Raw genomic sequence first — 117,564 nt, forward strand, 5'->3', positions numbered from 1 at the left:
GTGCTAATTGAAAGATGCCTCCCCAGCGCCCTCTCCTGGCCCCCTTATGTCAAGGGGCTGTGATGACACTGGGAGGCAGTGTCAGCATTCTGCTTACCCCAGACCATTTCTAGAACATGCCTTTTCCGCCTTCCTCCGCATAATACCAAACCTCAGTGCTTCCAGAGTAAGTCTTAAAGTCCCTTTTAAGTAGCCTTCAGGTGCTGATAGCTTCTTCAGGTACTGTCAGGATGCTGGAGTGGTTCTCACAGGTTCTGGGGATGAGTAAGTATGGCTGCAAGAGCTGTGAATTTAGCTTAATTGGGTGGAAATTTGGGGTAATTGTTTTTTCAGAACAATTGTTTTCTGATGGAGATTTTTTTTTTGAATTTTATTTTATTTTTTATACAGCAGGTTCTTATTAGTTATCCATTTTATACATATTAGTGTATATATGTCCAACACAATCTCCCAATTCATCCCACACACACCCCCCCCACCACCCCCCACGCCCCCACCACTTTCCCCCCTTGGTGTCCATATGTTTATTCTCTCCATCTGTGTCTCTATTTCTGCCCTGAAAACCGGTTCACCTGTACCATTTTCTTAGGTTCCACATATATGCGTTAATATATGATATTTGTTTTTCTCTTTCTGGCTTATTTCACTCTGTATGACAGTCTCTAGGTCAATCTACGTCTCTACAAGTGACCCAATTTCATTCCTTTTTATGGCTGAGTAATATTCCATTGTGTATGTGTGCCACATCTTCTTTATGGGGATGTTTTTATATAGTAGCTGTATAATGGTGAGTGAAGGGCCTCAGTCAAAGGACCAGGGATGGAGATAAGCCTGCACCCCCTCCAACCTGATTGACCCAATGCCACCTTCCTTTCTCTACATATTTACGCTTTTCTGGGTGGTTTCTGACCTGGTTTGGACCTGTGGTATCACCACAGTTCTTTTCTGTCATTGTTCCCAATGAACTTTGTTTCTCATCCCTACCACTATGGTTATTTTATACTTTCTCTCTTATCAAGCTCCTTACCCTTCCCCTACTTCCTTTGCTTTCAGCAGTTGACATTGCTTCCAAATTAAAAGGGAAAATGCAATTTATTAAGAGGGGACTCCCTTCATTTTCCACCTTCTACCCACAAAGATTTTTGTTTTTTGTTTTTTGTTTTATATCTCTCCATCTTTTCCTTCTTCTCTCTTACCTGAAGAAGGTACTGACCCTCTTTCCCAAGAATTCACTCACTAGATTCTGTCCCCTCTTTTCTTTAAGAACCTTGCTCTATAATGATGACATTTCCTGTATATTTAATTTTTTCTTCTGCTGACTCTTTCCTCCTAGCATATGATCATGCTCAAATCTATTTCATCTTAAAGCAAACAATTAAAAATAAACCCTCTTTGGCCCTTGATGACTCTCTGTCAATTGCCCTAGTTTCATTTTCCTTTTATAGCTAAGCTTAAATCTATACTGTTTTAATTTCCATTCACCTGACAACCCTCTAAAGTTGGGCTTCCACACTCAACTCTCCACTAAAAATGCCTTTGCTGAGACTGTGGGTGACTCAATTTCCAAATCCAGTGGAGGTGTTTTTGTCATTGTCATATTTGATGCATCTGGGGTATTTGATACTGTTGACCATGTCTCCTTCTAGAAGCTCTTTTTTCTTTTAGCTTTCACAATCTCTCTCTCCCTTTCAGCCTCTCTCTCTCTGTTTCTCTACTGTGTTTCAGAGAAATCCTCTCATATATTCATTAAGCAAATATTTGTTGAGTGCTTACTATGTGCTAAGAATTCTTCTACAAGATAGGCAAAGTCCTTGCTTTCACAGAGTTTATACTTTCGTTGAGGGAAGAAGAAAATAAATAAAATAAGCAAACAAATAAACAAGAAAATGTTAGATAGCATTGAGGACTATGCAGAGAATTAAAGTGTGATACTATTAAAGAAAAGATTGAGCGTCATCTTTAGACTGAGCATTCAGCAAAGCCCTCTCTGAAGATGTGAAATTTTATCCAAGACTTTAAGGCTGAGAAGGAACCAGCTATGTAAAAATGAGGGGAAGAGAATTCTAGCAGAAGAAACAGCCAAGGCAGAATCCCAGAGTTGGGACAACATTGATTTGTTTAAAGGATTTCCTCTTTGAACATGTAGATATATCTGAGCAAGGTAGTGCCCTGGGGCCCAAGAGAATGAACTGGCAAAGGCAAGTGAGAAGGAGCAGACAGAACCCAGAAGACCAGAAATGAAAGTGTTTCAAAAAGAAGGAAGTTGTCAACTATTGCCAAGAGATAAAATAAAATGAGAGTAAAGAGGACCATTGGATTTGCCAAATGGGTATAATGGTGATCTTGACAAGTGCAGTCTCAGGGACATGGAGGAGACAGATGTTTGTTTTCAGGCGGTGGAGGAGTGGATGTGAGGTGAGAAAGGAGGGACTGTGACTGTTTCAAGGAGCATTTCCAGAAGAAGAACAGAGAGATGGTCAGAGTTCTAGAAATGCGCTGTACTATATGGTAGCCACTACTCACATGTGGCTATTTAAGCATTTTCATTAAAATGAGATAAAAGATTCAGTTCCTCAGTCACACGAACCACATTTGAAGTGCTTGATAGCTTGATGCAGCTAGTGGTTACTCTATTGACCAGAGCAGATATGTTTTTATCATTGCAGGAAGTTCTATTGGACAAGCTTGCAGTAGAGGATGTGGGATTAAGGAAGGTTTTTTAATTTTGTTGTTGTTATTCGTTGGTTGGGTTGTAGTTAATTTTTTAAAAAATATTAATTTAATTTATTTATTTGGTTGTGCCCGGTCTTAGTTGTGGCATGCGGACTCTTAGTTGCAGCCTGCTTGTGGGATCTAGTTCCCTGACCAGGGATCAAACCCTGGTCCCCTGCATTGGGAGCACAGAGTCTTAACCACTGTGCCACCAGGGAAGTCCCTGTAGTTAATTTTTTAATGTGGTGGATACTAGACACAGCAGTGATCACATAGAGATTGGAGGTACATCTTTCTTCCTGAACTTCTCTTTATCTCCCTTCAGCTGTTTGTGCCCTAGAGATCCATCCATGACCCCTGCTCTTCCTGTTCTACCCATTCTCCCTTGACAACCTCATCCATGCTCATGATCACCCATCAATTGGCCCCATTATTTTGTCTCCTTCCTGGGCAGCAGATCCACAGTCCACCTACCTAGAGATCATGTCAACTTAGAATTCCCACAGCAATTTCAAACTCAGTATGTCCAAAACTGAACCTCCAGTTCCTCCTGGTTCTATTCCTATAGCAACTCCTTGAAACCCACCCACTTACCCAGGCCAGCAATGTGGGAGTCATTATGAATCCTTCTTTCTTATTCTTTATATCTGGTCAGTCACTAAACGGCTAGTTAGATTTGGGAACATACGTGGAATTGATTCTCTCCTCTCCATTTTCACTGACTTATTTAAACTCTCACTTGAACTGTTGGGGACATTGTGGATTGGCCAACAGAATACTCATACCCACCTGCTTCTCCCACGCTAACCTCTAACAGAGAGGTTGAGGGAAGGGACACATTCATCTAGGGAAGGCTTGTCTCATGGACCTAAAATGAAGCCTGTTGAAGAGTTTCTGGGAAAGATTTTGCTTTCCTGATTAAAAGGGACAGGTACAGCTGCTGCCACTCTTTCTTTCCCTTCTTCCTCCTTTAACTGCTGACATCATGACTGCCACCACCTTGCAATCACTGAGGGAAAGGCAAAGAGAATCTTAGAGGCTTCAGCCCTGACAAGTGCCAACAGCCACCTACCCCCAGATTTCTCAGTGTGGAAAAAAAATAAACCTTTATTTAAGCCAGAGGGGATTCTGTTACTTGCAGACAAAAGCATCCTTGACTGATAGTCTCCTACCTGGTTTCCTTGTTTGAATCTCACTGCAGTTTTCCATTCTTCACAACCTTGGCCAGAGTCACCTTTATAAAATGCAAATTTGATCACACTACTTCCCTAATTAAATCCTCCACTGGCTCTCCACTAAACAGGATACAGTTCAGACTCCTTTGCATGGCACGCAGACCCTCCACAATCTCCCGCAGTCTGTCTTTCCAGCCTCATCCCTTGGCACTGTCCATCACAGACAGTTCTCCAAGTAAACCATGTTCTTTCATGTTTTCTGGGCACATGCTGTTTCTTCTGCCTGAAAGACCTTCTTTTCTTCAAGCTTTTCACCTCCCTCTCTTAGAGCTCTATCTTCTATGGTTCCATATCCTTACTATCTTTATCACGATCACATTTTATTGTCTTTTCTTCTCACTGGACCATGAGTACCTCTATGAATTTGTCTTATTCATCTTTGTCTTCCCAATATTGGGTAGGGGACTGGGACTTAGGCAATTGTTCGTAAAATGAATAAATGAGTGCCCTGAACCAGGGGTCTTGATTCCCTCCTTAGTTCTATTTCTCATAACCCCTTGAGTTCTCTGAAAATCATTTTCCTCATATGTAAAACAAGGGTATTAATTTTACCTTTGTCTATGTCTATTTGGAGTTCAAATGAAATTATGTTTGTGGCAGCTTTGTAATGTCAGAAACAGCACTGGCCTTGGTGACAAGCAGACACAAGTTAAAAACCACCTTTCTACTAATCACTAATTTACGAACTTGAGCAAGCTAGGCAAACTCTCTGAGCCTCAGTTTCTTAATTGTTAGGAGGTTGTGTATAAACCTGTGTGGTTGTTATGAGGATTAAATGAGATACAGGATGTGAGAATTTCTGGCTCATAACAGGGGCTCAGTAAATATTAGTTGAAGTGGAGGTGAGGAGAAGAGGTCTTCAACCTCAGTGGGATTCTGCCTGGGATGCCCATTTCCTGAAACCCAGCAGGACCCTGTGGGGCTCCTGGGCCAAACAGCCTTTCTGTGTCCTGAGTTCCAAAGAACAGTTTAAACATTTGCTAATCAGAGAAGGGAAGGGATGCAGAGACAAGGGAGGAGCAGTCAAGAAACAATACTGCAGCCTTGGGGCAGGATCCTGGTTCCACCTCCAGCGATATACATAATGTCTTTGAGCTCTTCTGCAGAAGTAACACCCCCCCACCCCCCACCATCCCTCCCCCACCCCCCCCACCCCCCCACCCCCACCACAAATAGAAGATGTTAACTACTTGAGGAAGCACTCTTCATTCCAGAGATGGTCACAGTTCGCCCATCACCACCTGAGCCAGATGATCTCTGGATTGAAGGAATGCAGGCCCTGCACACACCCTGATCCTTATCAGCAACCCCGCCCCCCTGGACTATAAGACTCCTTACAACACCGCCCCCAGGTGGGGACACACAATTTTGAGGGCTAATGCCTGTCGTGGCCCCCTTTGCCTGGCAAAGCAATAAAGCTATTCCTTTCTACTTCACCCAAAACTCTGTCTCCGAGATTTAACTCAGTGTCAGGGTACAGAGGCTGGATTCAGCTTTATTCCTAGAAGAGAGGTGTGGTCCACGTGCTGCTGGGCAGCCAAAGCCACAGAACGCTGTCTGCCTCCTTTAACTGTGCAAACCGCAGCTGCCGGGCCAGCTACTCCATGCAGAGCTGCTCTGGGTCTCTGCCCCCAGGCTGGAGGAGTAAGAAGAGCTATTAACATCCTCACAGCACTGAAGAGGTCTCCTGGTGCTTTCATAAATATGTATCTCATGTGAGTTTCAAAACAACTCTGTGAATCACCTCTTCAAGGGTGCGCAGCAGGTGACTTGGGGCAAATCTTTTACCCTTTTAATGCCTCAGTTTCCTCTTCTACAAAATGGCAATAATACTAGGATTGTTGGGAGGATTAAAAAGAATAATGTGGGTAAAATGCCTACCTCTGTGTCTCCTATCTTGTACAGATTAACTGCAGCAAATATTACCTATCATTACAATTCTCAAGACGAGCCCCAGGATCCGATTTCCTGAGTTTTCCCTCTTAACTTGTTCTCCGCTACCTCTCAAGGCACATGAGCATGGTCCTGGGGAGTTGGGATGAGGTTCCCCTTCTCTGTTTAGAAAGTTCCACAGTACAATCCAGGCCCCGGGTAGAGACAACGTCCACACATTGGCTTATGAAGCCTGACTATCAAGAGGACCACTAGGCCCACCAGGTTATCTAATACCTGGAGGTCTCAATATGAATGCGGCATATTTGGAAAAATTAAAAAAGTGTACCTGAGACTTGGTTAATCAAAACTGACTCACTTTTTGTATGAACTATAGAAATGATGGGCCTTTGTGGCACCCTGCACCCTATTCCATCATTCATTCCTTCCTTCCTTCAACAAATACTCATTGCGTGTTTACTGCATGCTGGGAATTATGCAATGGCGGTGCATACAATGATGAGCAAAAAGAGACATGGTCTTTGATTTTGTGGGCCTTAGGCTGATAGAGGAGCAGACATTAATTAAATAGCTATAAGCAAATGCCCTTTGGAGAAGAGAGTGACTAATTCCATGAACTGGAGGAGTGACTTGCAGCTCAGAGAGAGTACAGTGGAGGCTGGAGGGATGGACTGGGGCTGCCTATGATGGAACTTGGGGATCTTACAGTCCATGTTTAAGATTTTGATCTACATCCTAAGAGCAGTGGGGAAGCCAGGTCATGTATGCTTCAGTGTTCTATTTTGAAAAAAAAAATTCTTTCTTGAAACTTTTTGTTTTAAAAGAATTTTGGATTTTAAAAAATTTGCCCTAAGAGTTCCCACATATTATTCCCCCATCTTCCCCAGATGTTACCATCTTACATAGTACTTATTAAAACCAAATTGAGATGTTTTGCAAGATCCAAGCTAGGCTCCCACATTGCTTCTATTTGCCATATCTCTCTTATCTCCTCCAATGTGTGACAGTTCTTCGGTCTTTATCACTCAAGACCACCATGCTTTTGAAGAGTACTGGCCAATTATTTTGTAAAATGTCTCTCAATTTGTGTTTGTCTGATGTTTCTTCATTTAAGTTCAGGTTGTGCTTTTCTGGGAAGAACACCACAGCTGTGGTATTGTGTCTTTCTCCATACAGTGTAATAGGAGGTACCTTATGTCAATATGTCATAATTGGCGACGTTAACTTTGATCACTCAGTTACTTTTTTTCCCTTTTCAGTGAATAAGTATTTTGCAGGAGGATACTTTGAGACTATGCAAATATCCTATTTCTCTTCATACTTTCTTCCACTAATTTTAGCATCCATTAATGATTCTTGCCTGCAGTAATTATTACTGTGGTGTTTGCCAAATTGTCATTTTTTTATTTCCATCATTCTTTCTACATTTTTTGTTGGAATTCCACTGTAAAAAAGAACTTTTTTTAAAACTCCACTTAATTATTTATTCAATTATTTATTTATATCAGTATGGAATCATGTATACTTATTTTACTCTCTGGATTATAGTCCATGGCTATCATTTATTTTGTTGCTCAACTTACTCCATACTTGGCTATTGAGAGACTATTTACATTGGTTCTTTTGTCCTTTTGACATTTATTAAAAATAAGTAAGAAAGTGAGGAAGCCTAGAACAAACCTTGTGATTTTGGATTGGAATTGGAGGTACTGATCTCAGGTAGCCTTGGCCTGCAGCGGCTTGAAGCAGGATTTTGGTTCCATGGCCAGAGATTGAAGTCAGGTTGCAGCAGTGAGAGTGCTGAATCCTAGCCACTAGACCACCAGGGACCAGCGGCCAGTGACAAGGCCGTGGCCCATCAGCTTTGTAGAAATAAATTTCCACAAAGAGATATAAAGTAGTGAAAAAAATAAAGTGTTTATTAGGAGGAAAAAGAGTACATGTGGATAGACACACAGGCAGACTCAGAGAAAGAGTCACACCCTCGTGGTAGTTTGAATCACTTATATGGGGCATTTCTTGTGGGTTTCCTTTGGCCAATCATCTTGCTCTGCCTGGTTCTGAGTTCGTATTTGGTTTATCTCAGGGTCCTCCCATGTATGCACGTGCATCTCTTAGCCAAGATGGATTCTAGCAAAGAGGTCTATGGGTAGGTTGACATCACCTACTATGGGGTGGCATCCCCTACATTTTTAACCTCCAATAAGCCTTTCTGTGCATGTGTAGTCAGGAAGGTCTCCTTGACCTTGAGAATGAGAAATATGTGGTCTTTTATCTCTTATCTGGGCAGGGGCTCAGCTTCTCCTCCCCTTGCTATTATCTTTATCTTGGAGTATCTGTCCACAAGGGACAAAGTCCAGCTGCTCAGCCTGGGGTCCATCTATCTCCTGCCCCAGTATCAGCATGAACTCATGATTTTTAACATATTACAGATAGATAAATGTAGACAAGATATAGATATGTGTATATATTCATACATATATTTTCTAGCTCTTTCTGCTGAGAGGGCCTAGAAGCAATGGGCACGTCTAGCACCCAGATCTTAGTTTCCAAATATCATTTCCCAAGAAGAGGCTCCATCAATCCTTGGCGAGGAATTCCTGGGTAAAGACAGGGAAAGAACAGATGGGCCTAAAACATTTTGTGGTGGCAAAAAGTAAGGAAGTACTCAAAAAAGTATAGGGGCATGTCAAAAGGACAAGAGTCAAAGTAGGGCTTCCCTGGTGGCGCAGTGGTTGAGGGTCCGCCTGCCGATGCAGGGGATGCAGGTTCGTGCCCCGGTCCGGGAGGGTCCCGCGTGCCGCGGAGCGGCTGGGCCCGTGAGCCATGGCTGCTGAGCCTGCGCGTCCGGAGCCTGTGCTCCACAACGGGAGAGGCCACAGCAGTGAGAGGCCTGCGTATCGCAAAAAAAAAAAAAAAGAGTCAAAGTAAAGGATAAAATTCCAAACAGTAAATGTAGAAGGAATGGTAGAAATAGACAAATGACAATTTGCAAACAGCACAGTAGTAATTGTAATAATTGTTGCAGGCAAGTATCATTAATGGATGCTAAAATTAGTGGAAGAAAGTATGATGAGAAGATACTTGCATAGTCTCAGAGTATTTTGTTTCCCTTCTTATTTCCCTTTTCAGACAATGAGAAATCTGGTTCTTTTATATATAATATAGGTACTTATTGTTCAATCCAGTAATACACATAAATTCAGAATGCTAACCCTTAAACATGAAAAATACATTCATCAAATAGAATCTGTCGTTAGCCTTTGACAGTGTATGGTAAAAATACATTTTTTCAACCTTAAATTAGTTCTTCCCTTCCCCACTCCCCTCAGTGTGGTTATGTTACTCATTTTTAATACAATTAGGTTTACTTTTTACTGTTTGCATTCCATTTTGGATCCTTCCACCCTCCTCCTTCAAACACACAAACATTCTGGTTGTTATTTATTTATTTATATAGTCATTATCTGGTTATGTGACACATTACCATGGTTTGAAAATCTGAGCTATACAGAAAGGCATACCCAGCCAAGTTCTCTCCACCACCCCCTGTTCCTGACCGTGTTCCCATTCCTCTGTTCTTTCCACAGCTTTCCCACCCACCTTCTGTCGGTATCAATCGCACTAGTTTTTGGTTTACCCTTCCTGTATTTCTTTTTGCACAAATGTGCAGATACATGTGCATTTTCTTAGGGTTTCTTTTCTCTTCCATGAAAGAAAATGTAATATAGATGGAAAGACCATTCTGGTTGCTGGGTGGGACTGGAGGGAGGCTTGAGCGGATGTGAAGAGAACACTTGGGAAGCTGCTGCTGTGGACCAGGAGAGAGATGGGGGAACTGGTGCAGCTCCAGTGGCAGCAGAAAAGAGGACAGGTTTGAATGATGTTTGGAGTGATATTGTCATAATTTGGTATCTGATTTCCGAGGGTGACGTCATGGATGATGCTTTGGTTTCTGGCTTGACTGACTGGAAGGATGCTAGGGTTGCTCCCTGAGATAGAGAACACTGTAAAAGAGTCAGATTTGGTGAGGGGTCCCTCACATGGGTCTGTGTTTGGACATGTCGACTTTGAAGTGGCAATGGAGTGGGCACCTGAGGCATAAAGCACAGATTGGAGGGCTAAAGAGTTATTCCTCAAGCTGTGAATTCTGCCCTGATCTTCTGGTCAAGAAGTGAGTGCAACAGCATGGGGAAGAGGATCTGGTACCCAATTCCAGTGTGACACCAGCAGGGTGTCTTACAGTTCAACCCAATCCTGACACTATCCACCCTGAGACAGCATCAGATTCCACAGGTTGAGGGCTCAGTCCCACAAGATTCCTCTTTACTTCTGATGCCAATTGCAAGCTCAGGTTGTCACCTGTGCTTCTGACTGCCTGGTTATAAATCGGAGGTTCCCATGACCTCTTCCTTAGGTTCAATTCATTTGCTAGAGTGGCTCACTGAACTCAGGAAACCGGTTTACTCACTAGAGTACAGGTTTATTACAAAGGATATTAAGGGATATGAATCAACAGCCAGATGAAGAGATGTATAGGGCAAGGTTCTGAACAAAGGAGCTTCTGTCCTTGTGGAGTTTGCAGCCTGGCACAGTGGCACATGGAAGCATTCTGGTTCACCAACCCAGAAGTTCTCTGAGCCCCATCCTTTTGAGTTTCTATGAAGGCTTCATTGTATAGGCACGATTGATTAAATCATTGGCCATTGGCAATTTAACTCAGTCTCCCGCCCCTCTCCCCTCCCTAGAGGTATGGGTATAGGGTGGAGGGGGAGGGAAGTGGGTGGGACTGAACTCTCTAATCACCCGGTTGGTTACCCTGGTGATCAAGTCCCCATTCATAGGTTCTGTAGGGCCTTTCCCAAAGTCACCTCATTAACACAAGGAAAGATACCTTTATTGCTTTCATCACAGGCTATTTCAAAGGTTTTAGGAGCTCTGTGCCAGAAATGGGGATTAAGACCAAATATACATTTTCAATTATAAATCACAGGGAGATATTCCAGTCCAATGCAGAAGAACAAAAACATAAACAAAACCTTGGTAGTCACTCCATCTTCTTGCAGAAGGCTGGCTGCTCAGGGCATGGTGTCCACCAGAGGATGTGCCTTACCAGTGGGTGATGTCAGAGGCACAGGGCAATCCCTGCCTCTCAAGGTGGAGGTGGGATGGCAGAAGATTGGGTCTACAATTGTGCCTGATTTCAAGTCTCAGTGAAAAATTTGCCTGCCATATCAGTAAACAAAAGATGCTGTAGCCATCAAGCCATCACATTACAGCCATCCCTGAAGGTGGGTCCTGAGGAGACTCAAGATGGAAAGAGGATGCCCACCACCAAGCAGTCATCACTGCAACCACCCCCCAGTGATGCATCCTGAGGAGACTCAGGTTGAGAAAACACAGGATACTGGCCCCAGATAGCTGAGGTGCATATCAAAGGAATGATATCAGTGAGTCCAGACTCTTACATCTTCCCATACATAGAAAAGTGCTAAATTCCTTAACTTGAGATGTCTGGTTTTCTTTAATTAACAGTAATCTTTTGGTGTTCCAACTACCTGGTCTTTGTTGCAAAAACTCCTGTATATCCTGGTTCCTCCCTTACCTCTTCAGAGCAATCTCTCAGAGCTATCTGAGAGGTTACATCCTGGGCTTAAGTCCTCAGTTTTGTCCACCAAATAAAACATAATTCTCAATTTTTTTAAGTCAACAAAATCACCCTAAAATGCTAATGATACCATATTTGAACTAACCAGCTAAATGACATTCCCATAGCCCACAACACTTACCTGGGGCCTTGGCTAACACAGAAGAGCCCCTGCCTGAAAAAGTAGGGTGGGGTGTCACTGGAAGAGAGGGCCAAACTTCTTTGCTTATCCACAGAGCAGGGAGCTATCCAAAGGAGGCCCTGCTGAAGCCCTTGGGAAGAATGTAGAGGGGTCGGTGTGAGTTGGAAGCGTAGATGTCACAAGCCGTCTTGTGTTGTAGACTCTCTGTGCCCCAGCCCACCCCCCAGCTTTCAAGGGTGGAGGTAAGGAGGTAGAGAACACTGCAGTCTCCAGAGCTCATTTCAACGAGACACCCCTATTCATGGATAAGAAATGTTTTGAAAAGTCTCTTGTGGCAAATGCTCAGAGCATGAGGGGCCCTGAGTGTGGATGGAGGTGAGAGTTTCCTGGGAGCGCTGTAACACACCAGAAGGGACAGAGAGGGAAAAAAGGGTGACACAGAGGTGGTGGTAGGCTCTGTGCCTCATGTTCGGTCCCTTGGCATCTCAATTCAATCTTCAGTTAGGAACTCAGAAAACAACAAAATGCTTAAACTTGATTTCCCTTGGGAATCAGTTAAAGGCCTGGGCTCTAGGGACAGTGAAGATGCTGTGGGGTGGGCAGTGTGTGGGGTGGAAGGGTGGGCAGGTCGGGGGAGGCCCAGAAGCAGCACCACAGATGTAGAGGGAACACAGGAGGATTGATGGTGAGGGCTTTTGACTGTTTCAGGTTGAGGAATTTAGGTGCAGGCTAGGATTAATACAGTCCTCAAGGGGGACCCATTTGGTATCTGAATTAAATATGTATATGATGATAACATTAATAGAGTCCATTTATTGAGCAATGTGCTAAGTGCTTTTTATATGTATTATCTCATTTGATTCTATGCTCATAACTGTAACAGGTAAGTATTGCTATTGCTTCCATGGGGTTCATTCCTGTTATAAGTTCTTTTCTTTTTAACTCTATTTTTAAACTAAGTGACTGTAGGACAGCAGACTGTTCCCTTACAAAGGAAGTTAAAGGAATCAAAAAGAAATAAACTGAAAAGGAAGCTGAGGTGCAGAGAGCCTGACTCCTAAGCCTGTGCTCTTGGCCACTATATGTTCTCAATCCTCTCTTCCCTCTCCTCTCTTCCATCCACCCATCCATCCATCCATCCACCCATCTACCTTTCTGACTATTTATATCCACTTATAGACATAATTCCTCTTTAGCTGGGAGTTTGGATTAGATAGCCTAAAGGTTTCCTTCCAGCTCTTAGGTTCTATGAGGTGTATTTTAGCTTAGACTACCTTGTGATTATTTTTGGCAGGGTGTTGGTCTTCCTAATTAAGTTGCTTGGATGTGTTGACACATACACTTCAAGGCTGGCATGAATCAGTCCAGTCCAACCCCCCATTTTATGAATGAGATGAAGTGACTTACTAAAGCTCACCTGGTCCAGAGCTTTTTAAAAAGAATCCGTTTCAGATTATTTTGAACTCTGGATACATGGCAAGTGGTGAATAAAGACAGTGCTCCAGATAGGCAATGAGCAAGAGGGAATGATGGGTGGGATTTAGAACATCATCTGTTTTTACCTCACTGGTATGCTAAGTCAGTGATGGTGATGATGGTGGTGGGAGGGATGGTGATGTGGGTGATGACTCCTCCAGTTCATAGGGCCCTCATATCAGAAGGATTTGGAGAGTTTGCCCAATATACCTTCTTTCCTCCTGCTAACGAATGCCTGATTCATTCCTGAAAGACGCCTACCTTATTTTAGAAAATGCCCCAGGAATCTTGAAACCTCTGTCTCTTCCTGATTTTTAGCCAGAGTTCCCTCCTGTTATGTTTATTCTTTCCCTTCATTTGAAAAATAAATAACTATAGAGCAGCATATAGTTCCCTGAACCACAGTAAAAATAAGTTAAAGGAAGCAAACAGAAGTAAACTCTATGGTCATGGACAACAAGAGATTGATGATAAATGGCAATCTGGGTTTGGGGATAGAGAAGCTGGAAATAGCTGGTTCAGCCTTCACGGAGACAGAAACACCATATTCACTCTGATCCCTTTGTTTTCAAGTTCCGGGACTCACGGCTTGGGTGAAGTTGAGTCACTTGGAGAGCATGCCAAAGCCTACCTGTTAATTTGGACTTTTATCTGCAGCAAGCTCTCTCCGATTTCTTCAGAGCTGAACTGGGTGAGCTCTTGGCTGCCAAGCCTGTCTACATTTGCTCCCTTTGAGAAGGAAGGAATAAGACCCAGAAGGAATAATTCTGTCATTTATCGACTATCTATGCTATGTCAAGCACTAAGCTTTAGATTTTTTTATATCACTTGTTCATCTTAATAATCTTGAAAGCCTGGTATTATTATACCCATTTTACACATGAGAACTCTGAGGTTCAAAAATTAAAGTGTCATCCCCACGGTTCCCTCATTGGTAAGTGATGGAGGTAACCTGAGCCCAGATCTATAGGCTCCATAGTCACTCACGTGAAGAAAAGAGCATGGGAGCACTGTATCTGCCTTCCTTCTTAGACTCTGATTGCGGTAGACGTGCTTTCTCCTGCCCATGCCCCTGGTTCTCCCCCTCCTCTAGTTTATGAACCTACAGCTTCATATTCTGACAGTATGATCCTTTTCTTCCTACAAAATGATCATGGATCGAGGATGAACTGGTTCATCTCACATATTTACACATATTCAAATTCTTCACCTCCGGCTCTAACTCATAACATCAAGTAGGGCCTGCTCTCCAGTCTTTCACTTGCTCTTCTTGCATGCAATAAACACCAACTTTTGCACACCTACGTACCCCCAGGGTGGCATCTGTCATACCACACTTCCCACTATGGAGGGGGCCACCTAAGAGGTGACTGGGTCCATCCCTTGACCTCTGTGTAGGATAGTGCGTGGGCCTGGAGAACTCTCAGGATGGCATATGAGTGGTGATTCAGTGGTGAGTGGCTGCCAACGCATCTGAGGGCACAGACCCCACCGGGCTAGGCTGAGGAGGGGCCAGCTCCTGTATTTGGCAGATGGTTTGTTTCCGGCAGCAGCAAGACTACAGCAGGCAGGGGATAGTGGAGAAATAAGGCCATGTGAAAGTAGAGTTGTCACTGTGGTTTTTAAACTCATATTTCTGCCTAAAATCCTTCAAAGGGGATAAGAACAACCCTGACCCCACTCTCACCTCTCCCCCAATCAGTTCTAGCTGAATGAAGAGCAGTCCTACCTGGGACAGGAAGATGGATACAACTCAGGACAGTGGATGTCCTCACTACCTCCCCTTGATGCTCTTCAAAATGAGGACAACCAGGTTTGGATTTATTATCCTATTCTTGAATCCCAAAGACCATCCTTAGAGCAAAACATGCTCTTTGAAGGCCAAGGACATGGGGAAGCATGGTATCTTTAAATAACAAGGGGACGGAGTATCTCAAATTGGGTGACTTGGGGAACCGGGCAGGATGAAAATACAGAGCAGGAGGGCAGGCTGTGTGTAACTCTGCTTTGTCTGGGAGAGAAATTGCCTTCACCAGGGAGTGGGATTTAACAGGATGTGGCCCTGACCAACATGTTAGTGAGGCTTGTGTTAATGCCAAGGCCCCAGATTCCTACCAAGTCTTACTTTATAGCTGGCCCCAAGTTTCCCTATTTATCAGGGAAATTAATAAATAATAAAGTGAGCATTCTTTAGGTTGTGTCTTGGGAAGCAGTTCAACCAAATACAGCATGTCTGACCAGTATTGCGGGAGGGGGTCTTCTCTCTCTGGGGGGTGTCTGTGGTAAGATGTGGCTCAGACAGTCATGGGTGACCCTATTGGCTGTGACAGGCCAGGTCCTCACCCAGGGCCAGGAGTAAGGCATCAGCTTTTGGGTGTGTGTGTGAGAGTGTACACAGAAACTGTCACAACCACATCCCACATGCCATAGCAGGGCGCAGCCATTTGTTGTCCTTACCTTAACCTCCTCACCACTTGCAGAGATACAGAGCCTTGATGTGCTGGGTCCTTAAGGACACAGCCCAGAAACGCTCAGCAGACCTAAAGGGCACTTTTTCAACCCGGTTCCCTTTATCTGCCCCTCACATCTGGGGACCTTGGACTCCAACCAGGTCACGTCTCTGAATAACATTAATTTCTTAAGGGGAAGCAGGGGTCACGCCCAGCCATGTCTGATCTCCAAGCTTGTATTCACAAGCCCACACCACCTACCCACAGTACGCCCTTCCAGCCTGTGCTCAAGGTGCATAACTTGGTCAGGGAACTTGGGATTAAAAACGAGTTATTATATTGCTACTTTCCCAAACTAAGTAAAAACCCACAACACTAAATACTATCCTGAACAACGTTTAATCTCTGATGTTTCGGAAGACACTTTAGATCTTGAAGAGCTTTAGGGCTGGGCCTTTGCTGGTGACTCCTTAGGATACTGAGTGGAGGGACAAAGGGACCGCTGGAGGGGAGGGTCACGCGGCATGGGAGCGGCATCAGGCGCTCCAGCTCTGATCTCAGTTCTGTTACTAAACAGCAGAGTGACCGCGATGAGTCACTTCCCTTCCCCATCAGGGTGGGACTAGAGTGTCTCTAAGGCCCCTCCCAGCTCTGATATTCTATGAATAATTAGCAGAGCATGCACTGTGCTGATTTCCCATAGGAATTGAGGAAATCAAAAAACAACTTGTAATCGTGTAGACAAAGGGCTTGTAAGAGTCCCTCGGTATTTACAAAGCCTCTGGGCTTGGGCTCCCATCTCACTGTTGGCCCAGCCCTGGGGTCACTGTGCAGACTGAGATCCGGAGCAGGAAGGATAGGCACATCAGAGTCAGGGACCACCGTAGTTTATTACTGAATTTAACAAGCCCACAGACAAGGCCCTCTCCAGTGGAGGTGTGCAGTGTGGGCACTCATCCTGACTTCTCAGGCCAGCAAGAGCTCTCCTGGTATCAGTCAACCAAGAGTTTTTAGTGACAGGGATGTGTCTGGTCCTTGGGACTAGGGACAGAGAGAAGGCAGCAGACGATGAGATAACAAACCAACTCCTCTTGGCTGCAGGCCCCTATCCGGGAGGCCAGAAGCGAGAGGGGAATCCAGCAAGGTCTGTGCCAGTCTCCACCCACTGCAGGGGTTCTGGGAGACCCACATTTCATGTGATCCTGCATTTGCCTAGTGTCACGGGTACATCCATTGTCCCATTTGACTTTTTTTTCTCAGGCTTAGCCACCCCTCTGCACTCAGTTCTGGCTTGCCTGAGCTCTACCCGATGTAAGAAAGTTTCCAACAAGTGAGGAATTCTGAGCAATGACTCTGTCATATAAATAGCTTCGGTGATAGACACAGCCTATACCACACACACACACCCTCCTGTGGAAATCATCTTCAGGGTGGTTCACGCAGGCGCTCATTGGTACAGCCACTCTGAATAGAAATGTGTGCTCCAATCTCTCCCTCGGAGAGAAGAGGACCTGCAGAGAAGCCGACCCCTGCCCAGCCCCTGACTTGTGAGGTGGGGTAGACTAAGTGGAGCCCTGGGTCTCTTCTCGAATAACGGGGTGTGGGAGGGGTTGTGTGGGGGTGCTGGTGGCCAGTGCCTACTTCTTCAACAGGCCCAGCTTCTTGAGAGCTTCCCTTCTTTTTTCATCAGACACGCCTTTTGGGGAGATCTTGACACTGACACAGTGGGATCGAGGCAGCATGTCACGGCTTTGTCCTTGGTAAGACAGGCGCTTGGAACCCAGCTCATGCTCCGGGTCGGCCAACTTGCCCACCTGGATACCCTCGAAGTCCTTCCTGGTGCCCAAGGAGGCCGGGCGCGGCCGGGAGTTACGCAAGACGTTGGGTGAGATCTTGTCCAAGAAGGCTTTTCCCAGAGAGGTGCTGGTTTTGGGGCTGCAATCTTTCTCTGCTGAGAGGTAGCTGCTCAGCCCCATGCCTGAACGCTCCAGCGTGTTGGACTTGAAGTTCATCTGTCTCAGGCCAGGGACGCTGCTCTCCTGGAGATTCAGCCCAGAGTCTGGCTTCGGCTGAGTGAGGGGACTATTTGCCCGTGGGGCCCTAGGGATAGGAATTGGCATGGATTTGTCAGCTGGAACTTTCCCTGGAGTGGGTTCCTGGGCAGGAACCAAAACATTGCCTGGAGAAGATGGCTGAGCTGGAGCCGGACCCGGAGCTTTCACTGGAGAAGGTCCCCGCATTGGTGCAGGTGCTGGAGCCTTTCCTGTCGCTGCTGAGACCTGAGCTGGAACCACAGGCGGAGCCGGGGAGGGGGCCTGAGTGCGCGTCTCCCTGAGCCTGGTGGAGGGCCTACTTAAGTGGGTGCTGGCCTCATCTTGGTCCTGGGGCAGCCCCAGCTTCTCCAGCGCTTCCCTGCGTGCTCTCCTCTGCTCCTGCAGTGATGACGAGGTGGGGCCCGAGTCTCCAGGGCCGGCCTCCGAGTGGCAAGACAGCCGGTTCTGGGGATCACTGTGGAAACCACCCCGGCTACTCTTCAGCACAATATTTGGTGGCAGCTTCCGTGGCTTAGGGGCTGTGAGGGGAGCCAGCCGGGCATGTGGAGCCCCCTCTGATGGGACAGGAACATCTTCAGCTTTTGCATTCTGAGAGGACACAGCTGGAGGAGGCCGAGGCTGTCCAGGTTCCCCGGTTGAGCCTTCCTCATTGGCTTTCTGGGACATGGCCTCTGAAGTGGTCTCCCTTTTCTGCTGGAGGCTGAGTGATGTGTGGACCTGGGGCCTGGGACTCAGCTCCCCTGGCTGTCTGGGCAGGCCGCGTTGCCCACGCTGCTCTGGCTGGGTGTCCCGGAAGGCCTCTGGTGGGGGGATGAAAGCCCTGTCCAGATCAAGGGCAGCGTCCCGGGGGCCCGTCGGTGCCTGGGGGAGCTCACTGCTCTGGCCCACCTGCTCTTTCTCAGGCCCTGGGACAAGCCCGTCAGATACCGCTGGGGTGTGGCTGTTAGTCTGTGTGGTGCTTTTTCTGAGGATCTGGTCTCTGCCGATGTGGATATTTCTGGGGAGGCTGCAGGAGCCAGACCTGAGGCCCAGGCTTTGAGGCTCGGGCAGATGAGACAAGCTGAATGGAGTCACTCTTTTCGGCTCTGTTCCTTGCTGAACGGTCTCTTTCGGATGTCCTGTGAGGGTCGGGAAAACAGGCAAAGAAGAGTGCGTGGTGAGAACCCTGCTGCCAGGGGGAAAGAAAACACCTCCCAGACTCTGATCTCTAATTAGCAGTGGATGGGTTTTGTTTTTTGCGGTTCCTTTGCTCTTAAAGGGTAGAACTCTTGTTTGGATGTCATTTAGACTAACAGATCAGTCCTAGCAGTTTCCCTTCAACCAAGGATTAATGTTTCCTGATGGCTGGGGAAAGGGCAGCCCCAGACAGCTCCATGTTCCTGACTCAGGCTCTTTCTAACCCTCTACAGAGGCAGGGTTGGTTGGGGTTCAGGACAGTCCCTCTAGCTATCCTGGGGCCCTCAGGTAACTGAGCCCAGTGGGAGCATTCAGCATTGAACATGGTCAACAGGTGATTTGCTCTTGCCGGACCAGGCTTCTGCCTTCTTCTGCCTTCACTTTCTATAGGCACCTGGATGATTCTGTAATGGCCACAGCTGTCCCCACACCACAGAGTGACAGGGGCTCTTTTCTTCCAGCGAGTAAGCACGCGTATCAGGCCCACTGGACCAGGAAATCAGCACCAGGCAGCAGAGGAAGCCCCACCTCCCCACTTCCTCCTCTATCTCAGGGAGGGTCTAACACATTGTCAATAAATATTTGCTAAATGAATGAATAAGTGATCACAGTCCGGATACCAATGGGTCTGTCTTCAGGAGTAAAATGCCCCCCTCGCCCTGGGGCATATGGCCCTGCACTCATGGCCACACTTAAATGTCATCTTGTTTCCCATCTACTGAGCCTCAACGCCACTCCATACTCTCTCACAAGGCCCTTGAGACGTCACCCACTGAAGTTAAGGGAGCCCTTCCCTCTTCTTATCTCCTGCAGCCTCATCCTCTGGGTCACCCAGATTAGCTCCACAGACTAACTTAGTTTTTCCAGAGCCAACCACCCACCCCTCCCTGAATCTCTCCCTCACCTCTGTGGTCATATTGCTTTAGAATTTCTCCATAAGAGGATGGGTGCTGGTCAAACCCCTTTCCCTCCCAGGCCTCTGATACTTCATAGAAAGACATAGAAGGCTGACTTGTCGGCAATCCCTCCTTCCCTGCAGGGACAACAAGGCTTTATTCCAGCCATGAGAATGCAGAGGAGAGCATTTGTTCCTTCTTCTGCCTGTGACCCTTAGAGCAGAGGGCAGACAAGATGGAGAGTGGTCAGAGGATGTACTGCTTTTTTGGGGGGTTTTATTTTTTGTTTTTTTTTTTGGCCTCACAGCATGTGGGCGGGATCTTAGTTCCCCGACCTGGGATCGAACCCGTGCCCTCTGCAGTGGAAGCACCGAGTCCTAACCGCTGGACCTCCAAGGAAGTCCCCTTTTTTGATTTTTTTAGACACTCTCTCTTACCCTGGGCGGCAGGCTGGGTCGTGGGCAGTGTTCGGGGACCTCGGGGAGTTGTGGCTTGACCAGACTTGTCAGTGGACAGTGCACTGTCAGCCTCGGTGTCCAATGAGCCAATGGTTTTCTCTAAGAAGAGCAGACACTCCTTCTCTTCAGCGGACAGGAAGTCGTAGCTGCTGTCACTCTAGAGCGAGGAGAGGGCTCTGTGAGAGGTAGCTCCCCAGAAACTGGCGGGGCCCGAGAACCACCCTGCGCTGGTAAGGATTGCTGAAGAGCTGGAAACCCCTCCATCATGCCACTCTGCAGACCTGCTGGAGCTGCTTCCTGAAACTGCAGGCACCAAGGAGGGCAGAGACTGTCGGGCTGCTGTGCCAGTAACACCCAGCCGGGCAGGCAGATGGCAAATGACCTTTCTTTTGTTCACTCCTGGGTGGAATGCTTAGGGGCAAAGATCAGAAGCAGTCCCAGGTTCTAATTCCACTTCTTCTGTGTAACCTATGTCAAGTATCTCATTTCGCGTGTCTCCAGTGTTGTTCTAAACTATATGGGCAGCATGATGATTTGACCTTAAACTTGAATGGTATTGCTTTTAACTTTTCAAAGTACTTCTGCATTCTTGATCTGGCATGTCAAGGACAGTATGAGGACAAACAGGAAAGACAGCCGATTTATCATGACTAGTCACAGATCAATTTACTAAGTAATTTACACTTGACTTTGAAATGCATTCCATACAGGATTTTTTTTTCCCTTTTGTGTATTTACTTTCTTGATAGCATTTGGCTCTGGCTAACATTAAAAAACGTGTGCATTTATTTCTTAAGCAAATATTAATTTAAGGGAGGAAGGTGGAGAAACTGGTATGGGGTGAGGGGAAAGCAACTTAGTATTAAATATTAAGTAGAAATTAAAATAAATAATTTTCATTATGAGAAAGCACATAGGAGTGTTTGGGAGAACGGGTGAGGCCCTTTCAGATGGTTACTGCCTATGTTCTACAAGGCTAGGAAGATCCATGGGATAATCGCTCTCCAAAGTTGAAGGTTGAAGGGAGGACCAAAAGGGCAGATGGGAATATAGGAAATTTGGCCTGAGTCCCTTCCTGCCGTCTCTACATCTCTTCCTAATATTGGAGATAATTCAGAGTTATATATTTTCCAGACCCACTCAGATGTCCAGGAAAGATTTTGAGAAAGCCCTAAAAATATCTTAGGGGGAGGGGAGATGGTTGTTGGAATAACTTCTCCAGTTCCCCAGGCTCCTTAAAGAATCATATGTCAGTTGATTGAGGGAGGCTTACATGGTCAAGGGAAGTCCCGAATACAGCCCTTGGAAGCCTTGATGCAGACCCCAGAGGTTCCCTAAACAAAATCTTCTCTACTGCCCTCTTCCTACTAAAATAGTCTTCCAAAACTCCAATTCTGAATTTCTCCTTTACGGATGATTCACTTTGAAAACCTTTAATCCCTGTCACATTCTGTGTCCAGTGGTATATAACTACTCATGTTGGCCTCTGCTTAACAGAAACTGAACGTGGTCTGTGAGGTCCCATCATCTAGGGTTAAAAAGAAATTATCTACAGATTGTCTGCACTTTAGGTTTTTTGTGTGTTGTGTGCTGCTTTTTCTACTTCATTTTTACATATCAAAACTCACCGACTATATCAAACATCTTTGACATTCAGTAGAGATCATTACGATCCTTAAATTATCAAATACCTCTACGTATAGGATATAGAACAATAAAGTATAAATTCTCAAAGGGTTATTATGTATGTGATGAGTACCCATAACAAAGGAATGCTTACATTTGGACATAGGACGGATTTACTCTGTCACACCAACCTTATAAGAATTGAGATTTAAATTCATGCCCAGAAAAATTACAATTTATTACATGTCACTCACAAATAGTTAAACACAGGGACTTTGGAAAATTCTCAGTCTCTGCTTACAGATAGGCTATTTCTTTTCTACATAGAAGCACGTGCTAAGTGCTTTACATGCATTTCATTCACTCACCTCAAGAACCCTATGAATTTGGTATTAATATTATGCCCATCTTAAAACTGAAACTGAAGCTTAGAGAAATTAAGTAATTTGTCCAAGGTCGTAGAGCTTATAAGTAGAGAACCCAGATCTGTTTGGCTCCAGAACCCAGGCTCTTAACTGCTCCGTGCTCTTTGATCTTTGTAAAAGATGGAAGTAACACTGTTCTTTGCAGAGGACTTCAGGAATCCACATGCTACAAGGATCTACGTTCTAGTTTCCACCGTGACCTCAGATCACTGACCCACTCTCTCATCTCAGTTAAACCACCCAACCTAATGAAAACTGGGAAAAACTCTCATTTGTCCTATTACTCTCTGGGGTTGTCCCACTCTATTCTCTGTAGAACCAGGGGTGACTCAGAGGCAGAATACCAACTGGTGTGATTCACTCCCTGACAAGGAAGATGAAAGACAAGGAGCAGTGAGCAAGGATGGTGGTGGGTAGGGCAGGGCAGGGCAGGGGTGCGGAGAGCGGGCCAGGCTGCAGACAGAGAGTACGTACAGATCCAGAGAGGGTGGAGGTGGTGCTCATCATGCTATCGCAGCTGCCAATGTGGGTCACGGGTTCCAAGCCAGGCCCTGCTGGCCACAGCTCTCTCTCGGGCATCGCCTGAAGCAAGGTGCAGGGGTGGTGAAAGGGGCTCTCAGAGGGGAAGCGAAGGGAAGCGAAGAATGTCCCAGGCCGGGCCTGAAAAGAGAAGAATCAAAGCCACGTGTGAGCTGAGCCAGGCTCCAGCGAGGCTCTGCTCAGGCCCTGGAGCAGCATGGCAGCAGGGACACCAAGCAAACAGAGAGCTGGAAGGGGCCATGCTCAGCCATGACCCAAACCCAAACCCCCAGCCTGCAGGGGGACACATAAGCTGGACATGTAAGGACGCATAAGCTGGCTTACATACATGCAGAAGGTCAGACTTAGGTGGTGGAGAAGCAGTCTAGTCAGAAAAGAGATTCCATCATTTCTCTTGGTCACGTTTTTTCTCTGAACCAGGGAGCTTAACCTACATTTTCATTACTATAAACACTACATATTACAGGAGATAAAGCTTGGGTTCTGGAGGTAGCTGGATCTGGGTTCAAATTCCAGTTCCACCATTTAAAGTGTTGTGATGAGGCAAATTACTCTTTGAATCTGTTTTTCTTCATTAAATAGGGTTAATAGTAAGACTAAATGAGAACCGATAGCACAGTTTAGTTTGTAGTAAGTAAGCAAACACTTAAGGAATAAATGAGTAACTACTACTGTTTTTGTAATAAGAAAAAGACAAGATCCATCTCGGATCAAAGTAGACTGAAGCAAGGGAAATAAAAGCTTTCTTTAAAAAAAAGGAACAGGGCCCGTAATAGTACCTACCTTAAAGGGTTTTCGTGACTATAGAATGAAATACTCCATGGAAAACACTTTGTACAGTGCACGGCCCTGTAACAGTCAGCTGCTACCGTAGCCACATCATCAGCACCATCACAACGACCCCCACCTCAGCCACTGTCATCCCCTAGTCTGGGAGGGATGTGCATGGCACCCCAGTGGTGGACGGAAACCCAGTTTCCCTCTTGTGTATCACCCTCCTGATGTTGCATTTATTCCCAATGAGATTCCCTAATCTGTGTCAAATGGACAAGAGCAATGTTCTAGGTAGCTTTCTCCCAACTCCAACTCATAGGGAAAGAACAGTTTCAAGTTCATCGTGCCAACAGAAATAGCAAAGGAAGGTAGTGTCATCTTCCTTCAGGGAATCCCAGGGATTTTCATATTCTTGTTTGTGGGAAAAAGTCCACCAGAGCTGGAAAGGCCAAAGGTGACTCTCCTATGCTCAAATGAAATTCTAGAAGAATTAAGATTAAAAGACAGTTCTAAGATCAAGTAGGGACCTGGGGGAAGAGCTAGAATTAGAGTATACTTTGTCTGCTTCTGAATCCATATTTTCCCCACAATGCCATGCTTTATTTTCTACCATCTTTCCCACCTTCTGAATGCTAGGTAAAATGTCCTGGAAGATTGGGTTTTATTTGAGATCTTGAGACTTGGGCTTTAGATTCCAAGGCGGGTTGTCTTTTTTGCCTCTGCCAATAATTGCTTCCAGTGCCAAAGTCAGGTTTGGGCTGTGCTGGGTGAGTCAGTCTGCCAACCACCTAGAGCTGACAGACACAAGGCCTCACAGAGCTCCCTTCCTGCTTGGGAGGAGACCTTCAACTGGGGCAGGTAGGGAGGGGGCAGGACAATGGGGAAGGAAGAGGTAAGATCTGTTATGGGCAAGACACATGTAGTTCACGCGGGTCCAAAGACTCTCAGGAGAGAGAGGGAGAACCAGAGGGGACAGAGATACCAAAGAAACCCAGTGATAAATCAACATGGGGTAAGATAACTCCTGGGATTCCTTCATGAGGTTAGTTCCCCATTATCCAGAATCCCAAAGAAACAGAAATGTGAGAAGTCATGTGGATGAAGTTCAGTCACCTCAGCTAGCCTCTCCGTTAATGACTGTCTAGGTTCCAAAAGTACTGACTCATTCCTAACATTCTGAAGGGTTGAGACCACTACGACAAAGAGGATCCATTTCTCGTTAGCCTAGGCACACAGAAGGCACTCAAAAAATGCTGATGAATAAACGTCATTTGTTCTAGCGTCTACTGAGTTGACACTAGAACTCAGTTGACATTAGAACTAGTTGAACTGTTGGAAGGTCTCTTTTTTGGCTTCTACCCTATTACTGTAAGCTCTTTTAAAAAATTTTTAAAAAATACATTTACTTATTTATTTATTTTTTGGTGCATTGGGTCTTTGTTGCTACACGTGGGCTTTCTCTAGTTGTGGTGAGCGGGGGCTACTCTTGTTGCGGTGCGCGGGCTTCTCGTTGCAGTGGCTTCCCTTGTTGTGGAGCATGGGCTCTAGGCATGTGGGCTTCACTAGCTGCAGCACACGGGCTTAGCTGCTCTGCGGCATGTGGGATCTTCCTGGACCAGGGCTCGAACCCATGTCCGGCAGGCAGATTCTTAACCACTGTGCCACCAGGGAAGCCCCATGTAAGCTCTTTTTTAATATTTTGTTTCCCAGAAAATATATGGCTTAATGGAATTTGGGCAATGCTTTCAGTTACACTAACATTTATGAGTACCTAATAGGCATGGGGCAAGCAAAACTTTGTTAAGACAAAGGTATTGTTTCCAAGAAGTCAGTGTAGATCCCAGGGTCTGTTTTTTTGGCTCTAGTTTTCCTATCTGTTACACTGGGGCAGTAACTATTAAAAGCGACGCACTGTAGAATGTTCTCTGTGAATGGATGAGCAGATGCTGCCTTTCCCTTTCAGAGAAAAATGACTACCCTTGTTCCTCCAAGCACAGTTCGGACTTTACAGTGGTGTGCTAGCCTCTCCTCCCTCCCAGGGCAGCCTAACACATTCTCACTTTGGAACAAAGGATGGCCTGAAGCAGCTGGAAGAGATAGAAACAATATGCTTTAAAAAACACACCAGGGTATAGCTTACAAAGTGCTTTCAGATAACCTGATACCTTAGGCAGGATGTGGCATTTTCTCCATTTGACAGATGCAAAAGCTGGGGCTCTTTCTACCTCCCCTTCCTATGGGAAGTAGGAAATGATTTATAACTGCATCTATTGGGCAGCCTGTGGCTCCCAGCCCTTCTAGAGGGCATTACAGCAGCTGTCCAGAGGCAAGAGGGCCGGGTACCTAAAGAAGGGCCACTGGCCACGTCTGACTAAACACTGAAAGCCCTAAGACCACTCTTCTCTGATTCAGATTTATGCATCCAGGCCAGCTTTTTGTCCCCACAATAGCTATTTCCAGAATAAGGGAAAGACACCAAATGCCACTGAAGCTCAAGTCATAGGCACAACAAAATCACTGCAGAGATTAACCTGAACCTGAAACCGAAGCTGAATGAGCTCTAAGGTGCTCACACCTCATCTCCACACCTAGTGTCCTGACCCGAAAAGTCTGAACCATAAAGACGTCTTCTCTTCTTCTCACCACCCTCTCCTTCCCTCACCAGTCTGACCTGACCTGGAGGCTGCATTTCCTTCCACCAACTTTACAACCTTGAAACTTGGGGGCTATTTCAGGGCAGCCATTGAAACCTGAGGTATTTCTACTTGATAAGAAGCCTGAACAGCATGCAAAACACTCAAGGTGAGAGTTCTGTATTTTTTAACCCTTGACCTCTTTGGGCAGCTTGAGGGGAGGAGGGAACAGGTTAAGAAATGTGCACAGCCTATATCGGGGCCACCCATGCAAAGGTACATTAAATATTAACTACTCCCTGAAACCAGTCAAGCCTTGGAGGAGAGTAAATAAATGGCGTGTGGAACTCTGGTATCTGGAGGGGGTGGGGTGGGAAGAGGCCTCCAGCTCCACTCCTGTTTGGCTTCTCTGTACCATCTGAACAGACCCAAGGCCCCCTTATCACCCTCTTCCTGTGACCCCATTCCTATATCCTCCAAGAGCTGAGCTCTCTCCCCAGTGGTCAAAGAGGTTTCCTGTTTCTCTTAGACCGGGTGCCTCTGCTTTTTGCTGACCACCCAAAATGTGCCTTGGGCTGGAGAACATCCTAAGGAAAAGGCCAAGAAGACTAAAAGTTGCACTGTGTGTGTATCCCTCTCCACAAGCACATGGGCAATTTTCTGTTTGTGTTTAAGCAATGATATAATCGCCTCTTTCACCAGTGGGTTTGAGGGAGAGGGTGGGTGGAAATATCACCTGCACAGAAGAACTTTGCTTGACACTGCAGCTTACCTTTATTGCTGACGAGGTCGCCATGTATGGCAGCCCTCAGTCAGTGAGCTTGGCGGGCTGGTTCTGTGGTGTGGGCTGAGCTAAATAAAGCCTAAAGCTTCAGTTGCTAGGACGAAACCCAATATATTCACTCAGGGCTTGTGTGCCAGGCCCTGGGATCCTGGCACTGGGTCTTCCCACTTCCCTCTTTCTGGAAGCAGGAGGAAAAGGGGAGAAGTTAGGGACCAGAGTGTTAATTCCCACAAGCTGGATGGCGGAGAGCTGACTTGCTACTCTGACTTGACTTCTACACCCAGCGTCCTTGTGCAGGGAATCTGGGCACACAGACTGCCACCTGGGACACCCGAAGGAAGTCAAAGCAAAACCACAACACTGGTCTGGTTCTCCTCTCTGGACTCTGCCACACTGCTTTGGCCTGAGCCCCACTCGGAATTCCTACTAGACTCAACATGTTACCGTGAAATATTAATGTAGGTGAGGCCCCGGCACAGTTGAGTAGCTTCCTGTTTGCCAATCCCTGTGTCTATTCACAGGCAAAGTCAGAAATTTAATGAAGCTGAACTCAAATAGGCTTGACTTTGCAACTAGACTATCCGTGGGTTTTCCGAAGATGAGCTGGTAGCCTGAGCTGGCATTTTCCCAATGTAACCAAATCTCACACACCCTTACAAAAACATAGCACAGCTCACACCTTACACACCCATCCACAAAGAGCTCCATTATCACACTACCATTACTGAACACACACGCACGCACGCACACACACACACACACACACACACACACACACACACACTGCACCCTTCATTTAAATAACAATAGACATTGAGTTCATAAAGCCATGAGAAATTTGCCTGTTAGAATGGAAAACCAAAGCACTTTTCTTCCCCAGGCGATTTTCCATTTTGACCTCCTCTAACAATTCTCTTCCAAAATCACAGTGCAACTTCAATGATTCAGAGATGGAAATTTCTAAAACAAATCTGTTTTCTTGTTGCCAGCACAATATGCTCATCCAACCTAAACAGGTGGATGGAAAAAAAAAAATGTGTCTCAGCCTGGGTCTCCACTAAAACACTCCAATCTCAAGAAGCTACCAACTCACTCTGATCCCGTACTGGACACAGGGAGTTGAGGAACAGAGAGGAAAGACCCCCACCTGGTGTATAAAGGGCTCCCCCCTTGCTGCAGAATAAGCAATAGTTAGTTGGTTAGGAATTAACTCACCTTCACTGGGCGGGGGGCTGAAGAGAGGAAAGGAATACCCTTATATTTCAAAGGGCAGAGACGGAGACAGAGACTGCTTCCCCTGCTTCCCACTGTTTTCTTCTTTTGACCTCTCCCTGACTTACCTAGACAGGTAAAATCTTCATCCGCGCTGCCTCACCCCACCCTGGCAACTGACACTCAGCCAATCCCAGCCCTCCCTCCCTACTTCTCATTCCAGCTGTTTATCCAGGGAGGGCTTGGGAGGGGATGGCGCAGGGCGGTGCTGCTCTCACTTAGCCAATCGTCTCTTGCCCTCCCTTCCTCGTTGAGAGCCAATAAAGAGCCTTTAATAATAGAGGAGGGCTGGAAGGAGGGGGACCGGTTTGGGCTGAGACTGGACGGAAGGAGAGTCGGCATGTTATTTAAAAAAATATATTGTTATAAAGAAACACAGTCCACTAGGCAGTATGCTTTTCCGTGTGTCTGTTTGAAACTTGATTTTCTATCTATAACTGCCTTCTTCCTCTCGAAGTATTCCCCTGAGTTCTGCAAGTTAAAATCCTTTGTGGCCAGTTTTGCTACTCGCTTTTTTAGCTTTTCAGAGTCACTGTCATCCTCAAGCTTTTTCCTAGCGGCTCATAATCCTAGCAACTCCACTCAGGACCACAGAAAAAAGGCGTCTAAGGCAAGAGATGCTGGCACTGAGACAACCATTGCCCTATAGTTTGCCAACGACCTTCTTGGCCTCATTTACTTCTGGGGGAAATAAAACCATTTTCTCCCCCAAGAGGTCCCTGTTCTGATGAAAAAGCGACTGGACAGCCTTGAGGGAGGGAACATGCGTGCTGTCATTTGGGTCTCTGGTCCCTTTTAGCTGTGCATGGAAGGTAGCAATGAATATTAAGAAATAAAAACAAAAGAAGCTACCAACCAGTTTAGCAACTCCTATCTCCTTCCAGTAGCCGATTTCTGGCACCTGTAGTTAAAACAACCAGAAGAGAGTAAGGAGAAGAGAGTAGTTGGAAGAACCCAAGGCTTTCAGGAAGGAATCTTCCTCCAGGAATGGAAGCCACTTTTACCAGATGTGCCTTTTGCTTGGAAGCTGGTTTTTCCTGGATATATGTTATCCTCAATACCAGAGGGCAGAGAGAAAAATTAAAATCAAGGCACATAGTAATTGCCAACATTTATTAAGCTCTTGCTATGCACTGGGAATTGTGCTGTGCTAAGCATTTTCATGCATCATTTCATTTACTCTTTATCTGAACTTCAGGATGTAGGTACTATTAATATACAAATTTTACAAAGAGGTTAAATAACTTGCTCAAGGTCATGCAGCTATGATGTGGCAGAGCAGGGATTTCAACTCAGGCAGTTTGACATCAAGCTTGCCATCTATCAGTATGATGCCAATCAGCCTCTATTTTGGAGAAAAATCCCAAGTAGGAAACATGAAATACACAGATAATGTGCAGGTCTAATTCTAATAACTAGATTTATCCTGTCTTGTCTCATTTCTGTCTTGTAGATATTCATGTCTTTTTTTTTTTTTTTTTTTTTTTTTTTTTGCGGTACGCGGGCCTCTCACTGTTGTGGCCTCTCCCGTTGCGGAGCGCAGGCTCAGCGGCCATGGCTCACGGGCCCAGCTGCTCCGCGGCATGTGGGATCTTCCCGGACCGGGGCACGAACCCATGTCCCCTGCATCGGCAGGCGGACTCTTAACCACTGCGCCACCAGGGAAGCCCTATTCATGTCTTTTATAACAAGATGACACATGGCTTTCATCTTTTCTCTGTGTGGTCTCTGCAATGTGATCATTGCAGAAGTGCAGTGACTCTGGGGCTTAGGTACGGAAGAGGTAGGGCAGGACTAGTGAGGAGAAAGGAGGTTTGAGGAAGCCTGGAATAATTCAGCACCCTATCAGCGGCATGTGGATAACAGAACTGATTGAACATTTAAGGAGGATGACCTCTCTTCCTGATGTGTCATTCAAACATGTATGATGTCATAATACTAACAAAACAGGAAGCTACGAATCAGAAGTTCAATGCAACTAGTGTTACACCCATGGATGGAGTCACTGAAGTTGATCAAGCTTCATAGGTGTGTGATTTGAACATTTGCTAAAAAAAATGAATTGACTTGTGAGCATTAACCTCAGAGATGAGAGGAGGCACAGTCTTGTTTGTGAACAGTTTTTCAGTTTATAATAAAAGTAGAATAATTAGGAAAGGCCCCTATCTTTTCCCAGGTAGTAGTAGGGACATAGACAAAATGATCTTTCTGTTACTCTTCCCTTTTTTTTTTTTTGTGGTACGCGGGCCTCTCACTGTTGTGGCCTCTCCCGTTGCGGAGCACAGGCTCCGGACGCGCAGGCTCAGCAGCCATGGCTCACGCGCCCAGCCGCTCCGCGGCATGTGGGATCTTCCCAGACCGGGGCACGAACCCGCGTCCCCTGCATCGGCAGGCGGACTCTCAACCACTGCACCACCAGGGAAGCTCCTCTTTCCTTTTCTTAACATCTCTTTTTGAAAATTATGAACTATTTCAGATATTCTGGCATAAAACACCACTGTACCTAATACCCAGTTCAAGAAATAGAACATTAACATTACAGTTCAAGCTGCTAACAAACTTTGCCCCCCACTCCTTCCTGCCTCCTCAAAACAGACATACACCCCCAGCTGAAATAAATCACTATTCTGAATTTGGTGTTTTTCATCCTCCATATCTTTAAATGGTTTGCTTGGAATCTTTCTTCGTTTTGATTTGCTTTCTTTATTTTTGGCTTGGAGAAATACCAAGTCTCGGGACTTCCCTGGTGGCGCAGTGGTTAAGAATCCGCCTGCCAATGCAGGGGACACGGATTCGAGCCCTGGCCGGGAAGATCCCACATGCCCGGGAGCATCTAAGCCTGCACGCCACAACTGCTGAGCCTGCGCTCTAGAGCCCGCGAGCCACAACTACTGAAGCCCGTGTGCCTAGAGCCCGTGATCTGCTTCAAGAGAAGCCACCGCAATGAGAAGCTGCGCACCACAGCAAAGAGTAGCCCCCGCTCGCTGCAACTAGAGAAAGCCCGCATACAGCAGTGAAGACCCAACGCAGCCAAAAATAAATAAATAAATTTACTAAAAAAAAAAAAGAAAGAAAGAAATACCAAGTCTCTAAGGTCCCAAGAGAATTGAGAAGGAGGTCTGGACCAGGGGAAAGAGAGGATTTCCCAAGTCAGAAACCTGAGAGACTAAGGCTCCCTGGTTGATGTAGATCATCATTTGAGGAGCAGTGTGTGTTGTTGCTCTTTGTATATGAATTCCTATTTGATGACCTGACCGTGGAATCTAATTACAGTCCAGCCCACCTGACTCATCTGTGTCCTCATTCCTTCTCCATCCTTGCATGCTGTTGTGGTGCAGTCATCTTCTCGACTGTCTGAAACTAGTTTATTTCCTTTCTCAGTACCACCTCCCCATTGAGGCAACTCCCTTCCCCTACACACAAACACACACACACCACCTTAAAACCAAAATATACCACAAACAGTCATTGGTCAATCTTTCCTCTTTGGGCCCCTTATAAAGTTGGACTCTCTGCAAAATACAGTGGACCTCCACTCTAACCATTCATGATACTTATTCATTCATATTACAGTCACATCCTAGCCGTGCTTTTCTTCTCCTTTTCCTCTCCAAAGGAAAAATGAAGTTACTTTGAACATGTATTATCACCAGCCCTAGGAAATGCTGGGTACCCACTATGTTCATGGTGTAGGGCATGGTACTCCGTGCTGGGTCTCTGAATGTACTTCTGTTGGGGAGAGGGAAGGTTTTATTCTTCAAGTAGTAGCGAAAACTTGCTTTAAAGAGAGAACAGTTGGGAAAGGATTCAGACGAGGATGGTTATAACTTGGCTATAAACTGTGGAATTGATAGGCCAGATTAAGAGATCAAATAGATCAGCAAGTTCTCACCAAACTAATATTAGTGTTAAGCCTAAACTAATTAGATGGGAACTAAAGGGTGTAATTAAGTGGATTTGGATGAAGTTCTGAAATGACTTAATCATTAAGTAGTTGCTGGGAGTAGCTTTTTTTCTCCCTTTTTTTCTTTTTTGAGAGCAGTGTTGGCCCACCTACCATAAAAATTTAGAGGATTCAGTAGTCCTTTTCTTCCCAGTGTTAATGAAAGTCTGAGGGGAGGGCTGAGATCATCTAGTAGCATCAGTGGGTTTTGTAAGGAATGCCAAATCTTAACATGTTCAAAATGGAACCCGTCTTACCTCTGGCCTCTCTCCTCTATCCTCATGCCACCTAACTGCAGCACCCAGACTCAATACTTCACAGCAATCCTCCCATAGCTCCTGTGAGATCACTCTCATAACTGTCTCCGGCTCTTCATCCTCTCTACTCTGATCAGGACTTCACTATTTGTAGGATCACAGACCACTGAGGATGGAAGAAACTACAGAAGTTCCTTGTTTCACATCTTTCATTTTATAGAGACACATCTGAATTGTCATTCCTCTCCTTAAAATACTTTGAGGTATTTTCATAGCATTCAGGATGAAATTCAAAGTCCCTATAAGACATTAAAAAACCTTCATAAACTGGGCCTACGTGCATTTCCCCACCACGTATTCATCCATACTCTTTACTACAGTCACATCTAATTTTTCTGAAACTGTCATGCTTTCATGCTACTGGGCTGCACCCTTTGCTTGGACCCATTCCCACCCTGTTCTCCTGGCTTAGTCTTAGCCTTCCTTCAAGGTTCAGCCCAAGCACCACCTTTTGGAATAGGATGTTAGGTGCTGCTTCACTGTAATCTCTTAACACAATGAACATATCTCTAGATTTAACCCACTAGGATGTAATCGTCCTCTTTCTCTCCCTGAAAAATTTGAATTCATGAAGGGCACCAAATTTTTCTATGTATAATTCTTCTATTATATTATAGTAGTTATATATTAATGTCAAAACTGATGATAAACTTTTGGGAAACTGAAGTCCTTTATTTAACAAACTTGTCCTAAAAAATTCATTTTTTGGAGATAGCGTCGGTAGATAACCCATCTACTGCTACAGTTTTGCTTATTGTTTGTTCCCCAAATCTTGTCCCTTGACATACTATTAAACTGTGAGTAACTCTTAAAAGTAGCAGGCATTGGCTCATCAGGACTGTTTCAGGAGTTTTTGACTTTTTGATGTTATGAATATACCTATGAGTCTGAGATATTATGAAAGCCCCCAATTGACGATAATTTACATTGCAGTAACTTAAAACGCATCTGGCAATGGGCTGACTGATTTCAATTATCTTTCTTAACATGCTTCTAACATTCTTTATGTTCTTTATTTATTATTATCGATGTCTGTATTGAAACATTGTTTAATAAATGAGAAATATCAAGTTTAATAGTATTTACAAAGAACTGTAGCTTATAGCAAATATTCAATACTGGAAAATATTAGGGAACATAAATGGACAATATTTGGATCTCCCAGCAAGCTCCTCATAGCTCTACACAAAGTCATTTGTTGAAATTGCCAATTCAAGAATATATTTTGCTTCTCAAACTTGTTATTTCTTGGAACACTTGTCATAGAATTTGCATAAAGTATACTATGAGTATAATATATTAATATTTATTTTATTCATTGTTAGCAGTATACAGGACCATGGAATACATACTTATATTATAGTAACAGTTATAAGCCAGACAGATGGATTAGACTGTAACCATTTCCCTCCTATCTGCTAGTGTCTAGGTACCCAGAAATGTAAAATTTTTTTTTTTAACATCTTTATTGGGGTACAATTGCTTTACAATGGTGTGTTAGTTTCTGCTTTATAACAAAGTGAATCAGTTATACATATACATATGTTCCCATATCTCTTCCCTCTTGCGTCTCCCTCCCTCCCACCCTCCCTATCCCACCCCTCCAGGCGGTCACAAAGCACCGAGCCAATATCCCTGTGCCATGCGGCTGCTTCCCACTAGCTATCTACCTTACTACGTTTGTTAGTGTGTATATGTCCATGACTCTCTCTCGCCCTGTCACAGCTCACCCTTCCCCCTCCCCATAACCTCAAGTCCGTTCTCTAGGAGGTCTGCATCTTTATTCCTGCCTTACCCCTAGGTTCTTCATGACATTTTTTTTTTCTTAAATTCCATATATATGTGTTAGCATACGGTATTTGTCTTTTTCTTTCTGACTTACTTCACTCTGTATGACAGACTCTAGGTCTACCCATCTCATTACAAATAGCTCAATTTCGTTTCTTTTTATGGCTGAGTAATATTCCATTGTATATATGTGCCACATCTTCTTTATCCATTCATCCGATGATGGGCACTTAGGTTGTTTCCATCTCCGGGCTATTGTAAATAGAGCTGCAATGAACATTTTGGTACATGACTCTTTTTGAATTTCGGTTTTCTCAGGGTATATGCCCAGTAGTGGGATTGCTGGGTCATATGGTAGTTCTATTTGTAGTTTTTTAAGGAACCTCCATACTGTTCTCCATAGTGGCTGAACCAATTCACATTCCCACCAGCAGTGCAAGAGTGTTCCCTTTTCTCCACACCCTCTCCAGCATTTATTGTTTCTAGATTTTTTGATGATGGCCATTCTGACTGGTGTGAGATGATACCTCATTGTAGTTTTGATTTGCATTTCTCTAATGATTAATGATGTTGAGCATTCTTTCATGTGTTTGTTCGTAGTCTGTATATCTTCTTTGGAGAAATGTCTATTTAGGTCTTCTGCCCATTTTTGGATTGGGTTGTTTGTTTTCTTGTTATTGAACTGCATGAGCTGCTTGTAAATTTTGGAGATTAATCCTTTGTCGGTTGCTTCATTTGCAAATATTTTCTCCCATTCTGAGTGTTGTCTTTTGGTCTTGTTTATGGTTTCCTTTGCTGTGCAAAAGCTTTGAAGTTTCATTAGGTCCCATTTGTTTATTTTTGTTTTTATTTCCATTACTCTAGGAGGTGGGTCAGAAAGGATCTTGCTGTGATTTATGTCATAGAGTGTTCTGCCTATGTTTTCCTCTAAGAGTTTGATAGTTTCTGGCCTTACATTTAGGTCTTTAATCCATTTTGAGCTTATTTTTGTGTATGGTGTTAGGGAGTGATCTAATCTCATACTTTTACATGTACCTGTCCAGTTTTCCCAGAACCACTTATTGAAGAGGCTGTCCTTTCTCCACTGTACATTACTGCCACCTTTATCAAAGATAAGGTGTCCATATGTGCATGGGTTTATCTCTGGGCTTTCTATCCTGTTCCATTGATCTATCTTTCTGTTTTTGTGCCAGTACCATACTGTCTTGATAAGTGTAGCTTTGTAGTATAGTCTGAAGTCAGGGAGCCTGATTCCTCCAGTTCCTTCTTTTGTTCTCAAGATTGCTTTGGCTATTCGGGGTCTTTTGTGTTTCCATACAAATTGCAAAATTTTTTGTTCTAGTTCTGTAAAAAATGCCAGTGGTAGTTTGATAGGGATTGCATTGAATCTATAGATTACTTTGGGTAGTAGGGTCATTTTCACAATGTTAATTCTTCCAATCCAAGAACATGGTATATCTCTCCATCTATTTGTATCATCTTTAATTTCTTTCATCAGTGTCTTATAATTTTCTGCATACAGGTCTTTTGTCTCCTTAGGTAGGTTTATTCCTAGATATTTTATTCTTTTTGTTGCAATGGTAAATGGGAGTGTTTTCTTGATTTCACTTTCAGATTTTTCATCATTACTATATAGGAATGCCAGAGATTTCTGTGCATTAATTTTGTATCCTGCCAATTTACCAAATTCATTGATTAGCTCTAGTAGTTTTCTGGTAGCATCTTTAGGGCTCTCTATGTATAGGATCATGTCATCTGCAAACAGTGACAGCTTTACTTCTTCTTTTCTGATTTGGATTCCTTTTATTTCCTTTTCTTCTCTGATTGCTGTGGCTAAAACTTCCAAAACTATGTTGAATAAGAGTGGTGAGAGTGGGCAACCTTGTCTTGTTCCTGATCTTAGTGGAAATGCTTTCAGTTTTTCACCATTGAGGATGATGTTTGCTGTGGGCTTGTCATATATGGCCTTTATTATGTTGAGGAAAGTTCCCTCTATGCCTACTTTCTGCAGGGTTTTTATCATAAATGGGTGTTGAATTTTGTCAAAAGCTTTCTCTGCATCTATTGAGATGATCATATGGTTTTTCTCCTTCAGTTTGTTAATATGGTTTATCACATTGATAGATTTGCATATATTGAAGAATCCTTGCATTCCTGGAATAAACCCCACTTGATCATGGTGTATGATCCTTTTAATGTGCTGTTGGATTCTGTTTGCTAGTATTTTGTCGAGGATTTTTGCATCTATGTTCATCAGTGATATTGGCCTGTAGTTTTCTTTCTTTGTGACATCCTTGTCTGGTTTTGGTATCAAGGTGATGGTGGCCTCGTAGAAGGAGTTTGGGAGTGTTCCTTCCTCTGCTATATTTTGAAAGAGTTTGAGAAGGATAGGTGTTAGCTCTTCTCTAAATGTTTGATAGAATTCGCCTGTGAAGCCATCTGGTCCTGGGCTTTTCTTTGTTGGAAGATTTTTAATCACAGTTTCAATTTCAGTGCTTGTGATTGGTCTGTTCATATTTTCTATTTCTTCCTGATTCAGTCTTGGCAGGTTGTGCATTTCTAAGAATTTGTCCATTTCTTCCAGATTGTCCATTTTATTGGCATAGAGTTGCTTGTAGTAATCTCTCATGATCTCTTTTATTTCGGCAGTGTCAGTTGTTACCTCTCCTTTTTCATTTCTAATTCTATTGATTTGAGTCTTCTCCCTTTTTTTCTTGATGAGTCTGGCTAGTGGTTTATCTATTTTGTTTATCTTCTCAAAGAACCAGCTTTTAGTTTTATTGATCTTTGCTATTGTTTCCTTCATTCCTTTTCATTTATTTCTGATCTGATTTTTATGATTTCTTTCCTTCTGCTAGCTTTGGGGTTTTTTTGTTCTTCTTTCTCTAATTGTTTGAGGTGCAAGGTTAGGTTGTTTATTCGAGATGTTTCCTGCTTCTTAAGGTGGGCTTGTATTGCTATAAACTTCCCCCTTAGAACTGCTTTTGCTGCATCCCACAGGTTTCGGGTCGTTGTGTCTCCATTGTCATTTGTTTCTAGGTATTTTTTGATTTCCTCTTTGATTTCTTCAGTGATCACTTCATTATTAAGTAGTGTATTGTTTAGCCTCCATGTGTTTGTATTTTTTACAGATCTTTTCCTGTAATTGATATCTAGTCTCATGGCGTTGTGGTCAGAAAAGATACTTGATACAATTTCAATTTTCTTAAATTTACCTAGGCTTGATTTGTGACCTAAGATTATGATCTATCCTGGAGAATGTTCCATGAGCACTTGAGAAAAATGTGTATTCTGTTGTTTTTGGATGGAGTGTCCTATAAATATCAATTAAGTCCATCTTGTTTAATGTATCATTTAAAGCTTGTGTTTCCTTATTTATTTTCATTTTGGATGATCTGTCCATGGGTGAAAGTGGGGTGTTTAAGTCCCCTACTATGAATGTGTTACTGTCGATTTCCCCTTTTATGGCTGTTAGTATTTGCCTTATGTATTGAGGTGCTCCTATGTTGGGTGCATAAATATTTACAATTGTTATATCTTCTTCTTGGATCGATCCCTTGATCATTATGTAGTGTCCTTCTTTGTCTCTTTTAATAGTCCTTATTTTAAAGTCTATTTTGTCTGATATGAGAATTGCTACTCCAGCTTTCTTTTGGTTTCCATTTGCATGGAATATCTTTTTCCATCCCCTTACTTTCAGTCTGTATGTGTCTCTAGGTCTGAAGTGGGTCTCTTGTAGACAGCATATATAAGGGTCTTGTTTTTGTATCCATTCAGCTAATCTGTGTCTTTTGGTGGGAGCATTTAGTCCATTTACATTTAAGGTAATTATCGATATGTATGTTCCTATTCCCATTTTCTAAATTGTTTTGGGTTCGTTATTATAGGTCTTTTCCTTCTCTTGTGTTTCTTGCCTAGAGAAGATCCTTTAGCATTTGTTGTAAAGCTGGTTTGGTGGTGCTGAACTCTCTCAGCTTTTGCTTGTCTGTAAAGGTTTTAATTTCTCCACCAAATCTGAATGAGATCCTTGCTGGGTAGAGTAGTCTTGGCTGCAGGTTTTTCTCCTTCATCACTTTCAGTATGTCCTGCCACTCCCTTCTGGCTTGTAGGGTTTCTGCTGAGAGATCAGCTGTTAACCTTATGGGGATTCCCTTATGTGTTATTTGTTGTTTTTCCCTTGCTGCTTTTAATATGCTTTCTTTGTATTTAATTTTTGACAGTTTGATTAATATGTGTCTTGGCGTATTTCTCCTTGTATTTATCCTGTATGGGACTCTCTGTGCTTCCTGGACTTGATTAACTATTTCCTTTCCCATATTACGGAAGTTTTCAACTATAATCTCTTCAAATATTTTCTCAGTCCCTTTCTTTTTCTCTTCTTCTTCTGGAACCCTTATAATTCGAATGTTGGTGCGTTTAATGTTGTCCCAGAGGTCTCTGAGACTGTCCTCAGTTCTTTTCATTCTTTTTTCTTTATTCTGCTCTGCAGTAGTTATTTCCACTATTTTATCTTCCAGGTCACTTATCCGTTCTTCTGCCTCAGTTATTCTGCTATTGATCCCATCTAGAGTACTCTTAATTTCATTTATTGTGTTGTTCATCGTTGCTTGTTTCATCTTTAGTTCTTCTAGGTCCTTGTTAACTGATTCTTGCATTTTGTCCATTCTATTGTCCATTCTATCTCCAAGATTTCGGATCAACCTTACTATCATTATTCTGAATTCTTTTTCAGGTAGACTGCCTATTTCCTCTTCATTTGTTAGGTCTGGTGCATTTTTATCTTGCTCCTTTATCTGCTGTGTGTTTTTCTGTCTTCTCATTTTGCTTATCTTACTGTGTTTGGGGTCTCCTTTTTGCAGGCTGCAGGTTCATAGTTCCTCCTGTTTTTGATGTCTGTCTCCAGTGGCTAAGGTTGGTTCAGTGGGTTGTGTAGGCTTCCTGGTGGAGGGGACTAGTGCCTGTGTTGTGGTGGATGAGGCTGGATCTTGTCTCTCTAGTGGGCAGGTTCACGTCTGGTGGTGTGTTTTGGGGTGTCTGTGGCCTTATTATGATTTTAGGCAGCCTCTCTGCTAATGGGTGGGGTTGTGTTCCTGTTTTGCTAGTTGTTTGGCATAGGTTTTCCAGCACTGTGGCTTGCTGGTCGTTGAGTGAAGCTGGGTGCTGGTGTTAAGATGGAGGTCTCTGGGAGATTTTCGCCGTTTGATATTATGTGGAGCTGGGAGGTCTCTTGTGGACCAGTGTCCTGAAGTTGGCTCTCCTACCTCAGAGGCAGAGCCCTGCCTCCTGGCTGGAGCACCAAGAGCTTTTCATCCACACGGCTCAGGATAAAAGGGAGAAAAAGTAGAGGGAATTAGTAAAAGTATGAGGAAAGAAAGAAGGAAAGGAGGGTAGGAAGGAAGGAAGAAAGAAAGAAAGAAGCAAAGAAGGAAAGAAGGCAAGAAGGAAAGAAAGGAGGGAGGGAGGGAGGGAGGAAGGAAGGAAGGAGGGAAAGAAGGAAAAAAGACAGAAAGAAAGAAGATACAGTAAAAATAAAATAAAGTATAATAAAGTTATTGAATTAAAAAATTCTTATTTGAAAAAAAAAGGGACGGATAGAACCTTAGGACAAATGTTGGAAGCAAAGCTATACAGACAAAATCTTACACAGAAGCATACACATACACCCTCACTAAAAGAGGTAAAGGGGGAAAAATCATAAATCTTGCTGTCAGAGACCACCTCCTCAATTTGGGATGATTCGTTGTCTAAAGGAGGGAAGGAAGGAAGGAAAGAAAGAAAGAAAGAAAGAACGAAGGTAAAGTATAATAACGTTATTAAAATTAATTATTAAGAAAAAAAATTAAAAAAAAAAATGGACGGATAGAACCCTAGGACAAATGGTGGAAGCAAGACTATACAGACAAGATCTCACACAGAAGCATACACATACACATTCACAAAAAGAAGAAAAGGGAAAAAATCATAGATCTTGCTCCTAAAGTCCACTTCCTTAATTTGGGATGATTGGTTGTCTATTCAGATATTCCACAGATGCAGGGTATATCAAGTTGATTGTGGAGCTTTAATCCGCTGCTTCTGAGGCTGCTGGGAGAGATTTCCCTTTCTCTTCTTTGTTCTCACAGCTCCCAGGGCTCAGCTTTGGATTTGGCCCTGCCACTGCGTGTAGGTCGCTGGAGGGCGTCTGTTTTTTGCTCAGACAGGATGGGGTTAAAAGAGCCGCTGATTCGGGGGCTCTGGCGCACTCAGGCCGGCGGGGAGGGAGGGGCACGGAGTGCGGGGCGGGCCTGCGGTGGCAAAGGCCGGTGTGACTTTGCACCAGCCTGAGGCGCGCTGTGCGTTCTCCCGGGGAAGTTGTCCCTGGATCCCGGGAACCTGGCAGTGGCGGGCTGCACAGGCTCCGCGGAAGAGGGGTGTGGAGAGTGACCTGTGCTTGCACACAGGCCCCTTGGTGGCGGCAGCAGCAGCCTTAACGTCTCCCGCCCGCCTCTGGGGTCCGCGCTTTTAGCCGCGGTTTGCGCCCGTCTCTGGATTCCGCGCTTTCAGCCGCGGCTCGCGCCCGTCTCTGGATCAGAAATGTAAAATTTAACCTTCTACTCCACATGTCAGAATTTCCTGCTCTTGCTTTTTTTTTTTTTATCATTGGATTCCTTCAAATCACTAACATCTCTTGTTGATCACACAACAAGAAGACTGACACCACGAATCAATCAAGATGGCAGAGTATGAGGATGTGGGACTCACCTCCCCTCATGAACACATCAAAAATACATGTACACGTGGAGCAATTCTCTCTGAAAACTAACTGGAAACTGGCAGAAAGACTTCTGTACAAACAAGGCTGTAAGAAAGATCCACACAAAATCAGATAGGAAGGAAAGAAAAGTGATCAGGTTGGAACCTTTGCCCCTGGAAGGGGACTCAGAGGAAAAGGGAGATTACACGGGCAGAGACCCACACTGGGGAGTAAGTGGTTTGAGCCACAGATTGGGCACCCCACTCCTGGGGTCCTACACAAGGGAGATGAGCCCCTTGGTTGGTCAGAGGACCACTGGGACTAACAGGAGGGCTGAGGGAAGCCTGAACTTTGCCCTTGAGGAGTGCATGCATGCTGGCTTGTCCCCAAGGCAGAGTAGAGAGGTTGGATTGAAGACTCTTCTAGTGGCTGCTGGGTTTCCCCTGACCACCTCTGCGTGTGCCCCAGTCTGATCCAAGTAAATGGTCCAGTCTCACTTACTCCATGTTGTAGCTCGGCACTGGATCTAGGGCTGCCGTGACCAGAGAAGAATCTCGGCCGTGGGACACAGAGGCAACGGGGTCCCAGAGTGTCATCTGGGTGGGGTGGTGGTGGCCATTGTTGGTGTGTGCTCAAGCAGCGCCTCAGAAGAGACCCAGAACTCTGATGGTGGCCAGTCCACAACAGCTTACACCCTGATACACACAAAGAATCCATGTGGGTCCCACCTGCCCTGCAGTGTGGCTCCATAACAGGGTGGGGGCAGTGATCAGCTGTGGGGAAAAAGTGTACTTCACAGTAATACAGTAATAGTAGGGGACTTTAACACTCCACTTAAGTCAATGGACAGATCATCCAGACAGAAAATCAATAAGGCAACAGTGGTCTTAAATGACACAGTAGACAGCTGGTCTTAGTAGATATCTACAGGACATTCCATCCACAAACAGCAGAATACACATTCTTTCCAAGTGCACATGGAAAGTTCTCCTGGATGCATCACATTCTAGGCTACAAAAGAAGTCTCAATAAATTTAAGAGAATAGAAATTATATCAAGCATTTTTTTTCTGATCACAATATATAAAACTAGAAATCAATTACAGAAAGAAAAATAGGAAAAGCACAAACACGTGGAGACTAAATAACATGCTACTTAAAAAACCAGTGGGTCAATGAATATATCAAAGAGGAATCAGAACATCCTTCAAGACAAATGAAAATGGAAACACAACTTTCCAAAATCTATGGGATGCAGCAAAATCAGTTCTAAAAGGGAGGTTTAGAGTGATACAAGCCTTCCTCAAGAAACAAGAAAAATCTCAAATAAACAAATAACCTACCATCTAAAGGAATTAGAAAAAGAAGAAAAAATAAAGCCCAAAGTAAACATAAGGAAGGAAATCATAAAGACCAGAGAAGAAATAACTAAAATAGAGACCCCCCAAAACAATAGAAAAAATCAGTGAAACTAAGACCTGTTTTTTTTGAAAAGATAAAATTGATAAACCTCTAGCCAGGCTCACCAAGAAGAAAAGAGAGAAGACCCAAATAAAATAAGAAGTGAAAGAGGAGAAATAACTGATACCACAGAGATACAAAAAATTCATAAGAGAATACTATGAATTGTTATATACCAACAAATTGAACAACCTAAAAGAAATGGACAAATTTCTAGAAACATATAACCTGACAAGACTGAATCAAGAAGAAACAGACAATTTGAACAGAATGACTACTAGTAGTAAAATTGAATTTATAACCAATAAAACTCCCAGCAAACAAAAGTCCAGGACTGGATGACTTCAGAGGGGGGATTCTACCAAACATATAAAGAAGAGCTCATACCTATCCTTCTCAAACTGTTCCAAAAAATTGAAGACAATGGAACACTCCCAAATTCATTCTACGAGGCCACCATTACCCTGATACCAAAACCAGGCAAAGACACTACAAAAAAGAAAGTTACAGGCCAATATCTCTGATGAATATAGATATTGAAATCCTCAACAAAATATTTGCAAACCAAATCCAACAATATATAAGAGGATCATACACTACGATCAAGTGGGATTTATTCCAGGGTCACAAGGATGGACAAAATTCACAAATCAATCAATGTGATTCACCATATTAACAAAAGAATGAAAGTCACATGATCATCTCAATAGATGCAGAAAAAGCATTTGACAAAATTCAACATCCATTAATGATAAAAACTCTCATCAATGTTGGTATAGAGGGAACATATCTCAAGGCCATTTATGACAAACCCACAGCTAACATCATACTCCACAGTGAAAAGCTGACAGCTTTTCTTCTAAATTCAGGAACAAGACAAAGATGCCCACTCTCACCAATTTTATTGCAAGTCCTAGCCACAGCAATCAGACAAGAAAAAGAAATAAAAGGAATCCAAATTGGAAGGGAAGAAGTAAAACTGTCACCATTTGCCAGTGGCATGACACTATACATAGAAAACCTTAAAGACTCCATAAAAAAACTGTTAGAATTAACAAAGGAATTCAGTAAAATCGTAGGATACAAAATTATTATACAGAAATCTGTTGCATTTTTATACTCTAATAGCAGACTCTCAGAAAGAGAAATTAAGAAAACAGTCTTATTTACAACTGCATCAAAAAGAATAAAATACCTAGGAATAAATTTAACCAAGGAGGTGAAAGATCTATACTCTGAAAAGTACAAGACATTGATGAAAGAAGTTGAAGATGAAAGAAATTGAAGATGCCACAAAGAAATGGAAACATATAATATGCTCATGGATTGGAAGAATTAATATTGTTAAAATGTCCATACTATGAAAAGTAATCTACAGATTCAAGGCAACCCCTATCAAAATACCCATAGCATTTATCACAGAACTAGAACAAATAATCCTAAAATTGTGTGGAACCAAAAAGACCTCAAATAGCCAAAGCAATCTTGAGAAAAAACAAAGCAAGAGTTATCACACTCCTGGATTTCAAACTATAATACAAAGCTATAGTAATCAAAACAGTACAGCACTGGCACAAAAATAGACACATAGATCAATGGAATGGAATAGAGAGCCCAAAACCAAACCCTTATATGCTCAATGATTCTAGAATAAAGGAGGCAAGAGTATACAATGGGGAAAAGAGAAACTCTGCAATAAATGGTGCTGAGAAAACTGGACAGCTACATGTAAAAGAATGAGATTAGAACACTTCATTATACTATAAACAAAAATAAAATAAAAATGGATTAAAGACCTAAATGTAAGACCTGAAATCATAGGATTCCTAGAAGAGAAAATAGAAAGAACACTCTTTGGCGTAAATCTCAGTAATTAAAAAAAAATTTGTCTCCTAAGGCAAAAGAAATAAAAGCAAAAATAAACGGGACCTAATTAAACTTAAAAGCTTTTTAAAAAATTGAAGTATAGTGATGTACAGTATTATATGTTACAGGTTGCAACATATGATTCACAATTTTTAAAGGGTATACTTCACTTATAGTTATTATAAAATATTGACTATATTCCCTGTATAATATATCCTTGTAGCTTATTTATTTTATACATAAAAGTTTGTACCTCTTAATCTCCTCCCCCTCTTGCCCCTCCCCACTTCTCTCTCCCTGCTGGTAACCACTAGTTTATTTTCCGTATCTGTGAATCTTTCTTTTAAACGTAAAAGCTTTTGCACAGCAAAGAAAACCATCACCAAAATGAAAAGATAACCTATGAAATGAGAGAAAGCATTTGCAAATGATATGAGTGACAAGGAGTTAATAACCAAAATATATAAATAGCTCATACAACTCAATATCAAAAATAAAAACAACTCAATCAAAAAATATGCAGAAGACCTGAATAGACATTTTTCCAAGGAAGACACAGTGACTAGTGGGCACATGAAAAGATGCTCAACTTCACAATTTATTAGAGGAATGCAAATCAAAACAACAATGAGATACCACCTCACATCTGTCAGAATGGCTATCATCGAAATGACCACAAATAACAAATGTTGGCAAGGATGTGGAGAAAAGGGAAACCTTGTACATTGTTGGTGGGAATGTAAATTGGTGTAGCCACTATGGGAAACAGTATAGAGGTTCCTCAAAAAACTAAAAATAGCACTCCTATATGATCCAGCAATTCCTTTCCTGGGTATATATCTGGAAAAAATAAAAACACTAATTTGAAAAGATACATGTACCCCAATGTTCATGTATTCATAGTCATTTACAATAGCCAAGATATGGAAGCAACCCTAGTGTCCATCAACAGACAGATGGATAAAGAAAAAGTGGTATGTGTGTGTGTATATATATATATATATATATAGGGAAAGGGGAGGGGAGGGGCAAGACAGAGGTATGGGATTAAGAGATACAAACTACTATGTATAAAACATATAAGGAACAAGGATATATTGTACAACACAGGGAATTATAGCCATTATTTTATAATAACTTTTAATGGAGTATAATCTATAAATATACTGAATTCTATGCTGTACACCTGAAACTAATATAATATTGTAAATTACACTTCAGTAAAAAAAAATTCAAAGTAAAGAAGATTGGCACTATTATAAACTCAAGAACAACAACCTCAAATGGGTACTGTATACTCCCAGGCAATTACCACATTTCTCTAGGAAGCTGGATTTCCCATTTTCCAAGACCTCTCTTTCCTCAAATTTTCCACTCCTCTTTTGCTTCCTTTATTTTCAGAAAATGAGTTTGCCACAAAATTAGAAAAAATTGGTAAGAAAACAGCAGCCAATAGGCAGGAACTCCATATTTCCATCACCAAATTTACAAACCTACCTTCCTTTGCACCCATGCTATTCTTCTTTTGGTACAACAAAGGAAATATTCTTCCTATAAAAGCAGATGATGTACATGTACTCTGGATCTCATCTTATGAACTCCATCCCTGTGATCTTCTCTTATACATCATCATTTCGACCTTTCTTCTATAATAATTCCTGTCAGCACTCAAATGTACAATACTATAGTATAGTATATCTGGAGCCAAACTGCCTGATTTGCTTCCCTGCTTTTGCATTAAATAAATGCTATTGAGAGTTAATGCTTTGAGATATACTATGTTTGCTCTTCCTTTTCTATATATCTTTTTTGTCTGTCCACCCCCACCCATTATGTAAATCTTCTCTCAATACATTCAGATTTAATAGTATTCTATTAATTTCATCCTGAAGAAATATTTTCCAGGGCATTCTGATCCACTTCCATTTGGATAGGTTTTTCTCCAGCCTGTTGCATGTCTGTCATTTTGATATCTGCCTTTATCATCCTACTGGGAAAAATCTTTTCACCTCTTTCTTTTGTTGTATTACCTAGATCTCATATCTTCTTCCTCTTTCTTGAGTTAGCTCTTATTTTAGCAAAACACATTCTCCAGTAGCTTCCTGAGAAAGAGCACATAGGATCTTATATATCTGAAAATATCTTTTATTTCATCCACATGTTTGATTGCTAATTTGGCTGGGTATAGAATTTTAGGTTAATGTCTGCTAGGTTTCAGTGTTGCTGTTGAAAAGCCAAAAGGATTTATGATTCTAAATTTAGGGCTTTCTCTTTGTTTCTAGTATTCTCAAATTTTCATGACGCTGTGTTTTGGAGTGGATCTATGTACTATGTTGGGTACTTGGTAAATCCTTTCAATCTAGAATCTCATGACCTGCAGTTCTGGGACATTTTCTTGAACTATTAGTTGTTGGATTCCTTCCCTCCATTTTCTCTGTTCTTTCTTTTTGGAACTTCCACTATTTGGATGTTGGACCTCCTGGACTGGACCTCTATCTCTCTGTTACTGGGAGCTTTCTTAAAATTTACCTACAGCTTTCTGTTGCACTTTCTTTCTGCTATTGTATTTTTAATTTCAAAGAATTACTGTTTGTTTTTGAATTTTTATCATATTTTTCTGTAGTTTCATTGATGCAAAATCTTCTCTTACTACTTTAAGAATATATGTGTAAATACAATGTTAGTATTTTTCTGTCACCATAGTCTCTGTTTATTCCATGTTATTTTTTTTCCTAAGTTTGTTTTCACTTTTGTGTTTCTTATTAAAGAGTATCTTCAGATGTCTGATGATTCTTGACTATCCACTCAAATTTAAGAATTTGGCAAAAATTAAGTTCTGTGGTGTGGATGGGGCTGGTTTACTGTGGAATTTACTGTAGAGTGATCATGTAGGGTCAGCTGGTTGGAAAATATTTCATGTCAATATCATTAGTTTTTTTTGTTGGTGTTGTTCCTCAGAGAAGAGTTTTCCAAAATCCTGCCTGAAGGGCATAATTCTGGCAGCTAGCATTCTTGGAGCCTAGTGGCAGAAGGTTTTTTGTCTCAACATTCAGCATATAAAAACACCGCGTCATCCTCTTTATTTTAGTACAGAGACCCTCTGTTTTGCCCTCAACTAGAGGCAATGCAGCAAGCACTTAGTTGCTCGGAGTGAGAGAGGAGATCTGAAAGGTATATTTCTTAACCAGATTCTCCATTTTCATGATTTTTTTCCACCCCTGTTTCCAGAGGTATTAACACCACCAATTCCTGAATTTGAGGGGAGCTCCATGGAAAAATAGGGTTGCTGCTTTAGGATTCAGCTTTTTCAAATCTGCTAGGTCAGTTATCACTCATCCAACTCCTGGCTATCTTCCAAAATTTTGTTGGTATTATTTATCATCTCTTTGTCCTTGAGAGTTTCTGCCTTTTAAAATCCCATAATTATTATTTAATGCAGTTTGGGGAGAGTAGACGACCAATGAATATGTTCAACCTGCTATCTTTAACCAGACATCCTATTTACTCCAACCCACATCCATCTAGCTTCTTTCTCTACTATTTCCCTGAAATAGCTCTTGGTAAGTTCATCAGTGAGCTCTAGGTTGCCTAATTCTACAGACTCCTCTAAGCTTCCTCTAATTTGACCTTTGTATAACATCCAACAAACAGTTCTGTTTCTTAAATAACCATATTCTCTTGGATATCATGACAAGAAATTCTTACACACCTCTGATCTCTTCTGAACTCTCAGTTATCCTTGGTGGCTCTCCTTCTTTAACAGACTTCTAAATGTTGGCAGTTTCTCTGTGGTTTGGTGATGAGCCTTCCTCTCTTTACACACTCTCTCTAGTTGATCTCTTCCATTCTTATATCTTGTAACTATTTATAGGTCAAGAAATTGAAAATTTAGATCTTAATCTTTGGACATATTTTTTTAACTTCAGGCCTGTAGTTGCCTTTATGACATCTCCTTTCAGATGACTCACAAACATCGTAAACCTAACATGTCCAAAGTCTTATTTTCTCTCTTCCCTCCAAATATTCCTCCCCTCTATCTTCCATGGGTCAATAAATGTCACTTTCATCCACCAGATGCTTGAGTAAAAATCCTGAGAGACATTCTAGATGCATCCCTATTACTCCTCATGTCACCAAGTCCTGGAGATCCTATTTCCAAAATAAATCTTAAAATGATCCTCTTCTATTGACATTACCTAGTCCAAGCTATTATCCATTTATTGGCTTTTGATCCTTGAAGAAGTTATCAAACTTCTCTAATCCTCAGTAACCATACCTACAAAATACAGAATAATAATACCTATCTCATAGAGTTATTGTGAAGATTACATGAGATAATACATGACAATGCTCTGTACATTGTAAGCACTCAACAAATGCTATTATAATTATTATCACCATCATCATCACATACACGTATTACTGCAGTAGCTTCCTCCTAACTGGTCCTCCACTTCCACTCTTGCCCCCTTAATCCATTCCCTACAGAGCAGCTAAAATAACTTGGAGAAACATAAATTTGATGCCTTCTTTAAAGTGCTTTGTCCTCCCAGTGCTCTTAGGATATTCCTAAATTACACGTTAACATCATTTGTTTATATTTTCATTTATTTAAATAAATACTGAATGTCTATTATATATCTAGTACCTTATTAGGTGTTCAGAATAGAATGGTAATAAGAAATAACTGGTCCCTGCCCTCATGGACAAACTATTTGGGGACACACATAACATAAGCAAATAACATGTGGTAAATATGAATAAGGATAAGTGCTTAATATAGCTTATAGATGCTGCGAATCTGAATACTTGCTTCTAAAACTTCATCTCATGTTCCTCTTTCCCTGCTTACCACCCTATGGCCAGACTGGCCTGGAAAATATTTCATTTCCTCCTGCAACATAGTGTTTGCAAGTGTTATAGCCCTACTTAGAATGCTCTTCTTACTCATCAGCTAACTCCTATTCATGCTTCAGGTTTTAGCTCAAATGTCACTTTCTCAAAAAGGCTTTCCCAGATTAATCACTTTAGGTTCTCCCACCCCATTATTCTCGTCATAGCACCTGTATTTCTATTTCTTTATAGCATTGTGTTTCCCCTCCCCTACCCTATGTATACCCAGCACCTAGCGCAGTTCCTAGAACAACATGAACATTCAAAAATGCTTATTGAGTGAATGACTATCCCTGTAATCCTGAGGTAGTTGATACCATATGGTCCAAGAAGTAAAATTAAAGAAAACTGCTTAACAATTTATCTGAGATATATTGACTTTAGCTGTTTCTAGCCAAATTCAAGATCATTTTCTCAGTCTTCACTGTTATAGAGTAAGAGTAAAAACAATACGGCTGGATGTTAAAGGAAGGGTCTAATGGGAAGAGTCACTTTGGCAGAAGGTGAACATAATTCAAAGTCTGTTCCTTAGTTTTGTAGGTTTAAAAAACTTGATTTGATTAGTTTATTCCATAATATTCAAGCTCTGGGAGAAGTAATTCAGTCTAATAAAATTCATAAGAGAAAGATTTATCAATCCTAATACAAAGTATTTAAGTCATAGTAGAAGGAAGTTTGGAATTCTATAGTTGTAAAGTTATGTCCACAATAGGATGGATAATTTTGTGAAATATCCCATGTAATAAACTCTAAAAAGGATTCTTACTCTATGATAAAGGACACATTTTCTTTTTCTATTTAATTCAACATAAATATCCAACAGGATTGAAGTGAACTGTGTTAGACATATTCATTGTTACTTGATAAAGTACTTCTTCCTTTAAAATAAATACTGACAAATTCTCACTATCCCCCCCTCCATTGTTGATGGTAAAATTATTGAAAATAAATTTATTTTATTTTTATTTATTTTTGGTTGCGTTAGGTCTTTGTTGCTGCATGCGGGCTTTCTCTAGTTGCGGCGAGTGGGGGGCACTCCTCGTTGTAGTGTGCGGGCTTCTCTTATTGCAGAACACGGGCTCTAGGCATGTGGGCTTCAGTAGCTGTGGTGCGCAGGCTCAGTAATTGTGGCTCGCGGGATCTAGAGCGCAGGCTCAGTAGCTGTGGTGCATGGGCTCAGCTGCTCTGCGGCATGTGGGATCTTCCCAGACCAGGACTTGAACCCGTGTCCCCTGCATTGGCAGGCGGATTCCTAACCACTGCACCACCGGGGAAGCCCTAAAATTATTAAATCATTTGCTTCATACGTGATATTTCCATTTCCAACATTATATCTTTTTTTAAAACACATTTTATGGCAGTTTTTTTTGAATATCATAAAAAAGGTGTTGCTGTGGATCTCCATTTCCAGTAATGTTGGGCTAGGCATTCAGACAAACCCTTCTTGCTGAAGCAGTGGAAAGCCAAAAATACAGTGAAGAATTTGAAGGATTGCCAAGGCCTGTATCAGGATGAGGATAGAAGTCAGGTGTGATGCAACCAACATTTGGGACCACTTTTATTCTGGAGACATTCCTCTATTCCAGAATGGGTGGCTGAGATGCTGAGGGATGCTTCTGATAGCTCCACAGAAGCAAGGGATCCGAGATTGGAGTCCAGATCCACTAATGGTTGGGACCTAGTGAACCACACTCACTGCAGGTTGGGACCTCAAAGAGCTGTACCCGAGAGTGAGCATAAACTCTCCCAGCACTGGGATGGGGACTAGCTCTGTTGGACTTACTAAGTTACGGTTATGTCTATATACTCTACTTTGTGAGCCAGTTAAGAGGCTATCAGGAATAATTTTGTCTATATTTTGTATTTAACCTCAGCATTGATTTTGAACTTGACTCCTGAGTAAGCTTCAATTCCAAATTAACAGCTTTCAGCCTACTGCAATTATTCAAGAGGGCCATCATTAGGGTTTTAGACCTGGTCAAGTCACTGTGACACCTACTCTAATTATTAACAAGATTAATTAATGAAGCCCTTCAATTGAATACAGAGAAACGCCATCATAGTAAGATCAGAAAACACTTCTTGTTATACAGAAGGAATTTTAGAAAGATAGAATGGCAGAGGAGCAGTTATGAGGAAGGCAGTTACCAAAGTAAAGACAAAAGACTATTCTCGAAGCTGGTTTCTCATGAATTCTTGATTTTTTACTAAACTCACACATATGGAAGTCATAAAAGTTTTAGTGAGTGTAGGAAAATATGTTCATGATACCCTGGCACTTGATGTCATCTGATAAATACCCTCAAAATCTATAAACACAATAGAGATAAAGACAATCCAAGTCAGAACAAAAATTTAAAACATAAATGTATTTGAGATGCTTTTCTATTCTTAAACCTCTCATTTTAGATTTAGAGATATAATAAACATAGTATATACTACTCCCAATTATTGAAGCCCTACCTTGTAGACTCCACCTTATTACTAAATAAGAGTGTAAGCCATTCCTTTCCAAACACTAACTGGATGGTAAGAGCAGAAAAAGAGAGAAAAAAAAAAAAAAGAAAGAAAACCACATGCTTTTTTTTTTTCCTAGCGAAGAAGTTCTTTTTCAAATTATTCATTTCATAACTAGCATTTGAAACAAAATTTTCAAGATGTCAGGGGCCTAATGACTTGTAGCTCTATTTTTCACTATGCAGGAGGTTACATCACAATATTTGACCTTAATATCAAAGCATCCCTTTCTATTTGTGTTAGGTTTTTGAGGTAAATTTTACTTTGTAATATTCACCCCTTACTGGTCTGAGTTCTTTCCTTCAGAGCCTCGGAGAATAAATGTACTTCATCGTTCACACAACACTTTCCCAGATTTGAAGTTAGCTGTCACATCAATCTGAGACCCCTTTTCTCTTTTACAGGTAATTGTCTACAGTTCCTTCAGACATCCGATTACAGCTGTCAAACCTTAGATTTTCATCATGTTTTACAAGTAAAACCCTCATCCAAACCAATGCAATGTGATTAAAGTAGGATACATTAATACTATTGCTTCCTTTTTTCTAGATCTTTTAACTATTAAAATGCAACTATTTTTGCAACCAAAGTCATATCACCCTGTTGGGATCAGAATAGTTAAGTTCTATTGCTATTTCTTCCTCAATTCAACTATAAAGCCAGGTTTTACTCATCCTGGACTCACATAATGTGTTGTGTTAGCACTTAAGGGCAGGACTTCACATTTATGAGTATTCAATCTTAGGATTTTTCAGCCTGTTGAGATTTTTGAATTGTCATCTATTGTTATCTATAACTTTAATAACTGTCTTTAAATAGTGGATGAAGACGGATTGCATGAGGCCAAGTATATAGGACTGACATAAGCCATCAGAGGTTTCTGGAAGTTGACACTGATTCGTTTATATAACCGTAGTCATAGTTGTGGTTCTCAAATTTTTATTATCATCAAAATTATCTGGAGGGCTTGATAAACAGATTGTTGGTCTCATTTATTTCTGACTTCTGAGAATTTACATTTCTAAAAAGTTCCCAGGCAATGTGATGCACACATTTTGAGAAGCATTGCCTTATGGGTAGTTAATTGTTCAACAAACTACCACCACATATCCCAGGAGACTCCTTACAAACCTTTTAATATGATGTTTGGCTTGACTTATTCTAAGGTTGGATTTATGTTGACCCCCAAAGATACATTTTGTCCTGATGCACAAACTGATCAGATTGCATTATGGTTCCACTCCCATAATTTTTATGCTTTCATTGAGAAGGAAAGGGTAAGTAGTTCAGTTTAGTTAGAGAGCCGAAACTCTGGGCAATTCTAACTCCAGTGCTGTTTCAAATAAATGTTTAAATGTTGATATTATCAAAGATGAAATAAATTCTCCCAGAGAGATGTTGCAGTTTCCAAACAGATAGATCTAAGTTCACACAGACCTCAGTCTATTATAAATGAAAGGGAACATTCAGCCTTTCCACTTTGACACTTTGTCAGCAACAGACATTGAATTACAACTTTCAGGAGCTGATTGCATACCAGAAAGTTTGGAGTCAAAGACGGGAAATTTCAAATGCCCTCTGGTGTTAAAAAGAAAAAACATTTTACTTTCTCTTATCCAAGTGGTTAAGACTCCACCTATAGAGTGAGATTTGGCAGAGATTCGTACATAAGTCAAAGCAGTGATGATAAATATGTAACTTGACTGTAGCAGTTGTTCACTGGCCCTCTGCCCTCCCCAAAATATGCTCAGACAACAATATTTTCACTTCATTTATTCCTTCAAAACAAGTCAATTCATACAATATTTATGTATTTAAAATTATACACCTCATAAAATCAATGCATCTTAATGACAATGGCAAAATCACATAAGAGTTGTACAAAATGAAAGTAGACATCTCCCAAGTAGCAGCAGTGCGTTAACTTTGAAAAGATGCTGGCAAATAGACAAAATATTTTTAAAACAAGAAAGCACTGTCCATCTTCATTAAGAAAAAATATTTTCTTATGCCAAGTGAAACAGAACTTTGTTGTTTGTCCTTCCCTATACTTTTCAAGTCATATTTTAAAGCTCTAAATTTGACAGTTTTATGGGTTTCTTCTTGCTTCAGGAATTTCAACCTCTACTGCATTAATACAGGAAATACAGGACTATTGTCATTCTCTATTCCTTTTGACAGACTATATGTACTTATTCTGTATTTTAAACTTAATACTTTTTTAAAGGAAAAAAAGTTACTCTTTGCTAAGGAAATTATATTTCCTGTAAACAGCTTATGTGATGAATGGCACCAAGGTGAACTGGAAAACTGACAAGAATTAGGTGCCCTGGTCCTTTTAAGTAACTTACAGGCTACAACTAACTACATATCCTATACCAGTATAGAGTCACGCTCATGTAATCTTAGTAGGAATTGTAAACCTTTCTTAGGTTAACCTGTTTGCCTACAACATAACTAAATCATATCTTCACTATCCCTAAACTCTTAGACATAGATTTGTATTTTTAAAAGCAAGTATAAAAAAGCATTATAGGGCTTCCCTGCTGACGCAGTGGATGAGAGTCCGCCTGCTGATGCAGGGGACACGGGTTCGTGCCCCGGTCTGGGAAGATCCCACATGCCATGGAGCAGCTGGGCCCGTGAGCCATGGCCGCTGAGCCTGCACGTCTGGAGCCTGTGCTCCGCAATGGGAGAGGCCACAACAGTGAGAGGCCTGCGTACCGCAAAGAAAAAAAAAAAAAAAGCATTATAGCAAAATCCTTGTAGTCATGGTTTTATACTGTACTGACAAGCCTTTCCATTACGGCCTTGCTACATTCTATGCCAAGAAATGGGGGAGGAGGGTTAAGGTGATGCAAAGGCATTGCTTGAAACATTTTCTGAAAAGCATAATTCAAGACTAGGAATGCATTCATTTGAGGATCTCTTCTGTTTATGTGGCACTTTATCTTCTTGCCCCTTTCTCCCTTTACTCTGAAACAGCACGGCAGGGTTACCAATCTCCTCTAAATTCTATCAACCAAGACCTAAAGCAATAATAATAATTTCTTCTAAGTCAAATACTCAAAGCACTGTAAACAAAATGCCAACTAATTTCTGGAGAAGGAAAAAAAAACAAACAAACCCTTTCCCACAATTAGGGAAGTTTTATAATCTTTTAAGTTGGATGAAATGTGCTGAAATACCATAACTCTTAGTAAGAAAACATCTTTAGTTAATAAACTAGCTTATTCAAATCAAGTGTTTCACTTTAGACTTAATGATGTTGCTTACACATGATGCTTTTAAGGCCTTTGACTCAAAAATCAGCTCAAAATCGTTTTGCTTAGAAACAAATGAAGGGTTTTAAGAATCTAATCTTTTCAAAGTTGTAGTAGTCATCTTTGTGCTACAAGGACAGATATGAATACTGCATTGTACAATGAATAAAGAACAATCACATTATAGAAAAAAGTAACACTTTGAATGCTAGGGCACAGAGCATGCTGCTAATAGTTACTGAAATGGAGTTCTGCTGTTACCAAAACACCAGAATGTTGTACCATTGGATACACTATTCACTGATGGTAACTGCTGATTAAGAAGAACTGATAGTTGGCAGTTCCAGAATTATATTTTAATGTCTTTGACAAGGTCCCCGGAGAGGGCTAACATGTAAACTTTTATTTCATATTTTTAAAGTGCTGCAAATAATAACAAATGTGTGTTCTCAATACATGAAAGAACATAAAAATCTTAATATATGGAAGTTTAGGAAGGCCACCTGACACATAAAGAAAAAAAAATCCCTCTGCTGCTAATCTTCTAAACTCCCTATTCAATTTTTTCAAAAAAGACATAGAAAACTATGTTCAGTTAGGGCAACTTGCAACATTCATGTTTTAATGCCTACACAAGATAGAAAGAATAAGCTAGACAAGCAAGTTAGGCGCATTTATGGGCATGTACAGCTAAATAATATGTTAATTCATTCCTGATTATGATTTTGCTGGGACTTGAACTTCATGGAATAATCAAGTGGTATGACTATATTAGTTTTTGCCAACAGCCTCAAGCTGACCAGCCCCCAAACCTTTCAAGGGTATCACTTGACTGTGCCCATTATCCATTCATGGGAAACAATTAAGAAATCAACCATGAACCACTAACAGAAGATGTACCATACTGATGTCTTCACATGGCTATCACATCACAAAATTCCCAGAGATATTAACTTCTGAAATCACTCTCTCTATCTAGAAGTACATTCATTGCCCTACATCTAATCTTTAAATCCAAAGAAGAGTAAGAAAAAGAAGAATAAGGGAAAGGAGGAGTGGGGGATGGGAAAGCACAATCTTCATTCATTCTGCTACCAATGTAAACTATCCTCGTTATAATTAAAAAAAAAAAAATCTTGTATGGCAGTCAAAAACTGAATGAATGGGAAGAGGGGTTTCACTCTACTCAACAGCAAATTTAAGAAAAAGTTTCTTTTAATCCTGTTGCAAGATTTCAAAATTCTCAAGATTAGAATTTACAGACATTAATAAACTAATTTCAAGAGTATAAGAAGTACAATTAAAAACATCTAAGTTCTGTGAGGCTTACAAGCTTGAGTTCAGAATTAGCACAAGTTTAGGTTTTTAAATCCTCAATAATTAAATGATCTGCAAATAGTGCTTCATCTTGAATTCCCCATGATCAGAACATTACTTAAAAGTCCTAGTGCTGAATTTCAGCAGCTGATTAATTTAAAAAGTCATTATTGAGAGCAATCTATCAGTGTCCAACTGAAGAATGCACAACCTAATTAACAGGTAAAACAGAATAAACTAAGAGCCCCTGAATAAATATTTGACTTGTTATAAAAGCATAAGCTTAAATATGCAAACAAAGCCACTTAAAATAACAGGTTTAATTTTATAAAATATCAGGTTCTATTTCTTTCCATTTGTTAAATTGGAAATTTGTTAAATTAAAATCAAATGTATTGACTGAAAAATTATATATATATATATATATATATATATCTATCTCACTTTGCTGTACCCCTGAAACTAACACAACATTGTAAATTAACTATACTTCAATACAAAATTAAAAAAAAATCAAATGTATTGATAGATAAAGGATACTCAATTTTAAAGCAACAGAAATTTATGCTGGGAAGCATCAATATATACCTGACATTATAAATTACTCAATAAATATCTGTTGCATGAATAGATTTCTCTAAAATTCCAGTAAGCAAGTATCAAGTTTGGCCCCTGAAACACTTAAGAAAGGAAGGCAAGGTTTATGAATAATGATGCATAAAGCTCAATTTGATGGGTGCTACCCAGTGGTATACTCTTAACCTACAGCTTTAAATTTAATATTTTCTGGGGGAAATAAGATACAAAATCCTTTTAGACCTGATGACAGGTACAAAGAGATATTCAATCATATTCACTTGTACACATTATGATCGCCAAACATTAAGTTTCACAAACTCACAAGTGCTATTTTTAAGGCTTAGTTAAATAGAAAATTAAACACTTTTGAGCTATAGTGACCACAATAACTTATAATGCCTAAAAGACCTATTCACACAAAAGGTACTCAAGAAATGTCATCTAATGATTTCAAGCATATTTTGTGAATTGTTCCTTAAAGGTACATTTCTCCTAAATTGTTTACATATTCCTTAATTTTATATGGCTATCTCTACCAAGTGAAAGTGCTAAAAGTAAATCTCAATTTTGAAACATTTGCCAAGAAGATATGCTAAAATATACATGTGCTTTAAAGTATACCATTGGGTTTTTTTTTTTGGCCACACCACGCGGCTTGTGGGACCTTAGTTCCCCAACCAAGGATTGAACTCGCGCCCTTGGCAATGAAAGCACGGAGTCCTAACCACTGGACCGCCAGGGAATTCCCATACCATTGGTTTTCTAAGTGAGATACTTAATCAAAAATGAGACCAAGATAATAAAACTTTACAACATCAGGCCTCTTCACATTATGTAAGATAATGCATAACAAATTATAATTTAGCATCCCTGATCGTCAGAAGAATTAAGAAAAGAGGTAGAAAACTTTTATCTGGAAGATCTCATAGTGAAGCTAAGTTTTAGAGGGTGTGCCTTGTGGATTAGCCCACCAAGCAAATGGCTACACATCTAATATCAGTAAGAAGCAGAATTCTGAGAAGGCTGAATAAGGCAAAGATTTAAAAACTGTCATATTTTGTAAGTGAAACAAATTCATTCAATATTATTATCCCGATTACTTTAAAACTATGCAAAAGTCAAGGTAAAAGATGGTGGATAAAAGTGCTAATTTTCAGACACATGAAATCATTTAAAAGAGCATTAGTGGTGGGATAAGGCTAGCATGAAAACAAATTCTGTTTAGGTAGCCAAAGATCTCACAAAAACCAAACCAAAGCACGTTATAATTTTAGATGAAAAGTTTTTTTAGGAGTTGGAGGAAGTGCTCTTAACCAAAGGCTGAGGAAATCAAATCCCTCCAGGCAAATCTTAGGTAGAAAGGCAAAAATAGAGCATTCAAATTTCAAGGAACTACAATTAAAAAAAATATCCTGCTTAATTTTAAAGTTTTATCCAATGCGACAAAGATGAATAAATGAGTTGCATTAAAACACGAGGCCGGGCTTCCCTGGTGGCGCAGTGGTTGAGAGTCCGCCTGCCGATGCAAGGGACACGGGTTCGTGCCCCGGTCCGGGAAGATCCCACATGCCGCAGAGCGGCTGGGCCCGTGAGCCATGGCTGCTGAGCCTGCGCGTCCGGAGCCTGTGCTCCGCAACGGGAGAAGCCACAGCAGTGAGAGGCCCTCGTATCACAAAAAAAACCCACAAAACAAAACATGAGGCCAACGGTCTTTTAAAGCTTCAGTAATCTGCTCAGGCACCTCCTCTCTAATACATTCTACTTTTATAACACTAGAAATCCTTAACTGGGCACTATCAGTTCTCGTTGTTAGGTAACATTCTCAAGGAGTAGACTCAACCCTGTAAAAATTGCTTCTTATGTACTTTTAACTGGTGAAGTACACATTTATAAAGTCTACCAAGTTGCAATATAAATCAGTTTTGACAATTCTGAGTATCTTCACTTGAGGAATCAATTCATAATTTAGAAACTATTAACTCAGTTCTTAAAAGGACTCAATTACCGGAGACATTGTGGTTTATGTCCGGTGGCCTCACCTGAGGCCTTTCGCATTACCCAAAATATGAAGTTGTTTTCTTCTACAAGTTAATGCTGCTGGGTGCTAGTTTATAATACTAAAAGTCAATCTTCAGGTTAGTGTCAGTAGGTAGCAAGGACCACCTATATTCTGTCACCCCAGCAGAGAGAGGGCATGTATCACCACTGTAGACACACATCTGTAAACTTGCACACTAATATTAATCTTAACAAGGAATTCAGTGTCTTAGTGGCTTTAGGTTAAAAGGATGGTTCAAGCATTGTGTCCTTTTGTTCTTTAGGGTTACGAATAGTTTATTGGAAAACCCAGAACCTTCTGGATCTGTGAGGTAGTAGGCGTCAATCCTCATTATGCATGGCTCACACTTCTCCGAAGTTGGTATGGCCTGTCTCCTTGGCATGGTCCCTTGCTTCTGCGTGTCCAGTTAATCCCTTCTGACATACCATGCATCTCAGGGTGAAGCGGTTTACATCAGTAAATTGTCTCTTGCTTCTAGCTTCATCTGCTAATTCCAGTGCTTGCACAAGAACAATATCATCATTAGAGGAGAAAATGGTCAGAGGAGGGGTGTCTGGGTTGGGGAAGACACGCTGAAGCGGATCATAGTGGATGCCATCATAAATAAGCAGGACCCTTTTGGTATATCCTGCATCTTCCCCAAAACGATCAATTCGTACTGTCTGTGTATCCACCACACATATTTCGCATTGATAAAACTTAGACAAAACGGATATCTCAATAGCTCCACCCCAAGTATCCTCCCTTTTGATCCAGTCACAGTACTCTTGATTTGTTTTTCCCAGTATTGCCTTGCTATAGAAGTCTGGATTGCTTGCTACAATTTGTGCTATGAGATGTCTCATCTCAGGGGCACAAGCTGGATTCAAGACTCCTCCTTCAACAACATAGTACACACTGGTAAAGAGGCAAGAGTTGTCTGCTGGGACCACCGCTCTGGTAAGCACAGGCAAAGTTTCCCTGATGTAACTAGGAGCACCATGTTTTGTAAATGCAGGTGACATTTTGGGCCTGGTTTGGTCTTCTTCAACAATCAGCATGTCGCCTGTCAAAAATAAAACAAATCCAGAACTGAAGAGAAAGTATAGATGAAATTGGGTGTTTACTAACCAAGTCTGTAAATTACAAACAGAAGGAGTTAAAGTATAAGCTGGGGTTACTAGGGAGAATACAGCTTTGCAGACATGTGACCAGTAACACTTTCTGTTCACTGTATCTTCATAAAGACGCAAATGGAACAAAGAGCAAAACATTTTAGGCTGCACCTCATTTAGTAAAGGGGCCTGAATTATACATCTTCATACTTGCTTAAAAAGATACATTTCAAGAACAAAATTTTCTTAAGCTTGCTCTCTGCAGTTTAAAAACACTTCCAAAAGGTGTTTGTCACAGACTCGGCCACTAGGGGGTCCTCTCCTTACGAACCTTGCATACCTACCCTGTTCAGTGTTTACAGGATCCTTGATACAACAACGGAAAGCTTTTAATTACCATTATTGCCGTTCAAGTTTTAATACTGCACAGAAATAACTGCTGTTGTCTAGAACTTGAAAGGGCCTTTACTGGGTGTGTCAGAGCAAACTCTAAAATGAATACAACTGTCAAAGTAAGTATGTATGAAGGGGATTGCAAAAATGAACCAGGAAAGCAAAAAAGTATCCTACATCCTTCAGACCGGCTGTCTTATTTCAGTGATATAGGGGAAAAGAGCCATCAGGACAGAGAAAATAGGTCCCATTTTTAAAATACTGTTGCGGACGCAGAGGGAAACAAAATGAATGAGACGTTTTCAAGAGAGACCAGAAAGCAGATTGAGGAAAGGTTAGTCCAAGGCTTTGGGCTTCTCACAGAGGCTGGGCCCTCCCTGCTAGACACTTGCCCTGGCCTCCGTCAGAGTTCTCTGTTCTTTTATCTTTCCTATCCTGTTCCTCCAAGCCCCCAGCTGACCCACACCACCTCGCCCTGTTTGTTCTCCCTTATGCCTCTCTCCGACCTCTCAGGACTAGCCTTGGCCTAGCCTCGATTCCCTTACCTGACTGAATGGGCAAATCCTCCAGAATGGTATCCCCGTTGCTGAGGTCCAGGCACTCGGGCGGGTATCCTACGAGGATTCGCTGACAGCCGGGGGCGATCCCGGTGATGGCGGCAATTTGGCCCTGGAGTTCCCGCATCCGGGTCCGGCTGGACAACCCCTGCAAAACATGGGTGCCATCCTTGGCCTTGCAGCGGAGCCGCCACATCGTGTCGGTCCGGCCGCCCACAGACCAGACACCCGTGGGGCCAGCTTTGGTCCCGGCAGCAGGTTGGCAGACGCCGCCGGGGTAAGAAGCCGGCGGGTGGACTCCAAAATAGCCACCCTTTGCCGGTCCAAACATCGCGAGATGTCGCTGGTTGTTACAGTTCTCGCGATACTCTGCGGCTTCTGTTTTAGCACACTCTTAAAGTGATAACTGACTCTCACCATCACCCCCTTCAGGAGGCAAAGGATGAAAATTTACCCGTATTCCTAACGTACGACTGGTCTTGCTACCTGTAGAGCGAGTGAGGTACCCTCCGCGTCGGAAGCATATAAGCTTAAGGGAAGAGAGCGGCGGAAGGAGTTCCTGAATCGAATACAGTGGAATGTATCCTTGCAATTAGGTCGGAAATGATTAAATTGGGGCTTCCAAACTACACCGGGAGAAACAGAATCATAGTTCGGAATGCAAACGAATGCCAAGAATGGTCTGTGACTCAAATGACCAGTCAAAGACAAACAAATACTCGTGGCTAGACTCATGGCTGCAGCAAACATTGACTCATTGAGGTTAAGGGGGCCGGAAGACTGGCCTTTCCACCTCCATAAGACTGTAACTTGAAAACGTCCATTTGCCACATCAGAAAGCGCAATGTGAGGTCAGCATCTGGGCTGAGGGCAATTGCTACATTCAGGAGGTGGTGGCAGTATAAGGAGGAGGAATGAAGAAGACCAACATGTGTCATCCAGATTCCAGTTCAGGACCTAGGTATACAAATACCAAGGCGACTCCATTCCTGCCTTCAAAATGGCAAATTACTCACGTAATCGAGAGAGAGGGTGGTGTGTAAAGGACACATAACTACTGACTTTCATAGCAACGTGATAATGCTAGATTATGTGACCCTTTTCAACCCTGTATCCCTAGAACAAAGGACTGTGCCTCGCAAATATGTGCTCAGTAAATACTTGCTGAATGGATAAAACGGAGTTGTATAGGCACAGAGAGGGCAACTGTGACGTAATGGAGTTGTAAAAAGCGTCAAAGAGGAGGTACTATTTGAGCTGTTTTGAAGGATGAATTTAATCCCCAGGTGAAAGAGGAATAAAAACATCTCTGAATTTACCTCTCTTCCGAGAAATATGTACTCGTTCTTTTTTTATCCTGGATCCAGAGGGGCAAAGCCTACCCTGCTTAGAGGGGGTTTATCACCACAATCAAGCATCAAATGGGCCTGGGGGCAACTGTGAAAAGTTCACTTGAAATGTGCAAACTCACCTCCACTGTAAAAATCTGCCTCTGAATAAGTTATATGGAAACTATGCATCTTTTCAAAACTTTCATGAGCCAGTTTTCTCCTGGAGCAATTTTCCTCTTTTGTTCTTCAAGATGGCCATAACAGACGTTACAGCGTGGGCTGTAAGCGGGAGAATAAATAAGGTGGTAAGTCCACTGGAGTATGTGCATGGGTCCAGGGAAGCCCCTGGTTCAGCGATGAGAGTAGTTGATTTTCTTAGTTTACAGTGTCTGACCTAAGGGAATATGCAAACACCCTAAGATGTAATCAGCTTAAGTACTTTGGTAGTTTACTCTAGCAAAGCCTCTTCTATAGCTTACTTTTCAATTCATGGCTCTAACGAGGTCCCGCTGGGATTCAGGGAGGAGAGCGTTAATCTCCGCAAAAATTTTTCCCGTCACCATAAAGTCACACCCTTCCAAGACGTCTACTAGTTCACTCTCGCGAGAGTATGAAAAACGTCGTGCTTTTAATTAACCCCGCCCCCATCCCTATTAGTTGCCGGGCAACGATGTAACTAACCTCCACAGTGCTGGTAAACTTGCGAGCTTGTGATCTTTCTCCTTCACAGTTCCAACCTTCTTCCGGAGCTAGCGACAGCGATTCCGATTTGAGCCCCGCCCCCTGGAGCCTGCGGGCGCTCGATTGGTGGACGATTCTCTCCAGGTGAGGGCCAACGCGAGAGTGGGCGGAGCCAGGCAAGGCACGTGATTCTCCGGAGACTGGTGTGCCGGACCCCGGCCACCGTGTCGGCTCCTGGCTGTCGCGTTACCGGGTAGGTGCTGGGGCCACAGCCCGGAGGGATCTTAGGAGGGGTCCTAGGGTGAGCGACGGCTGTACAGCACCTTGAAGGGGTTAGGCGGGCGAGAGAAGGGGGGCTGCGTGCACCCTGATGAGGAGCGGGAAGATGAAGCCTAGCTGTTTCGGGGAAGTGCGGGCCCCCAGGCATTGCCGGAGTGCGGACGTTTAGGGACCCAGAGCCGCAGCTGACGTGTGAGTTAGAGGATTTGTGTGGTCAGTGGAATAACAGTGCAAGATCCTTGAAGCAGTAGGACTTTCCTTCCTCACGAGTCCCTTGTCTGGGTTTGCGCAGTGAACTCGGGGCTCTCCCACCCCCGTTCGAGTCAGGACTTATCCCTTATTCTGAAAGTGATCTTTCAGAATAAGAGAAGTTATTTGCCACCTCTTTGCTCCCCAGTGTTTCTTCCATAGACTGCTTCCTAGGAGATAGATGGGGAGAGGGTGCGGTCAAGGGCTTGAGAGGAGAAATAGTGACGTGCTAGGGCTGTCCCCGGGTCTAGCTACAGTTTTTCCTTAAGGGAACATGTTTGAGATTTCCCCACTTATTTTTTTTTCAGAACTGAATTCTACCATTGGACTGCAATTACTTTATGATAATGAACTTGATCTATTTGCAACCCATCCCACCCCCAGCTGCTGCCACTACTCTCCCCAGATTCTTAAATTGGAATCTGAGGTCAGGAAGGAACTTGGATAAGCCACTTAGTTTGATAAACGTCAGTTTTTCAATCTGTAAAATGGGGAGAAGTAATAATGGTAGCAAAATCTGTTTTATTATGGGATTATTGGAAGGATTGAAGGAGATAATTCATGTGAATGTACACTCCTAAGTCAGCATTATAGATCGGGGTTCTGGTGCAACTCTTCACAGATAAGGAAACAGAGGGCTAGGGACATTCATGACTTAATCCTAGGGCATGTAGCTATTAAGTGGGAGAATGAGGGCTGGACTTGACCCTTGGCCCAGGGTTCTTTCACTTATACCGCACTGATCCTCTTTTGAGTATTTTGAGGGATATTTCCTTCCTTCCCTTCCTTACATCCCCTTTGTCCCTTCCAGACATCCCCTGAAGAGCTGCCATGTCTGGGAATTCTGCCCCTTCCTCAGAACAGAACAACAACAACTATGAAACCAAAACAAATCTACGAATGTCAGAGAAGAAATGTTGTGAGTGTTGGTAAAGAGGAGGGGCTGCTGTCTCCCAGGATTTTACCTTGAGAATATTGCTGTAATTCTAGACTTTGCTGCTTGGTGGGAGTGAGAAATAGTTCTTCGACATGGTAATTTAAAACAAAGTCTACCAGGGGAATTTCCTTTCTGAAACAAGTAGACTCAGTGAATTGTCTGTCCTTGGGGCTAGACTGCTGGTGTAGCCCATCATTTTCTTTTCTTTTTTTTTTTTTTTTTTGCGGTATGCGGGCCTCTCACTGTTGTGGCCTCTCCCGTTGCGGAGCACAGGCTCCGGACACGCAGGCTCAGCGGCCATGGCTCACGGGCCCAGCCGCTCCGCGGCATGTGGGATCTTCCCGGACTGGGGCACGAACCCGTGTCCCCTGCATCGGCAGGCAGACTCTCAACCACTGCGCCACCAGGGAAGCCCTAGCCCAGCATATTCTTCCTGCTTTCTTTAACTGAATCTCTATCTCCCCCACCCTGGGGGTATCTGCACAGTTGATTGATGCTGCAAGTTAGAGCCAGTGTTATTGTACACGCAGTGAGTAAGGCTGAGTAGCAGGGTGCAGGAATTCCTTGGGGTTGATACTGTTAACAGTTTCCCTTTATCTCTTGGGCTAAGTTTTGTGAGGGTGCTGCTCACAGCAGAAATTGCAGGTAAGAACCATTAGCTTATTTCTACAGGCCTAAGGGGAATCGGCCCTGATATTTCACTTCTCGCCATGTCTTGGGCACCTTACTTTCTCACAGGTTTAGTCTTTACACTCTGCAGACTATTTTCCCTGCAGGTTCATTGCTCTGGGGATGGGTTTCACAGGAGCATTTCCATGCCCATCTTTTAGACAGAGACAGCAGGTGGGTTTGCAGAGAGATGAAGTGTTGTTTCCTGTCCCCATGCATCTGCATGCCTAAGCATCCTTATAGACTGCAAGACTGCAGAGCCTAGGCCAAAAGGTCCTGAGCAGTTTGTCCCCAGATATTTTGGGGAACCTCTAGGAAAGCTAACTCTTGTCCCTGCTACCAGGTTCCTCTGGAACGCTATCAGTCAGTTCTTCTCACTTCAGTGGTTATATATATCAGCAGGTGGAAACAGCCAACTAGCATGAGACCTGGAATCATCTCATGTTGCAAGCTTTCCCCAGAGTCTCAACCTTGATGTCATGACCTTGTCAGTCTCGTGATTCATGATGGTCATCTCTTTTCACGTAGCACTGATGAGGCTTTTGGGGGTTTGGGCTGCAGCAGAGGCAGGTTGTTTGGGTGTGATACTGGGGTTGGTGCACCTCTATGATTAGGGTCTTCTTTCTCCGCCAGGGCAGGAAGCCAGGTACTGAGGGCAAACACCCTGTGGAAGATAACTAGTATAGCATGACGTTTGAGTGCAGCCTCTGGAGTCAGACTGCCTGGGTTCAAATTTTGGTTTTACTACTGCCTAACTGTGGGCTTTTAACCAACTTGCTTTTCTGCCCCATGCCCCAGTTTACTTTTTGATAAAATGGGGATACTAATAGTATCTCTCCCCAGAGTGATGTGAGAATTGCATGAGTAAATACAGGACAGCTTCTAGAAGAGTACTGGGCATGTGGCTAAACTGTGTTATTTTTCACCGGTGACTCTATTTGCATGTTGTGTTTGTTCCTGAAACATTATATATAGATTGAATTATAGTCTAAATGCTGTGCTGGGAGCTCACTTTTTAAAAGAGCTCTGTGAAGAATTATATTTTCAGTAAAAAATGTTTTCTCCTCTTGTTTGACAGTATGGTAACCCAGATTTGGGGAGATGGAATGCACACTTTAAATAGAGGTGCCCTCGTGCTACTAGGACACTTGAGCCCAACAAGAGCAGAGAACAGGTGGTGGTGTTTGGGGGTCAGGGGGAGTTGATAACTGTGGGAGTCTCTGACCCTGTGCAATGCTCAGTGTCAGTCCTTCTAGTTCTGCTTTTTCTCCATGGGACTCTCCTACCTGCCTTCCTAACTTTTTTTGCACTTTTTTTTTTTTGCCTTGAGGGCTTTTGATTAGTCAAAGAAGCAGTAATCCCAGGTCTCTTTCCTTCCTCTAGACTCTAATTCCTGATCTCTCCTTTCCAAGTTCTACCCTCTTCTCCCCCACTGGAGGTATCTGGGTTATCCTGAAGCCACTGTCATTCATTTACCCCCCCCCCCCCCCCGCTTCTCCTTTCGTGGTTGGACTGTGGGACTGTGACAGTCTATGAGAGTATGTGTTAGTTTATTTCCCTTCTCTCTGTTATTTTCCTGTATCTTGGAACAGGCTTCTTGGGCTGCTTAGTGTTCACACCCAGCAGTTGCTTTATTAATAGCTTTCCCGTTATCCCCTTGCTGTTAATTATACCTGTTGTTGGCCGACTTTGACTTGGGAAGTGCCTGAACTAGAGAGCTGAAGAATGTCTTTAGGGAGCCAGAACCTCCAAAGGAGCAGTACTGGAATTTCAGCTGCTCCAGGGATGGGGGAGAAGGGGGGTTGGTGCTGGCTGAGGTGCCCTTAAGGTGCTCAGATAACTGGTTTCAGGGCTCCGTGAAAGCAGGAATTAGGGGTAGCAGGGAAGGTCTACATGCTTTTCCTTCTTTGTTTCTTTTATTCTTTGATATTTTGAATAGGTCTGGAACAGACAAGTCCCTGTATGAACCTTCTCCTAATTATAAAAGCAATACATGTTCATGAAAAATTCACACAATACAGAAAGAAAGTAAAAAGCAAGAAAATCTCACCATTTCTGCTGTCCCTGTTATGTTTGATTCTTTCCAAAATCTTATTCTGGTGTATCCTATTAATGGAAATAGGTCCACACTGTACATATTTTGTTCTACTATCCCCCCCCCCCCCACACACACTTTTTTAAAACTATATTCTGGACATTTTTTTCATGTCGATAAGTTCACATTTACTTCATCCTGCATGGTATTGCCTTGTGTGGATATGCCAGCCTCTCCCTGATGGACATTTACATTGTTTCTAATTTCCCACCGTCACAAACAATGCTGTAGTGAGCATGCTTGCATATACACCTGTTTGTGCTAGCAGCTTTCCCTACAGAAATAACAGGAGGAAAGGCAGACACCTTTGAAACATTGATCAGCATCCCTCAAAAGTTCTACATTGTTAGCTGTTTTTAATATTTCAAAGCGCGTGATAGAAATTGGGCATTAAACTATAGCTTCGATGGTTAACTAAAACATAAACTTTCTTAGCGTTTGGCTGCAGAACTTCGATATGTTATGCTTATCAGTCAAACGGCAGGACATAATTGGCAGTTCTATGACTTCTGATGAATAAAAAGAAGATATTACTAATGAAGCACACTTTAAAGGGCAGCATATTTCAAAATATTGGGGATGTTTAGAGCAAAAAGTGGAAGATGGCTTGGTCATGAGAAAGCCGGGAACCATTGGCCTTCTAGACCACCCTTCAGGTTTAGATTAGAGAGCAGAGTTATGCTGGCCACGTGGCTCCCTTTGTCAGGTGCTGACAAGAGCTGGTACTAGGACTGATTGGGCAGTCATGAAACCAGGAGTCTGGCCAGAGCCCTGACCTTGACTTTCTATTGAGGGACTGTGGGCCAAGCTCTTCCCTTTTCTGGGCTTGAGGTTTTTTGTCCGTAGGAGGAAAGTTCTCACACCTTCATTCCCTCGAAGTGTGTTCATGAAGGGAAAATAAGTTTAAGATTGAGAAAGTGAGTTCAACCTTGTGTAAAGAAGGTAGAAGAGAATTTCAGGATTGAAACCGCTTTCCGTTCTTTGTCAAGGGGTAAGTTACATTGTCTCCAAAATTAATCAGCATACAGTGTCTACTGTTCAAATTAAGGTGGTGATGGCTTTGTTTTTTAACAGGCAGGACAGAATGTACCTAGTTTTGCCCATGTGGCAATTCGAGATAGGAAGTGTGGTTTAGTTTTGTCCTCCGGAAATTGAGCAGCTCTGGTTGCAGCAGATGTACGTGGGTGTGTTATGGGCAGAGGTGGGAGGTGTGGTGCTGGGGGCCACCGTGGGGAGTCCTTGGTGGCCCGTGTTTTCTTTTGTTCTTAGAACTCTCTGTCCAGTTTGGTAAACATGGAGCAGCTGGTTCCCTGGTCGGCCTCAGAGTGTCTCCCAAGTATCAGTTCATTTTCAGCTTCAGGGAGGATAACAGGACCTTTGGGAGAAGTGCCTAATGGGCTGGAAGGTGTGGACCAAGCAGTACTAGAAGTGCAGGTAATGAGCCAAGCCATGGTGATTGAGAAGAGTGCAGTGCAGGGCTGGAGAAAGTGAAGACTCAGGAGAATTTCACTCCTGAAACCTGAGGCAGTCTGTTAGGGGTCAGAGATCAGGCATGAACATCAGCGGAGGCTGCAGCATGGCGTTTGCTTGTCTTTGTGCTCCCTGTTTGGACAGAGATGAAAATCACTTCTGTTGCTCGTTGCCTACCTTGGAGGGGCTCCTGCTCAGGCCCGGGAATTTTCCGTGTGCGTAGTAGGTAAAGGACTAAAAGCCAACCCCTCTGACCCCAAGTCTGGGCATCCACCCCTCCCTCACCGCCAGGGCCCTGTCTGGCTTCTGGGTACTTCTTGCCAAACACCCCTAGGAAACTCTCTTCCTTCCGAGCTCTGTTCTCTACCCACACCTTTCTGCCCACTTCTCCACTGAGATCTTTTTACATTCCCCTCTCAAAAAAAGAAAGGATGACGTTCCCATCCAAGTACCCCAGTTTTGCTGAATTGTTTCTTAGCCTGACAGGGTCACCTTGTCCCAGGGAAGAAGAGTGGCAACTACTGTGGGGCACCTTCTGAAAAGCAGTGCTGGGAAGACGAAGACAAAAGTGGTTCTTCCCCATCTGCACACAGGGCCTCCCTCCTTTCCCATCTGAGCCCTCCCAGATGACCTCAGTTTGGGTCTTGGCCCCAGGAACATGGCTGGCAGCTTGCAGGGCACTCTGCCACCACTCCTCTGTGGCAGGATGGACAGGAAGGAGCCAGCGCCTGTGAGCAAGCTGATGGCAGAATCAGAGGCTCTTTTTATGGAGAAAAGCTGCCCAGGAAGCACAAGATCAGGATTCTAGGGCCAGCCCTTCCCATGACTCATTGCGTGTCCTTAGGCAAGTCACCTGGCCTCTGGGCATCTACTTTGCCCCCAGCTGCCCAGTAAGACCTGTCTCTGTAAATGAGCATTCCTGAAACCAATTGTATTCTGAAGAAGGGCGGACCAATGGCTATTCCTGCTTTTAAACTGTCTTGCTTTCACTTGGGCCTTTGAGTCAGGCTGGCTGTGATGCCCTTGTGGGCCAGCTTTACCACGAAGCTTCCTGAGGTCTAGTCAGAACCTATGTCAGGTAGGCGTTGACACAGTCTAAATGGTTTAGAAGTTCTGGCTTAAACTCGTGGCCTGAGCACAAAGGCCAAAACGGGTTAAGGCCAGGCTCTTTTTTCGTGGGCAAACTCTTGCCTGTGGTTCTGAAGGGATAGATGGGATCCTCAGGATAGAAACTCTGTTGGATCTGTTATAGGAGCTGGCTCAGTGCTGCACTGGTAGAATCTCCAGGCCCAAGACTTTCCTTCATGGCTTTATTATTGCCGTGTTACTAGATATTCTCATGCTAAGGAAGATGCTATGGTTACTGTCTTTCTAATCCTGGCCGCTTTTTTTTCTCTTTCCATCTTGTGCACCTCTGTGAAGACCTTGGCCAAGTGGGAAAGACGTGTCTTAGTTTAGGTACTTTCTGGAAGTCTACGTGACCCTTTGTCTTTTAGGAGGGTTTCCCCGATATCTGCTCGGTTTGCCTTTCCAGTCCTCCTGGACACTGGCCTCTTTGAGGTGTATGAGGATCAAACCTGACCATGAAGTCCCAGCCCCATGCACAAACCTTACTTGACCCCTCTTTATTTAGTTTTGTTCTGTTCCATTTCCCTCTAGCGTGGGCATCCTACATGACCAACTCCCCGACCCTCATTGTTATGATTGGCTTACCAGCCCGGGGCAAAACCTACGTGTCCAAGAAACTCACACGCTACCTCAACTGGATTGGGGTGCCCACCAAAGGTAGGTGCAACCATGCATTCCTTGGGAAAGGAAGTGATCAGTTCCTGGGCCTCATAGGCCTCTGGGAGACTTATTCTCCCTGGCATCAAGGATACAGGGTTCTCTTGGCAGCAGTAGTGGTTGCTTCCTGGTTTACTGGATTTATTCCCTGTCCATATACTTGTTCCTCCTGGCCTGGCTGAATTGGCCTAGTTTGGGGGCAATGCCTTTGATAGGAGTATTAAGAATTAAATGAGTATAGAGCTTTACATTTCCAAATCCCTTACATCTACGTTATCTAGCAGTATCCATGTGGAATAGCCAAAATGGCTGAGGAAATTGAAAGTCAGACAATTTAAGACTTGTCCAAATTCTAGTAAGTCAGAACTTGAACTTAACCTGATTCTTAATCTGGTGTTGTTTCCAACATACCATGGTGCTTTTTTCATCCCCTTGGCCACTCTGACATTAGACCAAGAAGTCCCCTTTGGGACATCGTATTGTTTCACTGCTGGAGGGTATGGGTGTCTTCTGCAGTGTTTAATCTTGGGGTGTATCGGCGTCAAGCGGTCAAGTCCTATAAATCCTATGACTTCTTCCGGCATGACAACGAGGAGGCCATGAAGATACGCAAGTGAGTCTTCTAGGCCTGACTGCCAGGCCAGCTCTTTCTTGGCCGTCATGAGATTGGATGTGATGGGGCTTGGTTTCCCTTTCAGTAAATATCTTGTGGGGATTTTAAGTGGAAGTTATCTGCTGGGCAGCTCGCCATGGGCTTGGGTGGGTAGAACAGGGCTCAGAAAGTTGCGTGTGTGCTTGTAGGCTAAGCCTCCAGAGGGGTAAGACACGTGCATGGGACAGGGGAAGAGGAAAGACATAGGATGGTAGAAAAATCTCAACGGGCAAGCTGAAAGGTCTAATTAGGGAAAATTTTTGATCAGTGGGGAAACTGAACAGGAAGGGGTGTGATCCCTGTGGCACCCCGGCTGTTCATGTCTCTGGCTGTGCCTAAGCTTGGCCCCGGCCCAGTCCTCTGGCTGATTCCTCTGCTCTCTCGGCAGACAGTGTGCTCTGGTGGCACTGGAGGATGTGAAGGCGTATCTCACGGAGGACAGTGGGCAGATTGCGGTAAGCCTCACCTGCCTCCTCCCCGTCTCCCCCCTTTCAGCAGCCTGGCTGCACCGCCCCACCTTGGGTCCGCCTTGGTGGGATTTCATTTCTCGGTCCCCGTTCATCTGTCTTGTGGGCTCTCTTCCCAGGTGTTTGATGCTACCAATACCACTCGAGAGAGGAGGGCCTTGATTCTGAACTTTGCCGAGGAGAATTCCTTCAAGGTAGAATCTGCCTCCAAGCTGGAGGAGGAGGGGTGAGTGGAGGTGGGGAGTTGGGGGGACACGCAGATCTGTTTGATTCTGGTGGGTGAGGACAGGATTGGACATCTGATTCTCTCATCTTGGTGAGTCACCGCCAGTCCTTGAGTGTTTTCTTTCAGGTCCTTTCTCAGCTCCTTAGCCTGTATGTATGAGGCCCTGGGGACGTGGTAAGAGCTATTTTTAAATGAAGAGGCCTTGAAGGCCACTTTCATGAAAGAAAATCCCAGGGGATGTGTTGGCTGCGGTGGAGCAGATATGAGCGTGTGCTCTTAATTAACAGCCTGGCCATTACTGACTCATTGATCACTGCCTTCTCTCCCTGGCCAGGTGTTCTTTGTGGAATCTGTCTGCGATGATCCCGATGTCATTGCTGCCAACATCCTGGTAGGTGACATCTCCTCACACCACCACCTCTTTATGCCTTGTGTGTGTGTGTTGGTGGGGGTGGTGTGGGGAGTCAACCCGGTAATGAAAGAGAGAAATAGACATGTTTAACAACACAGGGTGATCTCTTTGATCTGCCAGAACACCGTTTTGTACGTCCACACTCTTCCCTTGGGAAAAGAAAGAGGCTTTGAGGAAGAAAGTAAGAATTAGCTGTTGAACAGAGGCCAAACTTAAACTGTAGTAGCCCTGGCCCTGTGTTCTGGGTATTAGCTAGACGTTGAGACCCAGGTATGTTCTTAGAATAGATCAGACTCTTTATTATCTGTCAGGGCCACCTTACAGGAAGGTCATCTGCCCACCGATTGTCTAATATTGAGGTCAGCATTCTATGCACTGGGCACCTCGTGCTGTGTGTGGTCACAGCTTATGCCAGTGCCCATTTGATGGTTGTGCTGTGCTGTGCTGAGTGGATATCCATGCACTGTGTCATGGTGGTGCTCTCCCAGCAGTGTGGGAACTTGCTGAAGAGGTGTCTGGTCTGAGTCAGCAGTGTATCAGATCAAGCACCCTATTCTAATCGCCCTTGGGGAGAAATTGGATCCCATTCTGTTTTCCCAGGAAGGTACATAAAAGGATTGGGGCCCAAGAACTGCTTCAGCTGCGTGACTGCCTCTGTCCTTCAGCCAAGGGCAGGCACATGACTCCCCAGTTGTCTTTCCCTTCTTGGTTGCCAGGGTCACAGGACGGGGAGGGGGTGCTCAGTGAATGGGGATTGCCAGTGCTCCAGTGAAAGGCCACTTCTATGGCCTTCCTTTTCTTTATTTAGCAGTGGCTGTTGGCAGGAGGGCTGTTAAGGGCAGACCTCTGACTAGGCCCTGCTCTCCCTGTGATTCCAGGAGGTAAAGGTGTCGAGCCCTGACTACCCTGAAAGGAACAGGGAGAATGTGATGGAGGACTTCCTAAAGAGAATTGAGTGCTACAAAGTCACCTATCAACCCCTTGACCCAGACAACTATGACAAGTAAGGTTTAAGGCCAAGGTTTGAAGGGCCTGAGGCAGGGGTCTCATTTGAGAAAAGAGCCTTTCTCCCCTTGTCCCTAGACTTCCCTCTGACCATCCAGACCTCTGTTTACATCATTCCAGGGAAACAAGGTATGGATTTGTGGCCTCTAGGCAGATTGAATCTTATACCTGAACACTGGAGTGTTTTTTATCCTGAGTTCTTCTGGTCTGTCCTCTAGGGCGTGATTTCTCAACCTTAGCATGATTGACATTTTGAACTGGATAATTCTGTGCTGTGGGGCTGTCTTGTGCTGTAGCTGTCTTTAGCAGGATCCCTGACCTGTGCCCACTAGATACCAGTAGCACTCCCAAGCTGTGACAACCAAAAAGGTTTCCAGACTTTGCCAAATGTCCCCTGGGAAGCAAAATCACCCCCTGTTGAGAACCACTGCTCTAGATCAGTAGTTTTGAATTAGGGTATTGTAGGACACCTCTTAGAGGTGTGTCATCAGTTTTTGATCAATTTTTAAAGTTTATTGTGTGTGTATAGGTGTATATATATATATATATATATATATATGTATAAAAATATATAGTAATACATATGAATATATGTGCATATATTCCATATGTAAAATAACATAATATGTAAATTTATTTTGCATAAAACAATATATTGTACTTGTGTATGCATATATAAATATATATATTCAAGTGGTTTTTATATATTACTTACTATGGCAGTGCCTATCAGCAGTGTGGCATAGAACACAGGTTAACTTGACGTGTGTGGGCGAAAAGAGCTGTAGCAAGATGCCAAGTCCATGTTGAAGAATGACATGTGCACAGGGAGACCCGTGAGAAGGTGGCCTTTGAAAAAGCATGCAGTCAGTACAGCTCTAGTCAGATAAGAATACAGCCCTGAAGCCAAGCAGATGGCAAGCCAGTGTGCATAGCCACTGTTAAATTGCTTCAGTGGTCTGCTTCATCTTTCGAGTCTTTCAGTTCCTTCGAGTATGTTGCCCACAATGTTAGTGTTTGCAGGTGTTTCTCAATACAGAAGTTGAAAACCACTGCCCTAGATACGGCATAATAGTATATTCCTCAGTTAGCCCAAAGTCCTACATAGAAAAATATTCTAGAAGAATATGTGTGTGTGTGTGTGTGTGTGTGTGTGTGTGTGTGTGTGTAGATGTTACCTCTGGTGGTAGGCTATGGGTAATTTTTATTTGCATCATTCTTTCTTAAAAAAATTTTTTTTGGAATAAACACTTATTATTTTTATAGTGAGAATAATTCCATGATGGCCACAAAGCAAACAGTCTATGTGAGTGCCTTTGAGAGAAACTTGATTTATGTAGATGGGGGGGAACGCACAGAGATCTCTGTCTATGGTTCTGCACCCCCCTCCTCGCCCCTCCCCGCTGGTAGATGCCACACTCTGACTCCGTCTTGACCGCCTCAGGTGGGCGCTGTGCTTCTCAACAAACTTCAGGGTTAGCAAAATCTTCAGGTCATCCATCTAGTCTAGCCCCTGAGGGGAAGCCTGAATTCTGTTTATCTAACTTAGCTACAGTGCCTGGCACAGTGTAGGCACTGAGGAAATGGTACTGCCTGATGAGAAGTTCAGGAAAGTTTACTGCATCTTTGTTCTGCGGAGCCATCCATCTCTTTCCATTTGATTCCTTACATTTGGGTCGGGGTGTGGCAGGAGAGGCAGAAGAGCTGCTGGGAGCCTGCAAGTAACTATACAGATCCTTTCCCCTCCTCCTGTTATCCTCAGATTTTCATACCCAGGGGACTTTTTTTTTTTTTTTCCCTGCTCTGTCCCAGGGATCTTTCTTTCATCAAGGTGATAAACGTGGGCCAGCGATTTCTAGTGAACAAAGTCCAGGACTACATCCAGAGCAAGATCGTCTACTACCTCATGAATATCCATGTCCATCCTCGCACCATTTACCTTTGCCGGCACGGAGAGAGCGAGTTCAATCTCTTGGGAAAGATTGGGGGTGACTCAGGCCTCTCCGTGCGGGGAAAACAGGTGAGTAGTTAGCCAGCAGGCTGGATTTCCCAGGCTTAGAGTTAGAAGGGCATGGTGGATGTCATCTCTTTGATCCCCTTACTTCTTACTGAATCCTATTGGAGTTTAGGCTGTGGTTTCAGATAGTCAAGCAAGTAAAGAGACGTTTTCTTATTCACTGGTTCTAGCTGTGTATTGAAGGGTGCGTAACTCGGAACCATTTCTGCTGTGATCATTCAGCTGTCCCATATTTATTGAGCTCAACTTGTATGCTCAGCACAGTACAGGATGCTCTGGTTAAAGTTCATTTCCTCTTGGGTTTATTATAACTATGTAGCACCTTTCAGAGTTTGACTGGGGTCATACACATTGTCCTTTTCAGGCTGAGTTAACAGTCCTCTGTGTGTGTGTGTGTGTGTGTGTGTGTGTGTGTGTGTGTGTGTGTGTGTGTGTGTCTGTGTCTGTATTTCCTTCCTTCCTTTCTTTTTTTTTGGCCGTGCCATGCGCGGCTTGCAGGATCTTAGTTCCCCTGACCAGGGATGGAACCCGCGTCCTCTGCAGTGGAGGCGTGGAGGCCTAACCACTGACCGCCAGGGAATTCCCTGTGTGTGTGTGTTCTTTTAAAATTTTTATTTCACACCCCAGTTTGCCCAGGCTCTAAGGAAGTTTCTGGAGGAACAGGAGATAGCAGACCTCAAAGTGTGGACAAGTCAGTTGAAGAGGACTATCCAGACCGCTGAATCTCTGGGGGTGACCTATGAGCAGTGGAAGATTCTGAATGAGATTGATGCTGTGAGTAGGAAGGTCTGATGGCTAAAAAGCCTGTAAGGGTCTCCTATTCAGGCAGGAGCTCTCAGAAGTCACCATGTGGGCCGTTCATCTAGAAAACTAGAAACACCAAGTAGAGACTTTGAGGAAGCTGAATCTATGGCCAGTTTAGGGAATAAGTGGGAACAATGCACCCCCAATCAGGGCTTCCTGCCTGCTTGACACACCTGTGCCAGTGATGGGACCTGAACCAAATTTTGACCTAGCCCCTGGCACCTGGAGAGGGTGAAGCTCCATTTGGACCCTTCATATATTTTCCTCCTAGGAAAAAGAAGTAGCTGACAACTCACTTCTTTAATTTCTCCTTAGGCCACCTGGTCAGCTGTTCTGGAAAAGTCCTTTCCAATTTGTTCTTGGCTTTCTGTGTCCTTGAGTGCAAAAGTAGGCACTTTTTCTTTCCTTCCTCTGTACCCTTTTATGTCTTCTACAAGAATTCTTTAGTGCCTTCAGTTTCCCCTCCTTCCCTGCTTCCTGTTCCTTTTATCCTGCTGACTTTTCTTGACCTCTAAGTTCCCCACAGCAGTAGGAGAAAGCGGCAGCTTAAGCTAGAGAGGCGGCCTCCTCTCCCAGTGGCCCCTCACCCTGCTAGTCGGTCAGTTGCAGTGCGTGAAGGGAGCCAGCCCAGTGCCTGGCACGAATGCCTAATATTCTTCACGGGCGCCTTTTCATTTGGGGGGCTGTGTGGGTCCAGTTCGCCTCTTCCAGCCGTGTGGCTCCTGCAGGGTGTGTGCGAGGAGATGACTTATGCGGAGATTAAGGAGCGGTACCCAGACGAGTTTGCGCTTCGAGATGAAGAGAAATACCTGTATCGATATCCTGGAGGGGAGGTGAGATTTCCCTCATGAGGGGTGACTGCCCCACCTTTTGCTAGGGGCTTAGCTTGAATTTTGGGGAAGGATTGAATGTGAGTTTGGGGACCGAGAAAGAGTACTTAAGGCATCATTTAGTTTCTCTTCCTACCTTTGGGGCCTGCTGTGTTTAATTCAGCTCTGGCAGTCGGCAGTCCAATGCCTCATTTATTTGTTAAGATCTCCAGAGAAAGGGTAACAAGATAGCCTCTGTTGCTGAGTATATGTTAGAATCCACGTGGTCTTTTGTAACTTCTTTTCGTTTCATTCCAGCCCCACCCAAGCAGGTATAGGCCCCAAGTAAATGTATGGGATATGAATGATTTTCCTCTCATCTGTGGTGTTTAAGGCTGCTTGCTGGCCCAAGTGGCTTCGTAGTCTGGGGGGTGAGGCAAAGGTAAATAAAACAACAGGGCTCTAGGAAATCCCTAGGAGCCTTTGTTGCCTTGCACTCTTGCCTATTCTGTCGAGAGAAAAAGAACCCCACAGGCTGCGTTCAGATTTTCTCTTCTTGACCTGCAATTTTCTCGGTCTGAACATTGCTCTTGAAAAGTCTGGATATTCTCAAGAGGTACCAGGGCTGGGGGTGGTTAGCAGGCGACACGAAGGCGCCAAACCTCCAGGAGGAAAGCCAGCTGGGGAGAAAGGAGAAGCGGCCTCTTAACTCTGGACACAGCCACCGACTTGGCTGCCAGCTTGCGCCTCCTCCCAGCCCACCCCACTTCCCCCACAGTCGTACCAGGACCTGGTGCAGCGGCTGGAGCCTGTCATCATGGAGCTGGAGCGTCAGGGCAACGTCCTCGTCATCTCCCACCAGGCTGTCATGCGCTGCCTCCTGGCCTACTTCTTGGACAAGGGTGCAGGTGCCATTGGAGGGAAGGGCCGGGCACACATCCACAGGGAGGGGGCTGGACTTGGGGTGGCACCAGGATCCCTGGCAACGAGACCTCCCACTCTTCCACTCAAATCAGAGTACATTCTTCAGGCAGCAGTGTGGGGCTCCCAGCAGCCACTGGGCCAACTACTTGCTGAATTTACTCTGCTGATACAAAAACCCCCAGTGGAGAGCAACTGCTGCTTTAGCTCTTGGTCCTGCCTGGCTAAAGGGGCAGCACTGCGCTAACACTCCTGGCAGCATTAGAAAAGTGGTTGAACATTCCCGGCTTGTTACTTGGGCTACTAGGAGGGTGTTATCTTAGAAGCATCTTCATCCTTTGGATTCAGGGTAGACGGTTTCTGGGGAGAGCAATAAGGAAGTGCTGCTGTCTTCTCTGATACTCCCCTCCCTTCCCTTCCTGATCTACCTGAGCTGCTGGGAAGCCTGCAGGTTGACCTTTGGGGTACCCACGGTGCCCCAGTCTTCCCTTGTGTGGGGCCCTGGCTGCAGCACTTCCTCTTGCTTTGCCTACAGGGAAAGATCTAAAGTGGGCTTTTTTCCTTTCTTAGCCACTCAGTAGCTGGGGTGGCTTCCTTGGAGGCTGTGTTGATAATTGTCTGGGGGTTTAGAGGAGGAGATGTCTAACTCCAGGTCAGGGTAAAGAAAACTCAGGAGCGCCTCAGATGCTCTCTTCCACTAACTTGACCTTGCTTCATAATACTGAGACTTCCTCCACCTGGTCTTTCTGCTTTCAGATGAGCTGCCGTACCTGAGGTGCCCTCTGCATACCATCTTCAAACTTACTCCCGTAGCCTACGGTAACTATGAGCCTAGGAGCTGGGCAGGAGGTGGGGATAGAGGAAGGTCAGGAGTTTTGAATTTTCTCTGAAGTTTGCCTAGAAGTTCAACTTCCTCACCTGTATCTAGCAGGGAAGTTCCATCAGTGCCTTCCATTTTTAAAGGGATGTATGTATGTATTGGGGAAAATATATGTTCTTTTATTACCATACTGAAACTAAGGAATTTTTCTTTGAGCTTTTTTCCTGAAGCCCTCTCCACTTTCCTCTGTTTTCTCAGGCTGCAAAGTGGAAACAATTAAACTTAACGTGGAGGCTGTGAACACTCACCGTGACAAGCCAACTGTAAGTATTTCCCCACGGATGACATGCTGGTTCCCCACCGCTTCGAGTCTTTGAACCTTTGACATCGAGAGACTGGGTTTCTTTTACGTACAAAAGGAAAACCGATCCAGAACTCATGTCCCATGTAGTCTGCTCACTTCCAAAAAGAAGAGATGTTGGAATTACTATTTTTTAAAATCAGTATCTCTTTCCTGAGTCTTAACCTTGCGGATTGGCTCTTGGAAATCCAATGAACTATGGAAAGTGTTTGGCAGAAGTGAAATGCAGATTTTCCCCCCAGAAAGCACTCCCTTTAGAAAGCAGGATCCAGAGGTGCCTGTAAGGCGGGGTCAGGAGGTATAGGTCTGTTCCTAGGTCTGTTCTGGTAATCTGTGTGTGATCTTAAATAACCCCCTTCCTTTCTTTGAGCCTCTTTCCTGCTTTGAAGTATGGTGCTCAAGGAGCTTCTACCCCCACAACCCTTAGTCTCCCGGGGCTGGGGGACCAGGCCGCGGCCCATGTCTTAGGAGAGACCCCGTCCGCAGGAGGCTGCTGTGGTTTAAGAGTGAGCTTTTGGCTTGGCTTTCATTTGTGTGGTGTCCCTCGTTTCCAATCAGAACAACTTCCCCAAGAACCAAACCCCTGTAAGGATGAGAAGGAACAGCTTTACGCCTCTGTCCAGTTCGAATACAGTAAGGCGTCCAAGAAATTACAGTGTTGGGAGCCGGCCCCTCGAGCCCCTCAGCCCTCTCCGTGCCCTGGACATGCAAGAAGGGGCCGACCAGCCGAAGACCCAAGTCAGCATTCCGGTGGTGTAACCGTGTGTCTCCCTCCCATCCTGGCCTCCTGCCCTTGTCACTAATCACCAAGGAGTCATTTAACTTCCAGCTCCCACCCCCCCACCCCCACCCCCACCAGCCCCACACTGTGGATCTTAGCAGAGAATGTGAGGTCCCGTGTTTCCAGACCAACCCTAGCTAGTGTACGGTGTGAGACATCTCCCCGCCCAGGGGCAAGCTGGCGAGTTGGGTGTTTTAGGACAGGTCCTCGGTTGGGGGGGGTCTGGAGGAGGAGAAAAAGGGATCCAGTCTCCTGGGGTGATTGGCAGAGCTGGGGCTGAGCCTGAGCACGCCGTGGTTCTTGTCCATCCACAGTTGTCTAAACTCACTAATGTCCTTGTGTTGGTAAAGTGGGGGCAGGGTGGAGGGGGACACAGAAGCCCATTTGCCCTCCACCTTTGTCTCTTCCAGGTGTGCTTTACTCACAGTCCTGACCTGCCTGCTTTCTTCCCCCCTCTCGTGTCCCCTTTGGATTGCCCAGTGTGATGCATGGCATTGTTGTGTGTCTGTCTAGGAGGGAAGGGGCAGTGGGTGGGAGAGAAGTCTGCCCTCCATTGACGTTCTCTGCAGTGGGCCTAGATGGATCTGGACTGGGGGAGCCTTTCTTTTCCCTTCTCCCTTCCTCTCAAGCCAGGTCCTACAAGGGTCAGCCCAGGCTACAGAACATCCACAGATGTTCTAGAGACTGCAGGTAGACATAGGATGAGAGTTCTTGCCTCCTTTCCTGAGAAACAATCCTCAAGTCTTCAGTACCCTGGGGGAAGCTGGCTTTCAGCCTGTGTGAAATACCTTGGTTTGTATTTTTCAGACATAGGTCTCTGGGCTGCAGAGGTGTGAGGTCTCTGGGCTGCAGAGGGGTAGGGTTTAGGAGAGTAGGCTGGCCTCTAGCTCTTACAGGGCTCTTGGAGGAGTGTCATACATTTTCTCCATTGGTTCCTGGCTTCTTTGCCAACTACAGGAACTTTCCTGCCAAAGCCGGTGACCTCCAGGACTGTTGAGAAGGACAGAGTGAGATTTAGGAGTCACCACTGAGGTTTGAATTGCTCAAGGGAAAGGCAGAGAAGAGTTCACTAGAGCTGCTAGTGAACTAGTAATTTTCAACACATTCTAGTAATTCTCAACACATTCTCCTTTTTAAGTCAAAACATGTTCTGCGTGAGCAGTTTTTTCCCCCAGATATTGGGAAAGCCTGGTGATAAATTAAATCTCCCTCACTAGGGTATTAATTTATATCATCTTGGTGTCTAGAGTAGTCTTAGAATCCTGTGGGGTCTAGCTGTTGACTGTTTACACATTTACTTGTGTCATTTTATTTTTTTCTGCAAGGTTATGTTTAGAGTAGGGATTCTTAGCCCCTTGGTGGCCCACGATGTTATACCTCCGCCAATTTTGTATACAAAATACATGAATATACGTATGTGCATTTTTCTGAGAGGCAAGTCTAGAGTTCTCATGAGATTTTTAAAAGAGAGAGAGGACTCCGTACCTTAAAGTTATCAATCTGTCTCTTAGAGGTGACCAGTGAGAGCAAGTTAGCTATTTACAGGGATGTTTCTGTTTGGTAATAGGAGGCCTTTTGTTGTGCTTCTCATCTAAGAATCTTCATTAGAATCCCCTATAGAACTTTTGAAACATGCACATGCCTGTGTCCACTCTAGGCTTAATTCTGACTCAGTCTCTGGGATTAGGGTCTGGGCATGCATGTGTTTAAATAGCTTCTCTGATGATTCTGAATCATACTCCAGGTTAGAACTCTATTTTGTGTTGTTGGGTGGAGAAACAGTAGTTCCCTGGACTAAGCGTCAACCTGGGAATTCTGAATTCCTCATGGTTTTGAAAGGACAGTTTCCTGGAGTTAGATGTGTGAGCAGATCACAGTATTGAATGAAGTTACCCCCTCATTGTTACTTCAGGCAGCACCCTGTTCCGGCTTTAACACTTTACATTGCAGGGTGATGTGGAACAAATCACTATGTCGTATAAATGTCCTATGATAATAGCTGAGAATTTTAAGCACCCTGGAGAGAGGTACTGAGATAAAACTTGTGGGATGATAAAGGTTATCATCACAGGCAGCTGGCTTGTGACCTTGAGTCCTTTATTCCTACATCCTGAGTAGGACATCACAGCCAATCTCAAAGGCCATTTGCCTAGATGCTGCTCTAAATTGCCTTCCAGACATAAGGTAACTTCCTATTCCTGTTTAGCCATTATATAATGTGTACCTAGTGTCCATGTTTGTGGGGCTTTGGGCTGGGTGGAGTGGTGGTGGGAGAAGGAGACACCAAAGCAGCAGAAAAGGTCCTTGCCCTGAAAAAGTTATTTTAGAGAAAGAGCATATAATTTATAATAAATGAACATTTGTGAAAGAGCAACACGTTGAGTCTGTAAATGTGGACGTCGAAGTGGAGTAGAGATTCCTTCTGACTTCTTTCTTGTCCTACATGTATGAGACTAAAAGGGTTGGGAGGTGGGAATGTCCCCCAGAATGACGTGGTCTAGGAGGTGTGTGTGTGGCACTTTTACAAGGTTGTCTTGTCTAGCTTTGCTTGGCTGGTGGCATCTTTAGCCCAAATGGGCATTCAGTCTTTTCTCTTGCTGTGAGGTGAGAGTGACTCAGAACTAATGCATGAGAAGGAGCATTTTGATCCAAGATTTGGCTTTGGGCTGTGCGTACTCCTAGCGAGAAGAGAATTCTCTAGCAAACTAGCATTGTTTTACCTTGTTATAAACCCCTGCATTAGACACAGGGCACTGGGATGTTCATTTGGGTTCTCAGCCTGCCGATATTTTGCCATTCTCCCCATGTGTTAGTTTGCTTCCCCAAGAAGAGGAGTGAGGTGGTCTTATAATTCTCAGATTGGACATGAGAAATTAGAACTTGACAACAGCAAGGATTTCAGCGTTGTTTGGTTTTTAGAGCAAGGTCCCTCCAGAGAAGTTTCAGCAGAAAGGAGCCAGGAGAGCATAGAATAGAAGAGAGCTCTTAATCTACCTTTTAGAGAATTCCTGTTCCCTATCTTTTCTTTCCTGTCCTCCTCTCCCCTTCTTATTTGAGTGTGTGTCGGTAGTATATACACGTTACTCTGATTATGTGTTTATCACGAATGCTAGTAAGGAAGGATGAACTCCCAAGTACCTTTTGCTGAGGCTTTCAGCTGTGTTATGGGAGAAATAGGTGAAGGCTTTAGCATTTAATCTACTGGTAGAAAATTAGGAAAGGAAAACAATCACTGTATTATCTTTGATAATCACTGATTATCTTTTCCCTGCTTTAAAACTAAATGAGGAATTGCGTGACAGATGTGAAGAGGAATCTAAAGCAGATTTAGACAACTAGCTTCTCTTCCTATATCTTAATCCTTAAATTGGAATTTAGCTCTTATTTATTATCTGTATTGTTTTTGCTTTTGTTTTGGTAAGGAGATTGTTTTGCATTCAGTTGGAAAGTAGAATAAGAAAATCTATTAAAAACACGCATTGTGCCAGGGGTCTGCCCCATATCCTTATCTCTGGTTTTTGTTTTTTTGTCCATCCCCCACCCACCCACTACCTCCCAAGAAGTTAGGTTTAGGAGTGCAAGATATTTGTATCCTAGACTGAACGGTTGAGTGTTTCCTGTGAGGATCTGGGTGTTCCTCTTTGCAACCCACATTTGATCTTCAGAGACACTGGCATTTTGAAGAAACATGATACGGCTGTTTGGAAATAAATCCATCTTATGGTGTATCTGTGAGTAGAAGGTCTGAGTACCAGAGAAACTCACTGATGCTTGGGGTAGCCAAAGGACAAGGGGAATAAGTGCCTAATAATTGAGGGAACTCTATCTGGGTTGTTTAGTCTTATGCACATTCCATTGTCTTTGTTAAGCCCAGAGGCCATGTTGTGTTTGTTTTCCAGAAATTTGATAACTTTACATAGGTTTTCCGGTATACATTTTGACTTGTGTTTTAAAATATTTTACTTTGAATTAAATAATTTTATTGGAATTAAATATTTTAATTTGAATCAGGTTGCAACATTGGCAGGATTGATCTCTGACTTCCGATCGAGGTGACACAGACATCAGAAGTATGTCCAGGAATTTAATTTAGACTCATCATGTCCAGAACACTGTATCTAGAATTATCTATGTGCTGACTGCCTGACAGAGTGTGGTAGGGTCCGCATGCTGCCTGACAGATTCTGGTAGGGTCCCTATGCTGACTAACCAACAGGCTCTACTAAGATCTGTAAGCTGACAAGTCTGACTGTTTTCTAATTGTACCAGTTGACACTGTATGCATGTTACGACAATTCTCTGTCTATTGTACATGTCCTACAAAGAAAGGAAGTAACCACTCCACATGTTTTCTTTAGGGGGAAGTTCTATACGCTATGATTTTTAACAGATATTTCTTTTAGAGTAGCAGCCACATTCTAATCATTTTGTAGAAAATGAAGGTTGAACATCACTTGTAAGTTATTTTGTAAACTCAGCTAAGGAAATGCCTGCTCAGAGCCTGACACTGTTACCTTTACTTGAAGTCATCCTATCCATTCCCCCATTTCTGGGCAGGACTTCACTTTCTGAACTTTCTGTGTCCTCAGCTTCCCTGCTATGGGCTGTAGCATTCCATTGGATAATGCTGCTGTTTTTAGTCCGCTACCCATTTGCCTCTTAATTATAATATAATCAATAAAAATGCAAAGGAAATTTTGGCAAAAGTATTCTTTTCAGTAAGGCTTTCACTGGGGATCCATGACCAATTTTTAGCTACTCAGTGTTTTTTGTATCTGAATTGCTTGTGTCCATTTTTTTTTTTCTTGTGTTGAAGTAACAAAATGAATTCATTCTGATAATGGTGATAGTTTCGCTGTGGCAAAAGCAAAGGACTTGTTGCCAGCTGTGCCCTTTGGAGGGATTGGGAGTGGGCTGAGCACCACTGGGTTAAATGGAATGGACTGAGTTGGGAACCGAAGCAATAGCGCTATCCTGCATGTTTCCTAGGCAAAGCTGTGTTGAAAGAAGGAATGTTAATCCTTAGCAGCATTCTAATTTAATCTGGTGACATTGATGTCAAAATATGGCACTCAGATCCACATAAGGTGTATAACTGTATTTGAAATGTGTTTTTGTGTGTGTGTGTGTAGAATGGGTAAATAAAATTGTTGAGTAACTTGAATCTATCAGAAGGCTTCTGGGTTTTTTGTTTTGTATTTTGGGTTGTGTTCTCCACCACTTCCCCACCCCCAAAACTTTGCCTCAGGCTGCTTGGCACTTGAGCGTCAGACCAGCAAAAGCCAGTCCACAGAGTGACTGGAGTCCTTGGTGGAGGCGTGGCTCTCTTGCACCACCTTCTGGGGAAGGTGGGAAGGACATTATAGAAGGCACCTGAACTTAGTCGTGTGTACTTTTTGGCGCCTCTACAAGAATTAAGAAAAAATTACCTTTGACCACACTGTGCTCTGACTCGCACTAGCAACATGGAACTCATTATTTATTGTGGGAAAAAAAAAAAAACCTTTGGCGATCTCTTAGAATTTAGTGGACTCTTCCTTCTAAAATATTACCTTCCTGTTTCTGAAGAGATGACAGCTGGTGGGGTAGAATGGCATTTAACTTCTTCGGGGATAGGAAAAAAGGGTGGGATTGTGTCACTATTCTCATGCCTTATTTATTCCTTGTTACCTTAACAAGGACCAGGAGCTCATTAGACATGCAGGCTCTTGGGCCCCATCCCAGGCCTGCTGAATCAGAATATTCATTTTAACTGGATGACGACACACATTTAACATTTGAGAAACACTGTTCTCGGGGGAAGAATTTCTCACAAGTTCAAACGTTGGATCCCAGTTTATGGGAGGAAGTTGACTTCTGCTCTGATGACTGATTTCAGGATGGACCGGGATAACTACAGCGGTAGGGACCCTCCTCAGAAGCCAAGTAGCCCCTGCCCGCAGTATCATTTTTTTGGCCTGGTCTTTTGGCTGATGTAGCCTAAATACTCTCCTTTTACCACGGGGCTGCCTACTGCTTCCGCCTCCTATCTTGGATATGTGGCTTAGCTCCAGGTCTGAAAGGAGTGCTTGGTCCAACATGGTCACAAGGTCGGTTCCTCAGGGAAGGAAGCTCAGGACTAAGCCATTAGAGTTTGTCTGACTCCCGAGGGTAGAGGGGCGTGTGCTAGCCCACCAACGTGTTCACGCACGTGTGCGGATGTGGGGATGTGAGCCGCGGGGAGCGCCGGAAGGGTGGGTGAGGGTTCTGCTCAACTTCCTCCGTTAGTCATTTGGCGGCGGTGTAATGGCTTTATTTCTCTTCCTCTCTGGCTCCTAGGCGGAGACCTCGCTGGCTGTGCATAGGCTCTCCTCTCCGGCCGCCCCCCCATTGCTCTCCTGATGATGTGAAGGCTGAGGCCAGACCTCTGCGGGAGACTGGCCTACTGAAAAACTTGGCATGTCAGCTCCAAAGGGGCTTGAACAGGAAGTTCAGTGGGGATTGGACATTCGGGGCCACCCAAATGAGCCCTGAAAAAGCAGCACCACATTTCTTCCCCTCATGCCTAATGGGAATATCAGTTACACTGAAAAACTTGACTTCCCTGTGCCTCAAAACATTTCACAGCCTGAACCAATTTCGTTTTGATCATCTCTTTGCTAGGTTTGGGCCAAGTTGGTCAATCCTGTTCCATTTTGGCATTTAACATCTGACCTGTGACTGTATCCCTAGCTGGCTTTCGTTGCCTAATGTGCAAATGTACCTCTTCAGATTTAATTGTTTCCAAGTGAGAGGGCTGAACTCCAGCAAACCATTTCTGTGCTGTAAGAGCTAGTCTCTACATCCACTACAAGTGAGCAGGCTAGGGTACAATATACATAGGTTTGCGGTCACTTTTTTGTCACATTGGAAACGAGACAAATTCATCAGGTGAATGGAGGGTATATGAGAAATTCAGTCCCTAAAACGTCTCTTCTGCGGTGACGGAAGAGCAGCATTAGTAGCAATCTTTTTGTTTAGAGAAGTTTTTCTTGTTTCAGGCCCCTTGAGGGCAGGATCTGACTACAAGACTCCACAAAATATGTACCCTTCTTCTGAGTTCTCTTTTGTAGCTACTGTATTTTCTACCTGATACTGTGTGCCTCTCACAGCTGAAGAGGGCTGACATCATCCTCTCTCGTGGTTCGAAATGAGGGCTGGAGAGAAAAGTAGGGTGCCATTTGGATCACATGAAGAAGTAAAAGAAGTTTCCTTGGGAATCAACTCTCCCAAGGACTTCTTTTGGTTTCAGAACAGGTGCAGGGAGACATGCCCTTCTGTGGAGTCTGCTACCGTGATACGGTCTCTAAGAAAGCTGTGGTTATGACTTCAAGAGCATCTGGTCTTCTAATCCCTTCCTCTTAGCTAATTGTCACTATTGTGGTCTACTGGTCTCTTATGTAGAACCTTGGGGGAATGGGATGGGGGGACACCAAGCCCTCAATGCATTAATCATGTGGTTTCCCTTAAAGATAAACCAGGTAATTATTCCTTAGATCAGTGATTGTCAAATATGTCCCTTTTTTTTGCGATTTTAATATGTCACTGCTCCTGAAGGAAGGCATGGAAGCTCCCAAGGATACCATATCTTACAAGCAAAATCTTTTTTTTAAAAAAAAGAATAGTAAGTTATTAGCTTTTTAAATTTTTTCCCCCTTTTCATTCAGATGCCCACTTGCTGGTCAAGAGGGTGAGTAGCAAGAAGATGCAATGCAATTTTCCCGAATGGTTCTTGTATACTGTGGATGATACAGGACCCTGTTACCTAATGTGATGTGCTGGGCTGCTGGCAGTTCAGCAACCAACTAGGAGCTTATTTTAAGTGCACAAAGCTGCCTTTAGAAAGTCTCCTGACCCTGCTCTGTAGCAGGTAATTTTCATCTAGCTGCTCATAGCATGTTGTACTGTAATGATTTTGTTCTTGTGATGCAGGTTTCTTTCTGCATCTAAATACACTGTCTTTTGATGATCTGATAAATGTTTTTATTTAGTTATTTATTCATCCATGTAAGGTTTTTTTTTGTTTTTTTTTTTTTTTGCGGTACGCGGGCCTCTTACTGCTGCGGCCTCTCCCGTTGCGGAGCACAGGCTCCGGACGCGCAGGCCCAGTGGCCATGGCCCACGGGCCCAGCCGCTCCGCGGCATGAACCCGTGTCCCCTGCATCGGCAGGCAGACTCCCAACCACTGCGCCACCAGGGAAGCCCATGTAAGGCATTTTTAAGTCCCCATATTAATATCTGCATGTATTTAATCAGAATGTAAGGTAATTTGTGTTTGGTAGAAATTTAGGTATTTTGAGTATTTAAGTTTAAAGTCCATAGTATTACCTTAAATTAAAATTTCAGAATGTAGGTATCCGTCTTCTGTAAAAGGATAATAACTGTGTGATGGCACAGTGGATTTCTTTTGCATACTTTTTTTTTTCATTGATTTTTATTATAAGTACAAACCAAGAGATACATTTCTCTGGAGAAAAGTTTACCTCCTGGATAAATAAGATCATGCTAAAATTTGTGAATAATATGTGTTGCTTTTGTAATAAGAAATGTAATAAAAGTTATTTTTAATTAAAAAGTGCAGCTAATTTTTAAAATCACACACAAAAGAAGGTAATATTTGGTACATTATACATACACAATAGTAACATCATGCATAATGTATTTGAAGCTAGCTTCTTTAAAATGATTCTCAAATTATTAGATTGTGTATATATTTCCAACTGGTGGTTTTAACTGGTGACTTCTGCCTTTATCAAGTTCCATTAGCATTTCAAAATGATATTAGTGGGATCATTACTGCCATGCATTATCAACATTCTAGAACTTTATTAATTTATTTAATGGATATTTAATGATCACCTATTGGTTGCCATGCAATGACTAAAACACAGTCTGTCCTCTTTCTAGAGTTTATTATTAGAAAGGAAACACTTAACAGCAAGTCTGTAACCCATCCCTCCCTTCTGGGAGGGAATGCCTTCCCCTTATAAATGACCTTGACCAAAACCATTTTTAGATAAGTTATGCAAATATTTATGAATAAGGAACTTGGAACACTATAGGATGGTTAGCAATGGAGATAAAATGAAACGTTCATAGTAACAGTAAAACAATTATAAATTCTGTAAGCTCAAGGGCTCTGATAGCATGAAAATGACTTAGGAATTCTCGCAGTTTGAAATTGAGAGAAAGTGCTAAATGTATGAGCTTTAGTAATGTATCTGGAGGAGTAACAATAACGAAGGTGTCAAGGGTGTGATTTCCTTGGAAAACTCTCCAAGCCCTTTTGTTAAGTTTTCTCTTATTCAGCAATCAAGCCACTGTTTGAAGAAGGCTGGGGAGTGTCTTTGATCATTCTCCCTGTTTTATAAATAGGTGAATGAACACCCTTATTGTGTGACTCAACTCAATAATGAAGGAGTTTTTGTCAAATTATAAGATTTGTGATGGTGAGGGCCCAATAAACACATAACATACTACTTTTCAATATAGCTGGAAACTTAAAAGATGATCAGGATTAGAAAATGACTTTTGGGAGAGTGCTCCCATGTTGGGTAATGGTCATTATTTGCTTTATTTCTGTAGCCATAATTGTTACATCATGTGTTAAATTTCTCCAGGGTCTTCACTGGGGACTCACCATGAGGAGGGTCAGCCTTTGGGTTCACTAGCTTGTCCTTGTTGGTGACAACCCCACTGATACTTCCTCTGGCAGTCTGGCAATAGCCTGTTACCATGCTTTATGGTTTTGAAGTATTCTGCACCATCCAACCTACACTCATTGTCTTGAAATCATTTGAGAATTTGATAAAAGCTAAGGAGTCTCTCCCCAGAAAAAGGTACACACACATAAGTTGTACATACAATTTAGTGGGGGGTCATGACCTCCTGAAGCCTATCCCTGGACCTCAAGGTAGGAAACCAGGAGGTAGATGATAATCTACACACATACAAATACACCTCATCTTCCTTTCTTTCCTTTGACATAAAAAATGAAGACATCTATTTGATATTAACTCTTAAGCAGAGAAGGGGAATATATGAGATTCTGAAATGCCACTTTTTTTTAACTGGACATTGTGGATTAGTCAAGAATTTGAATAGATTGTAACAAGATAACATTGGTAATCATGGAGAGTAATGTTTTCGTTTTCTTAACTTAAGGGAACAAAGTCTTTCTTCTTTTATTCTCATTAAGCCAGCTGCATTTGGGGCAGAATAACTCCCTTCTGAATTCCCAAAGACATTTAGGTACGCTTTTTGGTTGTATATGTGATACCACACGTTTGAAAACTAAGTCAGATTCTATAGGTGAGTTTCTCCTTGCAATTAAGTGAAATAATTTCAGAAGCATAGGAACCCTTGGGAAGAGCATTCCAGATCTAATGGGACCTCGCCTCAAAAAGTGTAATGCCTTTTTCCGAGGCAAGTATCCAGCCTACTTTCCGAGAATAGCTTGTTTATCCGTTTGGATTTTCTTCATTAGGGATCCATTTACCTTATTGTTTACATTCAGTTTTCACTTCCTAGGTTTTCTCTTTCATCCGTTGCTTTTTTAGAATTTGTGCATGGGATGGAAAACAGCCTCTAGGCACAATTTAGTAAAGTCTATTAAACATTTTTTTCCAAATTTAAATTCCTGGGTCCTTTCACTCAAATACCAGTTGGCCCTTATTTTCTTGTATTCATGAGTGTTTCAGATTAGAGTTGGTTTCAGCTGAAGGTGTCACCAAATCCAAAATAACAGCACCTTACACATGCAGAAGGTTACTCTCACCTACAATGTGCTGGATTCTACCTCATAGTACAATATCAAGCTACCGGAATCATGTCTACATTCCAGTCAGTAAAAAGGGAGCAAAAGGGTACACCAACTTCCTTTAATGGTGTTTTCTAAATGTTGCACGCAGTACTTATTCTCATAGCTCATGGTTATATATTACTGCAGGCAGGCTGAAATGTATTAAAAAAAAAATTCCAAGTGACCTTGTGCCAGCTATAATTGTGGTTTAATTACTAAAGAAGAAGGATGGAATGGATTTTGGGAATGAATAGCAATCTGCTTCAGTAGGTAATAGGGACTTTGCAGGAAGTCTGAAGGGACATAACAAGGTGAGCAGTAGCCTTTGAAGAGTTATATTGCCACCACTTAAAGACACACTATTTGTCATTCATCAAGTCTGATCTGCTGTAGTGCATGTCTGTTTTGACTCACAAGCGAAGCTTATTCTACAATGCTTCATGAACAGTTTGACCTTTTTAAAATTTATATATTTTATTCTCATGTAATCTGAATAAAGGCTACTTTTCTGGCCCAGGTTTTTCTTGGTGAGGCATTCAAGAAACATCAACTCGGTAAATAAAAAATAATCAGAGAAGCAATTTAGATCTTTTCTGAATTGTCTTGACAAAGACCCGAAGGAAATCCATGCGTAACATACTGTAGAACTTTTAAAAATCTTTTCCCAATTCTCTTAAAATCACACACACACACACACATCACAGGGTGTGTTCCCTTTGTTTAACTCCCCACAACTCTTCCCCCAGCCTAGGCATCGCGGACTTTTGTTTTTCTACCCCTCCGCCCTCACCTTCTGATCTCTTCCGCTAATTACTGGCCGCCATCCCTTTGTAAAGTGATCAAACCAGTCTGAGTACAACTTCTGCACCTGATTTATTACCCTAGTTCTCCAGGAAACAATCTGGATTAGATCAAATTGTTCAACAGTCTAGAAGGGTCAGTTAATGCTCATTTATTAGTTTATTCAACCTTGGACACCCATAATAAAACACGTAATCCCTTATATGGAATTACAAAATTCAATACGCTTTGAAAACAAAGTTTTCTTTTAATTTATTTGACCATAAAACCTGACCTGAACTTTGTGAGGATATTTATAGTCTCTCTATATCCCACTTAGTGTAAATATTTTTACATTTCACGAAGAAAATGTTAGGAAGACAGTATTATAGCAATATAGTACCTTTCTAAAGTCCTAATCATTCTGAATCTAAAGTAAGCCACTGAGATGAAGACTTATTTGCAATTATTTCCTGTAATAATGCTCTATTTTATACTCATGTTTATGTAGCAATAAACAAAATTTTCTTTCATTTTTATTATTTATTGTACAAACATTATGTACACTAGATACTGAGGAACATGTATTCCTCAAGAAATAGAATATGTGGTATGTTAAAAATTACTCAAAACTTGGAACTAGACAAACAGAGATCACTGGAGACATTTTTTTTTTTTAAAGAGATTTATTTATTTATTTGTTTTTTGGAGGCGTTGGGTCTTCGTTGCTGCATGCAGACTTTCTCTAGTTGCAGCGAGCGGGGGCTACTCTTCGCTGCAGTGTGTGGGCTTCTCATTGTGGTGGCTTCTCTTGTTGCGGAGCACGGGCTCTAGGTGCACGGGCTCAGTAGTTGTGGCACGCGGGCTCAGTAGTTGTGGCATGCGGGCTCAGTAGTTGTGGCGCACAGGCTCAGTTGCTCCGTGGCATGTGGGATCTTCCCCGATCAGGGCTCGAACCCGTGTCCCCTGCATTGGCAGGCAGATTCTTAATCATTGCGCCACCAGGGAAGCCCTGGAGACATTTTTTATGAATTACTGAGTATTCTCTAGCAGACACTCTCTAGGGATTATTGATTCCATAAGGGTGTGTAATTTTGGTTGACTTTCTATTAACTAGGCTTTTTTACAACTCTCTTATAAGAGTAGAGGTTAATTTGTAGAAAATGGGTAGGAATGCAAATGATTCTTTTCTGAGAACAATGCAAATGATTCCCAATCAGGGCAAAGCAAAAGAATTTTGTCCAGTAGAGATTCAATTAATTTCCATCAGTTAGAAAATCTGATTTCAAGTATTACAATTTGTTGCCCTGTATATTAACCAGTTTTGCTTCTAGTAGAAAAGTCATTTTAGAATACCTTTGACTGACTATATATTATATATCTGTTCCTCAAATTCTTCTTTAAATTCACTGTAACATCTTAATGGTTCCCTCATTAATTAATGAGTTGAGTGAAATCTTTGACACTTGTTCATTTTATATTTACATGAATGTCATGTTATTAATTTTTTGAAAATTATACTTTAAAAGATGCTTGCACTGTAGGAGCTCACATATTAGTTGACCAAAGACACAGAAAAACCATAAAAGCAGTACATAATAAGTTATCAGTATGGATTTGAGGGTCTGTGGTAGAGTTTCTGGGTGACTCTTCTTTTCATTTACTCTGCATTGCTTTATTCATTTAGCAGACGATTCTATCAATACTTTTCATTATGCAATGCAGAGGAAGGGAATGCAAACACAGATGAGGCACAATCCCTATTCTAGAGTTGTTGACAGTTGTTAAAGGGGGAACCACAGGTCCCAAATGACGTCATCTGTGCTAAAGTCCTGATACCAAACCTAGATTTAATATTAATACTTGACCTAATTGCAATTTTGACCTTCCCCAGGAATATACTCTTTTTTTTTTTTTCCCGGTACGCGGGCCTCTCACTGTTGTGGCCTCTCCGGTTGCGGAGCACAGGCTCCGGACGTGCAGGCCCAGCGGCCATGGCTCACGGGCCCAGCCGCTCCGCGGCATGTGGGATCTTCCCGGACCGGGGCACGAACCCGTGTCCCCTGCATCGGCAGGCGGACTCTCAACCACTGCGCCACCAGGGAAGCCCCCAGGAATATACTCTTAATTGGGCCAGTCTGAAATTTTCTGGTCAGCACTAATGAGGTAAGCTGCATGATTAGACTCTCATTTTTTCCCCCAAAGAAGGTGACCTATCCTGAAACAATTCTTCCTTTTCTTTTGCTAGTAACTTCCTTGCCCCACTCTCCTTCTATAAAAACCCTCCATTTTGTACAACTCCTCAGAGTGCCCTTGTATTTACTAGGTGGGATGCTGCCCGATTAATGAATTGTTGAATAAAGCCAATTAGATCTTGAATTTTGTTTTTTAACATAGTCTAGTGTGGCAGAAAGACATGCACAAATCATTACAAAGTAATGATAATGGGGCTTCCATGGTGGCGCAGTGGTTGAGAGTCCGCCTGCAGATGCAGGGGCCACGGGTCCGTGCCCCGGTCCGGGAAGATCCCACATGCCGCGGAGCGGCTGGGCCCATGAGCCATGGCCGCTGAGCCTGCGCGTCCGGAGCCTGTGCTCCGCAACGGAAGAGGCCACAATAGTGAGAGGCCCGCGTACTGCAAAAAAAACCAAAAAAACAAAAAAACAAAGTAATGATAATGGATGGGGATGAGAATAACATTAGAGACCTTACTGTGTTTTTATGCCTTTATATTTATTATTATGCTTTATATTTGTTATTTTATTTAAACTTAAGATTTTGTAGGAATTTTACCCCAGTTTTGTAATTGGAGCACAGACAACTAGCTAATGGCTGTAATCATCATGAATAAGAAGCTATGGGAACCCCAAAGCAATTTTACATGCTTCATTCCCAAGACCAAAGCATTCCCCTCATCTCTCTCTTAGCTCATTTGGTTGACTCTGGACTCAGGTCAAATCCTGCCCAGAAGACCACGGAATGGGAAGCCTGGTGCAGAGTTGGCAAATGAGGACATTGTGTTGCTGCAGGACTTTGGAGTCCTTCTCAAGTTTGGAATCCACCAGGACCAGCTCCTTTCTGGGAAGCCATATGGTCTGGATGGTTGGAGACAGGTAAGGCTAGTTGACTTCCTTGAGCTTTTAGACTTCAATGCTGCTTACAGTCTTAGGATACCTGGTATTTGAGAAAGGGGGAGGAGGTAGCACCCAGAGTTGGGTTTTACTTGGGAAAGCACAAGGAATGCACACCTCCACCCCCACCTCCCCGCCTCTACCCACAATGCTGGAGAGAGTTGCGGAAGGTGGACTGTAAACACTGGCAAATATCGACAGATGTGAAGGTCATGGCAAGACCATTTGGCCAAAATCTGTTGGGGAAAGATCAGCCTGCAGTTCAAAGGGACTGGTCAACTGGATTTGCATAAGCAACACTTGGGCTATTTCTGAAACTGAGTTTTAAAACCGGCAACTCTTTTTTATCACCCCTTTGGGTTTTTGCAAAATCCCTCCTTGTACCAACTTCCTTACAGCTACTCTTATTTCCTGTTGTAGAATTTTTTTTCCTTCCAGGGAAGAGAAATCAAGACAACCCCTTCTCTAGGAAGGAGGTGGTTGGTCTGATCTCAAGTGGTGTGAGAAGACCTATTTTGATCTAAACCAGGATCTTAGGCTGGGTTATTTCCAACCCGGGTCAAACAATTTTGATCGCAAGATGTTTTTCTGGTTTATGTGCTGTCTTGTGGATATGTGGCTGATTTCTGCCTCAGATGGTACGTATGCTTTTCTAAACCTCAGTTTGTAAGGCATGTGATATCAGTTTGTGGATTATGAGGCATTCTATCTGGGGTTTTAATGAAACTGAAGTTTATAAAATATATTTCCTTCATTGAAAAATCTCAAATTACTTGGCCTAATGCTCTGAACTAAATAGGTTCATAGTAAATATTTAATGATTTTGCTCTATGAAGTGGGTCATTGTCTGCTACTTTCCCGTTCTGTTCTGGGAACAAAAAATGTACCAATTTCAAAATCTTGAGAGGTCTTATTTATGATAAACTCCAGGACCACTATTTGGAAAGGGGATTTTTTTTTTAGGAGTGGATAACTTACGGCTGAACTTGAGTAAAACTCCTGTTATTCTTTTGAAAACAAAACTTTGGGAATCCTCGGGCAGGAAGGGATGTGGATGTACATGGACATGGAAGAGTACAAGGAATCAGAATTAATAATCAAGCCAAAAGACACTTGGATGGGGAATCTAGTAAGTGCTTCCTCAGGGCACGTGATATGTCAAACAAATCTTTTTTTTTTTTTCCCCTCCAACAGAGATCTGTCCAGAACTTCCCCCAGTGGACAATAGCATATTTGTTGCAAAGGAGGGGGAAGGACAAATTCTGGGAACTTACTTATGTAACAATGGCTACCACCTGGTAGGAGAGAAAACCCTTTTTTGTAATGCATCTAAAGGATGGAATGCCTCTGCTCCAGAGTGCTGCTGTAAGTTTGATCTTTCTGCTACTTTGTTCACCTTGTCATCCCTCTGTATTCTTTCATATCGTACCTCCAGTAGGCCATGGTAAGACTTTATAAGAAAGAAAATTCTCAACTTCTTGTAATACATTTTTAAAGCACTCTAGTTGTGGAACTTCTCTTAGTAGGTACATAATCAGCTCTTAGTATTAATTTAGTTGAATTAGTAGACGCAATCATCCCTACAAGAAGGAAAGGATTTCTTTTACATATTAAGACTACTTTTTTGGGGGGGCTGTAATTTGTTTAATATCATATTGCTTTAAAATTTTTAAGTTATGAAAAATTTTAAATATATACAAAAGACAGAACTGTAAAATGAATTCATATGTATGATCAACATGACTTTTTTAATCTACAATTCTGCTTTGCATTATTATTATTTTGAAGTAAATATATCTTATCATTTCATTTCATCCATCATATAATTTTTTTATTTTTATTTTTTTTTGCGGTACGCAGGCCTCTCACTGTTGTGGCCTCTCCCGTTGCAGAGCACAGGCTCTGGACGCGAAGGCTCAGCGGCCATGGCTCACGGGCCCAGCCGCTCTGCAGCATGTGATTTCGTGCCAGACCAGGGCACGAACCCGTGTCCCCTGCATCGGCAGGCGGACTCTCAACCACTGTGCCACCAGGGAAGCCCCCTAATTTTTTTTTTTAAATAAATTTATTTTATTTACTTTATTTTTGGCTGCATTGGGTCTTCGTTGCTGCACGCGGGCTTTCTCTAGTTGTGGTGAGTGGGGGCTGCTCTTCGTCGTAGTGTGCAGGCTTCTGTTGTGGAGCACAGGCTCTAGGCGCACGGACTTCAGTAGTTGTGGCATGTGGGCTCAGTAGTTGTGGCATGTGGGCTCAGTAATTGTGGCTCGCGGCTCTGGAGCGCATGCTCAGTACTTGTGGCGCATGGGCTAAGTTGCTCCGCAGCACGTGGAATCTTCCTGGACCAGGGCTCGAACCTGTGTCCCCTGCATTGACAGGTGGATTCCTAACCACTGCACCACCAGGGAAGCCCCATCATATAATTTTTGAAATGGGAAAATTTATGTTCTCAATTTACAAATGTGATAACAGAAATCTAAGTGATTTGTTCAGGTTCATAAAACTCATTTGTGGTGTCTGTAGAGATGGAGAATAATTAGTCCACATTCTCTTTATTAATACTGTTTTTAGGAATAGCTGGATTAGTTCTCCTTTAAACCTAGAGTGTAAAGTTCTCCTTTATACCTAAAGCACACCTGTATATTTATCCTTTATTCATACAACCAAATTCACATCCCTTTGTATTCTCCTGTTTTTCTACCTGGGCAGAACAAAAGAAAAGAAAGCAAAAAATGATGACTAATGTGTGTATTTGACAGGATGAAAGGGAAGGAAACATTTGCCTCAAACATGGGCTCAAGAATTTTGAGCAATGCTTAACATAAGAGAATGATGAACATGCTATTGGTAATTTCCAATTACATGCTTAATTTTAGTAAGTTCAAATGTCAGTTGTCACTCTTGTGCATGATCAAGACATTTTCTACCACAGTTAAGGGCAACCCAGTCTTTTCTCATTCTGCATTGATATGGTTTCGTACCATGTACCAGTCCATATTAAAAGGTGCAGTTTTACTTTCTCATTTTCAATTTTCTTGATGAAGCCTGAGGAGGTCTAGCCTTTGCTGTGGTAGCTTTCCGCTTAGCCCTTTCAGATCTCTGCCTGTTTTCTTCTTCAGTGGGCCACTGTCCTGACCCTTTGCTGGTGAATGGTGAGTTTAGTTCCTTGGAGCCTGTGAACGTGAATGACACTGTCACGTTTAAATGCAATGAGCATTACGTCCTCAAGGGCAGCAATTGGAGCAGGTGCCTAGAGAACCACACCTGGGTGCCTCCCTTTCCTGTCTGCAAAAGCAGTAAGTATAAGAGAAAAAAAGGGTAAATCCCAAAGATACTGATCGGCAGTAAAAGTCTAGCCATTCACCACATGCCCACAACGCTGTCCTCTTTTTTGTATCTAGAAAGGGTTTAGGATCTAGCAGGCAGCCAAGAAAGTGCCAAGCTCAACACAAGCAATGCATTCTAATGCAATGATCAGCACCCAAACAATAAACAACATCCGCCCCCCCCCGCCTCCCCTCCCCCAAGTAGGATTCCTGTACTACTAGATCTAACACAGGGTAGTTTGGGACATCCGACTATATTTTTTTAAAATTTCAAGATTATGTGATAACTTTTTTTTTTGAAAGATAAACAAAAAAAGGAGGAAAAAAGACCATAACTCATCATTGCAAAATTACATAGAATAAGAGTTGAAAATACCTCCTTTTATCACTATAGTTCATAGCTCTCAGAGGTAATTAGTTGGATGTGTTTAATGACTTTTTATTATGTTTACACAGATATTTTAAATAAATGCACACACACACATACCAATACACATATATACCTACAAAGATGGGACTTTGCTATACATATTTTTTAAATAGCTTCTTTTTTCATATAACAATATACATGGGAATCTTTTTCAGATCAGTATGTATAGCTCTACCTCCTGCTTTTTAACTACATGTGGATATGCCATGATTTATTCCATATCTCTCATATTGATGAACATTTATTATACTTCCATATTTTTGCTATTACAAACAATGATGAAATGAATGTTATTGTATATATATATATATGTCTATACACATACATCTTTATGTCTATGCTACTATTTCTATAGGATAGAGTCCTAGAATGATTGGTGAGTCATAGGATATCATTATTTGCAAAATATACCTGAAAAATCCAAGAAATTCTACCAAAAACTTCATTCTTGGATACAAAATAAATACTGAAAAATCAACAGTTTTCACTTTCTAGTAATAGTTATCAGATGGATATTGAAATGTAAAAATAATTCCATTCATGACACCTATAGGAAAATTTACCAAGGGACATAAAATAAGACGTGACTAAAAGAAAAGATCCTGGATGGGCAGACTTGGTATTACAATGCACTCCTAACCAGAATTTTAAATTAAAAAATAGGAAACAAAAAATTAATTTTAAAATCTCATTTGGAATGGTACACGTCTAACATTGCAAATTTATTTATTTCAATACTTTATTTTTTTAGAGCAGTTTTAGGTTTCTAATAAAATTGAGAGGAAGATACAGAGATTCCCCCTGTTGCCCCTGTTCCCACATATGCAATAGCCTCCCCCCTGCCCCCCCCCCATTATCAACGTCACTCACAAGAGTGGTACATTTGTTACAACTGATAGGCTTACATTGACACATCATTATCACTCAAAGTCCATAATTTACCTAAGAGTTCACTCTTGGTTTTGTACATTCAATGGATTTGGACCAATGTATAATGACATATGTACATGGTTATAATCTCATACAGAGTATTCTCACCACCCTAAAAATCCTCTGTGCTCTGTTATTTATCACTTTACTTCCCCCACCCCTCTCAACCACTGATCTTTTTATTGTTTCCATAGTTTTGCCTTTTCCAGAATATCATACAATTAGAATCATACCTTGTGTGGCCTTTTCAGTTTGTCTACTTTCACTTAGTAACATGCATTTATGGTTTCTCCATGTCTTTTCATGGCTTGATAGCTCATTTCTTTTTAGTGCTGAATAATGTTTCGTTTCTGGCTGTACCACAGTTTACTTATCCATTCACTTTCTGAAGGACATCTTGGTTGCTTCCAAGTTTTGATAATTATGAATAAAACTGCTAAAAATATCCATGTGAAGGTTTTTTTTTCTATGATGTAAGTTTTCACCTTCTTTGGGAGTTAGATCATGTGGTCAGAGTATATTTAGTTTTGTGAGAAACCACCAAACTGTCTTCCAAAGGGGCTCTACCATTTTGAATTCCCACCAGCAATGTATGAATACTGCTGTTCCAAAACCTTCCCAGCATTTGGTGGTGTCAGTGTTCCAGAGACTGACTATTCTAATAGATGTGTAATAGTATCTCACTGTTGTTTTAATTTGCATTTTGCTGATGACATATGATGTAGAGCATCTTTTCATATGCCATCTGTATATCTTTGGTGAGGTGTCCATTTGGGACACTGGAGTTCCTTAATCAACTCATTGAAATTCTTTTTCCTTTCTTCCACACAACTTTTGAACTCAGGTTTTGATCTTTTAAAAGTTATTTATTAACCGCTCAAGTAATACATCTCTGTTGTGGAAAAATACAGAAAATAAAAGAAGAAAACATTTAATTACCTACAAACCTACCACCCAGAGATAACAGAGTACTTCGGTATATAATTTTCAGACTTTTTTTTTTCTGTTCATATACGTTGGTATGTGCCTGTGTTTTACAAAAATAGTATTATATTATACATGCTCTTTTATGCTTTGCTGTTTTAGTTATCTATTTGTTTTGAAGACTTTGTGTTTCAGTAAATACATAATTATTCTTAATTTAGCTGTTAATCTTTTTTTGTGTGTGTGGTACACGGGCCTCTCACTGTTGTGGCCTCTCCCGTTGCGGAGTACAGGCTCCGGACGCGCAGGCTCAGCGGCCATGGCTCACGGGCCCAGCCGCTCCGCGGCATGTGGGATCTTCCCGGACCGGGGCATGAACCCGTGTCCCCTGCATCGGCAGGTGGACTCTCAACCACTGGGCCACCAGGGAAGCCCAGCTGTTAATCTTGATCAACAAGTTTAGACTCATAACCTCAGAGCTGGAAGGGACCTTAGGGATAATATTATTTAGCCTGCTCATCTTATAGATTAAGAAGGAAGCTGAGGACTTCCCTGGTGGCGCAGTGGTTAAGAATCCACCCGCCAGTGCAGGGGACATGGGTTCGAGCCCTGGTCCAGGGAGATCCCACATGCCGCGGAGCAACTAAGCCCATGCACCATAACAACGGAGCCTGCTCTCTAAAGCCCAAGAGCCACAACTACTGAGCCCACGTGCTACAACAACTGAAGCCTGCGGGCCTAGAGCCCATGCTCCACCACAACAGAAGCCACTGCAGTGAGAAGCCTGCGCACTGCAGTGAAGAGTAGCCCCCGCTCGCTGCAACTAGAAAAAGCCTGCGTGCAGCAGTGAAGACCCAATGCAGCCAAAAGAAAAATTAATTAATTAATTAATTTTAAAAAAAGAAGGAAGCTGAGAAAGGTAAAATGGCTTATTTCATGCCATTGGTCAGTGGAAGAGCCAAAACCAAAACTCACAACATCTAGTACCTTGTCCGACTCTCTTTCCATAATTTTACAGCTTCATTCTCTTTCCTCGCAGCTCTGTTCTCCGTTTTTTGCTGAATCCCTCATATGGTACAACTGTCACACAGGGGTAGTAAACCTCCATTTGAGCTCATGCTATTTACTGTTTCAGGAGTTACTTCTTCCATCTCTACCTATAGCCTAATTTTTCCCTTCTTGTACACTGACAATTAGCATCTCTACAACTTAACCTTCCTTTCCTCAAGTTCCTGCCAATCACAGAGTACTCTCGCATCACTAATGACTCAGAGAATGAGCCAGGGGAGGGAGTCTTTCTCATGGATAAATATGATTTGACCAGAAGGAAATGAGTGGAGAACATGTCCCAGATCCCACATGGGCTTGTGAAGGTGGCAGGCGCTGGACTACACAGTTGCACTTAGGGCCCTGGCGTTGTTAATTGAGCATTACTGGACTTCACAGCTGTCATTCTTATACTCCTGTCTCTCAGGAGACTGTGGCCCTCCTGAGAATCCAACTCATGGCTATTTTGAAGGAACAGATTTCAACTCGGGATCTACCATTACTTATTACTGTGAAGCGAGGTAAGTGTATTGCAGCCTTTTAAATATGAGACCTTGCCCATTGACTAGTAGCTTTGTTTTGGAAAAGACCCAGTCTATCTCCGCCTAGTCCCCTGATTACTTAGCACATTCTGATATATATTTTTTTGAATTGATTTTTAAACATTTTTTTAAATTAATTAATTTATTTTTGGCTGCGTTGTGTCTTTGTTGCTGTGCGTGGGCTTTCTCTAGTTGCAGAGAGCGGGGGTTACTCTTTATTGCAGTGCGTGGGCTTCTCGTTGCGGTGGCTTCTCTTGTTGCTGAGCCCAGGCTCTAGGCCCGCGGGCTTCAGTAGTTGTGGCACGTGGGCTCAGTAGTTGTGGCTCGCAGGCTCTAGAGCGCAGGCACAGTAGTTGTGGCTCATGGGCTTCGTTGCTCCGCAGCATGTGGGATCTTCTCGGACCAGGGCTCGAATCCGTGTCCCCTGCATTGGCAGGTGGATTCTTAACTACTGTGACACCAGGGAAGTCCTACACATTCTGATTTTGAGAGCTGCTTTAGCCCACTGCCAGCTCTCCCCAAGCCCTAGAAGACAGACTGATCCTCCTGTTTATCCTAATAGAAGTATCACTCTTTTTTCTCTTAGCTAAGACAAGATAAAATATTTAAAATGTATGTTTTTCTGGGGCTTCCCTGGTGGTGCAGTGATTAAGAATCCACCTGCCAATAAAGGGGACATGGGTTCGAGCCCTGGCCCAGGAAGATCCCACATGCCGCAGAGCAACTAAGCCTGTGCGCTACAACTACTGAGCCTGCGCTCTAGAACTTGTGTGCCACAACTACTGAGCCCATGTGCCACAACTACCAAAGCCCGTGCATCTAGAGCCTGTGCTCTGCAACGAGAGAAGCCACTGCGATGAGAAGCCCACACACCGCAACGAAGAGTAGCCCCTGCTCGCTGCAACTAGAGAAAGCCTGTGCACAGCAAAAGACCCAATGCAGCCACCCCCACAAAAGAAAATGTTTTTCTAAGCAGTCTCAGTCCCAGAACAAAAAGTCAAAAAAACCCCACAGAATATATGGAAGTACAGATATAGAATTATTTAGAATAGAGATTCTTAGGACATAGTAATTAAAGTCTAACCTTAACTTAGACTGCCTGGTCACCTGCTTACAGATCTCCTAACCTTTTCTTTTCCTGGCCTCAATCTTATTAACCCAGAGTCATGTGACCTCACTGGCATTTCAATCTCATTATTTACCTCCAATGCATTTTGCCATCAACTCTCATGTTTTTCTGATTAAGAGCTGAGGCTCCTTTTAAGCAGTTCCCCAAGATTTATTTCAAGGCTGTCTCTAGCTTTCTACTCCTTTTTAGAGCATAGATGACAGATGCTTTTTTTTTTTTTTTGCGGTACGCGGGCCTCTCACTGTTGTGGCCTCTCCCGTTGTGGAGCACAGGCTCCGGAAGCGCAGGCTTAGCGGCCATGGCCCATGGGCCCAGCCGCTCCGCGGCATGTGGGATCCTCCTGGACCGGGGCACGAACCTGTCTCCCCTGCATCGGCAGGTGGACTCTCAACCACTGCACCACCAGGGAAGCCCGACAGATGCCTTTTTAAAGTACTGAACAATGAAGAGGTTCCTCCCTCACCCTTCCCACCCAAAAACTGTGTGTGTAAAAACACATATTTAGAATTTTTCACTCCTCCATGTCTTACAGTCTGACTCATCACTTGGGTCCTCTCCGCCCCCAGGAGAATGATTTTACTTTATGACTGCTTTGTAATATTGAGATAACTTAAGCATGCATTAGGGCTCTGGGGCAGAAAAGTAGATTCTATTACAGTGTGAAATACTGAAACACTGTTACATAAAACCAGCTTTAGTTGCCCTGTTCAAGAAGTGGAAGTGTAAACGTTGTTGCCATTCTTACTTGCGTCCAGGTACTACCTGGTGGGCACACAGCAGCAACAGTGCATTGATGGGGAGTGGAGCAGTACCCTTCCGGTCTGTGAGTTGATCCGAGAAGCTCCCAAACCAGCTGAGTTGGAGTTGGAGAAGGCACTGGTAAGAGTGGGCTCTTTTCTGTCTTATTCACAGCTGTGCCTCCAGGGCCTGGTGTCGCTCTTGGCATATGCTCAGTAAATAGCTGTTCTATTTGGAATGTCTTTGAATGGATTGGTCTTGGCCTGATTGTAGAGTGGGGCCTATAAACTAGTAACTCATGTTTTTGTATATGAATTCCCATTCTCCACCATCGTTAATACCTCATGAGGCCCTTTTGGTAGGGGTTGTTGTCTCATGTGCTTTAAAGAGCAAGGTAGGGCTTCCCTGGTGGCGCAGTGGTTGAGAGTCCGCCTGCCGATGCAGGGGATGTGGGTTCGTGCCCCGGTCCGGGAAGATCCCACATGCCGCGGAGCGGCTGGGCCTGTGAGCCATGGCCGCTGAGCCTACGCGTCCGGAGCCTGTGCTCTGCAGTGGGAGAGGCCACAACAGTGAGAGGCCTGCGTACCACAAAAAACAAAATAAATAAAGAGCAAGTTACCTAAACTTATGTCTTAGACTTGGAAGTATTGCTGCAAAAAGTCTCTAAAATTTTTCTAGACTTCAAAAAAAAAATCACAAAAATGCTGAACAGATCCATTTTCATTGAGACTCCTCTCTTAGTCTATATTTATTACTGGGATGACAAGTAGATTTAAGCCACTAAATTTTATTTTCAGAAAATAAAAAAGTACCTCAGGGGCAGGCAGTGATAACTTCCCCCAAGACACACCAAGTTGCAAGATTTTATATATATCTCTGTACCCCAGGGAGAAGAGAGGGACACTTGGCAGCATCCTGAAAGGGGCCCTAGGCAGCCCCCAACCAACCTGCAAATTTAAATGATTCATCATGTTGAAGACCCAGATCTGTACTGAAGCTAGCCTTGTTCTGAGCCCCCATTTGGGCACCTAAGCACTACTCATTAGCTTCCGAGTGTAGAGCTGAGTCTCAGTTCTTAAATTGTTAACTTCAAAAAATGTTCTTTCTTCAGCTTGCCTTTCAGGAGAGTAAGGAACTTTGCAAAGCCATAGTGAACTTTACACAAAGATTAAAGAAAAGTGGCTTAACGATGGAGAAAGAAAAATTTTTTCTGGAAATAAGGAAAGCTGAGTTGAAGACAAAAATGTTGCCCTGACATTGTCTGAGCAGACTGAGTAATAGAAATACTCCTATGAATAAAATTTCCTCTTGGCTCTGAAATTGGTTTCAGATTTTTCTTTCTTTGGGCCGAAATGCAACTTCATAGTAACCAGCTGCAGTTGCATGACGCATGGGGTGTGTCTGTGTGTGTGTGTGTGTGTGCGTGTGTGTTGGATGTAGAATGATCAAGTGTGGTGATTGTCTAAGACCAGAATTAGAAACGCATTAATGGGAAGGGAAAGGTTTAATTTCCTGTCTGAAAGAGAATGGGAAGCTCAGATCACAGCTAAGGTACATGCCTTATTTTTTTTCTCTTTTCTTCTTTTGGCAGTGCCGCACGGGTTGGGGGAATCTTAGTTCCCCCATCAGGGATTGAACCTGGGCCCTTGGCAGTGAAAGCGTGGAGTACTAACCACTGGACTGCCAGGGAATTACTGTTTCATTTTTTAATATGAGATGCAAATTATTAACAAAAATTAACCCCCAATTAACCAAAACTTATGAGGCAAAAATTAATGTCTCATTTTGGGAAAATAGGCTCAGAACAGCTATAGCCTTAAAATGACTTATGGAGACAAAAGTAGAGTTAGAACCCAAACTCTCGCCTGGATCTCCCAGACATCTTGTTTATAAAACCAGGTTTCCAAACCTTCTGTGGTAATATTGCTCACTGCCTTTTGGATGAAACTTAGCCCTCAATTTGAGATGTTGCAACACATATGAATATATTTTCTTTTTTTTCCTTTTTGCGGTACGTGGGCCTCTCACTGTTGTGGCCTCTCCCGTTGCGGAGCACAGGCTCCGGACGCGCAGGCTCAGCGGCCATGGCTCACGGGCCCTGCCGCTCCGCGACATGTGGGATCCTCCCGGACTGGGGCACGAACCCACGTCCCCTGCATCGGCAGGTGGACTCTCAACCACTGTGCCACCAGGGAAGCCCTGAATATATTTTCTTATTCTTTTTTCAGAGGACGAAAGAAATAAGAATCCTTAGGTTTTCTTGTCAAGATTTTATACTGATCTGGTATGACAAGCTTCTCCCATCTCTGACTCTGACCTCTACTCCAAATGCATAGGAACTCTTGGTAAAATACAAACAAAATACAGAAAAGAGCCTGAAATAATGGAAAATCTCTAGGGGAAGTTATGAGGGAGAACAAGAAACAGCCTCTTGGGTAGCCTACAGTCTGTTAATAGACACATATATACATATCATTAATTCAGTGTGTTTAGAATGAAGCAAACCCCTCTCATGAAAACTGCTATGGGCGCTTGCATGGGAGGAGGCTGACTTCTGTCTTAAGAGGAGGACGAGGCAGGAAAATGGTCAAGGTAGACGGCACAGTATTTTTTTTTTTTTTTTTTTGCGGTACACGGGCCTCTCACTGCTGTGGCCTCTCCCCTTGTGGAGCACAGGCTCTGGACGCGCAGGCTCAGCAGCCATGGCTCACGGGCCCAGCCGCTCCGCGGCATGTGGGATCTTCCCGGACCGGGGCACGAACCTGTGTCCCCTGCATCGGCAGGCGGACTCTCAACCACTGCGCCACCAGGGAAGCCCAAACGGCACGGTTTTTTGGATCCTTGAAAGTGATTACTATTTAGAGACAAAGATTAGGGAGAAGGATGTTCCAAGTGGAAAGAAGATTTGAGAAATGTAGTAAAAAGTCATAAGCTTTTATTTTTAATTGAAGTAGAGTTGATTCACAATATTATATTAATTTCAGGTGTACAACATGGTGATTCAATTGTTAATAGATTATATTCCATTTAAAGTTACAAAAAAATAATGGCTATATTTCCATGCTCTGTACAATATATCCTTATTGCTTAACTATTTTATACATAGTATTTTGTACTTCTTAATCTACTACCCCTATCTTGCTCTTCCTGCTTCCGTCTCCCCACTGGTAGCCACTAGTTTGTTCTCTATATCTGTGAGTCTGTTTCTGTTTTGTTATATTCATTCATTTATTTTATTTTTTTAGGTTCCACATACAAAGGATAACATAGAGTATTTTTCTTTCTCTGCCTGACTTATTTCACTAAGCATAATACCCTATAGGTCCAACCACATTGTTGCAAATGAGAGTCATAAGCTTTTTAACCAAGTAAATGGTTACTCCTACTCCTACGATTAATCTAAATTGACCAAAATTTCATTCATAGTGATAGAGTGGCATGGACATATATACACTACCAAACGTAAAATAGATAGCTAGTGGGAAGCAGCCGCATAGCACAGGGAGATCAGCTCGGGGGTTTGTGACCACATAGAGGGGTGTGTTAGGGAGGGTGGAAGGGAGGGAGACGCAAGAGGGAAGAGATATGGGAACATATATATGTATAACTGATTCACTTTGTTATAAAGCAGAAACTAACACACCATTGTAAAGCAATTATACTCCAATAAAGATGTTAAAAAAAAGGCCAGTTTATGGAGGCTTTTAAAGGGCAAGTTAGAGAATTTAAGCTTTATTTTGTAGGCAGTGAGTAGAGATGGAAAACTTGCAAGCAAGGAAGTGATAAGGACAGAACATAGATTTCTCTCACAACAGTATGTAGGACAGGTGTAGTAGGAAAAGAACTGAGACAGAGAAACCAATGAAAGGTCTATAGCAATAGATCCACCCGAGAGACAATGATGACCTGAACTGGTTTGATGACATTAGAAATAGAAAAGAGACAGCAGATTTGAGAGACATTGCAAGATCAAAACATCTTGTTAACTGATTGAACGTTGGAGGATGAGGGAGATGAAGTGTTTAAAGGTGAGGCTGAAACTCCATTCCAGGAAGCCTGGATTAACCTTGGGGTCAGAAGGTAAAGTTTCTGGGCAGGAAATGAGAAGTTGTCCGTTGTTGAGTATAAAGGTGCAATGAAAAATGTAAGCCTGAGTTTAGGAGAGTAATGAGAGATAAAGATGTAGTTATGGGGTAGCCCTCTTATAGGGAATAGTTAAAGCCACGAGAACAGGTAAGATAGATGTAAAGAGAAACATTTTTAAAAGGAAGGACTTGGGATTTATCTACATTTAGGGTTGAAAAGTAGGAAGACAGGTAATAACAATGAAAAAAGAGCAGTTAGTAAGATAGGAAAATCAGAAATGTTTAGGGTAATGGGAGCCAAAGGAGAAGAGAGTTTCAGAAAAGAGATGATCTGCAGCATTAGAGGCTGCCGAGAAGTCATAAGTGTTGAGTTAAAGAAATTGTTGATTTGGAGACAAGGGCGCACCTCACAGAGGTGTGTCAGTAAAGGTGGGAGGAAGCCAGATTGAAGACCACAATGGGAGGGGTGGGGAGTGATTATAGAGAAAAAGTAGGCAGGAAACATAGGAGATTCTTTTGAGCCGTTCAACATCTCACAACAGAAGAAAACTTGAATTTGAAGTTTTGGCAAGACTGAGGGAACATTTCAGGATGGAAGATACATTGAAAATAAGGAAGGAAAGAAAAGAAACCTCTTCTGAAACAGGAGTGAAGAGGGAAGACAATCTGAGGCAGATAGAAGCTAACGTGGAATGATTTCTTAGTAAAGCAGGAGGCAAGATCATCTGCTGAGAGTAAGACAATTTGGTGACCTGGAGAGAAAAATCTGGAATAGTCACTATGGCAAGTAAAGAAAAGGATTCCAGCTGATTGAGAAATGGTATTTGAAGACCCAGCTTTAAAGGTTATATTTCCTCCAACTTCGTTCTCAAGACTGCATAGTTTTGTATCCTCTTTTATACTCATTCTTGTCAAATCAAAAATCAGCAAATCAGCCTCCCCTTTGTGACTTGGTCCATGCTTAAACGCTTCTCTCTCTCTTTTTTCTTTTGGCCCTGCCACATGGCTTGCAGGATCTTAGTTCTCCGACCGGAGCGCAAACCTGGGCCCAGCAGTGAAAGCACCGAGTCCTAACCTCTGGACCATCAGGGAATTCCTGGTCTATGTTCTCTTTACCTCTAGTATCTTTCTTATTTTCATCTAATAATTTCCACTTGTCATTCAAAGCCCTGCTCAAATCTCCTGTCTTTTGTCAAATCTTCTGCTGTGGTTCAACTCCTTTTCTGAAGACTTTATAGGACTTTTGGTGTTTATTACAGAAAAGGTGAAGTGGTCAGGAAGAATTGCTCTTTAGTAGTAGTCCCCTGAACATACAAACCTTAATCCTGAGGATTAAGAGCTTAATTGGATAATGTCAGGGTTTGTGGTCCTTCTTAGGACCACATGTGATAACAAACATGGCTGGCCCTTTGTTGCATCCTTCTGAGGAACACTCAGTGATAGACCAACTTCTGGAGGTCGTGTATTTCTGGAGTACTGATCATGTGCCAAGCATCTCAGCCTATTGCCGGAACTCTTCACCCTCTGTACTTTCTTGGAGTGGGATGGAGACCAGTACAGGGGAAGGTCATCTGTCCCTGAACCCAAGGAAAGCCTGCTGGACCTAGAATCACAGAAAGTGGATCATTTTTGTGGACCTAGTCTGAACCCTGCAGTATCTAAGGTTTCCAGGCTAGCTGGTTTGCATCTTGTATAACCCTCTTTTGTTTATAAAAAGAAAAAAAAGAATTCTGGCGTCAAATTTATATTACCTTTCCACTTAGGGGAAATGGTTGGCACAGGAGAAAGTAAACAATTGCGACATGTTATCAAGAAAGAGGGCTAGTGAAGAGGAAGGTGATTAGATAAACACGGTTGCTTTACTTATGCTGTTAATCATTCACTGAGCCAGTAGGGAGTCTCTGCCCATCCATTTATATTTGGCCATCCCTGAACAGCCAACCACATGGCTGGAATTCAGGGACTTTTTGGTGGAGCAATTACTAGCCAGCTTCAGGGTGCTCTGGTAAACTCTTATCTGGGGAGGAACTAAGCCTATTACAGAACAAAGCAGTTTTCCTCACTTACACACTACCCAAGGCACGATGACAGAGTCTTCTTCCTCCGCTACCTGCAGGTAGGTGGAGTATCCAGGGCACCTTGGGGGAAAGGCTGGTAGTTTGGCCCTTTAAGGAATACAAGATTAGAAGGATAATGCAGAGACCAAACTTGGGGGTGTTTTCAACAGAAATCTTTTCAGGGATACTGCATTAGGGGACAGTGTGACTTGGAAAGTACTTTTAACCCCTACTGAGCCTCAATTTTCTATTATAAATAGGGGAATAATAATGCATGCTAATAAAATACACTGAAGCAAAAAAGAAGTAAGAAGTTGCTCTTATTATTGCATCTAAAAGTTGAGTGTGTTTGTTTGTTAATCCTTTACTACCTCTCCACGTAGGGCAGCTGAGGCAGGATGTAAGCCAGATGTCCCAAAGGGAGTCACAGGAGACCTGGTTTTCAGAGTCTACATTCTGAAAATTGGTGCAATTTCCTTTAGAGATTTTATTAACCCCTCTACATCTCCTCCACCACTGATAGCAAAGACCTTTAGATTTAATCACAAGGAGGATATTGGTCAGCCTCCAGTTAGTTTCTGAAGCTAGAAGCCTTTATTGCCCTCATCTCCTTTCTCTCCCTCACTTTTTGAATCTGGCAATGTTGATTAACTTCACTTCTTGAAATTCCCTTCTCCCTTGGTTGAGCAAGACGTAATACTTCTCTGGTTTTAGTTTTAATTCTTCAACCACCCTTCTCTTTGCTGACTCCTGTTCTGTCCCTAAATGTAGTACTAAAGGAGAATACAAAGTAGAGTGCCCAGAAGAGGAAGAAGCATCAAAGAAGTTTTGTATTAAGTGTAGAGATACATTTGAATATAATATGGGTACAGAAGGAAGGAGCTGATAGAGAGATAAAGAAATTCTAGGAAAGAAGAGAATTTTGTGGAAGCAAGTTCTTTCTGGAGTCTGAAAGTTATGTGATTGAGAGTGCAGGTGTAAGTCAGGAGACACTCCATCTGAGATTGGAGAAAAATTAATTCTTTCCAGAGGTATCTGAATTTTTAAAAAGGGAGTTTAGATAAAATAAATACATTAACTTAAAAAGTAATCTCTAATGGGAGGAGGAATTTGGAGGCTGAGGATTTTCCCAGAGCCTCTCAAATTGTACTGCCTCGGCAAGTGCCAATGGTATTTTTCATAAGAGACCCTCCATGGTGACTATAGTTCTTGAGCTGGTTTCATTTCTATATGAATTTAAAAGGTGATGATGTCATTGAAATAAGAGGGCATTTGCTAGGGAAGTCTTAGATTTTCAGTGGGCAATTACAGAATTCTAGGGTTTGTAGGGAATAGAAAGATAATCCAAGTTTAATGTCATCATTTTAAGGGTGAGAAACTGAGATCTGAGGAGCTGATGTAGCTTCTTCAAGGTCATAGAAATTGACTGGTATTGCTGGGACTCAAATTCAGGTCTCCTCAGCTCACAAGTCCTAGGCTCCATCTCCATACTCTGTGGTTTGCTGAGTCCTATGCAGGCTCTGCTGAAGGACCACAGTGGGTCGTGATGATGAATTGTAAATGCTACACCTGGCCCACTGAGCCACTGCACATCCTGAGAACTAGTAAGGGAAGTCGAATCACTGAATCATCTCTTCAAAATTTATAAAGCACTTCCTACATATTATTTCATTTGGTCCTCAGTAGGTATTTAGTCATTCTCACTCTGAAGGTAAAACAAAATTAAATTTCATTTATTCATTCTCACTCTGAAGATAAAACAAAATTAAATTTCATTTATTTCACGTTTATTGGATAACTATTATTATGCCAGTTAATATTGGGTTAGAAAGTGGAAGGCTGAATAAACACCCTCTTTGTCTCCAAGGGACCTATAATCTACTGCAAGAGGCAAAAGTGAATAGTTACAATACAGTGTGGTGTTACAATGAAGGTATCAGCAAAGTATTAGGGAAGCATAGCAGAGACTGATATTTCCTGAGGAGAGGGTTGGGCAGTTCTTCACCAAGGAGGTGGCATTTGATCTGGATAGTGCATCACGGGGAGGCTGGAGGTAAGAGTATTCATGCACAAGAGACATCATACGATAATGCTTGAAGGTGTTTAGAAAGTTCCAGGATATGTTTTGGGAAAGGTAAGCACTTACATGTGGTTGAAGCACAATGTTTTAAGTGAGCAGAAGTAGAGGGAGAGTTGGGAGAGTTGTGGGGACCTAGAGAATTGGGGACCATGGATATTTTTAAGTAAATTGCTTTTTAGGAATATAACTGCATCAACATGGAAGGTGGCTTACAGTTGTTGAAGGCTTTTGCTGTGGTGGAGGCTGGGGTGAAGGGAACTAGGAGAACATAAACCAGGACTATGGAAGTGGGTATAAGAGAGAATGACAGATTCTCGTGTTGCTACAGCCAATGGGACAAGACTTGGTGACTCTGAATATGGAAAGGTGGCAAGCGAGAGGAGGCTAGGATGATTCAGGTTTCTAGTCTGGGAGACTGGATGGTGATTATTACCTTGGCTGAGACAGAAAGCAAAGGTGAAGCAGTGTTGAAAGGAAGATAGTGTGTTTAGTTTGGGATATGTTGGATTCAAGGTGCCTGGGAGATACAAATGAAGCAGTTGGAAATACTGAGCTGAACCTTGAGTCGTATTATAACAAATTTTGAAAAAGGGTTTTTGTTTTGGTTTGGTTTTTGCTTAAATAAGAAATCTAAGAAGTGGTTGTCAGGAACTGGGGGGTGGGAGAAACATGGAGAGGTTGGTAAAGGGATATAAGTTTTCAGCTATAAGATGAAGAAGATTTGAGGATTTAATGTTAAACATGGTGATAACACTGTATTGTACAATTGAAATTTGCTAGGAGAGTAGAACTTAAATGTTATTTCCAGAAAAAAAAAAGAAGATACGCTTCTATGTGGAATCTAAAACAAACAAACAACAACAACAAAAAACCCAGAACAAATTTATAGAAAGAGACTTGTTGTTACCAGAGGTGGAGGGTGGGGGTGGGGTGGGGGGAGGAATTGGAAGAATGTGGTCAAAAGGTACAAGCTTCCACTTATGAGATAAATAAGTGCTAGGCATGCAATGTACAACATGATGACTACAGCTAACACTGCTGCATGATATATAGGAAAGTTGTTGAGAATTAATCATGAGTTCTCATCACAAGGAAAAATTTCTCCTTTTTATTTTCTTTGTTTTCTTTTTTTAAATTTTAAGTGTTACTACATTTAAATAAAATATATATATATATATTTATTTGACTGCATTGGGTCTTAGTTGCTGCATGGGGGATCTTTGTCTTAGTTGCTGCATGGGGCATCTTTGTTGTGGAGTGTGGGCTCAGTAGTTGCAGCACGTGGGCTCTCTAGCTGTGGTGCTCGGGCCCCAGGTGGTTGCCCCAGGGCATGTGGGATCTTAGTTCCCCAACCAGGGCGCGAACCCACATCCCCTGCATTGGAAGGAGAAGTCTTAAATGCTGGACCACCAGGGAAGTCCTCTTTGTTTTCTTTTTATTGTATCTATATGAGAAGATAGAGGTTTGCTGGACCTATTATGGTAATCATTTCACAATATGTGTAAATCAAATCTTCATGCTGTACAACTTAAACTTATGCAATGATGTATGCCAATTATTTTTCAATGAAACTGGGGGAAAAAGATAAATATGTGATGTGATGGATGTGTTAATTAATTAGATGGGGGAGCAGGGGGAAATCCTTTCATAATGTATACGCTTGTCAAATCACCATGATGTACACTTTAAGTATCTTACAATTTAAGTATGTCTCAATAAAGCTGAAATTAAAAAAAAAAAAAGAAATCCAACAGTCAAAAGTTTTAATTTACATTCAGGATTTTAAGTGAAGAAGAAAGTGTAACAATTTATTTTTGGATTTGCAAAGAAAACTCACAAGTATTTATAACTTTCAAAAACAGAATAGTTAATTTAAATATTATCCAAGACAAAAAATAATTTGCTAAGATAACCAGTCAGAATTATAGACTTTTCCAGGGTTGAAGACTATGCTCAAGTGGTAGAGAAACAATCTCCTTTGTTAGATATAACATTTGCAGGTCAATTTTATGATGTAGATATCTGCTTTTCTGTAGCTTCAGGGGAAGAGAAAAAAATTCCTTCTTATTTTGCTGAAATTTCTTTCACCGACTTTTAGAAAGATCCACAGTCATGAGGCTCAGCACAGGAATTTTCTAATGATTAACAAAAGTAAAGGAGGCAGGCCTGAATGGCTCAAAATTGACATGTGGTAAGTAATAGGGCAGAGTAAGGTTTTTTTTTTTTTTTTTTTTTTTGCGGTACGCGGGCCTCTCACTGTTGTGGCCTCTCCCGTTGTGGAGCACAGGCTCCGGACGCGCAGGTTCAGTGGCCATGGCTCACGGGCCCAGCTGCTCCGCGGCATGTGGGATCTTCCCAGACCGGGGCACGAACCTGCGTCCCCTGCATCGGCAGGCGGACTCTCAACCACTGCGCCACCAGGGAAGCCCCAGAGTAAGATTTTTTATTAACAATAGAGTTTATGGAACATGTATGTTTCTGCACTTACAGGAGACAACGGGGCCCAGAAGTCTGTGAGTGATTCATGGATGATGGTCAAAGTCATGGGGTGGATGAGTTCCTTACAGGAAGACATCCTAATGAGGGAAGAATAAGCCCAGGACGGACCCTGCCGTGGGTGCCAGCTTTGCTGCTCTGGGTGCGGCACTGGGTTTCACTGTTATCACGGGCCACAGTGAAGACCTGACCAAGACGTCTGCCCCAAGTCCAGCGTGTTTTCCTCTTCACCAGGGCTTAGCTAAAGTTCCCTGGAATTGCAGCCATTATAATTTTATATCATTATCATGATGATGTTTTGACTCTAGGAGTTCTTATTCTGTCAGAATCACCTTCCGACACCAGTTCTGTCACCCTTTTCCTTAACGTTTCTCATGAATATTTACTATGTGCTGTCCATGCTCCAAACCAAGCCCTCTCATCAATTCTGGGAGACATGTGTAGTTATTTTTATTTTATGAAAAAGGAAATTGAAGCTTAGAGGAGCTTAGAGGGCTGAGTATCTTGCCCATGGGTACACAGTTCCCATGTGGTGGAACCAGCTTTGAACCTGCATGGCCTGGGTCTGATTCCATGCCCAGGGTCTGGCCACACACTATCCTGCTGTGTCCCCAGCACTGTGTCTGTGGCCCTGTTACAAGACTGCGTGATGTAAATCCCTCACCGCAGGGTAGGGTCTGTACGTGTGGCTGCCTTTTCGCTCCTGTCATAACCTGTGGTGTTTGTTTATTCCTTCCCTCCTTACTATCCTATGTTTTATGGTTGATGATATGATAACTTCGGGTTAAGGATGGGGAATAGCCGAGAGTAAAATCGCTAGGGTCTGTTCTTATTAAGATGTGCCTTTTTTTTTTTTTTTTGCGGTACTCGGGCCTCTCACTGTTGTGGCCTCTCCCGTTGCGGAGCACAGGCTCCGGACGCGCAGGCTCAGCGGCCATGGCTCACGGGCCCAGCTGCTCCGCGGCATGTGGGATCTTCCTGGACCAGGGCACGAACCCATGTCCCCTGCATCGGCAGGCGGACTCTCAACCACTGCGCCACCAGGGAAGCCCAAGATGTGCCTTTTTAAAAAATCAGCTAAAATCTGACCTTGACACAGCAAACACTGTAAGAATAGATATGGAACAGTGTTATTTTTCTTTAAAACATATTTTAGCACTAGGTGCTTTTGAGTGTAAATTCAACAAACATTTATTGAGCACTTTGAATGAGGCACGGCGCTAGATACCATGTAGGGCATGATTAAGAGCTCACCTTCTGACTTCAAGGAACTTATGGTCCAGTGGGGAAGACAGACTTCAGATGTCAGTTAAGCCAAGTCAGAATCAGAGTTATAAACACTCAATTGTAATTGGAAGTTAGAGTCTGGTCTGGAGGATAGGAGGGGACATTGGAGAAGGGACGGCTACAATAAGTAGGAATTAAAGAGGAAAGTGTGAGAGGGAAGATGATACGGGCAGGGGTAGGAGGTAAGAAAGTGTTTGGAAATGTCAGGGATCCAGGGTGTCCAGACCAGCTGGATTATAACTAAAAAGTTAATCATTGGAAACCAGTTTGGTGAATGCCCATTCCTGAAGGATCAGTTCACTGAAATCGATCTGTTGAATTTATCACATTATCAATTTACTTAATGTTGTTCTAAGATATATTCATTTTGAATACATTCAATGATTATAAATATTCTTTTTGAACATAGCGAATGAATATGTTCTTTGAAGCAGCATTTTCAGTATTTTTGTTACCTGCAACTGTCTCCAGTCTCATGAGACTGCTAGCACAGAAGGAGTAGAGACTAGAGATCAGGATGGAGGTATTAGGAAAAGAGAGAGGGGGAAACAAGAAAGGGGCTCAGAACCCTGGTCCTGGCTCTTCTCAATTCATTCAGTACAAATTCTGCAAACATATTTTTAGTAACCAACGTATTTGATAAATTGTTCAACAGGTTAAACTTATTTTTTGGTGGAATTGTTCTAGTGACCGTGTCCAGAGCTCATGGGATAGGATGTACGTGGGGTGGAGTTGCCCACAACTGACAGCAGGTGGAGGACTGAATGTGAGAACTGAGTTTTAGAAAGATAAGTTTAGATGAGTCCTTGCTCAATGAAGAAGTTGGGGCCCTACACATAGTGTGAAGGGCCACTATGAACTTTTTTCCCCTCAGTTTGGGACAGAAACATCTTTGAGGGAAATATTGAGGGGACTCCCTTTATCTAAATGGATATGCAATTAGTATGAATTATGGACACATGTGGAGCGTAAGAATCGTGTGGATCTAACAGAAATATCAGAATAAAAGATGAAATTTAGTATTTCATTGGGACTTAACTTCATATATTCCTTTGAGGACAGAGACTATTTCTAATGTAAATTTAAGGTATACTGTTTATTTCCAACGGGAACAGGAGTGTGGTGAAGAGAAAAACATCCTTCATGATTTTGCTTTAAATATGTCTTTAAATAGTCTGATTAAGTAATGAAAGTACATCTGTCCCATATATTTTTATTTTTGTTTATATATCTATATATATCTACATATATCTATATCTATAGATAAAACGATTTTTTTCCAAAACTGCAAATTGCTTGGTTTATTGCCTTGGTTGACAGTTGTCATGAGGAACTCCCAATGTTATACATACTGATCCAACTCTTTTTCTCTATCTTATCATTTTCTGCTTTAAAAAAATTTTTGAACTATTATTATTTTAATTAAAAAATATTTTTGGCTGCATTTGGTCTTTGTTGCTGCGTGTGGGCTTTCTCTAGTTGCGGCAAGTGGGGGCTACTCTTCTTTGTGGTGTGCAGGCTTCTCATTGTGGTGGCTTCTCTTGTTGTGGAGCATGGGCTCTAGGCACACGGGCTTCCGTAGTTGTGGCACACGGGCTCAGTAGTTATGGCTCGCAGGCTCTAGAGCATGGGTTCAGTAGTTGTGATGCACGGGCTTAGTTGCTCTGTGGCATGTGGGATCTTCCTGGACCAGGGATCTAGTCCGTGTCCCCTGTGTTGGCAGGAGGATTCTTAACCACTGCGCCACCAGGCAAGTCCTGTTTTGTTTTGTTTTACATTTGTTTCCTTTTCTCTAACTCCTCTGCTGTTTCCTTGGTCAGATCATCTTTGTGGCTCACCTGGCCAATCACAATTGTCTTCTTAATCAACCCCTCCATTTCTCCTCTCTGTTCACTTCAATCTATCATGTATGCATCCACTCTAGTGATCTTAAAGCACAATAATGTGTCACTCTAAGGACATATTAAAAACAAATAAAGCAAAACCAAAATCTAAACAACAAACAATGGCTCTTACTCCCGAA

At 42.8% G+C, this 117,564-nt stretch overlaps 4 protein-coding genes and 1 long non-coding RNA gene across 14 annotated transcripts; 3 read left to right on the forward strand and 2 right to left on the reverse strand.

The window, feature by feature from the left end:
- Positions 1-16,426: 16,426 nt before the first annotated feature.
- C1H1orf116 (chromosome 1 C1orf116 homolog) lies at positions 16,427-28,280 on the reverse strand. Of its 2 annotated transcripts, none has more exons than XM_033852719.1 (4): positions 28,262-28,280; positions 22,665-22,850; positions 20,119-20,296; positions 16,427-18,727 (listed from the first exon to the last, which is right to left on the reverse strand). In XM_033852719.1, exons 2-4 carry the CDS (start codon positions 22,767-22,769, stop codon positions 17,193-17,195), a joined length of 1,818 nt encoding a protein of 605 aa, XP_033708610.1. In that variant the 5' UTR covers positions 22,770-22,850; positions 28,262-28,280; the 3' UTR covers positions 16,427-17,192. The 2 variants fall into 2 exon arrangements, with proteins under 2 accessions (XP_033708610.1, XP_019807787.1); XM_019952228.2 differs by lacking the exon at positions 28,262-28,280 and adding an exon at positions 28,137-28,255.
- On the forward strand, positions 18,675-52,222 carry LOC117311562 (uncharacterized). 2 transcript variants are annotated; one of them, XR_012330895.1, is made up of 3 exons: positions 18,684-18,765; positions 26,170-26,306; positions 52,115-52,222. It is a non-coding gene; the product is annotated as an uncharacterized lncRNA (long non-coding RNA). The 2 variants fall into 2 exon arrangements; XR_004525741.1 differs by lacking the exons at positions 26,170-26,306; positions 52,115-52,222 and adding an exon at positions 19,176-20,927 and having other exon boundaries at positions 18,675-18,765.
- A 1,244-nt stretch (positions 52,223-53,466) lies between these two features.
- On the reverse strand, positions 53,467-62,569 carry YOD1 (YOD1 deubiquitinase). 3 transcript variants are annotated; one of them, XM_033852757.2, is made up of 3 exons: positions 62,444-62,569; positions 60,961-61,120; positions 53,467-59,973 (listed from the first exon to the last, which is right to left on the reverse strand). In XM_033852757.2, exons 2-3 carry the CDS (start codon positions 61,097-61,099, stop codon positions 59,270-59,272), a joined length of 843 nt encoding a protein of 280 aa, XP_033708648.1. In that variant the 5' UTR covers positions 61,100-61,120; positions 62,444-62,569; the 3' UTR covers positions 53,467-59,269. The 3 variants fall into 3 exon arrangements, with proteins under 3 accessions (XP_033708648.1, XP_073658724.1, XP_004325528.3); XM_073802623.1 differs by lacking the exon at positions 62,444-62,569 and adding an exon at positions 61,989-62,178; XM_004325480.4 differs by lacking the exon at positions 62,444-62,569 and having other exon boundaries at positions 60,961-61,435.
- On the forward strand, positions 62,475-88,336 carry PFKFB2 (6-phosphofructo-2-kinase/fructose-2,6-biphosphatase 2). 6 transcript variants are annotated; one of them, XM_019952233.3, is made up of 17 exons: positions 62,475-62,608; positions 63,034-63,237; positions 64,324-64,431; positions 70,343-70,468; positions 70,985-71,081; positions 71,509-71,575; positions 71,707-71,781; positions 72,148-72,204; positions 73,104-73,228; positions 75,043-75,250; positions 75,875-76,021; positions 76,780-76,884; positions 77,639-77,768; positions 78,538-78,600; positions 78,860-78,924; positions 79,521-79,712; positions 86,062-88,336. In XM_019952233.3, the coding sequence occupies exons 3-17, from the start codon at positions 64,344-64,346 to the stop codon at positions 86,122-86,124; spliced, it is 1,608 nt and encodes a 535-aa protein (XP_019807792.1). In that variant the 5' UTR covers positions 62,475-62,608; positions 63,034-63,237; positions 64,324-64,343; the 3' UTR covers positions 86,125-88,336. The 6 variants fall into 6 exon arrangements, with proteins under 6 accessions (XP_019807792.1, XP_073658710.1, XP_019807795.1 ...); XM_073802609.1 differs by having other exon boundaries at positions 79,521-79,700; XM_019952236.3 differs by lacking the exon at positions 79,521-79,712.
- A 6,645-nt stretch (positions 88,337-94,981) lies between these two features.
- Positions 94,982-104,849, forward strand: C4BPB (complement component 4 binding protein beta). Its single transcript, XM_019952238.2, has 6 exons — positions 94,982-95,111; positions 95,668-95,838; positions 97,590-97,766; positions 101,555-101,648; positions 103,554-103,677; positions 104,648-104,849. The coding sequence occupies exons 1-6, from the start codon at positions 95,054-95,056 to the stop codon at positions 104,789-104,791; spliced, it is 768 nt and encodes a 255-aa protein (XP_019807797.1). The 5' UTR covers positions 94,982-95,053; the 3' UTR covers positions 104,792-104,849.
- The last annotated feature ends 12,715 nt before the right edge of the window (positions 104,850-117,564 follow it).

The sequence above is a fragment of the Tursiops truncatus genome, chromosome 1, assembly GCF_011762595.2.
Source record: "Tursiops truncatus isolate mTurTru1 chromosome 1, mTurTru1.mat.Y, whole genome shotgun sequence".
NCBI classification, from domain to species: Eukaryota; Metazoa; Chordata; class Mammalia; order Artiodactyla; family Delphinidae; genus Tursiops; species Tursiops truncatus.

Bases quoted from the DNA above. Each gene is read 5' to 3' on its own strand.
- C1H1orf116 (XM_033852719.1), bottom strand. From the start codon at position 22,769: ATGCCCGAGAGAGAGCTGTGGCCAGCAGGGCCTGGCTTGGAACCCGTG. The intron at 20,297-22,664 runs GTACGTACTCTC...TCCTCGCTCTAG, and splicing joins CCTCCACCCTCTCTGGATCT to AGTGACAGCAGCTACGACTT. The intron at 18,728-20,118 runs GTAAGAGAGAGT...CGACCCTCACAG, and splicing joins GACCCAGCCTGCCGCCCAGG to GACATCCGAAAGAGACCGTT.
- YOD1 (XM_004325480.4), bottom strand. From the start codon at position 61,303: ATGTTTGGACCGGCAAAGGGTGGCTATTTTGGAGTCCACCCGCCGGCT. The intron at 59,974-60,960 runs GTAAGGGAATCG...TATTTTTGACAG, and splicing joins GGATTTGCCCATTCAGTCAG to GCGACATGCTGATTGTTGAA.
- PFKFB2 (XM_019952231.3), top strand. From the start codon at position 68,830: ATGAAAATCACTTCTGTTGCTCGTTGCCTACCTTGGAGGGGCTCCTGC. The intron at 72,205-73,103 runs GTAGGTGACATC...CTGTGATTCCAG, and splicing joins TCATTGCTGCCAACATCCTG to GAGGTAAAGGTGTCGAGCCC. The intron at 73,229-75,042 runs GTAAGGTTTAAG...GCTCTGTCCCAG, and splicing joins GACCCAGACAACTATGACAA to GGATCTTTCTTTCATCAAGG.
- C4BPB (XM_019952238.2), top strand. From the start codon at position 95,054: ATGTTTTTCTGGTTTATGTGCTGTCTTGTGGATATGTGGCTGATTTCT. The intron at 97,767-101,554 runs GTAAGTATAAGA...CCTGTCTCTCAG, and splicing joins CTTTCCTGTCTGCAAAAGCA to GAGACTGTGGCCCTCCTGAG. The intron at 103,678-104,647 runs GTAAGAGTGGGC...TTCTTTCTTCAG, and splicing joins TGGAGTTGGAGAAGGCACTG to CTTGCCTTTCAGGAGAGTAA.